The 105,911-nt window shown below is 36.2% G+C and overlaps 6 protein-coding genes across 7 annotated transcripts; 1 reads left to right on the top strand and 5 right to left on the bottom strand.

The window, feature by feature from the left end:
• Nucleotides 1-32,375: 32,375 nt before the first annotated feature.
• On the bottom strand, nt 32,376-42,318 carry LOC112090418 (putative hydrolase C777.06c). Its single transcript, XM_024161678.1, has 5 exons — nt 42,050-42,318; nt 41,769-41,904; nt 41,461-41,588; nt 34,342-34,489; nt 32,376-34,251 (listed from the first exon to the last, which is right to left on the bottom strand). The coding sequence occupies exons 1-5, from the start codon at nt 42,280-42,282 to the stop codon at nt 34,183-34,185; spliced, it is 714 nt and encodes a 237-aa protein (XP_024017446.1). The 5' UTR covers nt 42,283-42,318; the 3' UTR covers nt 32,376-34,182.
• A 10,093-nt stretch (nt 42,319-52,411) lies between these two features.
• Nucleotides 52,412-58,056, top strand: LOC112090419. The gene is made up of 6 exons (XM_024161679.1): nt 52,412-53,266; nt 55,646-56,217; nt 56,330-56,400; nt 56,802-56,891; nt 57,014-57,190; nt 57,705-58,056. Exons 1-6 carry the CDS (start codon nt 52,731-52,733, stop codon nt 57,780-57,782), a joined length of 1,524 nt encoding a protein of 507 aa, XP_024017447.1. The 5' UTR covers nt 52,412-52,730; the 3' UTR covers nt 57,783-58,056.
• Nucleotides 58,057-59,923: 1,867 nt separating this feature from the next.
• Nucleotides 59,924-67,159, bottom strand: LOC21394691 (solanesyl diphosphate synthase 3, chloroplastic/mitochondrial). The gene is made up of 12 exons (XM_024161680.1): nt 66,779-67,159; nt 66,590-66,685; nt 66,404-66,484; nt 66,066-66,137; nt 65,281-65,409; nt 64,854-64,940; nt 63,989-64,060; nt 63,816-63,901; nt 63,576-63,708; nt 62,719-62,808; nt 61,652-61,750; nt 59,924-60,406 (listed from the first exon to the last, which is right to left on the bottom strand). The coding sequence occupies exons 1-12, from the start codon at nt 66,905-66,907 to the stop codon at nt 60,227-60,229; spliced, it is 1,254 nt and encodes a 417-aa protein (XP_024017448.1). The 5' UTR covers nt 66,908-67,159; the 3' UTR covers nt 59,924-60,226.
• A 5,384-nt stretch (nt 67,160-72,543) lies between these two features.
• LOC21394692 (transcription termination factor MTEF1, chloroplastic) lies at nt 72,544-73,639 on the bottom strand. Its single transcript, XM_010092156.2, has one exon. It carries the CDS (start codon nt 73,620-73,622, stop codon nt 72,657-72,659), a length of 966 nt encoding a protein of 321 aa, XP_010090458.1. The 5' UTR covers nt 73,623-73,639; the 3' UTR covers nt 72,544-72,656.
• Nucleotides 73,640-75,869: 2,230 nt separating this feature from the next.
• LOC21394693 lies at nt 75,870-90,103 on the bottom strand. Of its 2 annotated transcripts, none has more exons than XM_024161676.1 (8): nt 89,925-90,103; nt 87,572-87,821; nt 86,768-86,891; nt 85,523-85,854; nt 83,588-85,373; nt 82,813-83,066; nt 76,305-76,411; nt 75,870-76,150 (listed from the first exon to the last, which is right to left on the bottom strand). In XM_024161676.1, the coding sequence occupies exons 1-7, from the start codon at nt 89,978-89,980 to the stop codon at nt 76,340-76,342; spliced, it is 2,874 nt and encodes a 957-aa protein (XP_024017444.1). In that variant the 5' UTR covers nt 89,981-90,103; the 3' UTR covers nt 75,870-76,150; nt 76,305-76,339. The 2 variants fall into 2 exon arrangements, with proteins under 2 accessions (XP_024017444.1, XP_024017445.1); XM_024161677.1 differs by having other exon boundaries at nt 76,148-76,196.
• An 8,971-nt stretch (nt 90,104-99,074) lies between these two features.
• Nucleotides 99,075-104,664, bottom strand: LOC21394695 (DEAD-box ATP-dependent RNA helicase 1). The gene is made up of 9 exons (XM_010092159.2): nt 104,468-104,664; nt 103,540-103,774; nt 103,054-103,308; nt 102,183-102,337; nt 101,628-101,805; nt 101,204-101,391; nt 100,791-100,995; nt 99,889-99,994; nt 99,075-99,442 (listed from the first exon to the last, which is right to left on the bottom strand). Exons 1-9 carry the CDS (start codon nt 104,584-104,586, stop codon nt 99,330-99,332), a joined length of 1,554 nt encoding a protein of 517 aa, XP_010090461.1. The 5' UTR covers nt 104,587-104,664; the 3' UTR covers nt 99,075-99,329.
• Nucleotides 104,665-105,911: the final 1,247 nt, after the last annotated feature.

Genomic DNA, 105,911 nt, shown 5'->3' on the forward strand with positions numbered 1-105,911 from the left:
TTTTTTTTAATATTAAGTTATTTATATATATATTAGTATTACAATTTATATATATATATATATTATATTTATATATATATTACAATTTGAAATGAACACACGAACTCGGGTTTTCAGACAGAATTCGGGTAAAAATTTAAAAAATAGTCGTTTTCAGGTTTTCGGGCAACTCGGGCAACTCGGGTTTTCGGGCAAAATTTAAAAAACTAGCCGTTTTTGGGTATTCGGGCACCTCGGGCGGGTCGGGCAATTCGGCCAGGTGGGAAAAATTCGGGCAAAATTCAAAAAAAATCAAAAATTCGGGCTTCGGGTCGGGCAATTCGGGCACACCCAATTTTCAGGCAATTTTCAGGTCGGGCAGTTCGGGCTTGGTCAGAAAAATTCAAAAAAATCCCGACGGACGGCGGTATACGGTGGTTAGACGTCGGCGGGCAGGATGGACATGTCAAATTCGGGCTGCCCGAGCCCGAACCTGAATTTCTTGCTTGGGCGGGCAGGAATTGGGCCGGCCCGCCCGAGCCTGAAAAAATTCGGGCTTCGGGCGGCCCGCCGACCCGAAGTTCCAGCACTAGTCTCAGGTGGTGTAGTTCCGGTAGGACTTTTGTCCCAGTTGGGCTTCTTGTCTCGGTAGGGCTTAGTCCCTGAAAGGTGGGGCCTTGCCCCAGTAGGGCTTTGTTTCTTTGAGTTAGTGAGTGCATATTAGTCAGTAGTCATAATCATCAGTGTTTTCTGCCAAAAGTTTCTCCTTGTTTATAGTGCTCGTCTTTCGAAGTTCTCGAGGGCTGTATTCATTTTTAGTGTGCTTTGAGTACTGCGAAGCTTTTTTATTTTCTTTGCAATGTTTCTTTGTTCCTTTAGGGGATTGGGGCCTAGTTCTTGGCATTGGAAGTAAGTCCTACTTTCCATGCAACAAGTCAGGATTCACGTGGGGAAGAGGAACAACTAAAGGAGCTGATTAGACAAGTAGCAGCCCTCCACTGTTCAGAGGATGCTATTGATCTCATCCCGGATCCTAAGTTAGCTTTTGTTTCCTATGAGAGAGAGGCTGTGGGAAAAGTTCTGTCGAGAACGAAGATAAGCAAGCTGATTGTTAGGAATAGCTTGGCTAATGCTCAGAGTAAGAGCCCGTTTGGTTGGAGGATTCGTTCTCTGATTCGAATCATAGTTCAGGATTCGTTATAGTATTTTCTCTCACAAAAAATATACGTAAATCGAAAATTATTCTAATCTCATAGTTCTAGTCCATGAACCAAACGAGCTCTAAAATTCTTGTGTGGTATATCCAAGAAGAGGGTCCCAGCCTCTTTGTCTTCACGTTTAAAAGCAAGGAAGACAAATTATGGGCCATGCCAAACAGCCTTGGTCTATCAATGGATGCCACTTTAGAGGATGTTTGGTAGAGGGATTCATTCTCTAATTCGAATCATGATTCGTGGTTTGCTACAATATTTTCTCTCACAAAAAATACACATAAATCGAAAATGGTTCGAATCACATGGTTTGAATCCTCCAACCAAACGTCCTCTTAGTGTTTTAGGATTGGGAACCAGGATTAAATGCGGGGCATATTCGATTTAGTTAGTCTTTATTCTTGATCCAAGTCCATGGTGTCCCTCCGGACTTCTTCACAAAGGAAAATGCGAGGTCAGTTGGAGCGAGAGCTGGGGAGGTCATGGCGATGCTCATTCCGAAACCTGAATCAAAGTCCTGGGGCCGCTTCTTCAGAGTCCAAGTCCTTGTTAATATTGAGCAACCCCTAGTTGTTGGTTTCTTTCGGAAGGACTGCCTGTGAGTCAAACGGTGGGTCCATTTGAAATATGAACGGTTGATGGGATTCTGCTTTAACTATGGCCTCTTAAGACATGACGATAAGGTGTGTAAGGCTAAGTCACCGGCGATGTTGGATGACGACTATGGGAATCAAACTCAACTGTATGGAAAATGGGTAAAGGCTGACTACTTGGCTATGGTGGCCGAAGAGGAGAGAAATGCTAACTCAGCCACTGGTGGCACCGTCGCCGGAGGAGATTGTTAGGCAGGTGGCTTCTCCAGACAAGCTAGTCAACAACCCTGCAACGGACGAAATCAAATGATCAAAACCAGGTATGTCTTCTGCAGCCAATCAGAGTGCCATCCAGTGTGAAGAGGATAATAGGCATGGTATGATGAAAATTTTGACAGACAATGAAGCAGTTGTAGTGGCTTTCTCAAGAAGACAAAACACGACCTCCTCCTTTGCGGAAATATTGGGAGGCCATAGGCTAGAGGACAAAGACTCTGAAACAAGCATGGTGGAGGGTTTTGATAGGGAAGGTTTTCAAGCAGAAAGACGATAAGGTACTCTTATGAAAAGTAACACTATTAGCCTGTTTGGTTCATGAATTAGAACCATGAGATTAGAACCATTTTTTATTTGTGTGTATTTTTTATGAGAAAAAAATACTGTACCGAACCATGAACCATAATTCGAACGAATCCTCTAACCAAACGGGCTTTAAGAGCCTCGTCTGAGGCCTTTAAGGAAATAGTGTATTACATGATTGGGCCAGATACGATGGAGATGTATCAAGCCCACCAAGTAGCCTTGGCCCCACCAGCGGGGGTTGAGGGAATGAGGGCCCAAAGTCATAACTAAAGGAAAAGGAAGGTTTAGCAGGTGGTTTACCCTATTGTTGACATCGAGATACCTCCCTCCCCTCCATCCCAAGAAGGGACATGCCCAAATAATACCTCAAAGTCTCAGGTAGTTCCTCGACAATGAATGCCCTAACATCCCTAGAGTCTGAGAATATTTTCTTTGAACCAGGCTCAAACTCGAAGGCGGTGGTTAGAAATCAGAATCAAGACGGCAACGGGGAAGATGAGCTAGGGGTGGCCGTAATGGGGCTACAAATGCGGCTTTATGACTCGAAGCAAGGACAACCGGGCTCGTTTAGTTCGTTGATTCGAATTTTTAATTTGAGTTGAGATGTGACTTTATATGAGAGCTTTTTATTGTAACAAAAAAGTTAGATGTGACTGCTTGTAAGAACTTTTTACTGTAACAAAATTTGAATTCTAAATTCAAATCAACAAAATAAACAGCTTTAGATTTATCGCAGAAATCTCAAGTCATAAACAAAGATGCGGAGCAAGGTACTGGAGGTGAGGTGTTTCAAAATCGATTATTTAATGAACATGCGGAGAAAGGCATTATGGCCCCTCCGCTAGACAAATGTGATGTCTGGCGTCTAACTGCTGTGGGCTAGCCTTGGACACAGCAGTTAGTGTTAGACAATATAATAGAAAAATACAAAGAAGAACAAGGAAATAAAGGAATAACAAAATAATGAAAATTGTTACAACCCGAAATCAACCTTTCTATGGAATTCGGAAAACGGAATTGTATGAATGTCGAGGCACGTGAACCACGTTGTCCTTAAAACAGATTCGTCCCCTCCGGCGTGTGCTTGAGGTTACGTTGGACGTCCGTCTCCCAGGATACAACGACAACGACGGCAGCTCGATGCACTTTCGGAACCGTCCGGCGAACTAGAACTTGATCTTCCCTCTATCACCAAAACCGAACTACAAGAACTACTCAAGGAAATTCGGAACAAACCAGGACAGAGAGAGAACCGGAATAAGGAGAAGAGAATTGTGAGAAAGTGTGTTCCTATCATGTGGAGTTTTGGCCTTTATATAGGCTCCAAAATCTGGGTGTTACACCAAGACATTATGGTGTAATAACCCAGATTTATTCTCGGAATAATGGTGATTAAAACCAGCCAAAACAATTTTTGATTTCCCATGGTGAATCTGGCCACATTCTGGCTAGTAATTCAATTTTTGATGATGAAAAACCGAAGCCATGAAAGCTTGATTCGGTTTGCCTCCATTGATCACCATTAAGGTCTCATTATGGTCATTAATCATCATTGCTTTATGCCAAACGGAAGCTGGAAGGTCTTGGCTAGAGCAAAATAAAAATCGCAAAAATAAGCTCGCACGGAGCGGGGCATTCGTGTCCGCAGGTCGCGGGCGCACACATTAGGCCCCAAACCCGCCGGGTCCGTGATTCGCACCCCCCCTGCGCGTGAGAGAGCCTCTCTGGTATACATGCTTACCTAGACTTCAAAGTGCAATCACTTATAAACACCACATTGGCTTCACTCCTAGCCAATGTGGGACTTTTGCAATTTTTCCTTCTACATATGCCATTCCAAGTACCATACTTAGACCATCAATTTCTCATTCACCCAAAATCCATTTTGAGTGTATGAATACTTGATTTCGATCTCCTCGTGACGAAGAACGCAAATCCATCGAGACCCGTCTCAAAACCTATTGGGCCCCTTTCAAACATGGGCCTCAAAATGGGCCTTTAAAATGGCTTAATAAGCCATTTTTTCCAACAATCCCCCACATGAATGAAAATTGACTCACGACAAGAAAACACAAACTCGACACAGTGATAGAGTTCTGCGGTCGATGCCTGCAAAGGATAGGTAGGCGTTACCCTTTGAACCTTCCCTTGTGAGAATACAAAAACTTTACTGGCTGACCAGTAGACGCGATGTCTTTGAACTGTTCTGCCTTCGTGTAAACGTTATTGTACTTCACACAGACATCTTCCTGACACAGTTCTGTTCTCATGGTTATGTTCGTTTCGGCCATGAACATCTACCTGGTTCTGCAAGAGTTTCTAAAGAATTGAGCCCTCACAATTCTCCTTTGAAGCGGCCCCACTTCTCTCTCACATAGGTGATTTCTTAATGAAGAGTAACCCGTATTACTCCGCCCAGATTCCTTACATATCCAACGCATAAGAATCATTAAAAACCAATGTTTAACCTTTTCCTCGTACGGGTTTCACTGTTATCATCATAGGAATTGGCTGGGGTTACCCCCACAGTGAACTCAGCCAGTCTAGACAATTTAGTTGTCCCATTGAACCTAGATCTTGGGATCTCCAGTCAGCTAGGTTGGGTTTCCACTGCTTCAACCTATTTTTCCATGGGCTTCAATCCCATTCCTCTCGATGTCTTTTCAACTTGATCTCGGTTTAGTCCTTTAGTCAGTGGATCCGCAATATTATCTTTCGACCTTATATAGTCAATGACTATGACTCCCGTTGAGATCAATTGTCTAATGGTATTATGTCGTCGACGTATATGTCTAGACTTACCATTATACATTGTATTGTGTGCTCTACCAATAGCTGATTGACTATCGCTGTGTATGCAAATTGCTGGTACAGGCTTTGGCCAATCCGGAATGTCCTCCAAATTGTTAATTTATTATTTGTCTCCCTAACTCTGTTTTGCCCTTCCTGTTTCACTTTGACTCCTCTAAGAATTTTGTGGCATTATAGTATCTTAAATTTGCTAGATTGCATCATAATTACTTTAGAATGCAACAATACGCAAATTTGACAAAAGAAAGTGAAAGAGGGAAATAATTAATTACAAAGTAAACTTGCTCATTGTTAGGTCCCTTTAGCTAAGGCTTTCGCACAATTACAATACATAAACAAGGATGGAAGTGGATAAAGGCGTAACATTATTGATTTAATTTGGAATGTTTGTCTCATTATATTGGTACTTTTACCTTCTCTGCAATTTCATGATTTCACTTGGTAATCATATTGGTAATTTCGTTACTTTTGTGGATTATTCGATTGAATTTGGTTCATTACAAATAGTCATATAGTAGAACGATCAGGAGACGCTGATGATGATGTGTGTTGATTTTGACAATGTGACATGGTAGATGATTGATGGAAATTTAGTGGATTGTTTATATATAAAAGTGCGATGAGTATATAATGATTTCTAAATTAACAAAATTTTCTTGATCAATAAGTTTTTTAATGAAATAACTATAGTAATAAAAGAGTATTAATCAAAAATGAAGAGAAAAATCCTATAATTTTTTCATGACAACTCAACTTTTAAAACACAGTCGTTAATGGTGTCGAATTTAGATGAATTGAGTGCATATTCCAAACAAAAACGAGCAGCGCTGCCATTGTTTTGGTGCCTATTTTAGTCCGTACAAAGACTTCACCAATTTACAGACTTTCTTGTCTTGTCCTGGAGCTACACAACCCTCAGGTTGTTCCATGTAGATTTCTTCTTCCAGATCTCCATTTAGAAAGGCTATCTTCACATCCATTTGATGAATTCAAGATTCCGCAGTGCAGCAATCGCTAGTATCATCCTTATGGATGTTATTCTCGTCACTGGAGAATATGTGTCAAAATAATCAAGGCCTTCTCGTTGTCTATAACCTTTTATTACTAGTCTGGCCTTATACTTGTCAATTGTTTCATCTGTCTTCATTTTTCGTTTAAAAATCCATTTAGAACCTAGTAGTTTATTTCCTGGTGGAAGGTCTACTAGTTCTCAAGTATGATTTTATAAGATGGAATCAATCTCACTCTTTATGGCTTTTTTCCATAAAGGACCCTCAGTTGAGCTCACAGCTTCTTTATATGTTTGTGGTTCTGCCTCTAGCATATAGGTTAGAAAATCCGGTCCGAAAGATTTTCCTATCCTTGCCCTTTTACTTCGTCTAGGCTCCTCCTCCATTTCCACATTTTCATCATTTCCAGAATTTTGACTACAATCTTCTATGATAGTCTCAAAAGTTCGTTTTGATGAACTTGGCTCATCTTCCTTAGTCTTACAAGGAAATACATGTTCAAAGAACGATGCATTCCTAGACTCTATTATCGTGTTCTTGTGTATGTCAGGGTTTTTAGACTCGTGCACAAGGAACCGATATGCGGTACTGTTATGAGCATACCCAATGAAGATACAATCAACCGTTTTCGGACCTATCTTCATCTTCTTTGGTGTTGGTGCCATTACCTTGGCCAAACACCCCCACACTTTCAAGTATTTGTAGGAAGGTTTCCTTCCTTTCCACAACTCATAGGGGGTTTTATCGACTTTCTTACGCGGAACCTTATTTAAAAGGTAATTAGCCGATAAAATGGCTTCCCCCCACATGTTCTGTGGTAACCCATAACTTATTAACATTGCATTCATCATATCCTTTAAGGTACGATTTTTCCGTTCAGCAATGCCATTTGATTGGGGAGAATATGGAGGTGTGACTTCGTAGATAATTCCATGTTGTGCACAAAGTGCACTAAATGGTTCAACATATTCACCACCTCGGTCACTTCTTACCATCTTAATCTTCTTATTAAGTTGGTTTTCAACTTCTTGCCTGTAGTGAGCAAATTTCTCTACAGCTTCATCTTTGCTTTTCAGCAAATATACATAGCAATACTTTGTGCTATCATAAATGAAAGTGATAAAATACTTATTACCACCTCTCGTTTGAACAAACTTTAAATCACAAACATCACTATGTATTAGATCAAGCGGCTTAGTATTCCTTTCTATCATCTGGAATGATGACCTTGTTAGTTTTGCCTCTACACAAATTTCACATTTATGTTTGGAATCGATATGAAATGTGGGAATGTGATCCAAGTTAATTAATCTACGCAAAGTATCATAATTAATATATCCTAGTCTACCATGCCATAAGTTAGAAGACTCAAGCATATAAACAGAAGACTCTTTCTTTCTATTCATCTTTTTGGGTTTTACAGCTATGGCATTCATTTTCCACATGCCACTTTTCACATAACCCCTTCCCACATACATTCCCATTTTGGACAAAACTATCTTATCGGCTTCAAACATCATCCTGAAGTCGTGCATGCTCAGCATTGTCCCGGATATGAGATTCTTCCGGATGTAGGGCACATAAAGCACGTTGTGGAGCTTCACTTCCTTGCCCGAGGTCATCTTCAAAAACACCGTTCCTTGGCCCTTGATCACAGAAGTTGCAGAATTACCCATGAAGAGCTTCTTTCCAGTTTCCAACGGAACTAGATCAGCAAACTCGGCCCGGTCACAGCAGATGTGTCTTGTATCCCCAGTATCGAGCCACCACTCCTTTGGGTTGGAGTCGACCAAGTTCACTTCGGAGACCACAACAGACAAGCTGATGTCGGACACTTCTTTGGAAATGGTATCCACTGCATTGGCCTCTTTATCCTTGTTTCGTTTTGGCAGCCTGCAATCCGCCGATTTGTGCCTAACCTTGTTGCAGTTGAAGCACTTTCCTTGGAATTTCTTCTTGACAATTCCACCCTTTGGTCCCATCTTGGATCCGGGCTTTCCTTTCTTTTTGGAGCTATCATGCTCCACCACATTAGCCTTAGCGGAGCTCGCGGTTGCATTGGAGAACTTCTTCTCAGTCCGCCTATTGTCTTCTTCGATGCGAAGCCTGACAACCAATTGCTTAACAGTCATCTCTTTCCTCTTGTGCATCAGGTAGCTCTTGAATTCCTTCCAGGAGGGGGGTAGCTTATCAACCAGCGCAGCTACCTGAAAGGATTCACTAATGGCCATTCCCTCAGCATGTATTTCATGAATTATCAATTGGAGCTCTTGAACTTGACTAATGACAATCTTCGAGTCCACCATCTTGTAATTCAGGAATTGGCCCACTAAAAACTTCTTAGCACCCGCGTCCTCGGACTTATATTTATGGTCCAAAGATTCCCATAAGTCCTTAGCGGTTTTCTTTGAGCTATACACATTGTAAAGCCCATCAACCAACCCGTTAAGCACATAGTTCCGACACAGAAAGTCGGAATGGTTCCAAGCATCAACCGCGTGGAATGCTTGAGCATCCACTTCATCCTCTCTAACAGTAGGAGGATCCTCTTTCAAGAATCTCGCAAGATTCAATGTTGTTAAATAAAACAACATTTTTTGTTGCCAAGTTTTAAAATTCAGGCCACTGAATTTATCAGGCTTTTCATTGTGGTTCACAGGAACCGAGACCGGCGAAGGCCGCGTCGAGGTCAAAGCGGGGGTCGGGACCGAGACAGACGTTTGTCCCACAGGTGATGGCACAGGCGTATTAGGGGTAATTCCAGCAGGAACAACCACGTTCATATTATCAGCCATTTCTTTCTTTCTTTCTTTCTTTCTATAAACAGAAATTTCCAAGTTAGTAAGGAAATTGACAGAATTTCGAACAACCACAATAAAACGTTTTTTTGTTTTTGTTTTTTTTCCGAAAAACGTCTTTCCTTCCTTTTTCCTGAAAACGTTTTTTTTTTTCCTTTTCTTTCAAAACCTCCTTTGTAAATCCGAATCTGTTTTAAGATTGTTAGACAATATAATAGAAAAATACAAAGAAGAACAAGGAAATAAAGGAATACAAAATAATGAAAATTGTTACAACCCGAAATCAACCTTTCTATGGAATTCGAAAACGGAATTGTATGAATGTCGAGGCACGTGAACCACGTTGTCCTTAAAACAGATTCGTCCCCTCCGGCGTGTGCTTGAGGTTACGTTGGACGTCCGTCTCCCAGGATACAACGACAACGACGGCAGCTCGATGTACTTTCGGAACCGTCCGGCGAACTAGAACTTGATCTTCCCTCTATCACCAAAACTGAACTACAAGAACTACTCAAGGAAATCCGGAACAAACCAGGATAGAGAGAGAACCGGAAAAAGGAGAAGAGAATTGTGAGAAAGTGTGTTCCTATCATGTGGAGTTTTGGCCTTTATATAGGCTCCAAAATCTGGGGGTTACACCAAGACATTATGGTGTAATAACCCAGATTTATTCCCGGAATAATGGTGATTAAAACCAGCCAAAACAGTTTTTGATTTCCCATGGTGAATCTGGCCACATTCTGGCTAGTAATTCAGTTTTTGATGATGAAAAACCGAAGCCATGAAAGCTTGATTCGGTTTGCCTCCATTGATCACCATTAAGGTCTCATTATGGTCATTAACCATCATTGCTTTATGCCAAACGGAAGCTGGAAGGTCTTGGCTAGAGCAAAATAAAAATCACAAAAATAAGCTCGCACGGAGCGGGTTTTTTGGTCCGGCATTCGTGTCCGCAGGTCGCGGGCGCACACATTAGGCCCCAAACCCGCCGGGTCCGTGATTCGCACCCCCCCTGCGCGTGAGAGAGCCTCTCTGGTATACATGCTTACCTAGGCTTCAAAGTGCAATCACTTATAAACACCACATTGGCTTCACTCCTAGCCAATGTGGGACTTTTGCAATTTTTCCTTCTACATATGCCATTCCAAGTACCATACTTAGACCATCAATTTCTCATTCACCCAAAATCCATTTTGAGTGTATGAATACTTGATTTCGATCTCCTCGTGACGAAGAACGCAAATCCATCGAGACCCGTCTCAAAACCTATTGGGCCCCTTTCAAACATGGGCCTCAAAATGGGCCTTTAAAATGGCTTAATAAGCCATTTTTTCCAACAGTTAGGGATCTCCAGGTGTTGATCAGGCAACACAAACCTGAGATTCTGATTTTATCAAAAACAAAATTGAAAGAAGATAGGCTGAGAAATTTACTAATTAGGTGGAGTTTTCAGATATGGTGTTATGTGCCTCCCGTTGGTCTGGCTTGGGGCTTTTGTGTTGCTTGGCGGAGTACTGTGGATGTGGAAATTTTAAGCTATGATAAGAATTTGATAAATTGCTAGGTTGTGGAGAACCCTGATGAGGAGGAGAAAGCTTTTGTGGATACGGTAGAGGACTTGGGCCTTATAGATATTGGAGCGAGTGGAGGGAAATACACCTGAAGAAATGGGTCTGGCAGCAAGCTTCTTTCTAAGGCGAGTCTTTATCGCTCTATGGCAAATATAAAGTGGATAATCTCCTACCTTCGCGCAATCTTAAGGGTATTACCAGCTACCTTTTCAAACCACTCTCTGATTGTCCTGAATACTTGTGGGGAGGAGAGGTTTAAGAAAAGCTTTAAATTTGAAGGATGCTGGATGAGAGATCCGGGGAGCAGGTTGATGGTTATGCAAGCTTGAAATGACATTCAAAGGGAGGGTCAACCTTCGCAGTTTCTGGCAAGACTAGGTAACACTAGATCAGCCCTCCAAAAATGGAATCGTGATCATTTTGGGAAGCTTCAGAGGCTCATTTCTAATTCCAGAATGAAGATTCAACGCTTGCAAGATCAAGGGGAAACAAAAGAAGATCTGAGAATGCTGCGAGAAGAAAAGGCTCGCTTAGAGGAGCTGCTTCTTCAAGAGGAAATGCTATGGAAACAGAAGTCCAGGGTTAAATGGCTGCAGGAAGGGCATCGGTACACTCGATTTTTTCATGTCTTTACTATAGTTCGGCAGAGGAAGAATTGGATTGCTAGTATCAAAGATGAGACAGGTTAGGTCCATGGCAATCAAAAAGAAATTTCAGCAGCCTTAGTTAGAAATTTCAAGAGGATTTTTGCCTCAGAGGGGAATATTTGTCTGCTTGATCTTGATGGGTTGCTGCACAAGGAGGTTAATCCGGAGGACAATTTGGAGCACACTAAGGGTACGTTTGGTTGGGAGGAAAGGAAAGACAATTCCTTTGCTAAAGTCCAATTCTCTTGTTTGGTTAACAAATTAACTTTTTCCTTTCCATTGTAAAGCCCATTCACCTATTTTGGTGGAAAGGCCATTCATCCCTGAGAGAGTGGAATTGCTATTATGAGGTTTGTGGAATTGCTTTTTCCCTAACTACCCTCTTCATCTTCAACGTACAACACCAAAATCAAAACCCATCCACATCTTTGCTCAGATCCAGCCAGAAGCATATCTTGAAACTCCATTCTGACGCTTGCGTCAAGCACCGGTGGCCATCATCGGAGTTAGCGTCCACCTCCAAAGCCCACGCCGACGCCGCCACACATCGCCGAAGCTTGCATCCTTTGGAGCCCTTTAGTGCCGCCAGAGCATCATAGTCGCGTCCACCCCGAATGCCACTTCGAACGCCGCCAAGCATCATCGGAGATCGCATCATTCTAGTGCTCTTAAGGGCACCAAACAACATTGGAGCTCCCTTCAAGAGCCGTCAGCGCTCCACCATTGACATTGAAGCTCACCTTCAAGCTTCAATCTTTTCTTTATTTTTTATTCTGTCGCTCCACCGTCGACATTGAGAATTGTCAATCACTATCTTGACACACATAATCAGTCTTTTTCATTGAAGTTGCTCTGCAATTTTTGAGATATATTTCTCTAAGTTTGCTTTGTCGGCGTGTTTTGGTTTTGATTTTTTTCAGATTTGTGATAAACTTTGAATATTTTTTTTTCTCAGGAGTATATTGTTTTAGATTTAGAGTTGTTCTTGTTCGGAATAACCTAATGATTTTTTTCTGAATTTGGGGTTGTTTGTTCGTTCACGTTTTTTGTTAAGATGAAGGTTATGGGTTCAAGGGTATTTTTGGTAAAATGCAATTTATTTCATTCTATTTTGAAGTCATTCCATAACTCCAACCAAACTAAAGAATCAGTTTATGATTCCGGCACATTCTAATTCCATTCTATTACCATTCCTATTACCATTCTCATTACCATTCCACCACTACAACCAAACACACCCTAAGGTGTTTGGGAATGGAATGGTATCAGGATATTTATTATTAATTTAATAAAAAATTTTATTTATTATTTTATGTGTATATATTATTAAATATTTTATAAATATCATTAAAAATTTCATGATTATTTATATGGTCTTAAAATATTGTAGATAAGTGTTATATGTGAGAGGATAATATTTAAAGATAATAATCAAAACGATATTCGTAATGAATTTAATTAAAGTTCAGAATCTTTAATTAAAACATTACTAATACATGTCATTCTCATTTAGAATGAAACGGTGTTATTCATACTGTTAATATGGAGAGATATTAAATGAGTATATTATATATAATGAGATTATGTGGAATAAGGACACATACACAATATGAATTTTTAATAATTTTCGTTAAGTATAAAAATTCTAATTAAGTCTACCGATGGTCATATATAGAATGATCATAATCTTGAGTTATTAGCATACTCATATTTATGGATTTATGACTTTTGATTTACTCAGTATAGATTTTGAGATCCTGAATCATATTCTTTGTATTTTGGAGACATGATGAAGAGAGTAGCTGGGAATGTTATTATACAAGATGAAATTCATTCCTTCTTGAGAAAGAAGTAGATAAATAATTCTCTTGAGAGTTGATTCGGTACTTGGACCAATAGGAGCTCCGATTCATGAATTTGTTTTATGAATCACTGTCCATTAGAGAATCAATGGTACTTAAGGATAAAGATGTAATTAGAGAGATTAACATATTTCACCTAGTTTTAATTATGAATTATTTATGGAGGATTGATCTATCAGTAATGACTATATCAAATGGACACTTCACAGTTTAAAAATATAATATGTTTATAATTATGAGAGTGCAATTCTAAGTTTATAGTGGAGTGACTTTTGGAATTAATAGAATTAATTAGTTAATTAAATAGTTTAATTAATTATTAATCTTATTGGAGCTCAGAATTATAAATCTATGAGTCTCCGCATCGTCCTTGTAACCCTACAAAACACTAAGGGCAAAATGAGAATTTTACAATTATAAAATTCTAAAAATAATGCTCAAGGATAATTAATTGAGAATTAATTATAAATTAAATAATGTGATTATTTAAGTTTAAGTTTAAATTTGAATTTTGAAACACACATATAAAAGTGTTCACATAGTGTGAACGCACACTACAGTGTGAATCCTTTTGGGATTCAGTTTCTCACTCTCAAATTTATCTATTTGACTTATTTAATAAGTTGTTCAATTGAAATTCAAATTAATTTAAATTTGACTTAAATAAGAATTTGAATTTAAGTCAAAATTAGACTGCAGCATAAATGCAGAATTTTTTCCTATTCTTTACTTGCAATATGCGCCTACCACATGGAGGAATCTCCCCGTGGTGACCGGCAATATAGGATAAGGGATAGACTAGATTTTGTTTCAAAAATTAAATTAGAAGTAAGAGATAATTATCAAGCTCTATTTTAGAGATAAAAATTAGACTCATTTTGGGAGTCTAACTACTACTCTATAAATAAGATATTGCAGAAAATTAGAGAATACAATTTTTGCTCTCTCCTAGCTATAGTGGCCGAATTTTATAGAGTGGGGAAATGAAAAAATTTTCTCCCAAATTTCATGTCGTGCATGTGTTGGTGTTCGTGAAAAACTTGAGTATTTATTTTCTAATCTCGTTTTGTTTCAGGTGTGCCCATACACATGTCTTCGTAGATTTTAAGAATTGACGAGGAAGATTCGGGTGTTTTAAACTAGCTTGGAGTGAGAAAAATTCGAGGTCAAAGAGCAGCACTAAGGATTGGCACCGCATGATGGAAAAGGTCCAAAAGAGAGTTGCGGAGTGGAAGGCAAAAATTTTGTCGAATGCGGGTAGACTGTTTCTTCTGCGAGCACCGGCCAAGCTATCAACCTATAGTATGATGACCAATCTTATTCTCAAGGCAGTTTGCTTGAAGATTGATGATTTATTCAGGGATTTTAGGTCTAAGAAAGTCTAAGGGATATGAATAGAGCCCTCTTGGATAAGTGGGGATGGGAGTTACTGAATGGGTCGACTGCGTTATGGGCTCAGATTCTTTCGAAAAAATATCTTCATGGGAGAAGCTTCCTTAGGGTGGAGGCTAGAAGAGCGGATTCTAGCTTTTGGAAAATTCTCTTACAAATATGTGATATTGTGGAGAAAGGGGCTTGCAAATTGGTTAGGAATGGTCAAATTATCAACTTTTAGATAGAGCCTTAGGTCTCGATTAGGCCCGAGATAAGGAAGGTGAACATAAGTGCAGAGATCGACATGTCACTGCCGTTTGGGTCCGTCATGGAAGCCGTCACCCGGTTTTGTGGCCACGAAGTGAGTGGATTCAGGCCAACCCTAACTATCACGAGGCCCTAGGCTTATACAACGTTTCAGATTTGATGTTGAGTCCGAAGCATTTTTCCTCAATATGAGGCAAAGGCAAATTGGCTATACGATTGTCAAGCCGAAAGATTGAGGATGGTTATGAGGATTGGTGGTTGTGGATTTCGAAACCCTAAGGGAACTTCACTGTAAAATTGGCCTATATAGGTTAGATTGTGGGAACAAAACCCCTAATTCCCAAGGAGAAGAGAGAATGTACAAGAAGGTATGGAGCTCAAACATCCACCCGAGACATAAAGTAATAGGGTGGTCAATAGTAGTGGGGGCATTACCAGTTATAGAAGAGTTGGTGAAAAGGATTGGAGGGAGGGAGGTCTTATGTCCTCTTTGTGGAGAAGAGAGTGAGTTTACTACTCACATTTTTCTGTTTGGTTTGCCCGTTTAATTTGATTTCAATCCAAGTGGAGTCTTAAATCAAATGCGCTTCAGTGCACCTTTATGAAAAATTTCCTACAGCTAATCCTTTTTGGAGATCAAAGTTTCAAAAGTAATCATGAATTCCTTTTTTCTGCTTCTTGTGCGGTGGAGAAAATTTGGAAAGCTAGGAACGACAAGGAGTTTAGTGGGAAAGACTTCAACCCTCACACAGTTTTACAGAGATGCTGTTGGTAACCGAATCGAATTCGGATGCGGAAGTGTGGCAGGAGCGCGGATCAAGTATAACAAAAATTTTCATAAAACTTTTGAGATACTCTATAGATTATATTAATTTATGCACGAATAAATTAATCACATTAATTTATATATCAAGAACTCAATTAGGAAAAATACCTAGAGGCCGACTCGGATGATAACTTGAGTTCTTTGACCACGAACGATCCTTGCTCCAAAGCCTTGTGTTTAGAAAACCAAAGTCTTCCACGTCAATTCCTTGAATCTACATAGACGTGTGTGTGGGCACACTCGAGACTAAAACGGGTTAATTTAAACACTCGAATTTTCCACAAACACCAACGCATACACGATGTGAAATTTTTTTGGAGAAAAATTTTTCCTTCTCTCTATATTGGGAAATTCGGCCAGCCCCTCTAAGTTAGATTAAAAAATTGTCACGCGTAATTTTTCATTATATCTTATTTATAGAGTAGAAGTCCAACTTCTGGAAGGAATCAAATCTCTCTCTCCTGTTTGAATTTTGAACAAAAAATTCTCCTCTACCATATCTCTTGTGGCTGGCCATGCTAGGGTTTTTACCATGTGTGTGACGCCAATCTCAGATAGGGAAGGAAGAGAAAATCATCATTTATCTTGTAGTCCAATTTTAATTCAAATTCAAATTCGAATTTAAGTCAAACTTAAATTAATTTGAATTCTAAAATGAACAACTTATCAAATAAGTTTAAAATGATAAATTTAAATTATGTTCATGATTCAAATTTAAATTTAAATAATCACATTATTTAAATAATAATTAATTCTCAATTAATTATTTTTCGAGTATTTAATTTTAGAATTTCATAATTCTAAAATTCTCATTTTGTCCTTTGTGTCTAGTAGAATTACAAGGACGACGCAGGGACTAATGGACCTATAATCCTGAGCTCCAATAAAATTAATAATTAATTAAATACTTTAATTAATTAATTAATTCTATTAATTCCAATAGTTACTCCAATAAACTTGGAATTGAACTCTCGAAATTATAGACATTAATTACTTCTAAACTGTGAAGTGTCCATTTGATATAGTCATTGCATATAGATCAATCCTCCATAAATAATTCATAATCAGAGCCAGGTAGAATCTGTTAGCCTCTCTAATTATATCTTCATCCTTGAGTACCATTGATTCTCTAATGGATAGTGTTTCATAAAACACATTCATGAACCACAGCGCTCTTACTAATCCAAGTACCGAATCAACACTCAAGAGAATTATTAATCTACTTCTTTCTTAAGAAGGAATAGATTCCATCTCGTATAATAACATTCCTGGCTACCTACTTCATCATGTCTCCAAAATACAAAAAATAGGATTCAGGGTCTCAGAATCTGTACCGAGTAAATAAAAAAACACAAATTCATAAATAGGAGTCTGTTAAGAACTCAGGATTGAGATCATTCTATATAAGACCATCGGTAGACTCAATTAGAATTTCTATGCTTAACGGAAATTATTAGAAATTCATATTGTGTCTATGTCTCTGTTCCACACAATCTCATTATGCGAAATAAACTCATTCAATATCTCACAATATTAACAGTACGGATAGCACCGTTCCATTCTAAATGGGAATTACATGTATTAATAATGTTTTAATTAAAGATTCTGAACTTTAATTAAATTCATTATGAACAACGTTTTTTATTATTATCCTTAAACATTATCCTTTCATATATAACACTTATATACAATGTTTAAGGTTACATAAAATAATCACAGAATTTTCATTTGATATTCATAAAATATTCATAAATATATGCACATAAAATGATGAATAAACTCTTTTATTAATTAAATAATAAATATCCTATTACATCTCATGCTTCTAGGACACTAGTCCCAACAGATGATGTATTACAAAGCAATTAGTATCACTCTCTCTTAACCCTAGGAGCAAATCGGATAAATATAATAGGAAGCTGGTAGACTCCTCCTCCGGGGTGGATTAAAGCTAATGTTGATTGCTCCTTGGGTCCTGCAAGCACAGTGGTAGCCGCAGTGTGGAGAAACTCAAATGGAAGGGTGGTGTTGGCAGCCGCAAGTTTGTACAATACTCGGGAGCTTCTAGTTACTGAATTGGAAGCTGTTCGGTTCGCTTTTAGGACATCTCTAGATGCCAAGTTCTCGTCAGTTGCTGTTGAAAGTGACTCGGCCATTGCCATTTTAAGAGCCTTTTAGGCTCCTTAGCAAATTGTCCGTGGATCATTAAAAACATCAAAGTAGACTATGACTACCTCAAGCGGGCCTTTAATTATATTGACTTCTCTTGGATCGGTAGAAGCGCTAACTTTGCAAGCAACAATTTAGCGAAGTAAGTGCGGTTAAGTCTTTTGTCAGGATTTATTCTCTTGGCAAACATTCTTATTGATGTATTAATAGTGCGTTTAGTTGATGTATTTGTATCATGATTTGAAACATGATTCGTGATTCGTTACAGTATTTTCTCTCATAAAAAATACACGTAAATCGAGAATGGTTCTGAATCTATAAACTAAACGTCCACTAGCTTGCGTTTGTTGGTAGATTCATACTATGATTTGAATTATGATTCGTAGTTCGTTACAGTATTTTCTCTCATAAAAAATACACATAAATTGAGAATAATTTTGATTTATAATTCTGAATCCATTAACTAAAATGATCATGAGGAGTGGTTCCCTTGAATGGGGCCCAGTAGTTGAGTTTGTAGTGTGTTTCTTTCAGTGTTTTTGTTGTGTATAGTTTTTTTCTTTAGGTGTGTTGGTGGGCAGTTGTGTTAGTTGCTCTGGGTCTGTTTATTTTGTTAGTTGGAATGGAATATCTTTTTAGCAAACAGAAAAAAAAAAGGAAAAAAAGAAAGCGTGTGCGGGGGAAGGAGCTGTCCACTCCACCCCAAAGAAAGAAAGAAAAATAAATAAAATAAAATGAAATAAAAGAGAGAAGAACAAAACAAACAAATGGTTTTGGCGGTTGGACATTAGTGTACGTGAAAATGTTTAGCGGCCCTGATTTCTTTTTGTTTTTTTGAAAGGTTAACGGCCCTGATTTCTATTGCAAAAAAAAAAATGTTTTTTTTTTGTTATTAGGAAAAATAGATCATTCTACTCCACGTGTACAAAAATTATTTTCCACAAGTAACCTTACAAATTCAATAGTTTAAACTTACCCATTTTACAATTAACTTAAATCTAATGGTTTAAATTTAGCCAATTTACCTTATTTATCTTCAAACACCTCATACTCTCACACAAATTAATATAAAAAATCCATAGATCACAGAAAGCTTTTAAACTTTTGTACTTCAACAACGAATGTGCTTGCTTAGAAGTGATTTATTTCTTTTTTGTTCTTTTCTTAAAAAAATTGTATTTAAATTTTTTTCTTCATTATTGTACATAGAATATAATCAAATAAATAAAATTTTTCCTAATATTGATAATTCCAAAGGAGTAAAATTAAGAGTTTTTCTTACATAAAGAATTGGACATCATTTCCTTATTTTGTTAAAAAAATTACTTAAATATAATTAAATTTGAAAATTATGAAAAAATAAGTAGATATAAACATTATTTTTAATAATATTATATTATCTATTATATATCTATTAGTGTAATTCCGCGTGCGATGCACGTGGAGAATAATCCGGATGTTAAATTTTAATTACCGTGTCATTAAGCATATAAAATTTAAATATAAAATCTCAGAAAGGAAAAAAAAATAAAGTTTCAGAAGAAAAAAATGGTCAAAAAAACAACTAAAAACGAAGAAATAAATTAGTTTCAGGGTAAATTAAAAAAGAGGTCAAAAAATGACAAAAATAAAGAAATATAGGACCAAAACGGAGAAAAACTAAAGTTTATGGGGAAAAAGAAGAAAAAAGTTTTAGGGGAAAATAAAAAAATGTAAAAAAAAAACCATCGGAATAAATAAATTTTAGGTACCATCGGAAAGGAATATCTAAATAGGAAAATATGATATTTTTTTTTGGGAGAAAAAAAGCAAAAGGAGAAAGAGGAGCTAAAAAAGGGAAAAAACCATGGGGAGCAAAATACAAATGTCCATTATTGTTCACGTTTTCAACTAAAATGACCATGTTTTGGTTGAAAAACGCGTGTCATAAGTTTAAATTTCGGTGTTATTAAGCATATAAAATTTGAATATAAAATTTCAAAAAGGAAAAAAATGAAGAAAAAAAAGTTTTAGAAGAAAAAAGGGGGTCAAAAAAGAACTAAACCAAACAAATAAATGAATTTTAGGGCAAAAGTGACCAAAATGAAAGCATAAAGCCTCAGGGTAAAAAATAAAAAAAAAGATAAAAAAATGGACCAAAAAAAAAAAAAATAGGACCAAAGCAAAAAAAAAAAAAAAAAGTTTCTGGAATAAAAATAAAAAAAATTTCTTAAGGGAAAATAAACAAAGGTAAAAAACCACTGAAATAAATAAATTTTAAGGTATCACGAAAAAGAAAAGAGAAAAAAAGGGGGAAAAGCCATGAAGGGCCAAAAAACATATAGATAGATTAGTTAGATAGCAGAGGAAACGATTCTTTTTCTGCTTTTTCTGCTTCAACCAAAAGACACATGTGTCTTTTTGTTTATATATTGTTTTTGACAATAAATTTGTTTCTTCACCTTTAGTTTCAGCCAATAAATCAAGCAATCAACTTAACCATATATCATCCATTACTCTAATGTTTTGTGAATTCATAGCAACACAGTTGTTGATGTTTTGTTTATTTGTTTTTCCTTTTTTGGTTTCTTCTTTAGAATTAATAAATTTCATTTATTTTTCATAAAAGATTATAGCAAAATTGGGCATATTTTCTTTAAAGGTTGGCTAAGAAAATATACCAAAAAAAATATAAAATTTCTATCATCTCCATTAAAAAATACTTTGTAAAAATAATTTACCTTAAAAATCATAATAAAATAACTGAAATGAAACAATTATTCATCTTCCTGACTATTATTATTATTATTAGTTCTTCTAAAATTGTAGTTTCGTAGTTTCATTTATATTCTTTTTACAAAAATATGCATAGTTGAAGACTAAAATTTATAATATTTTTTTTTCTTACCATATTTTTTATACAATTTATTACAAATTTTGAGACAAAAGAACATGTAATTAGTGCTGGAAGTTCAGGTCGGCGGGCTACCCGAAGCCCGAATTTTTTCGGGCTCGGGCAAGCAAGCCCATTTCCCGCCCACCCAAGGTAGATTTTCGGGTTCGGGCTCGGGCAACCCAAATTTGGCATAGACTCTTTTGCCTGCCGCCGTCTAACCGCCGTTCGCCGGAATTTTTTTGAATTTTTCCGACCATGCCCGAACTGCCTGATTGCCCGACCCAAAAAAAGCCCGAAAATTCTGTGTGCCCGAAAAATGCCCGAACCCACCTCCCGAATGCACGCAAAACAGCTACTTTTTTTGAATTTTGCCCGAATTCTACTCGAAACCCAGAATACCCGAAAACAGCTAGTTTTTTGAATTTTTGCCCGAATTCTGCCTGAAAACCCGACCTGCCCGAGGTGCCCGAATTACCTGAAATAGCTAGTTTTTTGAATTTTGCCCGAAAACCCGACTTGCCCGAGTGCCCGACTTTCAAAAAATAGTCGTTTATCCTGATTTTTTTTTGAAAAAAAATCATTTTTTAACCCCAAAATTTCCCTATAAATACATCTCATCCCCCACACATTTTTCTCACTCAAACTCTCTCAATCCCTCTCAATCTCTCTCAATTTCTCTCAATCTCTCTCAATCTCTCTCACAATTTTTCTAAAAACTATCACATTATCCTGAAGCTCTATCTCTCTCAAATCCATCTTATTTTTTTATAATGGATCCTTTTGGTTATAGTGGTATTCCCGTTGATGCCCAACACAATGTAGAAGAAGGGTAATTTCCCACTAATGAGTTTGTTACGCAGGAATCTACTAATCTGAGCCATGGTGGACATACTGGAGGTCGTGGTCGCAATAGTGGTGGTGGGCGTAAAGAAGCGGCGAGTGCGACTGCGTCTGCGTCGGCAAGTGTTGCAACCTCTAAGAGGAAATGCAAGCGTATCTCGACAGTATGGGATTACTTCGACATAATTGACGAGGTGGATAATGAAGGTAACACTAAACATATAGCTCAGTGTAAATATTGTTTATCTAAATTACAAGGCAACACTATTCACGGCACCACACACTTGAGACGACACTCCGAAAAGTGTCTTCAAAAGCTTAGCCAATCTAGCGGACTCGAACTCCCCTAAACACAATTATCTTTTGATCGCGCAACCGGTGGTCTAACCACTTGGAAATACGATCCGCAAGTAGATCATATGGAAGTTGTGCAAATGATAGCTGCTTTAGATCAACCACTTAGTTTTGTAGAGCATCCTAATTGGCAACGATATATTAAGGTTGTACATAATCCCAATGCACAGTTCACTTCAAAACTACTCTTAGGAAAGATTTATTAAAATTATTTAAAAAAAGAAAAAGATGAATTAATAAACCTTTTACACTCGACTAGCGGGTGCGTTACGTTAACAGTAAATATTTGGTCTGCCGTTGCCAATAAAAATTATTTAGCTGTAACCGAACATTACTTTAAAGGATTTGCTTTAGATAAGAGAATATTAAGTTTTAAATGTGTTCTAGGATCACATAGCGCGGATTTAATATATAACACAATTTTAAATGTAATTGATGAATTTAGATTAAGAGATAATGTAATGGCTATAACATTAGATAATGCTAGTGCGAATACAAAAGCAATTGAATTCTTTGAAAATGATTTAAGTCTATTCGGTGACGATACTATTTTCCACCAATGTTGTGCATGTCATGCAATTTAATAGCTAAATCCGGTTTAAAACAAATGGGTAATCACATTAAAAGAATTAGAGATAGTCTTGCATGGATTCAAGGTAGTAACCAAAGACAAGAAGATTGGTTTAAGTTCTTACAAGCATTAAATATACCTCCTAGAGCATTAGCGTTAGATCTGCTTATAAGGATGCTATAACAAACTATATGTGTGCAAAATTAAGAGTAGGACATATAGATGAATTTGATTGGCAAATTACCGAAGTTTTGTATCAATTTTTAGGTAGGTTTCATGAAGTTACTCTAAAACTTAGTGGAACATACTACCCAACATCACCTTTAGCTTTAGGAGAACTTTTAAGAATTAGTATTTTATTTCACAAATATAGGGAGGACCCAATCTTAGGAGTTCCTGTTCATTCTATGGAAAATAAATTTAAAAAATATTGGTCTAAGTTGCATTTGTTATATGGTTTAGGTACAATTTTTGATCCTAGATTAAAATTAGACGGATTAGAAAGTGGTTTAGAAAACTTAGGTGAATTTTTAGGCATCACTTGTACGGACCAATTTTCAATAATAAAGGCAAAAATATATGAGATCTATAGTAAATATGATATTAGGTTTAGAAGCACAAACTCTAGAGTACGGGAACCGCAACAACAAGATGAAAACCCGCATTCATTCTTGAATGTTTTCGGGTTAAAGAAGAAGAAGAAGACAACTCAAACGGAAGCTGTCAGTGGAAGTGGATCTTCATCAACAAGTGACAGTGGCGGCAGTAGCTTCAACGAACTTATGGCGTACCTCAGTGAAGGCTTAGTAGTCGGCAGTGAGGTAGAATCGTTTGACTTAGTTCAATGGTGGAGGGCACGGGCATTAACTTGACAAATCTTAACTCGATTGGCAATGGATATATTTTCGATCCCAGTCTCCACTATTTCATCCGAACAAGCTTTCAGTACGACAGGAAGAATACTTGAGGAACGCCGGAATGCATTGCAAAATGATATTGTTGAAGCCTTGGTTTGCATTAAGGATTGGGACCGGGCCGATCAACGTCTACAAGATACAATTTCACCGGCAAGCCAAGAATGGATCGATGAATTTAATCGATTAACATTTAATTTTGAAGACGATCCCTCAGCTTCAAATTAAATTGTAAATTTGTAATTTGTAAATATGTATTTACTTTTTACATTGTATTTGTAATTTAATAAACAATGTAAGTTTGTACAATTTGTAATTCGTCACAAAATAATTACACTTTAATATATATATATAAGTTAATATTAAAAAAAAGTTTAAATAATTCAGGTAATTCGAGCGGGCTCGGGCCGCCCGGCCGGGCTCGAGCTGCCTAATACAAGCCTGCGGCCCGTTCAAAGTGAAATTCGGGCTCGGACAAAACCTTGGGCTTTTCGAACAGTCGCGGGCGGCCCATCCAAAGTTCTAGCACTACATGTAATCCAAAACACGTCCCTAAAACACATGCCCATGCTAGTAATCTATAAAAAGTAGAATGAGTTTTTTAAACTTTTGTACTTCAACATTAACTTGCATGCTTGCTTATAAGTTTTTGATTTATTTCTTTTGCTCTTTTTTTAAAAGTTGTTTTTAAATTCTTTTTTCACTATCATACATAAAATGTATACTCAAATAAGTTTTTTCCTGACAAAGGGGGAAAATTAAAATTGTCTTACACAAAGAATGAGATATCATTTCCTTATTTTTGTTAAAATGACTAAAATATAATATATTTTAAAAATATGAAAAAGAATAATTATATATAAAACATTATTTAATAGTATTTTTTAAATATTAAAAATTTACACTAACATTTTTTTAGTCCAATATTAAAAAGAATGAAAGATTGCATTTATTATTGCATGCACTTCAGATTCGACGAACGTACCACATATAAATACTTGAATCAATAATATCCTATTTCGAGTTCAAACCAAAACTCAATCCAAAGTCATAAGACTAACACATTCAACCTTAACAACAAAACTTTAAAGGTTGAGAGTCTTACCCTTGAAGATTAATTGAAAGTTTGGTTTTCTAGAAGCTCAACTTGTAACTTTAAGGATGAGGATATTACTGGTTGTGGATGGATGCATTTGATGAATAATATTGAAGACAAACACAAGAGAGTCTGAGTTAGTTGCTGCTCGTAGAGGAAAACGTCTTTGGAAAGTGATTGAATGAGAAAACTTACTATAACCCAACTATTTGTTGAAACCTCCTCGGATTCAAATTTAACAGCAACTTTGGAAGAGTTTTTGGGCTACCAAAAGCTTTTAAAACGAGAGAAAAAGAACAAGGTTTTGGTTCCTCTATGGATTACGGAGAGAAAGGATGAAGAAACTTGAAGTTTGGACGTGTGGAAAGTGGTTTTCTTAGTTACAGGAATGGTTGAGGAGAGAGATAAAAGAGAGCAAATTTTAGACTCTAAAATCTGATAGGGTATGATATTGATCGATACCCTCCATTCTCTCTCCCCATTTTTTTTTCTAAGCTAAGCTAAAATCTGATTGGATGTGTTAGGTGGCTAAGCTAAAATCTGAGTGGGTGTGTCGGGTGGTGCACTCTTAACATCCAACCAAATTCTTTTAGAAATCCATCATCTATTTTATTTCTGACTCTAAATATTTTTACAATCATACTTTGAACCCTATGTTTTCAAAAAGAATTATATCTTAGGCTTCGTATTTTACCAAAATTGTAAATTTAGAAGTTCCCTCCTTTACCAAAAAGAATTATATCTTAGGCTTCGTATTTTACAATCATACTTTGAACCCCATGTTTGAAATGGAATTTTTTGTAAAAGTTCCCTGCTTGACTAATTTCAATGCTCTGATTAAGAACTCACTGCTAGAAATTCCATCCAAAATTTCATGTGGGACTTGTATCATCATGGGGTTTCATAATCTTTTCATAATTATTTAGAAATTTGAGTAACTCGTAATTTCTCAAATCTCTAAAAGCTCAAAAATAATTATTTCTTATTCTTGCATATCATAAAATATCATAAGGTAATTATCAAAATAATTAAATAATAAAGTCGTTGACTATTAACTTAAATAAAGAATCTTCAAAATTCCTTACCATACATGAAACATATTCATCACATAAAGTTTATGGCATTACAAAGAAAGGGTAAGTGACGACTCAAAAATTTATCTGTAGACGTTGGTCTCGCAAATGTTGTTTAAGCCAAATGGCGACGCCTTTATACAGGCAAAAGAGAAAGGAGACTTTAAGTGAATAAATGAGAGTGTTGAAATAAGCTAAAAGACATAAGTAGATATAAGTATTAAGTTGGTGATTCGTATCATCTTATTAGGAGCCAATAATATATTGGCGAAATTTAAAGGAAAGGCTGTCATCCTACGAGTACTTATATACTTCTTAGGAGAAGTGTCACCCTTTTTGTACAATTTCTCCTCGAAAAAAGAGGGTCTAATTCAATGGTGAATTAGATACGCACCGCTTTCAGAGTGTCACTATTCGAATATATTACTGCCATGAATAGTGTTAAACTTAATTTATACTTAAAAAGCGATACAAGTGAACTAAAAAGTGATACCTTCCCTGATTTAAAGCTAATTCCACACGTATACAGCCCACAAAGGAATGAAAAATACAATTATTACAAAAGAACAGCTGTTCCTTGTTAAAAAAATTTGAAAAAGAAGGCACATGGAACGACAAAAAATGTTCTGCCCGAGTTCTGTAATTCTTATTGGACTTGTGGCCATATGAATATGATCAATGAATTCGTATATTTACGTTTCAATTTATTCTTCGTCACAAATTTGTTTTTAGTTAAATTATCATGTGAGAATCAGAAGCTCATTCTTGCACATCCGTGATTATCACGCAACACAAGAAGGGTATATGCAGTTTCCTTTGTGGTTCATAGTAAGAACTCAGTATATTTTGTCATATCATGTCGATATCTTTCATCACAGCTATACAGCCAATCAACAAGGTTTGGTAAAACTATGAGGTAGAAACTAAGTGCCTGTTTGGAACCATTTTTAAAAATAATTTTCACATATTTTGAGAAGCAAAATATGAAAATAAAAATAAAACGACGTTTGTTTAATAAATGTTTAGAAAATAAAAACGAAAACGAAAACGAAAACAATAAGAATGATTTTTGTGAAAGAATTAGAAAACAGTTGAAAGTTATTTTCACTTTTTTATTTTCATTTTTAGTACTTATCGACAAAATCATTTTAAAACCAATTCCACACGCATCCTAGATTTTTTCTTAAATTCCATGAAGTGGACGTTACATTATCTTACAAGTTACAACATGGGCTTACAATGAAACTAACGCAATTTCTCAATCAAAGAACATTGACATCACCGGAGTGGAATAATGCTGTAAAGGAAATAATGAAAAAAAAGAGACATTGTTTGTCAAATATATTTCTATATAGAAATTAATTTTTTTCTTTGAAACTACATGAAAAGACATTGGTAATATACTTGTTGTAAGGAAAAGGTTAATACTAGGATGAGAGAATGTGCAGTTTGAATTTTACTTGTCCTCATATATAATAGCATATATAGCAAAAGCTCCAAGAACACTTTCTCACTCACCTTGTCACACTCCCTTGGTTCAAGCAACCCAACAGCATGAGGAAGGACATATTCAGCGTTCTCCAGACGATTTTCAAAATATACAGACAGCCTAAGACTCAATGGTAGAAACTACCTAAAGTGGTCGCAATTGGTTCGGACTTTTTTTAAGGAAAAAAGAAAATTAAGTCACTTACTTGGGACTGGACCGCAGGAAGGAGATGCTGGATTCGAAGCCTGGGATGAAGAGGATTCCATGATCATGTCTTGGTTGTGGAATTCCATGACACCTGAAATCAGCAACACATTCATGTTTCTGCCAACCGCAAAGGCGATTTGGGATGCTGCACATGGAACCTACTCTAAGGTCCGTGATGCGGTTTTGATTTACGAGATCAAGATCAAAACAGCGGCAACCAAATAGGAAAGTAAAACTGTAACAGAATACGCTAATTTTCTGCAAAACTAGTGGCAAGAACTAGATTATTACAGGGTAATTGACTTGATGTGCAGTGACTGTGCAGAGGCAGTGAAAAGATTCATAGAAAGAGATCGAGTTTATGACTTTCTTACAGGTTTAAACCCCGAATTTGATCTTATACAAATCCAGATCCTAGGGAAGTTAGAAATCCCGTCCTTGGAAAAGTCAATAGCTTTAATTCAGGCTGAGGAAAGTCGCAGAGGAGTGATGCTTGAACCTGAAGCAGTTGATGGATCTGCACTCGCAACCTCTAGTAACAAACAGTGGGGTCTAGTCTTGGAACAACCACCAAAAGCTGAACCTAGAAAAACAGAGGATAAAAAGGGAGCAAATCGAGAAGATCTCTAATGTACCTACTGTAAAAAGGCACGACATACAAGAGAGTGCTGCTGGAAATTACATGGAAAACCTTCAACAACTAGCCGTGAATGGGGAAACAAAGGAGGACAGCAGCAACGACAACAAGGCCAAGCATATAAGACCTCCCAGGTAAGTCAAGATCAAGCTCAAACTCAAGACCATAGCGAGTTGAATAATGAAGAGATAGAAAAATTGAGGAACTTGCTGGGAACCCTTGAGAAACCATCCTCCAACACTTGCTCTTTGGCACTCTCGAGTAAGCACTCATACTCTTGTGGACTAAATGCTTCAGATAAATTGTTTGTGAATTCATGAATTTTAGACTCGGGAGCTACGGATCATGACACATGCCTCAAACCAATTTAAAACTTACACCCCGTGTCCAAGTAATAGAAAAATTACGATTGTCGATGGAACCACAACCACAGTAGCCGGGGTAGGGGATGTCCATATCGCACCTAGTCTTATCCTCAAAAATGTTTTACATGTCCCAAAACTATCCACCAACCTTGTGTCTATTCAAAAGCTTACAAAAGACTTATATTGCCATGTTACGTTTTACCCTTCTTATTGTAAGTTTTAGGATCAAGATTCGGGAATGAAGATTGGACGTACTGAGGAAAAGGATGGACTCTATTACCTTGAGACGTCGAATTTTTCACATATGATCAAGAAAAGCCTAACATCCTCATTTTTTCTTCCTCCAAAAAGGATCTCATTTGGTTGCACCACCACCGCCTTAGCCATCTGTCTTTTGCAATTTTAAAAATTATGTTTCCTTCTTTATTTAGGGGATTAGTATTAGGGGATTTCATTGTGACATTTGTGAGTATGCAAAACACACTCGTGTTTCCTTTCCTATTAGTAATAAAAGATGTTCTCCTTTCTATCTAATCCACAATGATATCTGGGGCCCTTCCACTACTCCAAATATCTCTGGTTCACGTTGGTCTGTGTCCTTTATCGATGATTGTACTAGAGTTACCTGGATCTTTTTGCTCAAAAATAAATCCGATGTGAGTAACATCTTTCCCAATTTTCACTTGATGATTCAAAATCAGTTTGGTACTAAAATCAAGAGATAGGTCTGACAACGCAAAAGACTACTTTAATAAGTTCTTGTCTCCTTTTTTCCAAAAAGAAGGAATCATCCATGAGTCATCTTGCGTAAAAACTCCACAACAAAATGGGGTTGCAGAAAGAAAAAATGGTCACCTCCTAAACACTACCCAGGCACTATTGTTTCATCATAACGTACCAAAACACTATTGGGGGGAAGCCGCTCTTACCGCTGCCTATATCATAAACGGAACTCCTTCAAGGGTTTTAGGGTCAAAAAGTCCAATGGAAGCTCTTTCTAAATTCTATCCTGGCATCAATACAACCAACAACCTTACACCTAGAATTTTTAGGTGCACTTCATTTGTTCATGTCCACAGCAACAATTGGGGAAAATTGGATCCTAGAGTTGTCAAATGTGTCTTTGTAGGATACCCTTCCACACAAAAAGGTACAAATGCTATCATCCACCCACCAAAAAGCTCTTTGTCTCGGCCGATGTCACATTTGCAAAAGAGAAACCATATTTTGCTCAACCTTATCTTCAGGGGGAGCCCTCTATTATAGAAGATAAGGATTCTTTCCTTCTTGATCTACCATCCTCTTCTTCATCATCCTATCCTCCCACTCCTAAACCTGTGGAATCCGCAGCACCCTCAAAACCTGCCACAACCTCCCCAGTACCATTTGTGTCTCTTATACAAGATAAGACTCTTGATCATATACACTTTGGAAAATGAAAGACATACTCAAGGAAACAGGGCCCAGCCGTTGAATCTACACAAGTCCAAATCTCCAACCTGACTCTTGAGAATGAGGTAACAGTTTCTGAACCTACTTTGCCTTTACTGGTAGAACACACCTTCATCCCCTGACCTTCAAACACTTAACCAAAAATTGCCTATAGCTATAAGAAAAGGAACCCACGAATGTACCAAGAGGCCATTATACCCACTATCTCAGTTTGTATCCTTTGAGAGGTTTTCACCATCACATAAAAGCTTTCTTACAAGTTTAAATGAAATTGTTATTCCAAACACTTTGTCTGAGGCATTATTTAAGGAAGAATGGTGAAAAGCTATGGGAGTGCAAATGGATGCTTTGGAAAAAAACGGAACATGGGGAGATAGTGGACCTTCCAAGGGGAAAGAAAACAGTGGGGTGCAAATGGGTCTTTTCTCTAAAATTCAAGGCAGATGGGTCATTAGAGCGCTACAAAGCAAGACTAGTTGCTAAAGGGTACACTCAGACATATGGGGTGGATTATCAAGAGACTTTCGCGCCAATCGCAAAAATGAACACGGTAAGGATCTTATTGTCATTGGCAGCCAATTATAACTGGGACCTACAACAATATGATGTGAAGAACGCATTCCTTCACGGGGACTTGGAAGAAGAAATTTATATGACCATTCCCCCTGGGTTTAGAGAAGTTGAAAAAGAAAAAGTATGCAAGTTAAAGAAAGCATTGTACGGTTTAAAATAGTCACCCTGTGCTTGGTTTGGAAGATTCACCAAAGTGATGCTAGCCACCGAATATAAGCAAAGTCAGGGAGACCACACCCTCTTCATCAAACACTCGGATTCAAGGGGAGTCACAGTCTTGATAGTCTATGTAGACGACATTATTGTAACAGGAAACGGTGTGAGGGAGAAACAAGCCTTGAAGCAGCGCCTGATCAAAGGGTTCGAGATTAAGGAATTGGGAAGGTTGAAATGCTTTCTTGGAATTGAGGTGGCACATTCAAGACAAGGCATCTTCATTTCACAACAGAAATATGTCATAGATCTTCTCAGAGAAACATGAATGCTCGCTAGTAAACCAGCCGCAACTCCTATAGAGGCGAACCATAAACTTGGAGAAGCCACAAGTGATCAAACAGTAGACAGAGAAATGTACCAAAGACTAGTTGGGAAACTCATTAACCTTGCACACACCGGCCAGACATAGCATATTCTGTAAGCATCATCAGCCAATTCATGCATAATCACAAGGAGGTCCATCTACAAGCATCCTATCGAGTGCTTCGTTACCTAAAGGCCAACCCAGGAAAGGGAATAATGTTCAAGAGGAACTCCGAACTTGTCCTTGAGGCTTACACGGATGCAGATTATGCAGGATCTCCCATGGATCGAAGGTCTATCTCTAGATATTGTACGTTCCTTGGAGGCAACTTGGTGACATGGAGAAGTAAAAAATAAAATGTTGTAGCTCGATCAAGTGCAGAAGTTGAGTTTAGGGCAATGGCACAAGGAGTTTGCGAATTGTTGTTGCTAAAGATCATATTGGAGGACTTGAAGATTAAATGGAGTGGGCCGATGAGACTCTACTGCGATAATAAATCAGCAATCAACATTGCACATAATCTAGTACAACATGACCGAACAAAACATGTCAAGGTGGACCGACACTTCATCAAGGATAAGCTAGATAGTTGATTGATCTGCACACCATATGTTCCCACAGGAGATCAACTAGCTGAAATCTTCACCAAAGGGCTTAATAGTACTACCTTCCAAGAAATTACAACCAAGCTGGGAATGAGACACCTATTCACCAGCTTGAGGGAGAGTGGGAAATAACCGCATTATCTTTAACATTATCTTCTAGAAGCAAGCATTATCTCCGGCTAGGGCTAGGGATCATGTGATTATCTATTTCCTAGATTCTAGGTGACCGGCTAACAACAGAATTAGGGATAAGTTTTTTTCTCCAATGAGTTTATCTAACTCGTGAATATATAACCCTTTAGTGGCTTGTGTAAATTATTGGAATTAATAAAATATTTTTCCTCATTTTTTTTCCACAATTTACAGAAATTAAATGGGAAAAAATGCAGTAACTGCCAAGATAGTAAGATATCAGTAAGAGCCACAAAGGAGGGGCCATTCCTAAACATCCCATCTTTTAAATTATCTATCAATCCCTAGCCTCTCTGATCTAAAAAAGCCCATAAATACTTCAATACAAATTAAAAATTGATGAGCCAGAACCAAACACAATTGTTTGAAAATTCACCTATATTTGGGTTCATTAACCTCTATAAACCTTTAGCTGTTAACTAGCCTAAATAGGGAAAAAAATGACATCCTTTTAAGTTAAAATAAAATATTTGAGATCATATCATTAGATAGGAAATTAACTAGATAAGTTTCATGAATTCTTTAGTATGTATATATGAAATGGTATTAAATAAGAATATAAATGTGCAGAAATGAAGCCAGCAGACACACCATACTCTGTGCTTGCAGGGATGTGTGAAACATCAGATATGTAAGTGATAAGAACCAGAGCCAGGGGTAGTGCTACATTAGTAATTAGGATGATGTGGATTGTAACTGAATTTAGTTAGTTGTTAGGAGTTAGTTGTAAGGGAAACTTGTAGGAGAAGCTGCGGGGGAATCTAGGGAAGTCTATAAATAAGAGATAAGTTGAGAAGTTAGGGATCTTTGGGAAGAATAGAGATTGGAGAGTACATGAGAGTGGTGATCTCTCGAATATCACCTGTGTAAAGTGTTCTTCCTTGTTGAATAAACTTCATTCATTCATCTTACTTAGAAGATAGAATAAAATTGTGTCTAGAATAATCTTATTGAATGAATACAATGCCCTCTTTATAGGTAAGAGGAGGTACACGGGATTACACAAAAAAGGAAAGGAATAAAATAAAATATTTACAGTTTCCTATTCTCTATTCTACTGAGTTGACTTTCCATATTTACATTAGATACACATCCTAATACTCTTCTAGGATCATGACTAAATCGGGATAAAATCCCTAATTGGCTCTCTCTGCCGACAATCTTATTCTTCGTTAATCCTAGAGGTTTCCATCAAACTGGTATCAGAGCAGTTTCGTCTGGGAATGGTAGCTTCAAAAGTCGATAAAATGGATGGAAGATTTGTTGAGAAAGACGTCGGAGAACTCAAAACGGTTGTCGGCCAACTTTCAGAGGATATGGGAGCCGTGAAGGAGTATATGAAGGAGCTTACCGGTTGGATGAGATCGGGAGGCAATGCGAATCCATAGGCAGAGCAAGCTAAAGCATCGACTTCAAGCGGTGATGAAGGTGGTGATACTACGATGGCGGTGAATCATTCCGGTAATGGACCAGCGCCGAGCGGTTAGGAGGAGATTCCTCTCTTCAACGGCGAAGATCCGCATGGATGGTTGTTTCGGCTCGAGCGGTACTTCCAGATCCAAGGCATTGAGGAGGCTGAACGGGTGGCGGCGGCTGTTATCGGACTTGAGGGAAAAGCATTGAACTGGTTCCAATGGATGGAATCCAGGTCTGGTAACAATTCATGGCCGGTTTTCAAGGACTCCGTGATGCAGAGGTTCCGATCTTCAAAAACTGGCAACCATTACGAGGCGTTCATCGCTTTGCGGCAGGATTCGACGGTGGCGGAATTTCGTGAGAAGTTTGAGCTGCTCTCAACTCCCTTGAGAGAGGCGGAAGAGGAATTCCTGATTGGAGCCTTGTCGAATGGTTTAGCAGAGGAGATTAAGGCTGAAATCCGTATGGTGAAGCCTACTTCCCTCGTCCAAGTAATGGATTTGGCCCAAAAAATTGAAGAAAAGAATTGGGCCCTTGAGCGGACCTAGATGTTGAGAACTTCACAAGCGAGAACAAGTGCTGAAAGGGCTGGATTTTACAGAACAGTTGGGCTGAAGAACTCAATGTTTGGAGGCACTACAAGTAGTAGCTCCAGCTGGCCGGGTAGTGGCTCTAGCTAGAATCCACCGAAACTGGTGGAAAGAAATAAGGGATCCCCAGAGTTGACACGTACCAGCTCTAGCCAATCGGGCGTGTCGGTTAACAAGAGGCAAGAAAATAGTTCTTCTCAGTCCACGAGGAAACATGACAGCTTTAGGAAGAAAATTTCCGATGCTAAATTGCAGCGGTGCAGGGAGCGTTGATTATGCTTCCGGTGTGAGGAGAAATGGCGGTTTGGGCATGTTTGTAAAAACCCACAGCTGCAGGTTCTCATTGCGGCGATGGATGAAGAAGATGGGGATGGAGCTGACGCAACAGTTGAGGAAGAACTGGGGGACCAAACAGCGGAGCAAGGAGAAAGAAGAAATGCTACATTAGTAATTAGGCTGATGTGGCTTGTAACTGAATTTAGTTAGTTGTTAGGAGTTAGTTGTAAAGGAAACTTGTAGAAGAAGCTGCGGGGGAATCTAGGGAAGTCTATGAATAAGAGATAGGTTGAGAAGTTAGGGATCTTTGGGAAGAATAGAGATTGGAGAGTATAGGAAAGCGGTGATCTCTCAAATATCACCTGTGTAAAGTGTTCTTCCTTGTTGAATAAACTTCATTCATTCATCTTGTTCTTCGTTAATCAGAAAGGTTTCCATCAGTAAGCCACTCTACCTTTTTCACCAAAGAGAAAGCCCAAACATATATAACCTTTCCCATGCAACACCTACAATGGGAAACAACTACTGAGAAAATAGAGAATACACGAGAGTTACATATGATAATTGAGAAAGATTTACAGAGACCAGAGACTAACTGGCAAAGGAACAAATTGCAGGCCTGATGCAACAAATGACTTCTCACAGTTATCATCAATTATCCTCCACTCAAACTTTGCTACTCGTCTCACTTCTTGGCCTTCTTTTACCTCTTTATGGACCAAGTAAGGAAACTTCATCGCGACGCTGTTTCAGAAACAACAATACCATGTTAATTCGAGAAAATTGAGTCAAATTGCATCCACATTTTCAGTGCGTGGGTATGTTTTAAGGGATACAAATATGAAGCCCAATCACCTCAATAACTAGACAAGTTATTTCAGCAGCTAATGCTCATCTTAAATAATTTAGCAGAAACAACAATACCATGTTAATTCGAGAAAATTGTATCAAACTGCATTCACATTTTCAGTGCGTGTGTATGTCTAAAGGAATACATATATGATGCTCAATCAACTAAATATCTAGATAAGTTATTGAAGTAGCCACTGCTTATCTTATATAATTCAGCAGTTTGGCAACCGAATTTTTGCGAAATGGATAGTGATCCATTAGGCAGGTTCCAAACCAAAGTTGAGTTGTGCCTATAGGACAAAAAATATCAAGGCCTAAATTGGATGACCAAATGCAGGAAATAACAACTCGCAGGTTGATATCTACTACGCTTCTGAAAGTCTTCAACCTTGTCCTGTGGCAAGTACACAGTGATATCCCAACTGTCAGAAGGCCAACTTTGGGCACTAATCTCAATATGGTGAACCGTCAGAGGGATATTAACCATAATGCTTTATCCTTGGCTCCAGTCTGTATATTTATCCAGAGGGCATTTCTTTCTTTCACATTCTTCTGGAGGAGGTGGGACTCTAAGAACGCATGTTGAAGAGAAAGTACACATTCACACACATCCTCTATCGCGCGCGCGCGCACCACAAATTCGATGGATCTTTCACCCACTCGTGAAAGAGTTAAAAGTTTGCTAGTTTGATCTCCATTTCAATACAACTTTGTTTCCATATCCAAAGAATACCAAATATCAGAAATTTCGTAGTTTCAAAAGACATCTTGTGATATTTTGATCCCTTTTGGTTCCTATACTTGAACCCATGATTCTGATTCTGCTACAATATTTTTCATCTCAAAGAATTTGAATTAAAAAATTTCTTCTCTCACAAAGTTCCCACCAATGAATCAGAATCACTGACTTGAACACGTGAACCAAACATACCCTTTGTGATCTTGCTAGTATTTTATTCATTCATTAATTTTTGAAAAAAAAAATATACAAGAAACATGATCTTGACTAGTATTTGCAATAAACAAATGTCATTGGTGAACATCTACACTTTTATCTCCTTTTTTTAGCTTGCAAACAGAGCAATCTGTGATCCAATCTTATGATCTGATTTTAACAGACTTTAATAGACCTATGCATCTCAAGTGAATTATCGAGAACTTACTTGTTCATAGTGTTACTCATACATTTCAGTAAAACATCCCTTCAGTACAATTGGATTGCAACATTTTTATATGAAACTATAAGATTCATGTCTATAACATGAAATATCCCATATTTTAATAAACAAATTATTAGTAACACATAATCAACTGCATTCATATAAGTTGTCTTTTTTTTTTTACATAAAAAAAGTTCTTTCTTTTTTTTTTTTCTTTTTTTTTTTTCTTTTTTTTTTTCCTTTCTTTAAGTTTTTTAAACACATAATATAGGCCACTGCACCTGAAGAACTTAATCAAACGTATAAGCAGCATTGCAAGTTGTTGATTGAAGATGTCTCCAATTGATAAGTATTACAGTTAGTTACAACAGAATCGGGAAGACTGCAGCTTACTTGATTGGTTATAATGCTACGCCTAGCTGTCACTTTCTTATTGGCTGTTTATGTAATATATAAGAGAGGATGTATTCAATAGAATAAGAGAGATAACAGATTTCAGTTTTGTGATTGCTCGAGAGTTAGAGAGAGAATTTTCTAGAGGGAGAAAATTCTTGGGTGTAATTGGATTCTCTCGTGAGTGCTTGTTTCCTGAGAAAATTAGAGAGCAACTGAGAGGTACTCTTGTGAGAGAGAATTCCTGGTGTGTTGAGAGTAGTTGCTGAAATTGGTGGCTGTTATCTTCTCTAATAGTGGATTGGACTAGGAGCAGAAGCTCTAACCTTAGATGTAGGTATGTTTTGGGTCTGAACCAAGTAATCTCGTGTCTCCTGATCTTGTTTTACTTTCTTTGTTTGAGATCGATTTTTTGGTTCGATTTCTGTGCGTTTTTCTTTCTCGTGATTGTGCAGATCAAATTTAGGCAATTTCTTAACAAACTGGTATTAGAGTCCAGCTAGGGCACAATCAAGATTCAAGTCGCCAAATTCAAGCTGCGGATTCAATCCGAAATAAAGGATTAATTCTTCTTGGCCAGTTGATTAATTTTGCAATGTCAACTCTGAAATTTGACATCAAAAAATTCGACGGCAAGAATGACTTCAACCTTTGGCGAGAGAAGATGATGGCACATTTGGAAACTTCAGTCTCAACGAAGCTCTGAAGGGTGAATCCAAAATGTCAAACTCCATTAGCGATAAAGATAAGCCTGAGATTCTGAAAAAGGCAAGAAACGCCATAATCTTGAGCCTCACGACCAGATTCTTCGCAAGGTGATTAAGAAAAAGTCGGCTGCAGCGATGTGGAACAAGCTGGAACAATTATTCATGACAAGAGCTCTTCCAAATCAGATTCATCTGAAACAGAAATTCTATGGGTTTACGATGGATGAATCCAAGTCCATTGACGAGAACATCGACGAATTTACAGGGCTGATCGCGGATCTTGAAAGTCTTGAAGTCACAATTGATGAAGAAAACCATACAATCTTCTTGTTGAATTCCCTTCCCAAACAGTACGACCAGCATTGCGACACCCTGGCTTTTGACAAGGTCATGAGCACAGTGTACTCAAAAGAACTTGATGTCAAGGCAAATGGAAAACTGTCCAAGAACCAAGGTGAAGGCCTAAATATTCGAGGAAGGCTTGAGAAAAGAGATTCTTAGAACAAGAATCGACAGAAATCCAGGTCAAAGTCAAAAGGAAGGAAGACTTGTTAGCACTATCACAAGGAGGGACACATTAGGAGAAACTGTCCTTCAAGGAAAAAAGAAAATGGCAAGTCAGATGATCAAGCTAGCACTGATACAACAAACCTCTCTGTTGGGTTTGATAGTGCGGATGTCTTGGTTGTGTCTAGCAGTGATCCCAACGATGGGTGGGTGCTAGATTTTGGGTGTACATTTCATATGACACCCAGAAGAGATTGGTTCTTGGATTATAAAGAACTTGATGGGGGTAAAGTCCTCATGGGAAACAACTTTGCTTGTAAAGTTGTTGGAATTGGCTCTGTGAAAATCAAGATGTGGGATGGCAATGTCAGAACTTTGAAAGAGGTTAGATACATCCCAGATTTGAAAAGTAATCTAATTTCCTTGGGGATGCTGGAGTTAAATGGTTGGTCTAACAAGTCAAGTGGAGGAGTTTTGAAAGTAATGAAGGGGATAATGGTGGTTATGAACGGACTGTTGCAGCATGGACTCTATATTCTTCAAGGATCCACTGCAAGTGGCGAATCTGTTTTGACCACCTCTAAGAAAGACCATACTTAACTGTGGCATAAGAGGCTGGCTCATATGAGCATGAGAGGCTTGGAAGAACTAGCAAAGCAAGGCCTATTGGACAGAAGCAAACTCAGTGATTTGTGATTCTGTGAGAATTGTGCACTGGGAAAATCTCACAGGCTCAGTTTTGGGACAGCAACTCATAGGACCAAGGCCACCTTAGACTACATTCACTCTGATTTATGGAGCTCACCAAAAGAACCTCTATCTCTGTCTAAATGCCAATATTTCATTTCTTTCATTTATGACTTTTCTAGGAAGGTTTGGATTTATTTTCTTAGAACTAAGGATGATGCATTCAATAAGTTTCTAGAATGGAAGTCATTAATAGAGAATCAAATAGGGAAGAAAATAAAGAGGCTTAGGACTATTTTGTCACAATGAATTTGATGCTTACTGTGCAAAAAATAGGATAGCTAGGCAACACACATGCACTAGTACCCCACAACAAAATGAGCTGGCTGAAAGAATGAATAAGACAATAATGAACAAGGTTAGTTGCATGTTAACTGAGTCTAGTTTACCTAAATCCTTTTTGGCTGAAGCTACCTCGATAGCTTGTTATATCATTAATAGGTCTCCTTCATCTGCATTGAACTTTAAAGTCCCAGAACAAGTGTGGTCAGGGACTGCTCCTAGTTATAGACACTTAAGGCCCTTTGGATGTCTAGCTTATGTGCATGTTAACCAAGGGAAATTAAACCCAAGAGCCAAGAAATGGATTTTTCTTGGCTATCCAGATGAGGTAAAGGGGTATAGAATGTGGCTCATTGAGGATAGGAAATGCATCATAAGAAGGGACATTGTTTTCAACGAACTAGCATTCTATAAGACTAACATGCAGGAAAGGGACAGCCCAAATCAAAAGACTTCAGACTCTGGCACTTTGCCACAAGTGGAGCTGGAAATTGATACCACTGAAACAGATCACTCCCTAGAACCAGAAACTCCAACAGATTCAATAGAAGACCTTAATTAAGGTGGAGCTCCCGCGCCAGAGTCAGGGATTTCAAATGAGGCAGTGACTGATTCAAGAAGCCCTGTAGATCCACCAAGTCAAAAACATAATCTGACTGATTATGTTCTAACCCAAGACAGAGCTAGGATACAGATAAAACCTCCTTCGAGATTTGCTCAGGCTGACCTTATAGCTTTTGCTTTGAATGCTGCTGATTCAGTGTGTGAAAATGAGCTAGTTACTGTTGCTGAAGCTAAGAAAAGCAAGGAAATGGATTCCCTCATGAAGAGTCAAACTTGGATTCTTGTGAATAAGCCTAAAGGACAAAGGGTGATAGGCTGTAAGTGGATTTTTAAAAGGAAGCCAGGCACACCAGGAGTTGAATTGCCTAGATACAAGGCGAGACTTGTTGCAAAAGGTTATTCCCAAGTACAGGGAATTGATTACCATGAGGTGCTTTCACCTGTGGTAAAACATACATATATAAGGATTATTCTAGCCATCACTGCAATGAAGAACCTAAAGCTGGAGCAACTAGATGTCAAAACAACATTTTTGCTTGGCAGCTTGGATGAGAAAATGTATATGACACAGTCGGAAGGATTTGAACAAGGTGACAAGTCAATAGTCTGCCTTCTTAAGAAGTCCTTTTATGGACTCAAAGAGTCTCCAAGGCAACGGTATAGAAGGTTCAATGAGTTTATGATCAAACAAGGATTTTCAAGAAGCAGGCATGAAAGTTGTGTCGATTTTTCAAAGCTGAAGGACAAATCCTATATTTATCTCCTAATCTACGTGGATGATATGTTAATAGCCTGCAATAATCAAGCTGATATTCAGAAATTGAAGCTATTATTGAAGTCTTAATTCGACATGAAGGAAGCCTGCAAGGAAGATTTTGGGCATGGAAATCTTCAGAGACAAAAACAAAGGCATATTGTCAATATCTCAGGAAGGATACTTAAACAAAGTAACATAAATTTTTGGTATTCAACATGCCAAACTTGTGACAACTCCCATAGGTGCTCACTTCAAACTAATGGCTGTTAGAGATGAAGATTCTGCTATAGAAGCAGAGCAAATGAAGTATGTGCCATATTCCAACAGCGTGGGAAGTCTCATGTATGCCATGGTTAGCACACAGACATAGCTTATAGAGTACGACTTGTGAGCAGATTCATGAGCAAACGTGGAAGAAGCCATTGGCAAGCTGTAAAATGGCTACTGAGGTATGTTAAGGGTACTGCAAACTTAAGGTTAGTGTACATTTTAGACAAGAATAGCAATTGTGAAATAAAAGTGTAATGTGACTCTGACTTCACTGATGATTTAGACAAAAGGAGGTCATTGTCTGGTTATGTTTTCACCATTGGAGGCAATACTATAAGCTAGAAGTCCAATTTGCAACATGTCGTAGCATTATCTACCACTGAGGCTGAATATATTGCCTTGACAATAAAAGAAGCCCTGTGGCTGCAAGGTTTCTTGAGTGAATTGGGTTTTGTCTAAATATCAGCACCTATCTACTGTGATTCTCATAGTGCAATTCATCTCTCGAAGAACAGTGTATTCCATGAAAGGACAAAACATATTGACGTCAGACTACATTTTGTAAGAGATATTTTGGCCAGAGGATGAGTTGAAGTGGTTAAAATCTCTACAGATGTTAATCATGTAGATATGTTAACCAAAGTCATTCCTATTAGCAAGTTCAAATATGCATTGGACTTGCTCAGGATACTGGTTATGTAGCACAGGATATCTGGAGTGCTTCTAGTCCAAGAATCATTCTCTCTAATCAATTGAAGCCAAGGTGGAGATTTTTTATTGAAGATGTCTCCAATTGATAAGTATTACAGTTAGTTACAACAGAATAAGTTCAAGTGAAGACTGCAGCTTACTTGATTGGTTATAATGCTATGCCTAGTTGTCACTTTCTTATTGGCTGTTTATGTAACATATAAGAGAGGATGTATTCAATAGAATAAGAGAGATAACAAATTTCAGTTTTGTGATTACTCGAGAGTTAGAGAGAGAATTTTCTAGAGGGAGAAAATTCTTGGGTGTAATTGGACTCTCTCGTGAGTGCTTGTTTCCTGAGCAAATTAGAGAGAAATTGAGAGGTATTCTTGTGAGAGAGAATTCCTGGTGTGTTGAGAGCAGTTGCTGAAATTGGTGGCTGTAATCTTCTCTGATAGTGGATTGGACTAGGAGCAGAAGCTCCAACCTTGGATGGAGGATCTGTTTTGGGTCCAAATCAAGTAATCTTGTGTCTCCTGATCTTGTTTTACTTTCTTTGTTTGAGATTGATTTTCTGGTTTCAGTTTCTGTGCGTTTTTCTTTCTCGTGAGTGTGCAGATCAAATTTGGGCAATTTCTTAACACAAGTTTTATGGAAACCCAGTTTATTACTCAAATCAACTATTGTGAACTGCAGTCTGAGCCCTTCTTTCAGCAGAACATGAAAAGCACCAAAATCATATCAGAGAAGTAATATGCACATTAATACAAGCTTTTAATTTAATACCTTTCCATTGTAAACTGAGTTAAATAAATGGGAGCGGGATCAACATCATTTGTGGGACTATATGGCTGAACAGAACGTATATCATCCAGACCAAGAACTGCATCAGCATGATCATGGCTCAAAATAATCTGCATTACATCGAAAATCCGTCTCAATACTTTTCACTGCAAAACGGATTTTAACTCATCAACAAAAGTAATAGTAACAATTAAATCGTAAACAAAAGGAAAAATAAATGCAAACCCACATAAGCAAAATACCAAAAAGAAAAAAAAAAGAAAGAAAAATGAGCATCAAAGATTACTCACGGAGTCTACTCTAGGAATTTTATAGAGAGTAAACCACCTAAGAACTTGTTCTCTGAATGTCTTCCCAACATCAATCAGTATATAGCTGCGATTTCCATCGCTTAAGCGATTATCAAACAAAAGAGACGAATTGCACCTTAAAAAAAATAAAAAAAATAAAAAAAAAACACACACACACACACACTCATCATAAACAATACCAAAACTTCGAAAACGTCAATCTTTCTTCGCACAAAAAGCGCGATAGCAAGATTCTAACGATGAGAAATCGGGGATTTTACCTGTAATTAGGGTTTTTCTCAGGCGGAAGGAACAAGGCCGGAGAGCAAACGGGGCAGGGAGGGTCGGAGGGCTGGATGAGACAACTTACGCTGGGGACGGAGCCCGAGCCGCCGGTCCCGAGAAAGGTGAGCGCCGATTGGCTATCGTCGGAGGCCATCGGCACCGGAGAGGAATGGTTTCGACGGACAGAGAAGGAATTGAGGAGCGAGCGTTGACATGGGAAATGTGTCATATTTCATATTGTATGAGGTGGATTCAGTCGCGCCAAAAAGTTATCGCTGCGTTTATGGTAAAACTCGTATCATAATTCGAATTATAATTTATTATTTATTATAATATTTTTTTATAAAAAATATATATAAATTAATTATAATTTTAAATTATAATTTTAAATTTATAAATTAAATATTTATACTATTTAAAAAATAGAATACCACTGTTTTGAGGTCTGGATAATAATAGTCCACGTGGAAGTATTTGTACATTTACCATTGAATTTGTAGTATTTTGACAACTTACCTCATGAGCTTTTGATTATCGCAATTTGCCCCTCAATTTGCAAAATTGTTATAATTGCTCTATTTTATCAATTTTGCTTTGATTTTTTTAATCACGTTTAAGGGCTTAAGAGTTGAGAATTGAGAGTTTTATGCTACTATTTGAATTGTGATGTTAAAATTTGTCATCAAACATGCTTTTTCGTCACCAAATTAACTCAATCATTATTAAAATGGGACATATTACAACAATTTGTAATGTGAGAGAAAAAATTACCAAATTTAAAACTATAGTTTACCATTTTATGTCCTGCAACCTAGATATAACCAATAAAATCAATGTCAGCAAATGGTAGTCTAGTTCGAAACGGTAAGGGGACTCACAACTATAAAAGATAGTAGTATGACTTTTTATTAATAGAATCGGTTTATTATCGTTAGATCTGATTAAAATCACATTAAATTAAATATGTATATAAAATAAAACAATTTCTTATATACAAATTTAATGGCTAAAAATAGATAATTATCAGTATTTTATTTTGCCAATCCTACTAGAAAAACACTCTAAAAAGTAAAGGAATTTACAGCTTATGAAGAAGCAAAGTTGTTTTTTTTTATAACTAGCAATTGAAGGAAAAAAGGAAGTTAACTTTTTCTTCAAATAATTATTTAATTTGTCCAAAAAAAAAAGAAAAAAATGTGTACATCTATGTGCATTATTTTGAACTGTTTGTCTACACTACATCTATTAACTAATCATCCCTTCCATATTAAGCGTGTGAAATTTAGAGGCTCTAGTTGACGAACCTCATGGAATATTGCTATGAAGTGGTATTTTTCTCTATTAATTTAAATGATAGAAAAGAGAAGCAAAAAGGTGTAATCTTTAGAATCACTTTCTTTCCGGTTTCATTTTGGATAAGGTCCGTTTAGTTCGTTGATTCGAGTTTTTAATTTGAGTTGATATGTGACTTTATGTGTTAATTTTTTACAGTAGTAAAAAAATTAAATGTGATTGTTTCTGAGAGTTTTTTACTGTAATAAAATTTCAACTCTAGATTCGAATTGATAAAATGAACGGAGCCTTTATTTTTTCTTTTTCCACCAAAAGAGGAAGCAGAAAATATTTTTTGTGCAGATTTTAGGCTGCGGAATGAATAATGATTAATGAATAACAAAGTTGAGATTTATTTCTTTTCAAAATTCTTTAGATGCCAACAGTTCATACTGGGAATGATCTCTTCACCTTTGCATAAGCCTCATCTTTGACTTTCCTTTGACATCATGAGTGGTTAAGAATTCTGTCCTTGGAAAATGATTTTAGTGGAGATAAGCATTAAACATCTATGAAAGAGTACCTGGCAATAAAGGAAAAGATGATCACTGAAATCTGCCTTCTCAGTTTGACTGTCCTAGTGAGTTATTGACTGGAAATCAAAGCTTAAATAGAGTAGATCTTATCTTTGAGAAATTTTTGAGTGTGGTTTGATAGGATTAAAATTAAAAAGCGAAAGGAGGTATAGGGGTAGAGAGATTAGTGGAAAGTTTTTATTTAGTTTGTTTGGTAGAAAAGAAAGCAAGAAAATATAATGGATTGAATATTGCGAGACGTTTTAAATCTTTTAAAAACTCAATTTTAATGGAGCGGTTAAAGTAGGGATTCTACACCAAACACAAGAGAAAGGTCTTCTCTTTCCTCTGTCTCCTGTAATAATTTAAGTTATGTTATTGTTCTTTTCGTATTTTCTTTTCCTTCCACCAAACGTACCCTTAAAACGAAAAGGGGTCGATGATAGTGATGTAATAGAGACATGACCTGAGTGTGGGTAGAGCAAAGGGAAAGTGAGTTCATGTAGTTGAACCTCATTGATTAGTAGTAATTCATAGAAAAGCTTATAAGTTCATCATTCATTTTGGGAGTGAGATATAGTGGAGAGAATTGTGCCCACCAACCAGCCCTTGTCTCCCATATATGTAGTCATCAGACTTTAATAACTTGTAATAATGTCTGAAAGTTTTATCTAGTATAGTTTTATCTGTTTCATCAAAGTTTCATCAAAAGACTTGACATTTGATGGATATTTCAGGGCCTTGGCCAGCCTCACACTATGCTAGTTGCAATGAATAATTATGATCAGACATGATCAGTTCATGTTCATTTTTTTAGCAAGAAACTATAGATTCGAAATTCTTTTGGTTTTTTGTTGCCTTCCCATTTTAAGTAAGTTTTTTGTTACAAAATTGAATGGTGAGAACTGGGTCCCCAATGATAAATCATTTCAAATGCAAAAAAATCTCCAATGTTTATTCATTTTTCTGTTCTTAATTTCAATATTTGAAAAAAGGTCCCTTTTGCAGTGCATGTTTTGAGAGAAGCTTGGAATATGGTTGAGATTGGTCATCTCAAGCATGTTTTTTTGGGTACAAATTGCATCTTGGCATCATCTAAGGACTTGTATTCCTTGCAATAGTGCTTATGAGTAAATGTACCCCAACATTTTATGGAGCCCATGCTAGCTAAAACCCTTATGTTGAATTCATTGATTCCTTGCGAGTAAGAGTCATTAGCGTCAAGTGGTGTAGACATAATAGTACCATTATTTCCTCACCTTGAGAGACACAACCCCTCCCCCCCTCTAAGCGTTACTGTGTCAATTCAAAAATAAGATCACCCACCAGTAATTAGTCTGAAACTCAATAATATTTCTTAAAAGAAGTACTGCGAAATGATACCTTGTTGTGTAGATAACAAAGTACTCCTTTACCTATATAGTTTCTTATACTTGGAGTTTGAAGACTACGACTAATGATTTCAAAGGTTTTGGCTAATTGAATCGGTAAAGTTTATTGATATCAAATTTGAATATTTGAGATAGCATGTTATTTTCATTAGATTTGAACATGACTTCTAAAAGGAAAAGAGCATTATATCATATTTGTTAGGTATTTTTATTAGTTGGCAATTTATTGGTAATTTTATAAAAATTCAAAAAACAGGTTCAAAAAGATTTCGTATTGCAAAAGAAGATTTGGAATCAGATTTGGAGAGATAAAGATAAGGCCTTGATCAAATGAAGATAATGTATTGGTTATTTGAATTTAAATGGGATTCTAAAAAGAGATAAGGATCAAAAAGATTATGTGGAGATTTTATTGTAATGATTATCCGGTTTTTGACTTTTGGTTGAATCTGAATTTAAATTGAATTCGAATTGCAATGGAAGATTGATTTGGCAAGAGAAAATTCCATATATATATATATATATTGCACATTTGAAATTTGGGTGATGTTTGAAATTTAAAGTGGCTTGCATTACATGATGTTATCCACATGGAGCCAATATGATAACTAAGCCATTGTAAAGATATTGTACACGTGGAGATAATGAAGTTACGCATGGAGATTTGAAGTTTGAATTATATTTGAAGAATAAAGTTAGTGCTGCAAACATGGGATAATTAAAGAAAATATCCGGATAGAGCAGTTGGTTAAAGAGGAGATAACTATTAGATATTGATGAAGTTATCTGAGGTTGTCTTGGAGTACAAGTTCTATATAAACGGCTCTAGGATGCTCATTCGTGGTATCGATTTAATATAATATTTTCAGAGAAAAATTCTGTGAATTTGAGAGCTTATTACTGATAAAATATTCAGAGAGACGTTTGTGAGTTTTTATGAGTTATTGAGATCGTCATTCGGGAGAGGGATTTGTTACTTTCGGAAGGAAGCTCTGCCGGTCGAAGGGAGTTCGTCAGGTGAATAGAAGACGTGTGGTGCACGCTAAACAATTACTGTGGAGATTCGTCACAGCGGCGTCACTGTCTAGGAGGGAGTCCTTAAGTTAATAAGACCGTCTAGTGTCTGTAATTTCTGGAACATAGTGAATTATTTATTGTCTGGGCGTGGCCCCGCTGATGAAGGTGTGCGCACCGAACTGCGATATCATATTGTGTGTTCATTTACTTTCTGCACTTTATTTTGCTTAAGCAACTGTGCGTAATTAACCCAGATCTTAATTAATTAAGTCATGTTCCAGACAGTGTTCTAACATCATCTAGAACACCAGACGTAACTCAGATCTAACACCAACGTAATTAAAGGAATCCCCATTACGTACCATAGGACCCAAGTGAGACCTACATGGAATTATGGACACGTTGTATAGCATTTCTCTTTATTGTAAAAGACTGACCCTAAACTGCGTATGGAGCCAACAGGAATGGTGATTCGGACACTTGGTTTACATCCCTACCGTCAAACTTATGTCCGACCCATGTAGGGCCGCATCTATCAATAGATCACACGTTGTACGTACACACATGCGAAGCAAATTAGGGTTTTGGAGTGGCACAAAAGGGTGACGATCCAAATTGATTTGGGGCACGCGTTGTCCCCCTTGTGAGTTAGCATCAAGTGTCCCTTTTTCCTCGTCGGCATACTGGGCATCTTTGCCTCTCTTATCATCAACAGCTAATTCACCCTCACGTCCATCCATTCACATATTTCCAAACGTGACGTCCATCATCCCTAGAGTTTAGGCTGATCATGCAATATTACTAATTATTCCTATTTCCACTTAAGAAAATCCAAACGTGGAAAAATTTACTACTCTCTTCTTCTCGTGAAATCGTCCATGAAAATTCTCTCTTCTATAATTTCCCCCTTTTTCTATTCAAATATCAATGTTATTCTGAATGCTCTTACCAAAGGCTGGAAAGAGAAAACAAAGTGTTATGCACGTGTTTAAAAGAAAAAAAAATCGTACTTTGGTATTTTCTCGACTGAGTAATCTCTTCTCGAATCATTTATATATATCCAAAGTAACATAGTTATACTTAGGGCCTAGAGGGATTAAAAGAGTACTTATCATATGCCGAATTAATAAATTTAGGTACTGAGTTGGTGAAATATAGGTATGATACTTAAGGAAACAAGTATGCCGCTAATGTAATATCATTCAAATCTCTAGCTCTAATATGAAATAAACTTATACATATGTAAGTCTACTTTTTGGCCAGAAGTATAAACTATTTCATTCCATGCAATGAAGAGTACTAACAACTAACAAAGAACACAAACACGTAGCGAAAGAATATTGAACCACAAAGAAGTATAAAGAATTAGAAAATTTTATATTAGAAATAAAATCATTCAAAGACCCTGGCCAATCCATGTTGCTTGCTTGATGACGTCAGTAGTGACGGAGACATCGGTCACGATAAGTCCTCTATCCTACTACAAGTGCCATGACAACCTTTTCAAATTCGAATGATTGTCGACCACCAGATCTAACGGATTTGTAATATTTACCCTAGTCAGAAGATAAGTATAAAAACAAGAATACACAAGATTTAGTAGTTATTAATGTGAGAGTTACTCTCACTTTAAGCCACTGTAGAAATTCACTATGAAGAAGAATAAGTTATAATAAAAAAAATCGCACAGCTCCTAATTCTCTTATTTTCTCAATCCAATAAGCTATAAATAAGACGCACCCTTTTATTAAAAAATAAAAATTAGAGCGATCGAATTTACAAGATTCTCTGCATTGCATATGGTTTTCACACCTGTAGATTTACACATCTATAGTCTGTGCGATGATCATGTGTAATATTCTAGAAAACTCAAGGAAAGCATATTACCATCAGATATCATGGCGGAAAATAATTAACTTATGTGTTAGTCTTTTTCATTCCAATAGTGTCATAATATATACTTGTAAAATCATTAATGTACTTATTATGACGAGGGTCTAGGAATAGTAACTATGAAGAATTGTTCCACGTCTATTCACTGCTTATTCCACGCAAAATTGCTCAAGCTCGTGCAGATTTATTAAGATATTTCATGCTAGTTGCTACTACTTTGGCAGTTTCTGAGGGTTGGTATGGACGGTGTTTTTCAATGGTCCTTTCCTTTTTCAAAAAAGTAAATAAATTGTCAATAATATTGCTTTCATTTCGTAATAGTTTGTTTCTTTCCTTGAACTGGAAGGTCCAAAATTCAGTTTTGGCTGGCCCAGAAAGTAACTATGCTTTTGAATAATTTTAGTACTTTTTAAAAAAAAAATTCCTAGCTAAAGCATGCTAATAATGAAAATGATCTCATTCCCTTTCCAAATGGCATTTTTAAAAAAGTCTGGTTTTTGGTTATTCTCATGTTTTCTCTTAATTTGTGGCCTTTATTTTGCCTCAAAATCTGCTTCGTATGTTTCTTAAGCATTATTCTTGGATTCATTGGCTTGTGGATTCGTTGAGTGCATTGTGTTTTGGCCTTTAGTATAGTTAGGCCTATTTATGTATTTTGATTTTTTTTTTTTGTGGCTTGGATAGCTAGCCAGGTTGTTTATGTTCCTGATTTGGTTTAGCCATTTTCCCAAAAGCAAAAAATAATTATAATTATAATTATAATAATAATAATAATAATAATAATAATAATAATTATTATTATTATTATTATTATTATTATTATTATAATAAAAGGGAAAGGTCAAAATCTTTCCTAACAACATAATACCCTTATCGAACTATCAAATTAATTTTCCCAAGTCAGAGAAAAAAAAATTATTTTCCCAAGAAAAGCCAAAAGATGAAAAAGGATTACAAAGCTAAATAATATTAAACAAATCAAGTAACCTCCATGATTTGCGAGAAATTAATATATCCACGCACATACCTCTCCAAAAAGCACAATAGTTAATTCCTTTGGAATAGTATGCAAAAAGTAAATTAAAGATGGTAAAAAAATAAGGGAATATTTTTTATGGTGAATGCTATTTTACTCTTTTGATAGAAATTAATGTTTTAAACTAATTTACGGTTAAATTTGTGCATATTCACATTAAAAATTTATAATGTGCAACACAAAAGTGCTCTAATTACAGTTCATGCTGTTGAAAAACTAATCTAATGGTTAAAATATAATTCTTACAGTGCAGTAAAATAGTCTTCTCTACCACAAATGCACCCAAAAAATAAAAATAATAGAAGTGAAGCTGTGAGAGATGCTCAGCTTTTGCTCCTGATCACTTCAATCACTTTTCATTCCACTACAAATGGTTCTTTTATCTCATAATTCGGCAAATACGTCAATAAACCATGTATTATATTGTGAAGTGTCACCAAAAACCCAGACAACATCTCTTTAATGTTTGAACAAATTATAATCACCACCACCCTTTTTCTTTGCCATTAATTTTTTTTTTATTATTGTTTTCCTCTTTATATATATTTCGTTTGGGTGGTGCTCTCTATAATCTACCAATCTTCTTTTTGCCTCTTCCCTTTCCTTAAAGCTACACATATATCCCACGACTTTCTAAGAATTAGTGGCTTTTTTGTGGGTATCATTTGCCAAACCAAACAAAACTTTCTTACTAGTCTCTCTCTCTCTTTCTTTTTTTTCTTTTTTCTTTTTTTGCTATTATAAGACCTCATATATTAGTAGTATCCATTTTTTATCATTATATCTAATCAAAATCTCATCAAACTAAAAAAGATACAAAACAAACAGATTCTGATTAAATAAACAATTATTATAGAAAACTCTTTTTTTTAACAATTTTTCTCGCGGAATATTCAGACAAGCTCTAACTTGTCCCTTTTAACTTTTACAATTATAATGAACGAATTCAAAGCTAGCTGTCGAATCAGCACATAGATATTTAATACCTAAATACATGCATATCGTACAAACAGATTTTGCATCTATATGGCTGTATCTACAATTCTGTTATATCTAGGAACGTCCATAGAGGTCATATACACCCAAGTTCAAAGTTAATGGACAAGGATAAGATCAAAGGAAAAAAGAAAATTTCACTACCCTACTTGTTATAGTAATTATCAGAATGTCTGCAAAGAGTTCGTTTTAATTTTGGTCCCCAAATTACATTCTATATTACATTTCGATCCTCAAATTTTAAAATGCTACAAATTGCACCCTGATTTATCAAAAAGTTCTATATTTTACCTTTTTGTCACAAAATCATTAAAAACTCATGGAATCAACCATTTGACTCTCACATGCCTCGTTAATAAAGGATACTTTTAAAAGAAATCACACCAATGAAAAATAGAGTTGAATAAATTTTATCCTCACATATTGTAAGTTCTTTTTCTTTTTCTTTTTTTAAATTTTTAAATTTGTTTAGGAGTGCTTATTAACTATAGCCAGGTACGTATGCGATGGTTGTATGATTTATTCCGTCAAGTTTTTAACCATTTTATGATAGAAGGGCCAAACATTAACATTTTGAGAGATTAAGGTGCAATTTATAACATTTAGACATTTACAGGACAAAACAAGCCAAGGTACATAGTTTGGTCAAAATCGAAATCGAAATTAATCCATTTGAAATGATATCTTTCCTGCAAAGAAACAAGGATTATATATCTTGCAAGTCTTAATTTTTAAAACCCTCCTTTCCATTTGTTGAAATTCAAGATTTTTGATATTCATATAAAAAAAAACAAGCGCGAAGCAACATTTAATATCTTTATGCAAATCTCAAAACTTTTTTTTTTAATACAACACGAGATTAAACCCGCAACTCCCCAACAAAACTCTTCAATGTCACTAGACTAAGAGGTCTTAGGCCAAATCTCGAAACTTTTATTCCTTTACTTTCTTTTCTTTTTTCTTTTCTATTGTGATTATCAAAATAAAAGGATCCAAATCGGCTATTAAATTTTTTAGTGTCCTAATTGGTGTCTAACCAATTGAATCATACCACATCATATCATGATAAGTATTAAAGAGTTAGTTAAAAAGCAATCTAAATTTTTTACATAACGTGACATGATTTGATTGGTTAGACACGAATTAAAACACCAAAATTAGACAGTAAATCTGAGTCTAAAATAAAATTATTCTTAACCTTCGTCCTTCAACAAATGCATTGATAACAGTTATTACTGAAAGAGTATTTTGTAAGGAAGTTGAAATATAGGGCGAATATTGCAACTAATTGGTGTGCGAGATTGGATAAGGTTAAATAGAATTACCATTTTATATTTAATTATTTGATTGGGTTGGATTGAATTATGTATTTGGCAGTAGTATTATGTATTTAGTGTAATAGTGAATTGGATTCTAGTTACTTGAAGTAATAAATTGCTTAAGATATAAAAACTTTTTAATTAATTTAATTAATAAAATAAATTTTTAAAAAATGGTTTAAAGGTAGTGCGCACACTTTCTGAAGCTTTTTCTAGAGCCTGGGGTTTATAAGTCCCACACATGATATAACTATAGATCTTGGAAAACATATAAAAATGGATGTGATGAACAAAATAGTTACACCATTAGTTTCGTTAATTCAGGGATTATATTTTCCTGTATTCTTTTCAATTAACATTTACATAACTCCGTAAAAAAGGCATAATCGAGCTTTACAAAATATAAATGTTGCGCTCTTTCAAAACGCCATCCCCCTCTTATATATGTAGATTCTTATAATGAATATAGTAATGAATTTAGTGTCAATCTTTACCTTCACCTTTACCTGCCTAAAATCTTTCAAATTTGACTCTCATAAGCAAAAAATTATCTAACAAGAAAACCACACAAAAAAAATGCACCAAACATACAGTTCTAGAACTAGCTAATCCATTCCTTCCAAACAAAAGAATCAGCTAATCCAATTCTCCCCTTTATCACATGCACCACAATGACCACGCGGCAAATTAATACCTAATTGTTTCAAATTATGTCTGTTTACAACTAGTTTTCTTGGTCCATTTTCATTATTATATTAATTTTTCGTCCATTACTCTCATACTGTAAGTGAAGAAACTGAGAGAGAGAGAGAGAGAGAGAAACAAATGATATCATGCACTAAACGTATATTTGGTGGGGACAAATAACTGGAATCATCTTTCCAGATAAGCAATTACAGCAGGCCTGTGCTTATGGCGATCATTTCATTTGCTTTTTGCAAAAATACTTTCCATTTTGCCCAAGTATAAGTATCCAACAAATACAAATCATTATTCATATACATATGATATAATCCTCCAAATTTAATTACGAAAAGATAAGAGAAAATCATTCACTTTCTAAAGAAAGTTCCTTTTGTCCAAGCTAGACACTATATAGCAAACTCACATTCCTCGTTTCTTCTTAATTCTCTCACAGGCGAAACTCGTCGGAGAAAAACAAGGAGAAGAAGAAGACGATGGACGAGTCGTGGCGGATGCGCATGGGATCGATGCCGCCGATGTCGAGCCTCCCACGCCGACGATCCACCGAGCAGTATTCCTCCACCCGACCGTCCGTCTTCGCGGCCGATTCCGAAACCCTAGAGCCGGAGGATTTCGCCGACGTCTTCGGCGGACCGCCGCGGAGCGTATTCTGGAGGAAGATGTCCGGTGATTTCTCCGCCACCGCCGCTGTCTCGAATTCTTTCTACGAGGAGATTTTCCGCCCGCCGGAGATCCTCCACTCCGGCGGAGAGATTGGCGGCCGCGGATTGCCAGCGTTCAGGATTCCTGGGACGAGCGAAAGGTTCTACAGCGACGTCTTCGGATTCGGATCGGACTTCTCCGCCGACGAGAGGAGGTCGCGGGAGAGGTCGCGGCCGAACTCGGAGGCGAAGTCGAAATCGAAATCAAAGTCGACGTCGTCGTCGGTGCTTAGCTCGGAGGAGATGAGCCCTCTTCGGCCTGCGATCGCCGAACACGTCGCGTTGTCGGATTTTGCTTCCAAGCTCAGGTATTGTCTGTTACAGACTTACACAGTTACAGTTAGTTACTTCCATGGCGATATAATTTTCATTTAATTTTAAAAATAAAAATATAGTTTTCTTGATGACGTTTTTGTGTCTTTGAATTTTGCTGGTTTTAGGCTAATTTGTAAGGGTAGTACGGGAATGATAAAAATAGAGTTTCTTCCTTTTTTTTTTTTTAATTATAACAACTCGAACCTAAACACCTAGTTCATTTTATCAATTTGAGTTTTATTACAGTAAAAAACTCTAAAAAACAGTCACACTTAATTTTTTTGCTACAGTAAAAAGTTCTCATATAAAATCACATATCAACTCGAATTAAAAACTTAAATCAACGAACTAAACAGGCCCGTAATTTGCTCATAGACTTGAACAGAGAGTAATTTTTTTAAGAAAAAATTCTGGAACAAAAATATTTAAATTTGTTTCAGTTTATTTTTTTATATTATTATTTCTTGGATTTCTGTTATATTTTCGTTTGTTCCCTAATATGAAGGATGGTGTTATTGAGAAGCCAAACTGACATAAATGGAATATAACTTTTGGATGATTTGTGGAAGGATAGTGTTTTGAAAAGCAAGTTGAAATAATTGGAATATAACTTGAGCAATGCTTTAAAAAAGAAAAGAAAGGGAAGGGGGAAAATATTATTGTCTTTCACCTTTTTAAGGAATTTTACTGTTTTTGATTGGGAAGAAAATTTACTTTTTGAGGAGTCACTTTTTTTTTTTTTTGGGTGGTTTCTTGTGTTTGTTTCTCCTTTCATGTATGTACAAAGATTATTCTCTACTATACAGATAAATTGACATGCACCGGAACGAATTCTATGAGTGATCCGTTATGTTTGGTAATTGTCATTATAAGCATATGTTTGGTTAATGGTAAGGAGAATTTTGCAGTGAAGAGAATTATTGAGCTTACTTTTACAGTATAAGGGTTTAGAATTTATCATTACCTTTTAATTAATATTTTTTTAATTAATATAATTATTTAATTAAAAAATATAAAAATTAAGATTAAGAATGAAAAGTCCATACTCATACAATTTAAGAATATTTATCTCTTTTCTCTTTTTAAGTTAGGTATAAAAATTCCAAAAAAAAAAAAAACATATTACCCAATCAATATAGTTTTGAACTATTAGATTTTCGTTCAGTTCGTTAAATTGCTGTAGTTTTGTTATTCTAATAATGATTATAAAATGTGATGGACAGCTCAAAACTGCACACTAATAGCAAGGTAATAGTAACAAAACAACAACAACAACAATGTTATTATTCTTTTTTTTTTTCTCCCCCGTTGCTTGAAAAGTTGGTTGCTTCTGAAACAAAAACCATCATTACAACAAGAGAGCTTCCAATTAATTGAGGAAGCCCCAAAATCACAAAATTATGCACAGTTATCATTAACTATTGATACAAGTAGTTTTATTATAGTTAAACTTATTGCTTACAGGACAATTAAAATTATAAAAAGGGATGAAGCAGATTTCTACTGTTATATACAAGTAAACGTCTTCTTAACCAAGCTGCCAAGGCGTTTTTAGCGAAATAACTAAAAATTCCAGACCAAAAAAAAAGGAATTGACGATTAGGCGACAAGCCATGTTGTTTATGTTTGATTGTTTGTTAGTTGTCGAATTAACTATTACAATTCCAGCACCAAAATAATAATAATAATAATATGATACACTAACAGGGATTGTTGCACATCATGAGTTCTTCCACCACTACATGCAGTGGGTCCTCTAAACGGTTTAAAATTTGCTCAAAATCACATTATAACTAGTTCCAAGGTTCAATTATTTTCCTTATTTCTCAAGAAAAAAGAAAAACCTTAGTGATATTATGCTTAGCACACTAATTTATTTTTATACCAAATAACATGGCTTGTTTTCCCAAAAAAAAAAAAAAAAAAAAAAAAAAAAAACCTCTTTTTAGCTACATAAAGTTAAATGCTAGTATGTGTCTAGCCTATAAATAAACATATATATATATATATATTCTAAATTTTAGCTACAAAGTTAAATGCTAGTATGTGTCTAGCCTATAAATAAACATATATATATATATATATTCTAAAATATTAGGGCCCACACTTCTCATTCACAAAATGAGAAGTGTGTTACCTGATTTTTCTTCAAAGTGTTCCAATATGATATAATTTTTCACTCTCAAATCATATTATTAATCATACCAGATTAATAAAAGTAGGATAATTTAATAAACCTTAATAAAGTTGTGAGATATTTTTTTCCCCTATTCTATCAAAGAATTCTCTCTTTTTGGTTTACGGCCTTGTGAGTAGCAAGCACAAAATTACCAAAATGAAATCCCACTGATCGAATCATATGATTGCCTCAGGCCACTGAACGTCCCATGTAGAAGGAATCACTCATCCACAACGATGCGCACCAATGAAACTTCATCAAGGAAACAAAGCATACCAACCTTCTATGGAAATCGTCCTTCCTATGCTGAACACCAATTCATGGAAACGGAAAACAACTGGAATTTTGGAAGGTCCCATTTCGGCTTCTCAAGGAGAGTGTCGTCCCCAGAAACCATTAGTCTCGAACCTGATTCGTATCCAAGTATCAAGATCTCTGTGGAAGATGATGTTGAACTCAACTCTCCCTCTTCACCCGTCTCTTCACTTTGTCATGGCAGTACTGATGATCATGCCAAATCAGAGAATCACGAGGATCATGTGGTGGAGGAAGAGGAGGAATTGGATCAAGAAGAAGAAGATGATGATGAAGTAATGAGCTCTTATGTCATTGAGATTGGTTCTGACCATAGAGAAGGGACTTGTGATGCTGTTGGTATTGATGAAGCGATTGCTTGGGCTAAGGAGAAGTTCCAGACACATAGTTCTGAGAAAAATTTGAATACAAAAGAAGCGGACACTAAAGAGTCTCCTAAAATGGATGCAGGTGATAATTAAATCACTAATGACTCCCTAAATTGATCAAGTTCACCACCAGTCCTATAAATTGATTAGAAAAACGCATAAGTAATGAGTCCTTTGTGTTTGATGTGATGTAGCAAGGCCAAATGTAAGGGATTTTCCAGAACAACACATGAAGAATCAGCATGGGGTAGTCCAATCTCCAGAGGTAAACTATTTGTTGTATTCAACTTTTGACACAGACTCTTCCTCTGAAAGATATAGTAAGAAATTGCTTTCTGAAAGCTGCTTTTGGGTTTTTGAGTCTAAAAACTAATTTTAGAAGTGTTTAATAACTTTTCAAAATAGCATTGGCTCTTTAGAAGATCTTTGCAACTTGTCCCGTATTCTCTTAAAAAAACTTTATCATAACATATTTATTGCGTATTAGGAGATTTAAATATCATTGCTATTTTATTATTATGTTATTTTGAAAAATGTGGTTTCAAACGCTAACTAAAAAGCCACAGTTTTTATCTTTTTCTTCTTACCCCGACTAAAAACCAAAGGAAAAACAACGCAAATGGGCAAATATTGATAAAACTCTTTATACTTATACCTGAAGCACAGATGGAAATGAGGTTACAAGATGAAAATATAAGGCTGTGGTCAGCCGGGAAGGAAACTGATATCCGTTTGCTGCTTTCGACACTACATTATGTAAGACTCCCTAAGTTTTTCTTACTCAATTCCCTTCACTTCTCTTCAGTGTTACTCTAGTGATGTTAAATTGATATGGAAATTGGAAACTGACGAAAAATAGTTTTTGTGCCTTGAATCAGATTTTGTGGCCCAATAGTGGCTGGTCTGCAATCCCTCTGACAAGCCTTATAGAAAGTTCACAAGTGAAGAAAGCCTATCAGAAAGCAAGGCTGTGTCTCCATCCAGACAAACTACAACAACGAGGAGCGACACTCCCTCAAAAGTACGTTTCTGACAAGGCTTTTCCAATCCTCCAGGTAAAGATTCTGGTCCAATTGCTTTAGGAACATACATAATAGGGTTAATCTCGTAAACAGTCCAGAGATTTACCATTAATTTCACTTTAACCTTTAACTTTTAAAACGTCACACAGTTAGTCTATAAAATTTTACTTTATTTCATATTTGGTCATTCCTTTAACTAGGAGTTAAATATTTAACAGAAACTGTCTAAATTTAGGACAAAATTAAAAATAGTTAAAATTTAAAGACTACATGTAGAAATTAACTTTTATTTTTGTATTGTTTTAATCCTTAAACTTTAGATGTTTCTAATTTTGATTCTTAATTTTCTATTGATTTTGTTAAATATTTTACACCTAATAGAAAGACTTAAATTAAAACAAAGTAAAATTTTAAGACTAATTATGAGAAGTTTTAAAAATTAAGGACTAAACTGGGATAGAGATAAACCTGAGGACCATTTGTGGGTAACCCCATATAATAAGATGCTAAAATCTGAAAAATCCTAAAGTAGTTGGTCTTATTATAGGATGCATGGGCTTCGTTTATCTCCCAAGATGTGTCGTTACTGGTTAACCATTCGGAATCCTTTGCAACTCGGTTTTGACTTGACGTTATAAAAATATTCAACAAGGAAGTTTGGATGTTTGTATGGTGGAGTTATCTGCGCAACAGAGAGATGTACATGAGGAATCTGTCCGCTATGGAGATGGTTTGAGAAGGGCATTAGCTCTTGTGATCAAGAACATTGTATTGTACCTAGTTGGATGTTTTCGCAAACTATGTACATATTTTGATAATCAAATAAGAATAGTAGGCGCTTTTTGGTGTTTAAACTCGACCTTTGAAGCAGATTTTTAGTGCTTTTTAAACTTCATGATTCCCCACTCGTTCATTTTCCGAATACTAATTCAGTTATCAGTCAAAAAGCCACGTAATGCCAATGGCCACTTTTTGGCTGAATAATGCCAATGGCCACTCAAACTACATGGAGAAGCATGAGGTATAATGTGACTTAGGATTAAACAGTCCCATAATTTTATATGTGGGTCCCAACATAGAGATAGAGCCTATACACAGCCACACGTAAGTGTGCATTAATTTGAGAGCTAATCAATCCGTTTGGTTCATGGATTAGAATCATGTGATTAGAACTATTTTTTATTTACGTGTATTTTTGTGAGAGAAAATGCTGTAACGAACCACGAATCATGATTCAAATTAGGAAACAAATCCCTCTACCAAACATAGTTAGCGGTGTTAATATATTATTATTATTATTATTATTATTAGTGTTACTGATTCTACTTTGATCATTACTTTTTACATGTAACTATTTTTGAGATTTTATTTTATTTTAACTTTGGTCATTAAGTATAGTAGACGTTAAAATTTGATAGAATGTGTATAAATTAAGGACCAAAATTAAAAATAACTAAAATTTTTAGACTATTTATGAAAATAACTTTTTTTTTGTATTGTTTTAGTCTTTAAACTTTATTTGTTTTCAATTTTTGTCTTTAATTTCCTATAAATTCAGTCAAATATTTAACACTAAACTAATAAAAAAACCAAAATTGAAATACAATAGAACTTTAAAGACAAACGTAAGACGTTTTAAAAATTAAGAATTAAAATGAAATTGAGAATAAAGCTGAAAGATCATTTGTGAGATTAACCTTTATTATCATTGTTTTGCTAAGGAAAAAAAAAAATCTAAATCATGCTAGTCAGTCTCCTCCTCTTCTTGCAATGTTACACTCATTACTCACAGACCAACAAAGTCACGCGTAGGAAGATCTGTCGATTTGAAAGCCAAACAAACGAGTGTTCATGATCATGATGATACCGATGGTGTTATTTTTTATAATGATATAATAAAACGCCATGATGTTTGACTATTTCTCTGTCCCTCGGATAGTAACCTTTTTCCATTCATTCAAATTGTCGTGCGTCCGGATCATGATGTCCTCTTATGGATCACATCATTTTCATTTTACTGAAACGATTGCGTAGTCATCCATCATTTTGATTAGCTGTATTTCATAATTATGTACACCTTCTTTTTGTTTGGTCGCAACTTTGAATATTTTGCATACTAAAAAATGGAATCCAATGCGCACCTCAATCAACAGCCAGGCTGATAATACCACTTTGGTCTATCACCCAAATCTATCTTAAAATGAAGTTCATGAATTGGGCTCATTGAGGGCATCTCAAAGGCCTTCTCTCTCCACTCAGAAGTCAGAGAAGGACAAGACTAATGACGGGAATAGAACAAGATTAATCACAAGCATTTGCCAAGTACCAAAAACTAAAAATTGACTTGTACTCCAGAATCTCATATGATTGTGTCATTACATCCGACTGTTCGGGGCAAGTCAAGCAGATGTAGAAGAAGAAAACACCACGATATATCCATTCGTTTTGACAATTCGAATCACAATTCAAGTTTTTCTTATAGTATTTTCTCTCACAAAAATTTAAATTTAATTATTCTCTTATATGAATTCACTTTTTAACTCAAATTCTTAACTTGAAAGAGCAAAACGAACGAGGCCTTAAGTCAGACAGAGGTTATCCAATATTTTTTATCATGCTAACAGAGGTTATACAATGACAAGAAGCTCATCTCATGAGAACACTACCTTCATTTCTTGTCCAACAAAATTTACTACCATCATACATCAAGACAGACCAAGTCAGACAGAAAGTTGCAGAATATAAGAGCAAGGCATGGACAAAATTTACTACCATCATACATCAAGACAGACCAAGTCAGACAGAAAGTTGCAGAATATAAGAGCAAGGCATCATTCAAGCGGGATACGGAGGATCAATAAATAATGAGTGTTCTTTCTACTCTGCCAGACTTGTAATATACATGAAAGTGCGAACTATGTAACAAAAACAAAAAATTGAAAGAATGTATGATGAAAATGAAAGAGGGGAAATTGTCCCTCACCTGACTGAAACAGTAATCAGAAAAATTAAGACAAATTCATCATACACTATGCTCTTATTCTGTGGACTGTGTACTAGTCTTTTCTATCATTTGGTTCTTGTAATGACTCTTTGAGTGAGATCTATAAGTGCCCTCCTTGATCTTTTTACATCTTCATCGTCACTCTCAGGCAAAGACTCAATCGCCTCTGCAGCTCGGTTTGCATGCTTTATTGCTAGCTCCCTCGCCTTTTGAATGCCACGACTCTTACCAAGATACTCGAGAGCCTGTATTTTCAGAAGGTAGTTTCTAAAATGGACTATAGACTCATTATCATCATCATTGCAAGCCTCAGAAATATTTCCAAACTGGACACATGGCCAACATGTAATAAAAATTTCAGAAAAGTAACCATATAAACAACAATAAAACTAAATAACTACAATATAATAGCTGCAAATTAGTGTAAGTTGTGCGTACAAAGTCACAAACTCACAAAATGGAGTGAAGATATCTCAAAACAAGATGAGTTAGAATATTCTCCAAGTCGAATGTTGATTCAACATTCAAATTGGACCAGCACCCCAGATTATACAACAACAACAAGCCTTAATCCCAACTTAATTGGGGTCGGCTATATGAATTTCACTTTTCCACACGGCTCTGTTCGAAATTAAACTTTTCTGAAGGCCTAAATCTAGAATGTCTTTCCTAGCGACTTCGGTCCACGTAATTCTTGGTCTACCCCTCTCTCTCCTAGTATTAGGTATAAGAATGTCCTCCTAAGCACGAACTGGTGCTTCTAGCGGTCTACGTTGGACATGCTCGAACCACCTCAAGCGGCCTTTGCGCACCTTATCTTCTATTGGTACTACACCTACCTTGCAACAAATAACTTCATTCCTTATACGATCCATTCTCGTATGGCCACTCATCCATCTTAACATACGCATTTCTATCACACTCATCTTAGCTATATGTTGTCTCTTAATGGCCCAACATTCACTACCATATAACATAGCTGGGCGGATTACAGTCCTATAGAACTTTCCTTTCAACTTAATAGGCATCTCGACATCACATAAAACTCCCGTAACATTCTTCCACTTAACCCACCCTGCCTTAATCCTATGTTCAATATCCTCTTCTATATCTCCTTCGTACTGCACTATAGACCCAAGGTACCTAAACTTCCTAGAAGCCCCAAGCTCCACACCATCTAAAGAAATTCCATCACTCTGATTACTTGAGTTACTAAACCTACAATGCATGTATTCAGTTTTCGTCCTACTTAACTTAAATCCTTTCGTTTCGAGAGTCTGTTTCCACAGTTCTAACTTACGGTTAACTCCTTCCCTATGTTCATCAACTAAAACTATATCACCTGCAAAAAACATACACCAAGGAACTCTATCTTGGATTTCTCTTGTCAGCTCATCCATCACGATGGTGATAAGATAAGGACTAAGAGCAGATCCTTGATGAAGGCCGATCCGAATGGGAAACTCTGTCGTAAATAAAAAGTAACTTACCCGATCGACATTACAAGGGTTGTCAAACCCCTCCTCGACAACTGCACGCAACTCAGGAAACTCTTCCATGGCAAACAATATCGGAGCCGTCACGATTCCCTACAAAATTTTGATAGGTAACATATCAACATACACTAGAAGCCAGGTAATACATAATAACATGGATTTGCCTAAGCCAATTTTTTTTACATGAAACCAGATTGTTAGCAGCATTAGAAGGAACAATGAAAGCTGTCATCAACAATCTAAACTCAATGATAGCCACAATAAATTAGTTTCCTAGAAGTTCCAGACAACAAAGATCCATTATGGCATAGCAAAACACATTAATTATTTCTCTTTTAGAAAAAAAAAAAGAAAAAAAACGAAAACAACGGAAAGCTGCACATTTTTGTTGACTGTATCACCGGCATGCAACATGAACAGAGTGAAGGCATCTGAACTTTCTTGTCAACTCAATAAAATCGTTCCATTCTCTATTCAAACCCTTTTCTTACTATGAGAAGAAATGAAAGCAAGGATTTTACTATAATCCTTGAGCAAGAACAAAAGTATTACCATACATACAAGATATCTAATTTCACCATCACATTAGTTTCTTGCATTATCTGAGTTACTAATGCAAATTTGGCCAGCAGATAATGTCTACATTCTCAGCACTTCTATGCGTTATTTTTACTAATAACAAGTAACATCACATACACAAATGTTCATTCTGGACAAATAAATTCAAGGATGTAAGCCTCCTGATAGCTCTTACCAGTCACTTTTCTTTCTTTAATTTGCCCTTCACAGGATCTGGAGAAAACAATTCTTTTTCTGAAGTTGGGGCAGGAGGAAGGTTAAATGTGACATGGTTACTAGGGGTACATGCCTATTGACTATTGTCATGCAAGACTATCTTTAATTAAAAATTAAAAACAAAATTTGTAGTAAATAGTAAAATATAAATTATCAATGAGATTGTCCGTCATGATTTATTCAATAAGCTGTAATAACTTTCTACAACTTAAAGACCCGTTAAAGGGATCAGAGAAGGAAAATCACACAAAGAGCAGATGATTTACATGACGGATATCAGACAAAGAGCCCTTTCCCAAGGAAGCAGATGTGCCGGTGAAATCAAGAACATCGTCTATCAATTGATATGCTAACCCCTGGAAGAAAAATATAAAGAGACAAGTCAATTTAGGTTATAAATAATATCTCCATATCTATGCCAAAGGTAACACAAAGAATGCAGGTGGCACTAAAGGAAACAACGATCATGATGTTTTTTGTATAACATATAAGTAAAAGATTATAAGTTTAGGCCTTCCACAAATCTGTCAGTGATGATCCTCACAGATGAAAGCCTCTTACTTTTAACAGAAAATAGTATACTTCCACACTCTATGGCAGCTTTTACCCAAGATGTTACTTAACCCGCATAACTAAATAAAATTCTCTTCGAAGTAGATTGTGCAGAAAGCGCTCTTTTATGAGAAGAGCAGAGGCAAAAAAAAAAATATGTCCATATGATTGATCTTGGTCATCCATTCAATTCCTGAACTTTCAGGACAACTGTTCTCCTTGACTTACAGCAGTTTGGTTTTGTTTGGTTTCCTCATTGAATAGTCTCAAATAAAAACATCTTTGATGTCATTCACGTGTTCATCAAGAGTATAAAAAACTATAAAACGCTGGTTGCGTTACTCGACACCGGGAATGAAAAAAAGCTGTGTAGGTCATCACTAATTTCTCATCACTAGATGCTTCTTTTCTTAGGACATGAAAAATACACTCTTCTTTTGATAGGAATGTCATGAATAATAAACTCATCAAAGACCTCAATGCTAAGCTACCTATCACAGAAGAAGGGGAAAAAACCGATTATTAAGCTTGCTTCACATCATTATAGAAAGAATTTCAAGAGCTCACAAACCAGATTTTTGCCATACTCGAACGCCAACATTGCAACTTCTGTAGTTTGCCCAGCAAGAAGGGCAATTGCCTTGCAACTGTTTGAAATCAGTGATGCAGTTTTGTAGTAGGTCTTCTGCATATAATATTCCATGCTGAAAATAAGAAAAGAATGCATAAACTGACGTTATACCAATAAATAGTAAATAACAATACCAACATCTTTTACTACTCTATACAAGAAAAGCATCAAAGTTTCTACCTACAACGTTGATCAGAGGTAGTTGTAATTTGCATGGTTTCACCTGTCACAAGATGTTCTACAACCGTTGCTAGTAATGTTACAACCTACAGACACAGAAAACGAAAAGAATTTGTTAAAATAATCACAGAAAATACACGCACTTCTGCATCAATACTCAATTCACTACATACCTCAGTGTTTTTTAAAGCTGCAAGTGCAACACAAGCTCGAGAAAGCAGAAAATCTCCTGCTAATACTGCTACCTGTATTAGAGAAATGGCAGGGGAAGCAACTATGACATTAGCGCAAAATACATACACATCAATTTTATATGGTAGTTATAATCACCCTTGCTATTTCAACAAAAGCATAATTAATAGAGAGGAGGAATTTTTGACAATGTGGCGAGAAGCTTTTTTTTTTTTTCCTCTTTTTCTCCTTGGAGGAAGGAGGGGGATCACAAACAAAATGGAGCACGATCGGCTTTGCCAACACGTTGCACAGATGAGAGAGAAACAAAATGTTGATCAAGCAGAAATAAAAAAATAAAATAAGAAAAACACCTCCATTGATATGAAAATCATTATGGGTACTGGGTACAAGAGGATAAGGTATCCTCAAAGCCTAAAAGATTAAGGAAAGTAAAAGTAAAACAGCGCAGAAACCAAACATGATTCTAGGAAACGACTTACTAAGAAATATAAAAAACAGAAGAAGTCGCAATCCTATGAAATATAATTCTTTTAGAGTAAGCCAACAAAGTATGGATCATCAAGTTTTCCGCCCTCCTTGGTTCTAAAACACCTATCTCATGTAAGAACAACACAGACAAGACCGTTGTCCGCATCTCCACAATCCAAAAACAAGCAACCAAGAATTACAAAAAATTATTTTCCAGAAAACAAGCTTGAATTAGGAAAACACACTTTCTTTTTAACTATTGTTATTTATAGCAGTTCCTAAGGAAAGGACTTTGAAAAAGAAGCATAGATGCAACAAAAAGACACAATCATATACATAGAGAACTCGATGAATTAGAGAGAATGAGAACTAAACCTTATTTCCCATTATGAAATTCAACGAACCAACACCACGTCTAGTGTCGGCATCATCTAAAACATCATCGTGTAGAAGGCTTGCCACCTAAGATAACAATATAGTTAGAATAATATAGTAATAGCAATGAGAAATATTTTTCTTTAAAAGCAAAAACATGATTAGGCTTTCAACTGGAAAGCCAACAGGCTGGCTAGTTTCAGCTTTCCTAAGCACCAATGGAAGAGCAACTCATGGCACATTCTGTCTCACAAGAAAAGAATGTCAATATCATATCCTTTGGCTATTATCAATAACAGGACGACTGAAAACATCAACCTTGTGATTTTTCACCAATCAGTACAAGTTAATTTTTCTTAGAGTCAAAAAGAGTGGATATGTTATAAACAAATTTAATGAAAGATGTAGAAATTTCTTAATAACTAACATGGATCATCTCTGTGATTTCTGCTATAGATTGCTGCCTTGTACGCAGTTCTGGTGTTAAAGTATCACCTAGCGCTTTAGGAGGCTCAGGTATGGCAACATTTAAAGCTGTTGACATCAATAATAAAACCTGCATATATGAAAGAATAATATGACATAAATAGGAGCATACAAGTTAGCATTCATATTGTTTGCAAAAACATGTGTAAAAGATAAGACGCGCTCATGTTGATAGAAGAAGATTGTTCATCGACTCCAACTAATATTAAAGCATCATGTACAATTGATAGATTTATTTCTCAAAATGCTTGATATTCTTGTATTCCACTATTGTTCTTAATGTAACAAGAATTCACTATAGATGTAAATGGACATGATTTTGTTCAAAAGTAGAATCAACTTTTGAAATTGAAGAATTCCATAGCGGAAATATTTTCAAGAGCATTTTAGATATATAACCCAAACATACGACACCATTTAATCTGTTGGGTGATTGGTCATATATTCACACGGCACTTACAGCTAAAGAAACCTTTGGAAGGTACATAGGAGTTTAAATCAAGGAGAACAAGCAACACTACATCTATAAAGAATACCCAAACGCTTGGTAACACCGTCTTTCTAAAAGGTCGATCATAGAAACAAAGCAATCCGTTTTACATGAAACAAAGAACATATTACTAGCAACCATTCTTTCAAGCTAATGAACATATTTCCGGAACAACTTATTGACATTGCATTTATAGAGTGTAAACTGTAAAATCCTCCATAGCAACTAAAGCTTACCGTTGGACGAAATCTCTTCCCCTCCACCCCCATTTTGAAGAAGTACTCGGCAGCTGAAGCGAGCTTCGGAACCTGTATGAGATGGAATCTCAAAAAATCTAGGATCCAACTATAACCAGAAAGCTTCATAGTTCATAAAAAAAAAAGGCGGACTCCAGTGCCAAAGAGGCTCCCGTACTATGACAGGCTCGGAGGAAAGCTCAATCCCATATGTACGCGGCCTTACCCCTGAAGGAGAGGCCGTTTCCAGGATTCATATGGTTTCAAAATCAAAACTTTAAACATACACATTCAATGAATATCAGCTAATTGCTCAGCAAAAACGATCAAACAGATACCTCAGCAACTACCATTTCCCGCAATCTATTTGCGACAAGCGAAAGTTCATCCGAAACAAGCGAAAACGGGTCTAGTTCTTCCTGAAATCAAGTTCTCCGAATCCCAATTGAGCTAATAACAACTTACAAAATGAACAAAAACAAAACGAAATTACTCAAAAATAAATAAAAAGACATATACCGTACCTCAACTATGGAGCTACTCTGGTGATGAACTTGATACCTAGAACTATGCAACGCAGGCAATCCCCAATAACTAGGTTCTCCATAACCGCCAAAAATCTACTAATCGAACAACACCAAACCAAATCCATTAAATCAAACAAAAACAAATTTCAATTCGACAAATGAAGGAAACGATTGGATTATAACAACCTTGTGAGCAGATTCTCGAAGACATTGAGGACTGGTCTGAGATTGCTCCGGTCGGTGCGGGAGGAGCCACCGGGAGATTCCCGTCAAACTGCTTCTCGGAATCTGACGAAATCCCCGAGAAAATAACATTCTCCCGCCGATAAAATTGGGGCGGCGGGGTTTCGGGAAGAAGAGAGGGACTTTAAAGAGAGAGAAAGAGAGAGGGTAGAGAGAGCAATTCTGTTTTGGGAAGGTCAAATGAAAAGCACCGACTTTGTGGGGGGTTTAAGTAGAGTTGTTTTTGTGTAATCTAATGACGACGGCGAAGCTCGGCCATGAAATCATGAGACTAATACACTGCTTTTTCTTTCTTTTTTTTTTTCAATATTGGTATTTGCCATTCTTGAGTGATAATAACTTTTTTAACTTCTTTTTTTTTTCTCCTTCTTTAAGAGTAACTAACGTACGTTAGTGTTGACATTCATCTAATCACTATTTTTTTTTTTTGTTTGCTAGTTTATTAAGGCATTATCTTTCTATTTTTACTTTTTCAAAGAAAAGGAAATCATATTTCTGGTTCAAAGGCTGCGTCAAAAAAATAAAAAGGAAGTCATTCAGTTATTGTTATTAATAATTTATAGGTATGTTTATTTCACCTATTCGAGTTTAAAATTTGAGTTTTATTATAGTAAAAAGCTCTCAGAAATAGTCACATCTCAATTCGAATTAAAAACTCGAATCAGCAAACTAAACGGATCATATATCTATATATGTATATAAGAAGTGAGAATTTTGAACACTCTTCACGCGTTTTTCAACTAAAACGGCGTCGTTTTAGTTAAAAATGTTACAGTATTGCTACTGTAGTTTTTTTTTTGTTCCCCAAGATATTTTTCCCTTTCATTTTAGTCCAAATTTTCACTACTTGCCCTAAAATTTTATTTTTTAATTTTAGTTTCTTTTTAGGTTTTTATATGCTTTTAATAATAATACTATAATTAAAATTTAATACACAATTACTCCACATGCTTAGCACTTCTTCTTCAAGTAATGACAGTAAAAATGTCCACTCAACTAAGAAGTGAGAATCCTGAACACTGTTCACGCATTTTTCAACTAAAACTGCGTCATTTTAGTTAAAATGCTACAGTGCTACAGTAGTTTTTTTTTTTTTTTGCTCTCCAAGATATTTTCTCCTTCATTTTAGTCCCTTTTTTTTTAGCTATTTACCCTAAAACTTAATTTTTTTTAATTTTAATTTCTTTTTAGGATTTTATATGCTTTTACTAATAACACGGTAATTAAAATTTAATATACAATTACTCTACGTGTATAGCACGTGTTCTTCAACTAGTGATGGTAAAAATGTCCATTCAAAAATCATAATGGTGTCAATGACCAAAACATGTAGCAAAATTTAAACATTGAAGTATTATAAGAACGGAAAATTTTGATACCATTAAGATAATAACTATATAATTATATAATACAACATGCGATAACATTATGATAATTACTATAAAGTTTTTGCTTCTATACAGTTTATTTGAAATTTTGTTAAATTTCGATTCAAGATAGAAAATTTTGTCATGTAATTATGATGAGATTGGTTTTAATAGGGTGGAGATACAATTTCACGTTGTATAAAGACATGAACATTAGTAAAAAATGAATAAATGAAAAAAGAAAAGTGGTCATCAAATTTCTTCTGCAAGCTCGTCGTCAAATGCTCAATTCAGGATGAGGTTTGTGCCATCCATAAAGGAGGAAGGTTGTCGAATCAAATATGATGTAAGGATGGGATTATTGTTAGTCGTGGGGTATTTTTGGCACATTGGTTTTCATTGACCACCATATGGATCCTCCTCGACTATTGATCCTCATTATCGCTATTAAAGCACCGGCCACTTCAACCTTGCTGTCTAGACCGTGACGTCAATCTCCTTCTCGAAAGAAGTTTATAGATAGTTGGTTAGTGCTGCCAGCACCATCTTGAAATCATCACGAAGTCACAAATTCTCCTCATGTCATCCCAACCGCGTCTGTTCTTCGCGATTCTTCAACATGACAATGTCATGATCTCCATCTATTCCTCAACGTTCTCTCTTTGGAGTTTCCAACATCTCACCAGTATCACCATCATTGAGTGGTCTGACGGTGAGAGCACTCTGACAGCGGTGGGAACAAATTTTAGATCTAATGCACGCATTGAGTAGTCTGACGGTGAGAATCTTGAAAAAAAGCGGGATTTTTTAATTAATTTAAAAAAAATCAATTGAAAATATAAATAATATTTTAAATTTGGAATAAATTATATCTTAAACAAATAGAAAATGGTGTATTTATGATGGAGAAAGCTATTTTGTTTCAACAGTAGGATTAGTTTTTAATAGAGTTGCAAGTTTAGGCCGGGCTAAGCGGGCCGGCACTATTGGCCGGGCCCAGACTTGGTTTGGGCCGCTTAAGTGTTTGGGTCGAGCCGTGCCTAGGTTTTAAGCCCGAAACCTTATTGGAGCCGGGAAAGTTCATCTTTCTTAATTTTTTTTTTTAAAAAAATACCTTGTAAATTTCAGGCCGGCCCTAGGCCCGTTGGGCTTTAGAGCCGAGTTGGACAGACCCTCCTCCTTTTAAGACCGGCTCAGTGAAAATAATGAGTCGGCCGGCCGGACAGCGTGAACTTTCACCTCTAGTTATTCAACTATCTAATTTGGAGTAGGGCGGTTATGTATTGCGTGCTATATGTAGACATGCACGTAATTGACTCTTAAAAAATAATCCAACAATTAAACATAACAGTTCCTACTAGTAGACTAAAAATTCATGTCATACCATTAATAAGTCAAATTAAAGTTATTTTACGGGAAGAAAGTGATAAAATAATGAGGTAAACATAAAAAATTATAAACACTATGTAAATGTTTTATTTATCAAATGAAAGAGGTAAAATTAGAAAACAAAAAGTTTAAAACTAAAAATGCCTAGTAAATTCTGATGATTGGTAAATAGGTTATTTACTTTTAATGATTTAAAAAGGTAGTCTATTAAATACAATTTCACTTTATGTTATGCGTGATATTACAAAGGTAGGATATACATCTAGACCCATAAACTAATGTTGTATACCAAAAAAAAAAAAATAGTAATAAAAGGTTTACTGTAGGATTTACCCTCCTGAGAAAGTACAACTCCATGCCTTAACTGACATCCGTCTCTACCTCAAAAAGCTTATCAATTGATTAACTCGGAGGTAATGGTGGTAAAAGTTGTTGTCGTTGGATGATATTCCTCCTTTTTTTTTTTTTTTTTTTTTTTTAACTACTAGAGCTATTAATTAAATGAAATTCCTCAATTCATACACGACTAATACACTCAAAAAGTAAGTTTAAAATATCCATCTGCGTCCCAGTAAAATATGGCATGCATCCATATCAATAATGTCATAGACGACCTCGTCTAATTTGTAAAATTTTCCGATTGAGAAAGGAACCCGACACTCTTAATTCACAATGGTTTCAGCTCCCTTCTTAATCTAAGCTATCATATATGGAGCCGGATGTGGTTTAGACTTCAACTTCAAAGCTTGTATCATATAAATTTAGTGTTGACCATTTTCTTCTTCATTGCCTTGTTCTTCGTCTATCATGTTCATCAGCCTTCCACTGGGGCACTCGTGTGATTGGTGTCCAGGTTGATTCCACCTAAAGCATTTGCCTAGATTAGGGCTTGCACAGGTCGTCTGTAGCAGTCCTCTTTCCTTGTTGTCCAAAGCTTTCAGTATTCCTAGTATCTTTTTCGTTCCGAAACTGAGGCGATGGGTTGAACAAAAACTAAGGGGTTGTTTTTTTGAAGTGTAATTTGAGTGTAGTTTTTGAGTTATAACTTGAGTTGAAGTTAAAACTTGAATAAAGTTGAGTAAAATTGAATAAAGTTGAAATTTAAAAAAACGTGAACTTGAATAAAGTTGAAACTTCGTACCATTTTCCAAGGCAGCATGTGTGGCTGGCCTTCGATTGAGTTGTCCAGGCTCTTGAGAGTCTTCTAGTTGGCCGGTGATCCAAGCAAAGGTCTATTAAGTTGCCCTTCAATTTTACATGACAAATTGACAGCGTATGAGAGACTCCAAACTTAATTGCAACATTTCTTTATCTTGAATAACCAATTTTAATCTACCGGCCACTTGCAGATTTTTAGATTCATTCAGATTGTTTCTTGCCTTCACCCTACAACATTCTTTTCTATTTTTACTTATAGATCTAATCCCTTGTCAGCAAATTTGGTATTGTTGGTAAAGTGTTTGCTCATAATCAAACGATAATCTGGCCTTTAACAACTTTTTCCATCTTAAACCATGCTCGGATAGGTTGTTTGTCTTGTCATCTCCGATTTACTTGCACTTATTCACACCAAGCTGCTTCTCCATCTCTAAGCTTGTAGGCAATCAATTTAACTTCTTTTTCGGGGTCGAAATTTATACAATTGAATGAGTTTTCTGCATTACGTAGCCAATCTAAGAAATTCTCAATGTGGAGATCAATCTTTATTTTGCAATCTTAAAAATCTTGTTTATACCGTTGATTTCTTGCATATGTCCACGGGCAGCAATTCTGTTTAATTTTTCGTCGCTGGAAGAATCATAACAGGCTGATTCAATTGTAAACATACATCGCGGCGCATAATGATATCATGGCTACTCGGTTTTGCATATATATATATATATATATATATATATATTGACGCCTGACGGTGAAATTTCGTAAATAAGTTTACGCCGGATTACTGCCCAGTAATCAGTCAAGTTACTGGCTAAAACTGATTATATTATCAGAAAAGTGCAACCGGTTGTGCGTGAGTCTTTGAAGTGTTTTTTGAATGGATGCGCAAGTGCAAATAATCCAGTAGAACACTAGAAATTATAGTGGTTCACTCTATAATGAGAGCTACATCCATTTGGAGAAATTTCTACTATTTTCCCCCTTTTTAGATTACAAGGGGTCCTTTCTCCCTTTGGGGCCTTGCCCATTTTATATCTCACAGATTACATATTGGGTGGACCGTGACAGGGGATTATTTGGCGGTTTCTCTCGAGTATCCTATTATCCTACCTGCCTAGACTGTAGCCTTTTAGTACCTTTTGGATTGTTCATTCAGCTACTTTGTCCACTAATGCGGCTATGCAGATCTTCCGTGACTTCCATTGGTCTGTTTTAGGTGGTTTATAGGCAGACAATCAGTTTCTTTGCTACTGACTTTCTCCAAACCCAGAAGTAACCTAAGGATTTTCCCCATGCCACCTCAGAGGTTACTCTTGGGATCTGGGTCAAAAGCTAAGCGTCATGCCCTCTGCGTCTCTATTGTATTTCAACAAGCCAATGCCGAGGCCTTCGTCCCGGTTGATCCCTCTATGGCACCGTCATTTTGCTTGGGATTCCAGATCATACACGCCTCGACTGCGTGTAGGATCGACGATAGCGTGCATACTATTGTTGTATTTAAAAATTATCTTAAAATACATTATACGGTCGACCATTTCACCATTTGAATGACAATTAATTTTGAACGCCGATCGCTGGTTAATGTGGCAGGTAATGGCCATGTGGAGCTCGGTCGTCGTCCAACGTGACAAGATATATTTTTCCTCACAATAATATATATATATATTATATATTTTATATATATATATATACACACACAATATTAGAGCTTTATTTTAAGCTTTTAGCTTGGAATAATTTTTAAATTTTAATTTAGTTTTTCAACGAATCTAATGTTAAGAAAGTCTACAGCGACCCCATTGTAAAAAGCCCATTTACAATAATAATTTACTTAATTACACAAGATATTTGAGTCTTTACCCCATTACAAAAAAAAAAGAAAAAAAAAATCTAGACTGATATTGATTTCATCCACTTTCTTGACTAATAAGCTCCCTAAACTCCTCATCAGTGGTCTTGAGCATCAATGGCAGACCCATCTCCACCCCTCTCTCCACCACCTCCAAATGCCTCGGCTTTATCCTCTTCTCCAAGCTGAACGCAAAGTACTGCGGGAACTCCTTCAGCTCCTCCAGTCTCCTCTTCATCTCTCCCGCGAAATACTCAAACTTGGGCCTGAAATTGTTCTCCACGCTGAACGTGAACAGCGCCGGGCATCTCAGCACCATCCCGACCGCCTCCTCATTCGACATCCCTAAGCTCTCCAGGAACCTCAGCTTCGGAATCAGCGTCTTCTCCACGCTCGACACGAGGAGGACGGAATCGCGGTACGCCAACGCCTCGAGGTCGGAGAATCCGAGCCGCTGGAGGTAGAAGAGCGCAGGCTTGAGCTGGTCCTGGGCGCTGGAGGCAAGTAGCCTCGGGTTTTTTACGACGGCCTTGCGGAGATTGCGGTCGGGGATTTTGAGGTTGTCGGATAGGAAATTGAAGGCAGGGATGAGGTCGGAGATGATGTCGGAGGTGAGGATTTTGGGGCACATTCCGAGGATCTTGGGGAGGTCTTTGTGGTGGATCCCTTTGGAGCGCAGGAAGGAGATGACGGAGTTGATGGAGTGGAGGGAGGCAGAGCGGAGAGCGGGGTTTTGGGAGAGGGCTTTGCCGGAGTCGACGCCGAGGATTTCGAGGCAGAGGATTTTCTCTTTGGTTTGGAGGGAGAGGTTGGAGTGAGTTGGGGCGTAGAGTGGGTGCTTTTGGAGGAGGCTCTTTGTGTTTGTGGGGGGCTTTGATATGGGGATGTTTGGGAGCTGGGAATTTGAGAGAGAAAATGATGATGATGATGATGATGATGATGATGGTTTTGGGGAGGATGACAGGCATAAAGAGGATTGCATTTGCATTTGGATTTGCAGAGTTGTTGTTGTTGGTGTTGTCATGGTAGTTTGTTGGTTGGGGAAAGAGAATTGGAGTTAAAATGAGTTATTATTATTGTTGTTGGTTTTTTGTATGTGTTGGATTTGACACGTGGACAAGGTGCTTGGATATGATTGGGTGAGACTGGATTTTGTGGATTTGATTGGGTAAAATAACTTCCAAGAGGGGAGATTCTTCGCTATTCCAAGTAATTCTGGCCACAAAGTAGTACATTTGATGCGAAATAATAAGTTGATTATTACCCGGTTTAGTGTGAGACTCCTAAGAAATCCACCGGTAGAATAATTTTTTACAATGCGCTATAATTCATTAAAAAATTAATCTAACGGTCAAATATGATAGAATATATTCTATCAGTAGATTTTTTTAAGCCGTAGAGGCTCCCCTATTACCATTATGGAAGTATTAAGGAATTCAATTGCTCTTTTCCACACTCAACGCTAATTCTAGTAAGCACGTAAATTGGAGAAATAAAAATTAAAAAGAAAGAAAGAAAAAAAATATTGCTACAATGTCTTAATACATTTTTTTTAAGAATTATTAGAATGTATATTTTTAGAATTCTACAATATGGTATAAAAAAATAAGTCATGTCTACAACTTTTCAGTCGGATAATCTCTCATATTGTACGCTTAAAAATAAAAACGTGATATGACATTTATTTAACGTAACAAGACATTATTTAACATAACATGAAATTATCTAACGCAACACACATTAAAAAATGTTAACACCATCTAATTTAGTTATTTAACATAATATGGGCATGTTTGGGAGAGCTTTTTAAAAGCTACTTTTGACTTCCTAGGTCTAAAAGTTGCTTCTTGAAGTGTTTAAATGATTTGTTAAAAATTGACTTTTCAGAAGAACTTTCAGTTAAAATAAAAAATTGTGACTTTTAAAAAGAGCACTTCTGAATAGACTTTAAAAATTGTACTAGAGTTTAATTAGGGCATTATAAACTTTATTCTAATACTTTTATTGCTTATTAGAAAATTTTAAAATCATTTTGACCCATTAAGCTCTTTATTCCAAACACTTACAAAGCTACAGTTTTTACTTCTCTTCTTCTACTAGAAAAAAGTAAAAGCTATGCCAAACGGACCTTAAAAAAATGCAATAATTGTCGGAGATAATTATCTCAGTGCTTCATATTTTCAAAATCGATGTTTATTAAATAAATACCATGTTACATTTTCACCTTTACATATGACATTGGAAGGACCATCTCACTTAAAAAATTGTAGACAAGTCCTAAAAAAATATATCCTAATAATAGGACTCCGTTTAAAACTATATCTTTATTATAGGACTTTGTTTTAAAACGCTACTAGATTTTGTTAGTTTGGAATTTTTTATTACTTTGATGTTAATTTCATATTTTCTTTTATTTTTTGAAAAGTGTTAATATAATATTGAGAAAATTATTAAACTCACCCTTAAAGTGCATGAGTTTAATTTTTTTATCTCTTATTCTTAATTAATACTCTATTAACTTATATAATTATTTGACTTAAAAAAATTAATTTAAAAATAAAAGATAAAAATCCAAACTCATACACTTTAAAAGGTATTTATCTCCTTCACCTTTTAATATTTAGAAACACGCCTTACTACCTACGAGAGGTACCGTTACGGTAAAAAGCTCCTATTCTTTTAGGATATTGTGAGAGTTGAAAATTAATTGTCCAAGCCTCAGCAACATGAATCGCAATCCAACATCTCACATTAGAATTCAGTTCTTCCAAGATGGTAATCACTTTCCTACTTCTAATACAATCTCACACACTATTAATCCCCAAAAGGGTAACTTTCCAAGTCAATAACGGGGATAAAAACAAATCTCATTCAAGAAAAACCGCATAAAAATTGCCATTTCACTTGGTGCATATCCGACAGCTAGAAATCAAATGTAGGGCAGAAAAGTGCTTTAGTTTTGGAAGCCGAACAACACCAACTCGGAAGAGCAAAATCTCTAAATCAGAAAAGTATTAGCCAATCTGAGGGGTGACATGATTTACCAATAGCCAATATGGTACCAAGTACCAACACAAAGGCTTAGCAACCACTTAGGAAATAAGAAAATAGAAGGAAAAAAAATGCTGCTAGGCAAACCATAAACCATCTCGTATCTTGAAGAAACAGAAAAACGACACTTAAAAGATCCCGTTCTCATCATTATTAGCAATGCCAAATGCACGAAAAAATTTTGTATCCCAAAAAAAAAAAAAAAAAAAAAAAACATGATTCTTCAACTATTCTTTATCAAATGTTCCAAGTCTCTGACACATCGCCAATTGACTAGATAGTATTAAGTATAAAAATTCATGAAAAAGGGAAAAGAAAATAAACAGCAGATCTGAAGGTTTATCTGCATGAAGCATTTAAGATCGTTACAACATAAATAATATCCTACCATGCAAAGAAAATGACTTGACAAGATTGCTAGAACTTTCCCAGCAGCTGTCCCATTGCAGCTAGCCAAACTTGAATTTGAATTTCATCTCTAGATTGGATTCTGAACTGATCCTGCAAAGAATAGCGCATCATTGGAGCGGATAACATAATCAATATGCTGCAAGACCAAGAACAACAAAATAGCAAATGAAAAGGAAGATTGATTCACCCAAAGACAACTGTTTGGTAGTGCTTTTAGAAAGCAGGTATTTTGAGATGCACTTACAGGTAACTGGAATAGCTCCATAATAAGATGAACAATCAATGTTGCCCATGGCTTCTGTTCATAGAATGGTGGCGAAGGAGCTTTTGACCTGGATTTTGGTGATCATCCTGTAAGAAAAAATAAAACTCAATGCAAATGATACAAACGAGAAAACTGTTAAAACCTTTGGTTTCAGAGATGGGGAAGTGAGTCACACAGAGTGCGAATCGTCAGCAAAATATTATGGCATGAATAAAAATATATATGTGCGAAACAAACATATGAAATAAAAGACTGTAAGCAAGACAATGAAGACAACTCCCGCAATACAAAGAAAGATTAATTCCTGCATTGCATGCAAAGACACGAATGCAAAGACACGAACTCATGTCGCCGAAGCGGACAAAAGGAAAATAAAAAATATATAACTACTTCCTTACTGCTTTTTCCTAAAATAAGTAGACCCAGAACAACTAGTCAGCACCGCCGACATTTCCACTTTCCACGAAGAATAGTGTTCAAATTTAAGATGTCTTCACATTAAATTAGAACACGTTTGGGGAAAAACCTTGGCACAAACCAAGAATATTATCGTCAGTTACTAATAAAGTTCTTAAAAGGACCTAGGCATCCAATGATGCCTGGGATCTCATTCTCCTGCAAGATGTCTAGATCAATGTAACAAAAAAGCATCCAAAGAAAGACATGATAGGGAATTGGGAATTGCAGTCAACAATGGCAAAATTTGGAATTGCCACTCGAAAGGACAAGATATACTTTGCACATTCATCCATTAAGCAACAGTAATCACAACGTTCACTTGCTTTCAATTTTTTTCAAATCATAGCAAAGCACATTCATGGACGTGTGCAAGGGGCAGAGCTAGCCCATTATAGGAAAATTTGTTTAGGTACTTGGAATGTGGGTTCTTTAACTGGTAGATCTATGGAGTTAGTAGATGTTATGGTAAGAAGAAGAATTAACATTTTATGCTTACAGGAAACAAAGTGGACAGGAGAGAAAGTAAAGGATTGGAAATTTATGACAAAAGTTATGGTATATCGCAATGGAGTTGGTATTCTAGTGGACAAAACTGTGAAAGATGACGTAGTTGAGATTAAGCGAATAGAGGATAGAATTATTATGCTCAAATTGGTACTAGGAAATAAATTCATCTATGTAATTAGTGCTTACGCTCCACAAATAAGATTGGATGCAGAAACTAAAGTCAAGTCCTGGGAAGACATGGATGACTTAGTGTGTCGTATAGGCAATGTGATAGGTCCCCACCTCTTAAGTTTGTATACGCTAGAAGGGGGAAGAGAGACGGGCAGGGACAGGCTGGTAATTTGGGGTAGCAATGAGCATCGGGAGGTGGAATTCTATTAGTGAGGGTGAGGAGTAAGTTACTAACAAAGAGAATAAATAGCCTAGCTAGGGGGGAGGGACGCGATGGTGAATTCTGTGCTGAAGGAGCTGCCTAGGAGTCTGGGGATTACTCGAAAATCCACCACTATCTTACTTTCTGTATTTCAGTATTTTCTTCTTCTTCTTTGTTGAGTCTAGGGCCTTCAATGAGCCTTGAGTTGTAATCCTCCATTTCAAGTAATAAAAACTACGTGAGTTGGATCCAGGAACACCATTTGTTAATCGATTCTTAGCTAAACTCATAGGATCCTAACAATGGTATCAGAGCACCGATCCATAGCACCTAAACCAGCGGATCCGGAGAGGGTGACTATGGTGGAAAAGGGACTGGCGGTGGTCCAAGAGGCAACCTCCCGCAGATCCGTGAAGAAGTGGCTTGGGCTGCGTGGTGAACTGGGGAAGGTTCGGACTCAGTTGGAAGACGTGCAAGCGGCGCTGCGGAGGATAGAGGCACTTCTGGCGGCGCGGCCGATGGCCGGGGAGGCCGAGTGGGGTCGCGACGGCAAACGACGGGACGGGGAGAGGCGAGATCGCGTGTCTCGGGGCGAGGAGAGCCTAGATCGCGACCACCCAGGCGGAGTGGAGGTGCCAAATCGGGCGGATCTTTGCCAGGAAGCGCCGATTCGCGAAGATCGAGGCCGCGAGAGGGTGTTCCGACGCCGGAGAGACGTGGGTCTCATGGAGGAGTGCGAGATCCGTTGCAATCTGGGGCTGGGTGGTCCGGATCTACATCGCGAGGGTTGGTTCGACAACGGGAGGAGGGCGGAAGGAGGTCGCGACCGTCGGGAGAGGGAGGCGGAGCTTGGTCGGTGACGGGAATCGGAGTGGGAGCCAGAGTTAGAGGAAGAGGGGCTTGCTCCGGGGCTGGGATGGCAGGGGTACCCTCAGAACAGGGAACCCAGCCGTGATTCCGTCATGGTTGGGGCAGATTCCGGCCGGGTTAGGACTGGGTCACCTGATTCCAGCGAGATTCATGTGGATTCCGGCGAAGGCAAGACCAGATCTTCCAGTTCCGACTCCATTAAGGCTGATCCCGGTGAGATTGGTGTTGTTTTCAAAAATTCCGGCCAAATTTGGAGCGGGTCTCATGATTCTGACGCTGTTGAGGTTGTTTCCGGCAAGGTTGGGGTTGATTCCAGCCCGGTTTGGACTGGGCCTCGCAATTCCGGCGTGAAAGGGGCTGGGTCCGGTGCTATGGAGGCAGATTCTGACGGAATTGGAAGGGGACCCATAAATTCCGATGCCCTTAAGGCTGAGTTTTGTGATTTTGACGCAATTAGGGCATATTTTGGCGAGCCAAGGGCTGGGTTTCTCAAATCCGGCGTGATTTGGGTTGGTTCCAATGCCGTTAAAGCTGGGATGCACACCAATTCCAATGACATTTGGACTGGGTCTTCTTATTTCAGTCCAATTGGGGTCGGATCTACAAAGATAGGGGTGGTAGAAGGGGGGTTGAAAGGAATTGGCGTGATAGGAATTGGAATTGGAAATTTCACAAAGGGCAGACTTGGAATTGCTGTTACCTTTGACGTTCCAAGATCCAACCTCATCATCAAGATTGGAAGGAGGTGGAGTCACACGGTTGTGATTACTTAACACCTCGAGGACAAGGTGTTTCTTTGAGGCGGGGGTATTGATAGGTCCCCACCTCTTAAGTTTGTATATGCTAGAAGGGGGAAGAGAGACGGGCAGGGACAGGCTGGTAATTTAGGGTAGCAATGAGCATCGGGAGGTGGAATTCTGTTAGTGAGGGTGAGGAGTTAGTTACTAGCAAAGAGAATAAATAGCCAAACTAGGGGGGAGGGAAGCGATGGTGAATTCTATGCTGAAGGAGCTGCCTGGGAGTCTGGGGATTACTTGAAAATCCACCACTATCTTACTTTCTTTATTTCAGTATTTTCTTCTTCTTCTTCGTTGAGTCTAGGGACTTCAATGAGCCTTGAGTTGTAATCCTCCATTTCAAGTAATAAAAACTACGTGAGTTGGATCCAGGAACACCATTTGTTAATCAATTCTTAGCTAAACTCGTAGGATCCTAACACAATGAGGATAGCATTTTCATTGGAGGAGATTTCAATGGGCATGTTGGTAAGGATAGGGAAAACTTCGAAAGGATCCACGGTGGTTTCGGTTTTGGAGCTCGAAACGAATAAGGAAAATCTACTTTGGAATTTGCGTTGCGACATGATTTTATCATAACAAACACATTTTTCAAGAAAAGAGATTCTCACTTGATCACTTTTAAGAATGGGAGGAACTTGAGCCAGATAGATTATTTTCTCACAAAGTATAGAGAAAGTTCTCTATGTAAAGATTGTAAAGTAACTCCTTAAGAAGTACTAGCCACCCAACATAGGTTAATGATCTTAGATGTGAGCATTAAGCTTTGTTATAGAAGGACTAAGATAAACCACCTCCCACGAACTCGTTGGTGGCATTTGAAGGGAATAAAACAATTGGCCTTTAAAGAGAAGTTGTTAGAGAAGGCTACTTGGTCATATATAAGTGAAGCAAATACTGCATTAGAAAAGTGACAAATGAGGTACAAGGAAAATCTAGAGGTAAAGGCCCCCAAAGAAGCCTGGTAGTAGAGTGAGGAAGTTCAAAAGGCTATTAGGACCAAGAGGGATTTATATAGAGATTTACCAAAACATAAAGATGTTAAAACTTTTAATAAGTATAAAGAAGCGAAGAAAGAAACTAAGCGAGCAGTTGGTAAGGCTCGTTCCACTTACTTAGATTAGAGCCGGCAATATGGGTCACGACTCGAAAACGACACGAATTTTACGGGTTAGGGGACCTAAAATTGACACGAAAAACACGGGTCAATTTCGGGTCGGACCCGCCTTACCCGAACACGACACGAAACTCGTAAAAAATTAAAAAATACATATATTTTTCATTTCATATTTTAAATTTTATTATGAACTTGTGATATCATAATAGTTATACTCAAAATCTTATAATATTATTTATTTAATTTCAATGGATGTTATTGTAATTTAGTGTGTTATGAATTTTAAGTTATTTTTAATATGTAAAAAACTAAATAAAAGTATACAATTTTCGTGTCAATTTCGGGTTCACGGGTCAATTTCGTGTCACGGGTCGTGTCGTGTCAACTCGTGAAGTGATCGTGTCGTGTTCGTGTTGCGGTTTTTAAAAAATTTCGTGTCACGGGCCGTGTTCCAGTTGACTGCAAATTTAGAAAGAAATGATCAAAACACAACACGAACACGACACGTGACACGAATTGCCACCCCTAACTTAGATGAGGTATATAGGAAACTTGAGACTAGAGAAGGAGAGAATGATATATATAAACTAGCTAGGATAAGAGAAAGGAAGTGTCGGGACCTAAATCAAGTGAGGTGTGTTAAGGATAATAAGAATTAAGTTCTGACAAAATACAAAGACATTAGAGAAAGGTGGAAGACTTACTTTGAGTAACTTTATAATGATGATCATACGATAGAGTTGACGATCTTAGGACACAAGGAGAACCTAATGTGATGTATACAAGAGAAATCAAAATCTCGGAAGTAAAAACTGCACTACGAAAAATTAAAAAGGGGAAGGAATGTGGGCCAGATGATATTCTAATAGAAATTTGGATGGCGTTAGGAGATGTTAGAATTATGTGGCTCACTAAGCTTTTTAATGAGATACTAAAGAAGAAGCATATACCTGATCCATGTAGGAAATCTTCAAGAATAAAGGAGATGTGCTGAATTGTAACAATTATAGGGGCATAAATTTAATAAGCCACACTATGAAACTTTAGCAGAGAGTTATTGAAAGGAGATTAAAGGCCACAACTACCATCTCAGGTGACCAATTTGGCTTCATGCCAGGCAAATCAACCACGGAAGCCATTTTTCTTCTTAAGATGCTGATGGAAAGGTATAGAGAAGTCAAGACGGACCTACATATGGTCTTTATAAATTTAGAAAAGGCATATGATAGGGTACCGAGAGAAATTTTATTGTGGGTACTAGAAAAGAGAAGAGTGCATGTGAGGTATATCAAGGTAATTAAAGACATGTACGATGGGGTGGTCATGAGTGTGAGAACCGTTGGAGGCTACATAGCAGAGTTTCCCATTCGGATCGGCCTTCATCAAAGATCTGCTCTTAGTCTTTATCTTTTTACCATCGTAGTGGATGAGTTGACAAGAGAAATCCAAGATAGAATTTCTTGGTGTATGCTTTTTGCGGACGATATAGTTTTAGTTGATGAACATAGGAAAAGAGTCAACCGTAAGTTAGAACTGTGCAGACAAACTCTCGAGAGGAAGGGATTTAAGTTAAGTATGATGAAAACTGAATACATGCATTATAGGTTTAAAAACTCAAGTAATCAGAGTGATGAAATTTCTTTAAATGGTTTGGAGATTGGGGCTTCTAGGAAGTTTAGGTACCTTAAGTCTGTAATGCAGTACGAAGGAGATATAGAAGATGATATTCAACATCGGATTAAGGCATGGTGGGTTAAGTGAAAGAATGCTACGGGAGTTTTATGTGATGGCAAGATGCCTATTAAGTTAAAAGAAAAGTTCTACAGGACTGTAATCCGCTCAGCTATGTTATATGGTATTGAATGTTGGGCCATTAAAAGACAACACATAACTAAGATGAGTGTGGCAGAAATGCATATGTTAAGGAATGAAGTTACTCGTAATAAAATAGGTGTAGCACCAATAGAAGATAAGTTGCGCAAAGGCCGCTTGAGGTGGTATGAGCATGTCCAACGTAGACCACTCGAAGCACCATTTCGTGCTTGGGAGGACATTCTTATACCTAATACAAAGAGATGGAGGGGTAGACCAAGCATTGCGTGGACCGAAATAGTTAGAAAAGACATTCTAGATCTAGGCATTCATGAAAGTCTAATTTCGAACAGAGCTGCGTGAAAAAGTGAAATCCATATAGCCGATCCCAATTAAGTTGGGATTACGGCTTCTTGTTGTTGTTGTTGTTGTATGGCAAGAAATAAACAAGAAAACTGCATGAGACGCCTACATTCCCAAAAAATCCATTCACTTCAATATGATAGGTAACAGTAAAAGTACCAAAAAGTACAAATAAAAAAGAAGAAAAACCTTGTACAGCGATGCTGCTGATTCAGACTGCACTGTCTGAATTGCAACAGTCCCCAAGGATCGCAGGACATCCAGGGCATCTAAAGTAAGCTGCCACCCACAAAGTGCAATTGCATCAGCACTAGTTCCAGAACCACCGCTGCTGCTGCCAGCAGCAGCAACATTTCCGTTCACCCAAGGGCAGAATTGGTTGTGATGGGCAATTGGATCAAATTCTGCAACTTCTTCATAATTGCTCTCCCCTTTAGGAGGTTCTGAATCAAATGGAAAGGGAAAAAAGAAAAAAAGTAAACGTATCACTGTTAGCAAAAAGAAAGAAAAGTACAACAAGAGGGTGAAAAAAAAATAATTACACGCAAACTTTAACCTTAGGAATATGACATGGATAAGTACTGCAGAAAGAAGAATAGATCAGAATGATTTAATGAGACATAAAATAGGCATAACAATGCACGAGTTCCAAAATGCTGAACAATATGTTCAGTAATCGAGCTAAGACATCACTAATTCCAATTCAGTGCACATTAATTGTTTACAAATAACTGTAGTCAGTCTGAATATAGACAGAGATAGTTTGAACCCAATATAAAACTGCGGAGACCCATAAGTTATGCAGATCAGAAAATTTAGCAAATTAGAAATGGAATCAACATGGTGACACGGCAAATAAAATGCCAATAAACTACACATAGTTCTTAGAAAAGAGAGAAACAGGGGGGCCTTAGTAGCCTAGTAACAACTAGCGAAGCGGGAAAAAAAAATGAAGAAAAATTACCTATTCCATTTGCTACCATGTAATCTGCCTCTTGGTACACACAATTATTTGTAGATGAAGATTTTCCAGCCTTTGAGACCTCTTGCTTTGTTGTTTTATAACCAGAATCTACATTAGCATTGCATGAAAGAGAAGGGTGCAAAGAAGTCTCTAGGACGAACTTGCTGCCCCTACTTATCTTTTCACCACTTTCCACAGATTCAGCCTTAGCAGAACCATCAACCTTTGAGCCACTATCAGCCCTCCCTAGGGATTGAGACATCTCCTGGCTATCACCACGAGGATCTTCTCTATTGACTTCTTCAGGGACAATCTCATCCATTAGCCCAGGATTTGGAGTAGATTCACCTGTCTGGCCCTGAATGTCGGCATCTTCAACTCTGGGTTCCACATCACCCACTACACTCTCCGCTCTATGGACAGATACATCAGCTCCATGAATTTCAGCTTCATGACTGGCACACATGCCAACACTTCCCCCACTTATTCCGAAACTAATGCCATCACGGGCTTGAGCAGTGACAGTTTCTGCATTGAAAATTTCTTCACCATCATTTGTACTACTAACACCAATTTCCTCACGAATAACTTCAGCAACCGTGCGGACACCAAAGCTTGGCTGAGCTAGATTGCTGTAGTTCAATTCTGATGTTTCATTCATGTCCAGATTACCGTATGTACTTGAAGAGGGGAACTGAATATCGTCAATATCTCCAGGGTAATTTTCGACGCTTTCCATAGAGTCCTCATTTGCACTATGATTGACGGTATCCATTGCAATGACTGATGATGCACGTGTTGAATCCCTAGTTGTTTGGATTCCTACAAAGTGGTCATTTCTTTGCTGAAATGAAGCAGCTCTACTGCCATCTGCATAGATGTCAATACCCACTGAATGGCTAGGGCCGGCACCATAATCTCTCTGATACGGTGAACAATATGTATCAAAGATATCCAAGTCCCGAGCACGTTTTGAAGGCCCAGCCGAATATTGTCTACCATCTGTGACTTCATCGCCATCACGATCAATGACTGTCCCTTCAACGCTATCTGCCTGCTGCACCCTTAAGTGTTGTTGTCTATCATCCGAACTGCCACCAATTTCCAAACTCCGTTTACGAGAACTAGGACCCCGTGACTCATATGAAGCTGCACGATCACCAACCTCACTTCCTGCAGGTTGCCCAATCATCAGATCCCTTCCCATGTCTCCCTCATTGATATTTTCACACAATGCTCTTCTTCCAAACTGATTAAAAGGTAAACCCCCTGCCATAGTAAGATTCAAATCAACATCTGCATTGGGCAATGACTTTCCATCATTTGTTGTTGCTACTTCATCACGATCTTCAGTTTGTTCTTTATCCAAATCATCAGCTGCAATCCAACCACTAATTCCACTGGCTGCACTTACTCCACGAGTCAATGCCATTTTTTTACTCGTGTCAGGAATGTCGATGTTGTTGGAAGGAAAACGAGCAGGTCGAGGGACGGTTAAGAAATCCATAATTCTTACTGTAGCTCCACACAAGCTGCAATCTAGTAAGGGTGATCTAAACTCACATCTAGACTCCTTTGCCAACACTTTACTCTTTTCAGTGTCTTTTCTAGCTGAAGCAGAAAGAGCTTTCTTGCCTGGTCCATGGTCTTGCGAAGCTTGGACCTGGGCATGTCTACGTCCAAGAGAATTTCCATTCCTAGCTGATTGAGCAGAGTGCTCTTCACAATCTTGAACATTCAATTGCCATCTTGGTTCCCACCCGCAGATGCTTATAAGCTTCTGTGCCTGCCAGAAAACAAAGAAAAAAGTTAAAAGAACATATGCATATGGTTAATTGACAAATTAACAAATTGGTTAGACATTTTGCCTTTAATTAGCTTTTGGGGGAATCACAGGACAATTACTAGCATTCAAAGTACCACTAGATAACTCACACAAAAATACAACGAGGTGGCTCCATCTCGAGAGCTTTCCAGTTCTGGAATAATTTCAGGTTTAAAGTCTACTTCTCCTGCTATAGACAGGAAGCGATCAATCTGTGGTCCTCGAGAAACTCGTATCTGTTCAATTGCAGAGGCAGATACCCTTGGAAGAGACTGAAATTGCAAAAGTCCGTCACATCTATCCTTATAACCTCCAATTAAGGCAGTCTGAGGAGTAGGAGGGAATTGCACCAGGCTATCAGGACAGATGTTTCCTCTCCAAGGGCATGTGGCCTTGTGCCCTGAATCCAGCTCCTTTGCAAAGGCTTCACCAGCGTTTTGAACTTCACCCATCAACATAATAAAAGAAAAGAAGAAATTTTGTTACCAATAATGGAAAAGCCAAAGTAAATGTACTGATTCAACGTGAAAGCTTTTTTGGAACTAGATAAGGAACTAACATTAACTTATCATAATTAATATTGCTATAATGGAGACTAAAGTGCAAGTACTATGAACTTCAATTCAATGCTATTTTCCAACTTTGTGTGTGTAAGCACATATTCCATTAGTGACCCAGGTAACAGCCAAAAAATAATGACTGTCTTGACAAATAAGTACATATCTTCGTCTTCATGTTCAATATTCTAGCATAATAAACATACTCACAAGCAACGTGCATTTATGGGTTGTTTGGTTGCTAGATTCATGTCATGATTCGAATTATGGTTCGTGATTCGCTACAGTATTTTCTCTCATAAAAAACACATGTAAATCGAGAATTGTTTTGAATCATGATTCTGAATCCATGAACCAAACGTCCACTAAATGATGCAATATTCAAGATTTTGGGTTCAGGGAACAGCTGAATTGTCACTTGGGGACATCTATTAAAATAGTAGCTGAGTGCATTAATAGAGGTTTAAGCTCAAACTTAAGCAATCTATAATACAATAGAAATAACAATTGAACTATGACGCAGTTCTCTCTCTATTTCTCCTTCCTCCTGCCCCATTCTCCCATCTTGAATACTCTACTTTAGATCATTGTCGATTTAGTTAGCTGTAGCTATCCATCAAGGCGAAGTCTTAACAAAGGCAATTCAATAATTCCTTTACCACATGATTGCTCATCAGTCCAAAGATATGAATTCTTTCCATTCAAAGCATCTATGGGTAGTCTCTCAAACTTTCATTAAAAAAGAAAAAGAAAACAAAAAGAAAGGAAATAACTAAGAACACTCTGCCAATAGCTAACCTTTAGAAGGGGTCCAAGATGGAAACAAAACAAAACTGAGGTCCGCACTGCATGATTCACATGCAATCTTATCAAGCTTAACATTTATCCAACCTTTCTGAGCACAAGCCAAAGGACTGATAACCTGCAACAAGTTAGAAATGAAAAACTGAGATGCTATGAAATTGAAAACTGAGATGCTATGAAATTGTTTCAAATTGCTTATGGAAAGGAAATGTCATGTTCAAACTATTATTGATATATATAGATCCAACAGCCTCATTTTCACCATCTCATCCTTTCCTTCTTTTAGGACCATGCTTCCATCTAAACAAGTTTACAACAAAGAGAATCAACTGTGTGGAAATTTCACCAAGTTTACAGTCCTAATAATTATCCATGAGATTCAAACAATGGGCATGCTTTCCTTCCTCAATGGGTTTGACAAAGCCAAAAGTTGTAAGAATTCCTTGCAATGAACTGGGAATAGTTCTCATTGTAGTTGATTTCTTGTTTGAATATGGTTTAGTTGTTGTGGAACCACATAGTTTTAAAAATCCCATATCTTCCCATTCCAATTCCTCTAAAAAAACTACAGACCTAAAAGTACACATATGCTACAGTCTAAAAGAAACATTTCCTGTACTATTGTTACTAATTGTAAGGGGTACTTCACATTTCAAGAAAATAGGGGCAAAAGAATCATATTTTCATGTCTATGCAACATGTAGTCCCAAAATAATGCACAGTTTGGATACCTTACAATGCATTGCAGCTGATAACAAAAATGCATGCATTTTGTACATAACAAGCTCAGGTTCAAACCTTAGGCTTTCCCAACCAATTTGAAGGCTCAAAGGTACCCAAGCGTCTCAATAGATCCCCTCTTTCCCAAGGTCTACATGAAGATCTTGAAGATCCAAAGGCAAGACCACCATCACTTGTGCTCAAGGAAGCCCGTGGTGGTTGTGAACCAACACATGAAAGAGAAGCTGCCTTGGAGCCTTGCCCATGAACGGACCCATCTATACTGCCAACATTTGTTGGAACGGTAGGAGAGGATGCCCCAGCAGAACTAATAAGAAGCAAAAAGAAAAAAGATTTTTCAAAATAAACCACAGAAAAAGAGAGAACTTTCTTTTTCCCTGTTGCTACCATCATACAGCGAATAGCCTACCCATTCAATCTTAAAATAATAATAATAATAATAATAAATTTCCTATCCACAAATGTGCCATCTTATAGATTGACTTCCATAACTAAATACCCAATTACATATACCTAAGAGCCTTTGTGGGGAAGGTAAGGTTGTCAGACAAGGACATGAACATATCCCGGAGAGTCATATGGCAAAACAAGTAAAAACAGATAGGGTGTGTTTGGTATTGTTTTCTCTTGTTTTTGGAAATGTTTTGCACGTATTTTGAGGCACGAGAATGAAAATGTTTGGTAAACATCCTTTGGTTAGCAAATACTTTGTAAAAAGAGGACACAAACAAAAAATGGTGAGAAAATTTTTGTTAAGAAAGTGGAAAATGGTTGAAAGTTGTTTTCACATTTCTGTTTTCATTTTCTAAAGTTATAACTTAATACAGGTTTTCAGAAACATACCCAAACATTTTCAATTCTTTCTTGTACCTAAAACAATCTCTCAAAAAAAAAAAAAAATCAAACACAATTTCAAAAACAGTACCAACACCATTCTCAAAAATTATCATTTCCATTTTCATACTAAAAAAAAAACCGTTTTAAAGACACTACCAAACAGGCCCATAATATCTGGCCCAAGAAAAAAAGAGCTTTGTCAAATGAATTCCCAAAATTTCCAAGAATATCAAATAGCTTGTCTATGGAAAAAAAAAATACATTAAAAAACCTTATCTTCACGTGCTTTCACTTGAATGGGCTAAAATTGTAGTTTATTTCATCCATCTAAATTAAAATAGAACAAACCCTGGATAAACCCAACTTCAGGATGAACAAATTATTCATGAGAAACAAGGACTCGTTGCCTTCACTTTTTTTTTAATCCCACAAAGGGTCCCTAAGGTTTACCCTCAATCTCATTTTGGTCCTTGACTTTTAAAATGTCTAATAAAAATTTAGATAAACTAATAATAAAAATAACTAATGAATAAAATTACACAGTTAATCCCTGGGTTTTATTTTGTTTCAGTTTTAGTCCTTCCATTAACTAGGTGTTATATTTGATGGAATCTGTGTAAATTAAGACCAAAATAGGAAACAATTAAAAATTAGAGACTATTTGTGGAAACTAACTTTTGCTTTTAATTTTATTTCGTTTTAGCCCCTAAACTTTAAATGTTTCTAATTTTAGTCCCTAATTTACACAGATTCCGTCAAATATTTAACACTTAACTAATGGAATGATTGAAACTGAAACAAAATAAACTTCAGGGACCAACTATGAGACATTTTAAAAGTCAGGGACCAATGTGGGAATGAGAGTAAACTTCAGGGATCATTTATGAGATTAACCTTTTTTTTTGGGCCAAGTAGAATTTGACAACTAGTTGAGTAATTTTTTCATACTAATAAATTACACGTTCAAAGATGCCAATTTCATCAACAACAGTATTATTACTCGTAGAAGAGGGAAAAAAAAAAAACTGACGAACCATCAAAACATACAGAATTCTTATAGCAGCAAGCATCCCATCTTATAAACCATGACGAAGAAATAGCAAGTTAAATATAGTAGACTAAACATCAATTCTCAGAAGCAGTTAAAAATCAAAATCATAATCCGAACTACAAACCATGTTCAAGCGCAGTACACAACACTCGGTCAATTCCCGCCTCATCAGACCTAAAATGCAATAATAACTACGAATTCACTCACAAGAATTTAGCTAAGCCCACCTAAATCCCCAAAATCAAGCTAAATTTCTCATTTCTAAAACAGCCAAACAGCAAAAAGTCAAACACTTCCACAATCTTTCTCCACTTTCTCGACACCCAAACAAAGCCCACATTTTCTAATTCCATCTCAAAAACAGCTAAAACCCTAACGCTAACTCCACAAATTTACAAGAAAATTCCTCAAGTCGAACCAACACCGAACAAATTTAAACCCCTAGCTAAATTCTCCCCCAAATTGAAAATCGAACAGCGAAGAAAAGGAGAGAGAGGGGATTAGGGTTAGGGTTTAAGGTACCTGGCAGCAGGAGTAGGATCAATGATCCCTCCGGAGCTGATCACTTCCTCTCTCATTTTCCTTCTTTTCTTTCTTTCTTTTTTTTTTTTCCTTTTCTAAGTCTCTAATTTTCCGTGCAAGAAACTTTTTCTCGGGAAAACTTTCGATGGCATGTAAAACGAGTGTAACAGAAATTGGCTGGCGATTTTAATCAAGTGTTCAACGCATGGCGGGTAAAGGCTAAACGCATTTATTTGGGGCTCTGGGCCTTTTGGGCCTTTTGGGCCTTTTGACTTTATTGGGAGGTCGGCTTAGGGCCCTCTTCTTGAATGATAAGTTTGGGCGAAGGCGAACTAAATTGAAAATGAAAACAGAGAGAAATCTTGATAATGAGTGCTGATTTTTATCTATTATTTTTTATTAATAATATTAATAAAAGAATATTAATTAAGAGTAGAAGATAAAAGTATAGACTCATATACTTTTAAAAATAAGTTTAATAATTTTCTCGATCAGAGAAAATGATGTAATAAAAGAGTTTTCATTTTTTTTAAGTTTTTACTACTTTTTTGGTTTTTGAAAAAAAAGTTCAAATTTTTGCAATTGCACCATTGGCAATGTTGTAGCCACCAAGGCTCGCAATTGCAAAGCTCATTGTGACACTATTTGAGAGGTTTGCAAAGCGATTTACGTCGTTATCGAGGTTTGACGAATTTTTTTTACAATGGTTTTCATAAAAGCTACCTTTTACAAAGAATTAATACAAAATGAAGCGAGATCAAACCAAACAGAATTAACATAAAGGAAAAGAAAAAGAATAATTAGCAAAGAAGTGGGCTACATCATTTTCCTTGTATGAAAATATCGTAAATAGAGTTACATTAAACTTGTAGAATACTTGCTTTGATGCCAACATTCGTCTTGGAGCTCAACTGAACTCTGAATAGCACGAATAACATTAAGAAGCGTATTTGTTTCGAGAACCAAATATGGAAAGCCACAAGAGCACACAATACAATTCTCATTAGTCGTTAAACACATTGTAATGTTGGGGGAGAATATGCTAAGTAGTCGTTAAGAGGCCACTCCTAGAACAAACGTCCCAAGATCATCCCTGAGCACCACAATTACATCAATGGAGCCCATATACCCACCTATGGGGGCTTCTACATCCCACGATCCAAGTGAGTTGTATACCACCAACTTTGTTTCATCTCTAGAACTCGATACACTCCTTAAAATCCTTTCTTTTATTTTCAAAGACCAATTATTTGTTATTGCAAAAACAAAGAAATAAGTATCTTATGAGACGGGAAAATGATAATATATATATATATATATTTATATATTGTTGACGGTTAGATTTCGTCAACAATAACCGGCCGTGTTACTTTGGGGTCTCCCTTTAGGTTACCGGCCTATGTGTGTAGTGAAAGTGTGGATACTTGTTAGATATGTGTATTTATGTGTTAAGTGTGAAACAACTCTCAAAACGCTCTCAGGTGGTATTGGAAGATGATTGAAAATTGTTCTTGAGGAGTTTTAAAGGAGATTAACACTTAGAAACTATGGAGTTCCTTAAGAACTTGAAGAAAGCTTCAAGTCTTTCTAGCAAAAGACTTGAAGAAGACACTCAGAAAGAGATTTTGGAGTGAATTCTCAAGAGTTTCAGTACTCAAGAGAGTGATAGTGAGATCTGATGAGTTGATCTGGTGTGCAGGTCTGTCGGTGGTGAAATGAAGAGGGTGAGGGGGTATTCATAGGAGGAGATAGGAGTGCTTGACAGCTGCTCTGACGGAGGTCTGAACACTCATTTCTGTTTGGAGGAAGGCTATAAGCCTTTCTTAGTTTGACAAAGAGATTGTCTGGAAATGGAATGGAAGAAACAGCGGCGGGCTGTCGGAGCATTCCCATTCGGAGGAAATGTGTCAAATAGCTTTCTAAGTTTGACGAAGAGACTCACTGAAAATAGGACAAAAAGTTTCTGAAAATTTGCTCCGACAACATTCTGATGAAATAAGTCACAAGCAATTCCATTTGGAGCAAAATCCCAGCTACCTTATCGGAGGAGGCAAAATGACACGTTAGAAGTGAAAATACTTGGAGCCCAAGTTCCGGATTTTGAGCTAACACGAAATGGCTTCAGACCTAACTTCTCTGAGAGTGTTTGACTCAACCAAGTGCTTCGACGACTTTCCTTTTGGGGGGCTGATCGTGTGTTAGACCTTTATCGGAGGATGTTTGTGCAAGAATGACCAAGCAGCCATTGTACTTTCTTTGACAACAGATTGCTCCGACACCAGGTTGCTCTGAATGCGCACGAGTGCTCTGAATGGACAACCTGATACGGAAAAGAGCTGGGGAAGCATGCTTGACACGGGAAGTGCTCCGAGAGGCATGTCTGATCGCGAGAAAAGCCTCCAAATGAGCTACTAATGGATTTCTCAGGCTTTTAAGTTAAAGAAAATTTCTGAAGGATCAGGCTTGGACAAGGAGAAGGTTTTCTTGGGTTGAATCCTCCATCACCCATTCATGCTTAATTTAACTAATTCAAAAAAAAAAAAAAAAAAAAAAAAAAAAAAAAAAAAACCCCAAAAAAAGCAAGTTTCAAATTGGGTCAAATTAAGGACAACTGGGCCTATGTGATCACTCATGGCCCACCAAACCATAACCCACAAGAGTTCTCCGAACGTAGTTTGGGTCTATGAAACGAGTCCAATAACTTCTCGAGAAATAAAGGATTGGGCCCAGACCCTTAATGGGTATGGTATGAATTGAGGTATCAACACGCAGAATATGGAAAAAAAAAATACTACTAGATATGCATGCGTGACGTTTTGAATCATCATATGTTATCAAATTCTGTAAGTTTTGTAATTATATACTATTGAGAAGGATGTTGTGCGGTAGAAATGAAAAGGTGCATAAAATTAGGAGGGGAATGTGCGTGTCGGGTGGGTGAGGCAATTGTATGAAAAAAAATAAAAATAAAAATAAAAACTAATACATAAAAAAATGTGGTGATCCTTGGAGGCAGCGTACAGACAAACGGCGATATGAAGCGAATGCAATGTGACACCATACATATCCGTATGAATTTTTGTTGGAAAAATGGCGTCGAGTGCGCAACAAAATTTTAAAAAAATTAAATCAATGTCAAAGTCAATCAAGAATATGTTCATGATGTTATATAACATAAATACTAAATATCTAAATCATACATCTAGAGATTTAGGGAACAACATGTCTGACATATCAAAGCGTTCCAAACAACAACCAAAGAGCCTCAACCAACTGATTTTCTTTGCTATTCTCGTTTCCACGATCGGAGTGCGGGTGGGCACACGTCGTTCAATCTCCTCTTAGTATGCTTGAACTCCTTCTAATCACGAGAGATCTAAAGGAAAAATCATTTTTGAGAATTAAATAATTTTTTCTCTCAGGAATCTTTTACCAATAGCCCCAAAAAAGTCTCTCAAGTGATCTAATGAATAATGTGACTTACTGGGCTATTTATAGTGTTTAGGAAGTCATATAACCGTAACAAATATGTTTCTTAAAGTTTATCTCACTTGCAGAGTCGGTTTCGCCACGTCATCATGGGCTACGCATTACAACCGGTGACAGAGACGTTATAACTCATCGGTCGACCTATCCTTCATGTATTGGTCGACCAGTCCGGTCGACCTGTCTAAACACGGGTAAATTATTTTCCTAGTTTTTCAACACAGGAAACTTGCACAAAGCCTCAGTTCTAATTCAAGCAATCTAATAAAGGAGTTGCCTGATCAAAACAATCATATAATAGTCTTCACATATTAAATAACTCTCAAAATAATAATTCAACCAATTTATTTTGAATTAATTTAACAATTAATCCACCCGATAAATTACTCATTAACTAAACAACCTGAAACATTAACTCAACCAATTTATCTAGAATTAATTTATCAATTAATTCACCCAATAAATTACTCATGAATTAAACCGATCTCATATTAACTTTGAACCTCTTTTACGGAAATAATACGAGTTACCAATATGTAGGAAATATGTCGTATCGTTACAGAAAATTGTGTGAGCTAGCAAAGGAACCTGATGGACATATATAAATCAAGCTCCTATAATCATAACGCTACTTGTAAACCAACAAGTCTGTCTCATGATTATAAAACTCTAGCGTTATTCCACTAAAAGCCTAGAGCTGCACTCTCGATTTATATAACACATTTACAAAGCTCTGAATAGCTCTCGTCCATGACTCAATATATTAGTGTATCATCTCCATAGGATATCCATAATCAACTTAAGGTCAAGTTCCGTTTTATCTTCCCGATTACATTTATCTTATGTTCCATACCACTCCATCGGAAAACCATTATTCGTACCATTATAAATAGTAAACCATTAGATAACACATAGTAGTCTAATGGTCAAGCGCTCGTATTTTTCAATCCACAGATAATGCATAAGAGGATGTCATTGACTCTTTATAGGAGCTATGGATTCCACTATCTACGAAAAATGAATCTACACAAACACGACTCATACCCCCCAATGAACCAGTAAGCGTACATTTACATAATGTCAGGATGTCTCCCTTTGGTACATGAAAGGATACAAGTCAAGCATATGGGTTCATTATCCAGCTCAGGATTAAGATGGCCACATATAATTCGTCAAAAGTGAATTGTTTTATACAAACAGAATTATTAATTAAAAACAATTCAACTTTAGTCTGACCCAATATAGATTCCACTACTAGAAACTATATCAATGTCTCTACACACGGAGTCTCACCTTTGACAACCAAGACAAGCCATCTTCGTCAGGAAGTAGACAACATAACAATCTTAACATGAATAAAGCGTCCAACTTTATTCTCTCGATTGCGGATCATATGATTTAGACTATCATCTTTAGATTCCTGTCTTCCGCATGTTCTTCTCATTACATGCATGACCTAAAGATTTAGAATGACAGTCTTAGACTTTCAGTTTGCTTATCATACATTCAACTAAGATGAACATGAAGATGACAATACACGGATATATGAAATAAATAAATTTTTATTAATAGTCAAAATGTCTCAAAGAACATTATTATATTTATTCCTAATGGCATAAACGTTAACACTTTTGTGGTCCTATGCACGGTGAATAATAGGAAAAAAAAAAACCACTTTTCAAAAGATGATAAAATTTTAACCTAATTTACCCATAAAAATAATACGAAAGCCTCTTTGGTTCATAAGTTTGAATAAAAAAATTTGAACAAAAATTTAAATTTTGTTAGAGAAAATACTTTAGTAAAAGGTTTGAACAATAATTCGAATATACAAAACAAACGTGACAATGAAGTGACATTGAAGATTGACAGAATGAGAGAAATAGTACACTTTAGGAAGGGAATAAAAATTAATAGCATAAATTTCAGGATATAAAATTGAATCCCCAAAATGTCTCCATACCTCTTCTCCTTTTTAAAACTATCTTGTTGTCGTCAATGCTATTTTCTCTCATATATTTCTAATAAATGTTGTTTGATGTAATTTTAAATTTCTTTTCAATAATGTACAGAACCTGTTTTATACTATATTAATTGAGAAATCTAAAGGAATGTTCTTATAAACCTGTTGTTACGATTATTTTCATAATATTGGCTATTGCTGATATTTATTATAATAAACCTAAAGGCTCAAAACTTGAAGAAAGATAAAGAGGAATGTTCTTCACTAAAGAAACATAGAGATTTTTATCTTTTCCAAATAGAGGAATTGTAGTTAATAATCTGACTTTAAATCTTTATGGTGGGAGATAGCTTATTTATTGCAATTATTAATGTATAAAATTTAAGTTTTAAAAGAAGATTGTAAGGATAAAAACATGAGTTTATTAATGGAAATTTTACTAAATTTATGTAAATAAAAAATTAGTAAACACTGATTAAAAAAATGCATATGATCAATCTAGAAAATTTCGGTTTACGAACCTTGATCATGGGGTACATCTCGGATTTATCATATTTGACCATGTAGTAAATGTTGTAAACTCTCAAATTTAATTTTATTTACTAACTGACAAAAAATTCTGCCATTTAATTTTATTCCCTGTAAAAAAAAAAAAAAAAAAAGACTATTTACCAGATCACTTTCTCCTATTACATATCAACTTAAGAACGACAGCAATTTTAAGAGAAGACTCAAAATTGAAGAGGATGTAAAACTAAAAAAGTCAGTTAAGTAATGAATAAAAGAAAAGGTATTAGTAAAGTGTCAAAAATTATCTTCTTCTTTTTCGGTGTTACTTCTTCTTAATAATGTTAGTCTTTTAATGGGATATCGGGATTTTATACGTGACTTGCACATAGGTCGTTAATTAAGAGCATGGGGTCATATTTATTTGTTCTTAACATAATTTATTTTTAAAACAAACTAAATTCAAAATGCTCTATTTTGATAAAAAAAACTAAATAAAAGCTCTAACCCCAGTAAATTTTGGTTAAACGAGATGTAAATGACCCTTCATGCCATTAACTAACGACTCATGTGAACGTCACATGTCAATTTCTGTCAAAATATTAACACCATTATTAATCGGGATGTTTTGCCGCATATTTTTAAATTCAATGGGCTAATCACAAAAAATAATAATAATAATAATAATAATAAATAAAAATAAAAATAAAAAGAAGAAGAAAGAAAAAGGTTCATGGGGTACATTGCCAGTGAGTAACAACTTCAGGAGACAACAATACAAATAAGCCGAACAACATATGCAAAAACTAATAGTGATTTATTATTATGGAAAAATTAAAAGAAAAAAGAAAAAAAATTAATGTTTAGGCCCCATTCATTTCACCAATTCGAGTTTAAAATTTGAGTTTTGCTACAGTAAAAAGCTCTAAAAAATAGTCACATTTAACTTTTTTACTACAGTAAAAAACTTTCACATAAAGTCACATCTCAACTCGAATCAGCGAATTAAATGGGTCCTTAATTATTCATTTTTGCACTGTCAGTTGAGTCAGCCTCAAATGATTAGATGTGTAAGTGTATGTATGTATTCACCAGGATTTAATTTCTGATGGTTTTGTTTCTTGTTAGTAAAATGGGAGTTATACGCTCCATTACTGTATAAAAAAAATTGTAATCAAATGTCGAAAGTTCAATATTTTTCCTTTTTGTGACAATTAAGAAAAGAACTTCTTTTCTATCTAATCCAATCTAAACACATCCAACTTTGACAACCTAACTTTAAACCTTCTCTACCACCCCTTCTTATCAATCAATGATAATTGTATATTGCATATTAGTTCTAACGTAAAATCGTTTTTTCTTTTTTAATGTACTTTAATGAGCAATGTTGTGGATCTTAATTTGAATCTCAACATTTTAATATCAACTCAGGTCGCAATGAGTTGTGTTATTTTCTTATTAAATAAATATGATATTTTAATATTAATTCACATGATTCATACTTTTTTCATGGATTTTTTTTTAGAATTATTTTTTCATGGATTATACCAACGTTTTTTGGGCAGATCTTTTTTTATTAAAATCTTCTTATCATTGTGTTATCACATTTTTTATATATATTTTATAATTGCAATTTTCGGGAAAAAGCAGGATCAGTCAAGAAAAATACCATCAACATCATAGTAATTATCAACCAAAAAGCAAGCGAAACGTGGCATGCAATGTGGGTGGTCCCATATGAGCTAAGAAAAGTGAAAATTTGGAAGCTAGCTTTCCAAACAAAAACCATATCTTTGGAGATAATCTCATTTGCCATCCAAACCTTGACACATAGCCTAAAACCCTTTTAGGTTTATCTCCTAGAAATGTCTCGGAAACATCATGTTGTCTTTGCCATTAATGTCAAAAGCAAAGGGACGGCACTATATGCTAAAAATGAGATTAAGACTAGTACTAGTATTGGCCAAAATTTAAGCCTCAGTCAATGCAAAGAAGGAAACTATAGCCACTATAAATTCTCATGCATGGACTAGGTTCATACACATCCACAACCAAAGAAAAACACCCATCTCCCCCCATAGACCTCATTTCTCTCTATTTTTTTTTTTTCTTTCAATCACAATTTCTAAAGCTCAGAGAATGGCGAATTCTCGGATAGCAAGGTTCATTACCGAGGTTGCGCCTCCGCAGTTTGTGAGCGTCATGAGGCATAGAACCTCAAAGGTGTTGGACACCATCAAAGAGGAAGAGAGAGATGTTTGTGCAAACGATTCTCCCAACACTTCACCAGCAAAGACCATCCCATCAGCTCATGCTTTCTCTTCTGCTTCTTTTTCTTCTTCTACTACTGCTACTAAATCTACGATTGGTAGTTGTGGTAAATCCAGGTACTTTCTCAAGGAGGTGCAGAGATCCTTTTCCATCTTCAATCACTGAAAGCCTTGAAGAGGAATCAAGCAAATAAAACTCAAATGTCTTCAGGGCTTTCTCTGCTAATAAGGCCGCAGGCATTTTAGCCTTTGTCTGAAATGTCGTGATTGATTTGTATTGTATTGTATTATGTGATTGATTTGTATTGTATTGTATTATATTGGTTGTTACGTGCAATCAATCTATCACGACTTGTGAAGCAAGAACTTAATATTTTCCTCCCTTTGTTCATCAACTAAACTGGTGGTAGGCAATTTGTCTTTGTTGCTACAAAAAGAACTATCCTTCTCTCTTTTCCTTTTTTTATTATTATAATTATTTTTTTGTTCGGAGATGAGGAGAATCAGTTTGAAATGAGGAATGGAACTCTGTATTTAGCAATAGAGGATGGAACGAAAATAAGTATTGGAATTTCCAATGACGTGTATTATTTTTATCATTAATTCTTAACCAAACCAGCATCAGTTGATATAATTTGTATGTTTGCTATTATCTTGGTATATTGTGAATTTTCAGACGAACAAGGAGCTTCTGAAAGACTTACCTTAGTATGCAACAATGCATAGTTGAATCAAGCCTCATAATTTTTAATTAGGTCTCAAGCAGAGTAAAAGAAAAGAAGAAAGATGAACATAAGATAACAGATATCGGACATCAAACAATCAAACAAATGAACTGTTTACAAGTTGTAATGGGGCAAATAAAATTAAAAAAAAAAAATATATATATATATATATATATATATATATATTCTGATTTCTCCGCGTATTTTTGCTAATTTCCGTTTGATTGGTAAATCTTTGCCTGTTTGCTGCGGCGACCTAATACAACTGAAGATGCAAAAAGTGTCTTTTTCCTCCTCTTATGGATGTTCCAAAGCTCAGATGGCATCTTTCTTTTGTTTTTAGCTAGCAACCTTCATCCATGTTGATCCAATTCCAACCCAGATGGTTTAAGTCTCAGCACCTGCAAGTTCTTTCCCATATATTAAAAGATGGAAATACTTCAGTGGTTCCATGCTATTCTTTTGAGGGGTGTGTTCCACTTCTTTTCCCCACTCTAGACGACTTGAAACCCATTTTGCGCTTCTGGTATGCTTCCATCTCAACAGTCTCTTTCAATTTCTCGAGTGCTGTTACAATGAAAAGAACAGACAGTACAACTAGCGGTTAAAATAAAATAAAACAGAATAGAATAAAAGAGCTAATGCAATTCCTCTTTATAAAGAGGGTTAGTAAAGTAATCGGGCAAATACTAATGCAAGAAACAGATTCTTGTTTCCATTTAATCACTTATAATCGAGCAAACAGAGAAACTCTGAAGGTGAGTCTGAGGAAACGTTTGGTTGGAGGATTCAAACCATTTTCGATTTACGTGTATTTTTTTTTTAGAGAAAATACTGCAGCGAACCACGAATCATGATTTGAATCAGGGAACGAATCCCTCTACCAAACATCCTCTGAGTTTTTCAATTATTCGTTATACAGGTAAGGAATCCATTTCAGAATTATTATTATTATTATTTTTTTGTTATAGACACACCCTGAATAGAAACCCAAAAAAGAAATAAGAAATTACCAGAGGTGTAAATTGAGTGCATTGATTCAATAGAACTTGAAGGAACAGCATAGCCAGGACAAGAGTTGTTATCTGCTTTCTGTAACAGCTTCTTGAAATGTTTGGCCTAACACACAGCCAACAATACATTCAATTATCCAAAAAAGAAAAAAAAAATCACAAATCCCAGCCATCAAAGCAATCACTGGGTAGAAAACTTCAAACAGTCTTCATCTTTCTTGAAGAATAACAAATTCCAGAGTTTCTTTCTGTTCATAGAGGGGTGGAATGGAACTGAATAGCATGAGATTAGGTCCAGATAAGTGTGGGAAACCAAAAAAAAAAAAAAAGAAAGAGAAAAGATTGTTCATTATGGGCATGGCTAGCAAGAAAATTTTTGTAACTTGGAACTGAATCAAACGAAACACTTCAATCCAGCAAGCAAGCAAATAGAACTACCCAGGCCGAAAATATGGGCGGTTAAAGTGTAAATTAGGCTAGGTACCGCTTTTGAAGTGTGGTTATTAACCTGTATCACTTTTATGTGTAAATTGGACTTAATTTTCTACAAAAGTGGTATATTCGAATACCAATTTTCTACAAGTGGTATTCCTCTAATTCACAAGCAGCTAAACTTCAATTTATCTGCCTTTATACAGATAAAACCCAAAGCATAATGCAGCGGAAACTGCACGTATAATGGACAATAACATTGTATGGCTGATGGGTCTAATCATCATATGGGATCATCCCAATTTTTCCAAAGATCTCATACTCATTGTAAGACATTAGAAACGTGTCGGGCATATTAGTATTTAATAGTAAATGGTTTTGGTAATAAATATCTTGTTCCCAAGTAGCCCCATAGAAATACCTCATATCTTAAAGTCAGGCAAAAATAAATAAGACAACAAGTGCCATACCTCATCTTTACTCAGCAAAGTGAAGCAACGTCCAGCCTGACCTGCTCTTGCAGTCCGACCTGCCCGATGAATGTATGTTTTTATGTACACAGGCATATCATAATTAATCACATATTTCACCCCTTCGACATCCATTCCACGAGTCATTGCATCAGACGAAACAAGTACTTGTATCTGCCCTTCTCGGAACCCTTTCAATGTTTTACTGCAGCAGAAAATCTCATCTTCACAATCTTTTTTACAATCCTTAAATTATTATTATCATCAACTTACTACTAGCCCAAAGCCCCAAACTACCCCTACCTGAATATTAATTATGCTCATTTCCTATTTGCTTTGTTATTCAAAGAAAGGGAACAAACAATTCACAGTTCACCACTGATGTTATGGATCGAGTGAAGCCAGGATCTTACCTTCTTACAGACTGGCGTTGAAGGCCAGAATACTCCTTGATTATGAATGGCAAATCATCAAAAAAGTTTAGTAAGGTGCATAGACGATGAGTGGACTCTACCGATGATGTAAAAACAATGCACTTCTCCCCTCCTAACTTTTGCAGAAGAGCAACCAAATATAAAGGTTTGAGTTTTGTTTCACACATCTGCAAATAATAAATGGAACATTTAGAACTACCAAATACAACCATTTTTTTTAGCTGGATAGACGGTCTTATTTAAGTCTTAGACCTAGACCATCTGCAGTTTCATCCAATGCAACAAGGAATCTTTGTTCATGTTGAGAAGTAAGATCAAAATGCAGCAATAGTATTCAAGAATTTGAGAAGAACAGGAATGATGTTTACAGAAGTTACAAATTAACCAATAACTACTATCATACCAATTTGTATGATTCTAATTTCTCTGGAAGTTGATAACGCCTTTTCCCAGTTGTCAAGAACAACGGATGATGTAGAGCAAGCTGAGAAAGCTTACTTGGATCCTGGGTCAGAGTAGCAGAAAGAACTATCTTTACAAGCCTTGGGTAAGGCTTACCCTTAAATCCCCTCTCAACACCCCTGAAACATAATTGAGAAACACTTAAAACATAAAAATAAATCACTTTCAAGTTTCAACACATCCAAAACAAAACAAAGGAACACTTGTAAACATAAAAATAAACAAGGTTGACAGTAAACTTAAATACAGAGAAATTAAAGCGCAATACAACAGAGAAAAGATAAATATAATATACATATGTCTGGATATTTTCCTTTTTTATATCAAGACAAAGCGTTCTTACACCATATGAAGTTGAAAATTATATTGTAAACCATTCATGTGTCAGGCTACAAAAGAAGAGAGGGGAGGAAGCAGCTTGAAGGAAAAAAATAATTAAAAAAAAAGAAGCAAGAACAACAACTTAGAAAGGAATATAATTGGACATAGAACTCACGATCTCCTTATGGTTTTTAAGGAACCAAGGGAAGAAGGTAGAAAAGTGTGAGCACGAGGAAAGAAACCTTCATCATTGAATCTAGTCAGGTGGAGCACAGTAGGCAGCCAAGATTGATATGCTTCCCTGAGTAATCGATCTGTTTCATCAACGACCTAAAAATGCATAATCAAATCAAATCATCAAAAAATACTTTGAAATGTGGAATTAAAACTTCCCTTGCATATAATAAGTTTCTTCATTTCGATAATAGAAATTTCCACAACTAAGTTGTCCTACAACCACCAGTGTTCGGGAAAGTGAAAACAAAATAGAAACAAACAACTCAACACCCTAGCATCGGCATAGTCAACTAAAATAAGATTGAATGACAATGCAGAATTAAATATGCCAAATAGACAAATGTATTGAATTCAATTGTAATTCAGTTCTTTAAAAGATATATATTGCCTGGAAAAAAACTGAATGCATCAGACCCAGCTGACAACAGTAATCGGATAGGGTTATGTTAGTGATTAGTTATCAATATAATAAGTGGTTAGTGGTTTGTTATTAGAATTGGTTTGTTAGGTTGTTAAGCTAGTTAGTAGTAGTATATAAACAACAGAAAGACACTAGGAAAGGCAGGCAGAAATTGGGGTGTTTGGATAGAGCTTTGCTCTATTGGGAGAGACATAGGCCTCTCAAAAGCACCCAACCACTTATTATATTGGTAACTAATCACTAACATAATCCTATCATAATCTAAGACCAACAGTTCAAATATAACAGAACCTAACCCTCAAGGTTTTCCAATTGCATAAAAAGTGAATAAAGAGTTCCACAAAATTCAGAAAAAAAAAAAAAAAAAAATTCACAGCTTACTGCTTACAAGGTAGCAAAGATGCTCAAGTGTAAAACCCTTAGTTGAATTAATATGGTCCATCAGCCTTCCAGGTGTCGCCACTAATATGTCCACCGAACTTGGTAACCCAAGTGAAAAATCTTCCGGGTCATAACAAATGCCAGCCTCAAGCTTAGGTCTCTTGACTAGTTCAGAAATTTCATCAGCAATGGAAGATTGCCCAACGGCCAGACCAACAGATAATCCCACTGCAGGTGCAATCACAGAAAAAATCTCTTTGACCTGAACCAATGCAACAAAAGCATGCAATTCTTAAGGGTGGACACAATTCTAAACTGTATGTAGGAAACAACCACAGTGAAATTAATTTCTGGAATATTTAGAGACAAAACATGAGAGTAAGATCTTTCTCTTTTCTCTTTTCTTTTTTTTCTTTTTCATTTTCTGTTACTAAAGAAGTATAAATTCAACATTCTTAGATTAAAAGGAGTAAAAGGTAAGAAGGCATCCAACCTGCAAGGCTAAATCACGAGTGGGCAAAACGACTAAAGCGCGCAGACACTTAACAGCACGAGTTGACAGTGCTTGCACTATAGGCAAAGCATAAGCTAGAGTCTTTCCGCTACCAGTCGGTGAATTAACACACAGGTCGCGCTCAAAAGAACCAGGCCCAATTGTCTCTTGCCAAACTGCAACTTGAACTGGAAAGAGCGAAGCAAAGCCCATGTTCTGCAAAGCCACCTTCAACCTAATGGCCAAGAGAGGAAAAAAAAAACAAAACGAACAAAAAAAACAAAAACAAAACAAAACAAAAAAGCCTCTTTTACTAAACCAAAAAATTTCAACCAAAAAAGAAAATACTAACCAAGAAAACTGAAACATACACTTCCATTATGTCTATTCTTTGTAACGTAAAGCACATATGCACTAAAAATTCACTACTTTAGTAGTAAAAAAATATAAGTTTTGCTTTATGGGTAAGCAGCATAAATGTGACTGACAAGTATTTACATTCACAAATCACATAATTCGAAGGAAAAGAATTAAAAACTTGAACAAATCAGAACACAAATATCAACCTCCACCAAGAAAAATGACATATGAACTCTATTTCTGAGTTATTTCTTTTTTAGAAAACAACACCTTGAAGCATGTTTATTATTCACTTCATTAACAATCAGAAAGATTAAAATTCAAAATTCTGCTTCGTGGGTAAGTTCCATAAATCACATTAAAATATGAAATCACGGACTATCTTCCTGGTTATTCCTTAGCTCACACACAAAACCAATCAATCAATCAAATATGTTTATAATTCAGTCTCTACCAACAATGACAATTCTGGGTTATGGGTAAGTTATAAAAGTATGAAAACAATAAAGCGTAGTCTCAGAAATCAACAATTGAGAAGTGTGTATATATAAATAAACGTAATAGATACCTGGGGTCGAGGCAAGGGACAAGAGAAAGAGGGCATTCTTCAAAGAGGCTAACATCTACAGGGCTTCGCATCCATGGAAGTACCAGCACTTTCTCTTGCTTCTCTTTCTGCTCTTCCATTCTCGACGAGTAAAATTCCTCCAAATTCCTTTGCAAACTTTTCACCAGAGCTTAAACCCTTCAAAAATGTCCCTCTCCCATCCACTAGGGTTTTAGGAGCAAACTTTTCTTTTTAAAAAAAAAATTGGGGGAGACAAGAGAAAGAAGAAACAAGCTTGTGGGCCTGTTGTGGCCCAATAGTCCATGGTTTGGGCCTATCATAGTCCCAAACATATCTTTAGCTATTTGAATTGAAAAAAAACAAAACAAAACGGAGAGAATGCATAAAATAGCATATTCATAAAACTATATTGAGTAAATAAAAAATTTTAAAACAATTTAAAGTAAATATTAAATAGTAATTTATTGTGTAAAATGTTTCATTTATGAATTTTCTATGTAAATTTTCTTTTTAAGACTGTTAAAAAAAATTTCACGTAAATAAAGATTTTTTATCATGTAAATTATATTTTATAAATGACACATTTACACAGTAAACTGTTATTTACTTCAAATAACTTTAAAATCTTCTATTTACTTAATTTAGTTTCAAAAATTTACTATTTACTACAATTTCTCTTAAAACTTAGAGAAAATTACTGAACTTACATTAAGAGTGCATAGGTCTTGATTTTTATCTCTTACTCTTGACTAATATAGTTATTTGATTAAAAGGATGTTGACCATGAATAAGGGTTAAAAATCTAAACTCATGCACTCTAAAGGGGTATTTGTCTCTTTTTCCTTTTAAATTATGAAAAGATAAAGGGAAAAATCAAAAATATCACTCAAATATTATTTATGTCACTATACTAAAAAATAAACAATTATCATTTAATAAATAAAGAGAAAACAAGAGGTTATAAATGACATCTAATTATTTAAAATGACATAAAAAAATATATGTAAAAACCATTTTAAAAGTAACTTAATTGCTACCATAATGATTGTCTCATTTTATGTTACATAATTATGTAGTAATTATTAAGAAAATTTTAATCATTACTACTAATAAATTATTTTAAATTTTTTGTCATTATTTCAACAAATTAATAAGATTTTGTTATATGTTTAAATATCTGTTTGTCTTTATGAAATGAGATCGGAATTCAATTAGAAAGAAGACGATGAGTAGTCTGGTTACTAGTGAAGAGATTTTGTTGGGTTAGGTTTTTATTTGATGAGAAAAATACATAGATTGCCATAATTTTATATACCTATTATTCATATCATTCTAAATAATATGTCATCATGATTTTTTTATTATTACCGACACAGACCCGGGTCATCCTCGGGGGCAGCCACGGGACAGCCTCCCCGGGACGGCCTCGAGGCAGCCCCAGGAC

Source organism: Morus notabilis, unplaced genomic scaffold (genome assembly GCF_000414095.1).
Source record: "Morus notabilis unplaced genomic scaffold, ASM41409v2 Scaffold658, whole genome shotgun sequence".
NCBI lineage: Eukaryota > Viridiplantae > Streptophyta > Magnoliopsida > Rosales > Moraceae > Morus > Morus notabilis.

Bases quoted from the DNA above. Each gene is read 5' to 3' on its own strand.
- LOC112090418 (XM_024161678.1), bottom strand. From the start codon at position 42,282: ATGACACATTTCCCATGTCAACGCTCGCTCCTCAATTCCTTCTCTGTC. The intron at 41,905-42,049 runs GTAAAATCCCCG...ATTTTTTTTAAG, and splicing joins GAGAAAAACCCTAATTACAG to GTGCAATTCGTCTCTTTTGT. The intron at 34,252-34,341 runs GTTAGTCTCTGG...TTCCCATTGTAG, and splicing joins TGCAATTTGTTCCTTTGCCA to GTGTTGCATGGGAAAGGTTA.
- LOC112090419 (XM_024161679.1), top strand. From the start codon at position 52,731: ATGGACGAGTCGTGGCGGATGCGCATGGGATCGATGCCGCCGATGTCG. The intron at 53,267-55,645 runs GTATTGTCTGTT...TGATTGCCTCAG, and splicing joins GATTTTGCTTCCAAGCTCAG to GCCACTGAACGTCCCATGTA. The intron at 56,892-57,013 runs GTAAGACTCCCT...GCCTTGAATCAG, and splicing joins TGCTTTCGACACTACATTAT to ATTTTGTGGCCCAATAGTGG.
- LOC21394691 (XM_024161680.1), bottom strand. From the start codon at position 66,907: ATGTTATTTTCTCGGGGATTTCGTCAGATTCCGAGAAGCAGTTTGACG. The intron at 66,138-66,403 runs GTATCTGTTTGA...CATCTCATACAG, and splicing joins GGGAAATGGTAGTTGCTGAG to GTTCCGAAGCTCGCTTCAGC. The intron at 64,941-65,280 runs GTTAGTTATTAA...TTGTTATCTTAG, and splicing joins AAATCACAGAGATGATCCAT to GTGGCAAGCCTTCTACACGA.
- LOC21394692 (XM_010092156.2), bottom strand. From the start codon at position 73,622: ATGACAACACCAACAACAACAACTCTGCAAATCCAAATGCAAATGCAA.
- LOC21394693 (XM_024161676.1), bottom strand. From the start codon at position 89,980: ATGAGAGAGGAAGTGATCAGCTCCGGAGGGATCATTGATCCTACTCCT. The intron at 85,855-86,767 runs GTTAGCTATTGG...TGATGGGTGAAG, and splicing joins ATCTTGGACCCCTTCTAAAG to TTCAAAACGCTGGTGAAGCC. The intron at 85,374-85,522 runs GTGAGTTATCTA...GTTTTCTGGCAG, and splicing joins CCACCTCGTTGTATTTTTGT to GCACAGAAGCTTATAAGCAT.
- LOC21394695 (XM_010092159.2), bottom strand. From the start codon at position 104,586: ATGGAAGAGCAGAAAGAGAAGCAAGAGAAAGTGCTGGTACTTCCATGG. The intron at 103,775-104,467 runs GTATCTATTACG...CTTGGCCATTAG, and splicing joins GTCCCTTGCCTCGACCCCAG to GTTGAAGGTGGCTTTGCAGA. The intron at 102,338-103,053 runs GTAAGCAGTAAG...ATGCATTTTTAG, and splicing joins TTGAGCATCTTTGCTACCTT to GTCGTTGATGAAACAGATCG.